A 144,179-nucleotide genomic window follows, 5' to 3' on the forward strand; every position below is an offset into this window, starting at 1 on the left:
AACGTCATATGGTATAACGTTATAACGTATTACGTTATATGGTATAACGTTATAACGTTATAACGTATTACGTTATATGCTATAACGTCATATGGTATAACGTTATAACGTATTACGTTATATGGTATTACGTTATAACGTATTACGTTATATGGTATAACGTTATAACGTATTACGTTATATGGTATTACGTTATAACGTATTACGTTATATGGTATAACGTTATAACGTATTACCTTATATGGTATAACGTTATAACGTATTACGTTATATGGTATAACGTTATAACGTATAACGTTATATGGTATTACATCAAATCGTATTACGTTATATGGTATAACGTTATAACGTATTACGTTATATGGTATTACATCAAATCGTATTACGGTATATGGTATTACGTCATAACGTAATACGTTATATGGTATAACGTTATAACGTATTACGTTATATGCTATAACGTCATATGGTATAACGTTAGAACGTATTACGTTATATGGTATAACGTTATAACGTATTACGTTATATGGTATTACATCAAATCGTATTACGTTATATGGTATTACGTTATAACGTATTACGTTATATGGTATAACGTTATAACGTATTGCCTTATATGGTATAACGTCATATGGTATAACGTTATAACGTATTACGTTATATGGTATAACGTTATAACGTATAACGTTATATGGTATTACATCAAATCGTATTACGTTATATGGTATAACGTTATAACGTATTACGTTATATGGTATTACATCAAATCGTATTACGGTATATGGTATTACGTCATAACGTAATACGTTATATGGTATAACGTTATAACGTATTACGTTATATGCTATAACGTCATATGGTATAACGTTAGAACGTATTACGTTATATGGTATAACGTTATAACGTATTACGGTATATGGTATTACGTCATAACGTAATACGTTATATGGTATAACGTTATAACGTATTAGGTTATATGGTATTACGTTATAACGTATTACGTTATATGGTATTACGTTATAACGTATTACGTTATATGGTATAAAGTTATAACGTATTACGTTATATGGTATTACATCAAAACGTATTACGTTATATGGTATAACGTTGTAACGTATTACGTTATATGGTATTACATCAAATCGTATTACGGTATATGGTATTACGTCATAACGTATTACGTTATATGGTATAACGTTATAACGTTTTACCTTATATGGTATAACGTTATAACGTATTGCGTTATATGGTATAACGTCTTATGGTATAACGTTATAACGTATTACGTTATATGGTATTACGTTATAACGTATTACGTTATATGGTATAACGTTATAACGTATTACGTTATATGGTATAACGTTATAACGTATTATGTTATATGGTATTACATCAAATCGTATTACGTTATATGGTATTACGTCATAACGTAATACGTTATATGGTATAACGTTATAACGTATTACGTTATATGCTATAACGTCATATGGTATAACGTTAGAACGTATTACGTTATATGGTATAACGTTATAACGTATTACGTTATATGGTATTACATCAAAACGTATTACGTTATATGGTACAACGTTAGAACGTATTACGTTATATGTTATAACGTCAAATGGTATAACGTTATAACGTATTACGTTATATGGTATTACGTCATAACGTATTACGTTGTATGGTATTACGTTATAACGTATTACGTTATATGGTATTACGTTATAACGTATTACGTTATATGGTATAACGTTATAACGTATTACGTTATATGGTATTACGTCATAACGTAACACGTTATATGGTATAACGTTATAACGTATTACGTTATATTGTATTACGTCATAACGTATTACGTTATATGGTATAACGTTATAACGTTTTACCTTATATGGTATAACGTTATAACGTATTACGTTATATGGTATAACGTTATAACGTATTACGATATATGGTATAACGTTATAACGTATTACGTTATATGGTATAACGTTATAACGTATTACGTTATATGGTATAACGTTAATTGGTATAACGTTATAACGTATTACGTTATATGGTATTACGTTATAACGTATTACGTTATATGGTATAACGTTATAACGTATTACGTTATATGGTATTACGTTATAACGTATTACGTTATATGGTATAACGTTATAACGTATTACGTTATATGGTATTACGTCAAAACGTATTACGTTATATGGTATAACGTTTTTAACGTATTACGTTATATGGTATTACGTTATAACGTATTACGTTATATGGTATAACGTTATAACGTATTACGTTATATGGTATTACGTTATAACGTATTACGTTATATGGTATAACGTTATAACGTATTACGTTATACGGTATTACGTTATAACGTATTACGTTGTATGGTATAACGTTATAACGTATTACGTTATATGGTATTACGTCATAACGTAACACGTTATATGGTATAACGTTATAACGTATTACGTTATATTGTATTACGTCATAACGTATTACGTTATATGGTATAACGTTTTTAACGTATTACGTTATATGGTATTACGTTATAACGTATTACGTTATATGGTATAACGTTATAACGTATTACGTTATATGGTATTACGTTATAACGTATTACGTTATATGGTATAACGTTATAACGTTATACGTTATATGGTATTACGTCATAACGTAACACGTTATATGGTATAACGTTATAACGTATTACGTTATATTGTATTACGTCATAACGTATTACGTTATATGGTATAACGTTATAACGTTTTACCTCATATGGTATAACGTTATAACGTATTACGTTATATTTTATAACGTTATAACGTATTACGATATATGGTATAACGTTATAACGTATTACGTTATATGGTATAACGTTATAACGTATTACGTTATATGGTATAACGTTATGTGGTATAACGTTATAACGTATTACCTTATATGGTATTACGTCATATGGTATAACGTTATAACGTATTACGTTATATGGTATCACGTTATAACGTATTACGTTATATGGTATTACGTCACGACGTATTACGTTATATGGAATAACGTTATAACGTATTACGTTATATGGAATAACGTTATGTGGTATAACGTTATAACGTATTACCTTATATGGTATTACGTCATATGGTATAACGTTATAACGTATTACGTTATATGGTATCACGTTATAACGTATTACGTTATATGGTATTACGTCACGACGTATTACGTTATATGGAATAACGTTATAACGTATTACGTTATATGGTATAACGTTATAACGTTTTACCTTATATGGTATAACGTTATAACGTATTGCGTTATATGGTATAACGTCATATGGAATAACGTTATAACGTATTACGTTATATGGTATAACGTTATAACGTTTTACCTTATATGGTATAACGTTATAACGTATTGCGTTATATGGTATAACGTCATATGGAATAACGTTATAACGTATTACGTTATATGGTATCACGTTATAACGTATTACGTTATATGGTATTACGTCACGACGTATTACGTTATATGGAATAACGTTATAACGTATTACGTTATATGGTATAACGTTATAACGTTTTACCTTATATGGTATAACGTTATAACGTATTGCGTTATATGGTATAACGTCATATGGTATAACGTTATAACGTATTACCTTATATGGTATAACGTCATATGGTATAACGTTATAACGTATTACGTTATATGGTATAACGTTATATGGTATTACATCAAAACGTATTACGTTATATGGTATAACGTTATAACGTATTACGTTATATGGTATTACATCAAATCGTATTACGTTATATGGTATTACGTCATAACGTAATACGTTATATGGTATTACGTTATAAAGTATTATGTTATATGGTATAACGTTATAACGTATTACCTTATATGGTATAATGTCATATGGTATAAAGTTATAACTTATTACGTTATATGGTATTACGTCATAACGTTACACGTTATATGGTATAACGTCATAACGTATTACGTTATATTGTATTACGTCATAACGTATTACGTTATATGGTATAACGTTATAACGTTTTACCTTATATGGTATAACGTCATATGGTATAACGTTATAACGTATTACGTTATATGGTATAACGTTATAACGTATTACGTTATATGGTATAACGTTATAACGTATTACGTTATATGGTATTACGTCACGACGTATTACGTTATATGGAATAACGTTATAACGTATTACGTTATATGGTATAACGTTATGTGGTATAACGTTATAACGTATTACCTTATATGGTATTACGTCATATGGTATAACGTTATAACGTATTACGTTATATGGTATCACGTTATAACGTATTACGTTATATGGTATTACGTCACGACGTATTACGTTATATGGAATAACGTTATAACGTATTACGTTATATGGTATAACGTTATAACGTTTTACCTTATATGGTATAACGTTATAACGTATTGCGTTATATGGTATAACGTCATATGGTATAACGTTATAACGTATTACGTTATATGGTATCACGTTATAACGTATTACGTTATATGGTATTACGTCACGACGTATTACGTTATATGGAATAACGTTATAACGTATTACGTTATATGGTATTACGTTATAACGTATTACGTTATATGGTATAACGTTATAACGTATTACCTTATATGGTATAACGTCATATGGTATAACGTTATAACGTATTACGTTATATGGTATAACGTTATATGGTATTACATCAAAACGTATTACGTTATATGGTATAACGTTATAACGTATTACGTTATATGGTATTACATCAAATCGTATTACGTTATATGGTATTACGTCATAACGTAATACGTTATATGGTATTACGTTATAAAGTATTATGTTATATGGTATAACGTTATAACGTATTACCTTATATGGTATAATGTCATATGGTATAAAGTTATAACTTATTACGTTATATGGTATTACGTCATAACGTAACACGTTATATGGTATAACGTTATAACGTATTACGTTATATTGTATTACGTCATAACGTATTACGTTATATGGTATAACGTTATAACGTTTTACCTTATATGGTATAACGTCATATGGTATAACGTTATAACGTATTACGTTATATGGTATAACGTTATAACGTATTACGTTATATGGTATAACGTTATAACGTATTACGTTATATGGTATTACGTTATAACGTATTACGTTATATGGTATAACGTTTTTAACGTATTACGTTATATGGTATTACGTTATAACGTATTACGTTATATGGTATTACGTCATAACGTAACACGTTGTATGGTATAACGTTATAACGTATTACGTTATATTGTATTACGTCATAACGTATTACGTTATATGGTATAACGTTATAACGTTTTACCTTATATGGTATAACGTTATAACGTATTGCCTTATATGGTATAACGTTATAACGTATTACGATATATGGTATAACGTTATAACGTATTACGTTATATGGTATAACGTTATAACGTATTACGTTATATGGTATAACGTTATGTGGTATAACGTTATAACGTATTACCTTATATGGTATTACGTCATATGGTATAACGTTATAACGTATTACGTTATATGGTATCACGTTATAACGTATTACGTTATATGGTATTACCTCACAACGTATTACGTTATATGGAATAACGTTATAACGTATTACGTTATATGGTATAACGTTATAACGTATTACCTTATATGGTATAACGTCATATGGTATAACGTTATAACGTATTACGTTATATGGTATTACGTTATAACGTATTACGTTATATGGTATAACGTTATAACGTATTACGTTATATGGTATTACGTTATAACGTATTACGTTATATGGTATAACGTTATAACGTATTACGTTATATGGTATTACGTCAAAACGTATTACGTTATATGGTATAACGTTATAACGTATTACGTTATATGGTATTACGTTATAACGTATTACGTTATGTGGTATAACGTTATAACGTTTTACCTTATATGGTATAACGTCATATGGTATAACGTTATAACGTATTACGTTATATGGTATAACGTTATAACGTATTACGTTATATGGTATAACGTTATAACGTATTACGTTATTTGCTACAACGTCATATGGTATAACGTTATAATGTATTACGTCATATTGTATAACGTTATAACGTAATACGTTATATGGTATAACGTCATATGGTATAACGTTATAACGTATTACGTTATATGGTATTACGTTATAACGTATTACGTTATATGGTATAACGTTATAACGTATTACGTTATATGGTATTACGTTATAACGTATTACGTTATATGGTATAACGTTATAACGTATTACCTTATATGGTATAACGTCATATGGTATAACGTTATAACGTATTACGTTATATGGTATAACGTTATATGGTATTACATCAAAACGTATTACGTTATATGGTATAACGTTATAACGTATTACGTTATATGGTATTACATCAAATCGTATTACGTTATATGGTATTACGTCATAACGTAATACGTTATATGGTATAACGTTATAACGTGTTACGTTATATGCTATAACGTCATATGGTATAACGTTAGAACGTATTACGTTATATGGTATAACGTTATAACGTATTACGTTATATGGTATTACATCAAAACGTATTACGTTATATGGTGCAACGTTAGAACGTATTACGTTATATGTTATAACGTCAAATGGTATAACGTTATAACGTTTTACGTTATATGGTATTACGTCATAACGTATTACGTTGTATGGTATTACGTTATAACGTATTACGTTATATGGTATTACGTTATAACGTATTACGTTATATGGTATAACGTTATAACGTATTACGTTATATGGTATTACGTCATAACGTAACACGTTATATGGTATAACGTTATAACGTATTACGTTATATTGTATTACGTCATAACGTATTACGTTATATGGTATAACGTTATAACGTTTTACCTTATATGGTATAACGTTATAACGTATTACGTTATATGGTATAACGTTATAACGTATTACGATATATGGTATAACGTTAGAAACGTATTACGTTATATGGTATAACGTTATAACGTATTACGTTATATGGTATAACGTTATGTGGTATAACGTTATAACGTATTACGTTATATGGTATAACGTTATGTGGTATAACGTTATAACGTATTACGTTATATGGTATTACGTTATAACGTATTACGTTATATGGTATAACGTTATAACGTATTACGTTATATGGTATTACGTTATAACGTATTACGTTATATGGTATAACGTTATAACGTATTACGTTATATGGTATTACGTCAAAACGTATTATGTTATATGGTATTACGTTATAACGTATTACGTTATATGGTATAACGTTATAACGTATTACCTTATATGGTATAACGTCATATGGTATAACGTTATAACGTATTACGTTATATGGTATAACGTTATATGGTATTACATCAAAACGTATTACGTTATATGGTATAACGTTATAACGTATTACGCTATATGGTATTACATCAAATCGTATTACGTTATATGGTATTACGTCATAACGTAATACGTTATATGGTATAACGTTATAACGTATTACGTTATATGCTATAACGTCATATGGTATAACGTTAGATCGTATTACGTTATATGGTATAACGTTATAACGTATTACGTTATATTGTATTACGTCATAACGTATTACGTTATATGGTATAACGTTATAACGTTTTACCTTATATGGTATAACGTTATAACGTATTACGTTATATGGTATAACGTTATATCGTATTACGATATATGGTATAACGTTATAACGTATTACGTTATATGGTATAATGTTATAACGTATTACGTTATATGGTATAACGTTATGTGGTATAACGTTATAACGTATTACGTTATATGGTATTACGTTATAACGTATTACGTTATATGGTATAACGTTATAACGTATTACGTTATATGGTATTACGTTATAACGTATTACGTTATATGGTATAACGTTATAACGTATTACGTTATATGGTATTACGTCAAAACGTATTGCGTTATATGGTATAACGTTTTTAACGTATTACGTTATATGGTATTACGTTATAACGTATAACGTTATATGGTATAACGTTATAACGTATTACGTTATATGGTATTACGTTATAACGTATTACGTTATATGGTATAACGTTATAACGTATTACGTTATATGGTATTACGTTATAACGTATTACGTTATATGGTATAACGTTATAACGTATTATGTTATATGGTATTACGTCAAAACGTATTACGTTATATGGTATAACGTTATAACGTATTACGTTATATGGTATTACGTTATAACGTATTACGTTATATGGTATAACGTTATAACGTTTTACCTTATATGGTATAACGTCATATGGTATAACGTTATAACGTATTACGTTATATGGTATAACGTTATATGGTATTACATCAAAACGTATTACGTTATATGGTATAACGTTATAACGTATTACGTTATATGGTATTACATCAAATCGTATTACGTTATATGGTATTACGTCATAACGTAATACGTTATATGGTATAACGTTATAACGTATTACGTTATATGCTATAACGTCATATGGTATAACGTTAGAACGTATTACGTTATATGGTATAACGTTATAACGTATTACGTTATATGGTATTACATCAAAACGTATTACGTTATATGGTGCAACGTTAGAACGTATTACGTTATATGTTATAACGTCAAATGGTATAACGTTATAACGTTTTACGTTATATGGTATTACGTCATAACGTATTACGTTGTATGGTATTACGTTATAACGTATTACGTTATATGGTATTACGTTATAACGTATTACGTTATATGGTATAACGTTATAACGTATTACGTTATATGGTATTACGTCATAACGTAACACGTTATATGGTATAACGTTATAACGTATTACGTTATATTGTATTACGTCATAACGTATTACGTTATATGGTATAACGTTATAACGTTTTACCTTATATGGTATAACGTTATAACGTATTACGTTATATGGTATAACGTTATAACGTATTACGATATATGGTATAACGTTATAACGTATTACGTTATATGGTATAACGTTATAACGTATTACGTTATATGGTATAACGTTATGTGGTATAACGTTATAACGTATTACGTTATATGGTATAACGTTATGTGGTATAACGTTATAACGTATTACGTTATATGGTATTACGTTATAACGTATTACGTTATATGGTATAACGTTATAACGTATTACGTTATATGGTATTACGTTATAACGTATTACGTTATATGGTATAACGTTATAACGTATTACGTTATATGGTATTACGTCAAAACGTATTATGTTATATGGTATTACGTTATAACGTATTACGTTATATGGTATAACGTTATAACGTATTACCTTATATGGTATAACGTCATATGGTATAACGTTATAACGTATTACGTTATATGGTATAACGTTATATGGTATTACATCAAAACGTATTACGTTATATGGTATAACGTTATAACGTATTACGTTGTATGGTATTACATCAAATCGTATTACGTTATATGGTATTACCTCATAACGTAATACGTTATATGGTATAACGTTATAACGTATTACGTTATATGCTATAACGTCATATGGTATAACGTTAGATCGTATTACGTTATATGGTATAACGTTATAACGTATTACGTTATATGGTATTACATCACAACGTATTACGTTATATGGTACAACGTTAGAACGTATTACGTTATATGTTATAACGTCAAATGGTATAACGTTATAACGTATTACGTTATATGGTATTACGTCATAACGTATTACGTTGTATGGTATTACGTTATAACGTATTACGTTATATGGTATTACGTTATAACGTATTACGTTATATGGTATAACGTTATAACGTATTACGTTATATGGTATTACGTCATAACGTAACACGTTATGTGGTATAACGTTATAACGTATTACGTTATATTGTATTACGTCATAACGTATTACGTTATATGGTATAACGTTATAACGTTTTACCTTATATGGTATAACGTTATAACGTATTACGTTATATGGTATAACGTTATATCGTATTACGATATATGGTATAACGTTATAACGTATTACGTTATATGGTATAATGTTATAACGTATTACGTTATATGGTATAACGTTATGTGGTATAACGTTATAACGTATTACGTTATATGGTATTACGTTATAACGTATTACGTTATATGGTATAACGTTATAACGTATTACGTTATATGGTATAACGTTATATCGTATTACGATATATGGTATAACGTTATAACGTATTACGTTATATGGTATAATGTTATAACGTATTACGTTATATGGTATAACGTTATGTGGTATAACGTTATAACGTATTACGTTATATGGTATTACGTTATAACGTATTACGTTATATGGTATAACGTTATAACGTATTACGTTATATGGTATTACGTTATAACGTATTACGTTATATGGTATAACGTTATAACGTATTACGTTATATGGTATTACGTTATAACGTATTACGTTATATGGTATAACGTTATAACGTATTACGTTATATGGTATTACGTCAAAACGTATTACGTTATATGGTATAACGTTATAACGTATTACGTTATATGGTATTACGTTATAACGTATTACGTTACATGGTATAACGTTATAACGTTTTACCTTATATGGTATAACGTCATATGGTATAACGTTATAACGTATTACGTTATATGGTATAACGTTATAACGTATTACGTTATATGGTATAACGTTATAACGTATTACGTTATATGGTGTTACGTTATAACGTATTACGTTATATGGTATAACGTTATAACGTATTACGTTATATGGTATAACGTTATAACGTATTACCTTATATGGTATAACGTCATATGGTATAACGTTATAACGTATTACGTTATATGGTATTACGTTATAACGTATTACGTTATATGGTATAACGTTATAACGTATTACGTTATATGGTATTACGTTATAACGTATTACGTTATATGGTATAACGTTATAACGTATTACCTTATATGGTATAACGTCATATGGTATAACGTTATAACGTATTACGTTATATGGTATAACGTTATATGGTATTACATCAAAACGTATTACGTTATATGGTATAACGTTATAACGTATTACGTTATATGGTATTACATCAAATCGTATTACGTTATATGGTATTACGTCATAACGTAATACGTTATATGGTATAACGTTATAACGTATTACGTTATATGCTATAACGTCATATGGTATAACGTTAGAACGTATTACGTTATATGGTGCAACGTTAGAACGTATTACGTTATATGTTATAACGTCAAATGGTATAACGTTATAACGTTTTACGTTATATGGTATTACGTCATAACGTATTACGTTGTATGGTATTACGTTATAACGTATTACGTTATATGGTATTACGTTATAACGTATTACGTTATATGGTATAACGTTATAACGTATTACGTTATATGGTATTACGTCATAACGTAACACGTTATATGGTATAACGTTATAACGTATTACGTTATATTGTATTACGTCATAACGTATTACGTTATATGGTATAACGTTATAACGTTTTACCTTATATGGTATAACGTTATAACGTATTACGTTATATGGTATAACGTTATAACGTATTACGATATATGGTATAACGTTATAACGTATTACGTTATATGGTATAACGTTATAACGTATTACGTTATATGGTATAACGTTATGTGGTATAACGTTATAACGTATTACGTTATATGGTATAACGTTATGTGGTATAACGTTATAACGTATTACGTTATATGGTATTACGTTATAACGTATTACGTTATATGGTATAACGTTATAACGTATTACGTTATATGGTATTACGTTATAACGTATTACGTTATATGGTATAACGTTATAACGTATTACGTTATATGGTATTACATCAAATCGTATTACGTTATATGGTATTACGTCATAACGTAATACGTTATATGGTATAACGTTATAACGTATTACCTTATATGGTATAACGTCATATGGTATAACGTTATAACGTATTACGTTATATGGTATAACGTTATATGGTATTACATCAAAACGTATTACGTTATATGGTATAACGTTATAACGTATTACGTTATATGGTATTACATCAAATCGTATTACGTTATATGGTATTACGTCATAACGTAATACGTTATATGGTATAACGTTATAACGTATTACGTTATATGCTATAACGTCATATGGTATAACGTTAGAACGTATTACGTTATATGGTGCAACGTTAGAACGTATTACGTTATATGTTATAACGTCAAATGGTATAACGTTATAACGTTTTACGTTATATGGTATTACGTCATAACGTATTACGTTGTATGGTATTACGTTATAACGTATTACGTTATATGGTATTACGTTATAACGTATTACGTTATATGGTATAACGTTATAACGTATTACGTTATATGGTATTACGTCATAACGTAACACGTTATATGGTATAACGTTATAACGTATTACGTTATATGGTATTACATCAAATCGTATTGCGTTATATGGTATAACGTTTTTAACGTATTACGTTATATGGTATTACGTTATAACGTATAACGTTATATGGTATAACGTTATAACGTATTACGTTATATGGTATTACGTTATAACGTATTACGTTATATGGTATAACGTTATAACGTATTACGTTATATGGTATAACGTTATAACGTATTACGTTATATGGTATTACGTCAAAACGTATTACGTTATATGGTATAACGTTATAACGTATTACGCTATATGGTATTACGTTATAACGTATTACGTTATATGGTATAACGTTATAACGTTTTACCTTATATGGTATAACGTCATATGGTATAACGTTATAACGTATTACGTTATATGGTATAACGTTATAACGTATTACGTTATATGGTATAACGTTATAACGTATTACGTTATATGGTGTTACGTTATAACGTATTACGTTATATGGTATAACGTTATAACGTATTACGTTATATGGTATAACGTTATGTGGTATAACGTTATAATGTATTACGTCATATTGTATAACGTTATAACGTAATACGTTATATGGTATAACGTTATAACGTATTACGTTATTTGCTACAACGTCATATGGTATAACGTTATAATGTATTACGTCATATTGTATAACGTTATAACGTAATACGTTATATGGTATAACGTCATATGGTATAACGTTAGAACGTATTACGTTATATGGTATAACGTTATAACGTATTACGTTATATGGTATTACATCAAAACGTATTACGTTATATGGTGCAACGTTAGAACGTATGACGTTATATGTTATAACGTCAAATGGTATAACGTTATAACGTTTTACGTTATATGGTATTACGTCATAACGTATTACGTTATATGGTATAACGTTATGTGGTATAACGTTATAACGTATTACGTTATATGGTATAACGTTATGTGGTATAACGTTATAACGTATTACGTTATATGGAATTACGTTATAACGTATTACGTTATATGGTATAACGTTATAACGTATTACGTTATATGGTATTACGTTATAACGTATTACGTTGTATGGTATTACGTTATAACGTATTACCTTATATGGTATAACGTCATATGGTATAACGTTATAACGTATTACGTTATATGGTATAACGTTATATGGTATTACATCAAAACGTATTACGTTATATGGTATAACGTTATAACGTATTACGTTATATGGTATTACATCAAATCGTATTACGTTATATGGTATTACGTCATAACGTAATACGTTATATGGTATAACGTTATAACGTATTACGTTATATGCTATAACGTCATATGGTATAACGTTAGATCGTATTACGTTATATGGTATAACGTTATAACGTATTACGTTATATGGTATTACATCACAACGTATTACGTTATATGGTACAACGTTAGAACGTATTACGTTATATGTTATAACGTCAAATGGTATAACGTTATAACGTATTACGTTATATGGTATTACGTCATAACGTATTACGTTGTATGGTATTACGTTATAACGTATTACGTTATATGGTATTACGTTATAACGTATTACGTTATATGGTATAACGTTATAACGTATTACGTTATATGGTATTACGTCATAACGTAACACGTTATATGGTATAACGTTATAACGTATTACGTTATATTGTATTACGTCATAACGTATTACGTTATATGGTATAACGTTATAACGTTTTACCTTATATGGTATAACGTTATAACGTATTACGTTATATGGTATAACGTTATATCGTATTACGATATATGGTATAACGTTATAACGTATTACGTTATATGGTATAATGTTATAACGTATTACGTTATATGGTATAACGTTATGTGGTATAACGTTATAACGTATTACGTTATATGGTATTACGTTATAACGTATTACGTTATATGGTATAACGTTATAACGTATTACGTTATATGGTATTACGTTATAACGTATTACGTTATATGGTATAACGTTATAACGTATTACGTTATATGGTATTACGTCAAAACGTATTGCGTTATATGGTATAACGTTTTTAACGTATTACGTTATATGGTATTACGTTATAACGTATAACGTTATATGGTATAACGTTATAACGTATTACGTTATATGGTATTACGTTATAACGTATTACGTTATATGGTATAACGTTATAACGTATTACGTTATATGGTATTACGTTATAACGTATTACGTTATATGGTATAACGTTATAACGTATTACGTTATATGGTATTACGTCAAAACGTATTACGTTATATGGTATAACGTTATAACGTATTACGTTATATGGTATTACGTTATAACGTATTACGTTATATGGTATAACGTTATAACGTTTTACCTTATATGGTATAACGTCATATGGTATAACGTTATAACGTATTACGTTATATGGTATAACGTTATAACGTATTACGTTATATGGTATAACGTTATAACGTATTACGTTATATGGTGTTACGTTATAACGTATTACGTTATATGGTATAACGTTATAACGTATTACGTTATATGGTATAACGTTATGTGGTATAACGTTATAATGTATTACGTCATATTGTATAACGTTATAACGTAATACGTTATATGGTATAACGTTATAACGTATTACGTTATTTGCTACAACGTCATATGGTATAACGTTATAATGTATTACGTCATATTGTATAACGTTATAACGTAATACGTTATATGGTATAACGTCATATGGTATAACGTGATAACGTATTACGTTATATGGTATTACGTTATAACGTATTACGTTATATGGTATAACGTTATAACGTATTACGTTATATGGTATTACGTTATAACGTATTACGTTATATGGTATAACGTTATATGGTATTACATCAAAACGTATTACGTTATATGGTATAACGTTATAACGTATTACGTTATATGGTATTACATCAAATCGTATTACGTTATATGGTATTACGTCATAACGTAATACGTTATATGGTATAACGTTATAACGTATTACGTTATATGCTATAACGTCATATGGTATAACGTTAGAACGTATTACGTTATATGGTATAACGTTATAACGTATTACGTTATATGGTATTACATCAAAACGTATTACGTTATATGGTGCAACGTTAGAACGTATTACGTTATATGTTATAACGTCAAATGGTATAACGTTATAACGTTTTACGTTATATGGTATTACGTCATAACGTATTACGTTGTATGGTATTACGTTATAACGTATTACGTTATATGGTATTACGTTATAACGTATTACGTTATATGGTATAACGTTATAACGTATTACGTTATATGGTATTACGTCATAACGTAACACGTTATATGGTATAACGTTATAACGTATTACGTTATATTGTATTACGTCATAACGTATTACATTATATGGTATAACGTTATAACGTTTTACCTTATATGGTATAACGTTATAACGTATTACGTTATATGGTATAACGTTATAACGTATTACGATATATGGTATAACGTTATAACGTATTACGTTATATGGTATAACGTTATAACGTATTACGTTATATGGTATAACGTTATGTGGTATAACGTTATAACGTATTACGTTATATGGTATAACGTTATGTGGTATAACGTTATAACGTATTACGTTATATGGTATTACGTTATAACGTATTACGTTATATGGTATAACGTTATAACGTATTACGTTATATGGTATTACGTTATAACGTATTACGTTATATGGTATAACGTTATAACGTATTACGTTATATAGTATTACGTCAAAACGTATTATGTTATATGGTATTACGTTATAACGTATTACGTTATATGGTATAACGTTATAACGTATTACCTTATATGGTATAACGTCATATGGTATAACGTTATAACGTATTACGTTATATGGTATAACGTTATATGGTATTACATCAAAACGTATTACGTTATATGGTATAACGTTATAACGTATTACGTTATATGGTATTACATCAAATCGTATTACGTTATATGGTATTACGTCATAACGTAATACGTTATATGGTATAACGTTATAACGTATTACGTTATATGCTATAACGTCATATGGTATAACGTTAGATCGTATTACGTTATATGGTATAACGTTATAACGTATTACGTTATATGGTATTACATCACAACGTATTACGTTATATGGTACAACGTTAGAACGTATTACGTTATATTTTATAACGTCAAATGGTATAACGTTATAACGTATTACGTTATATGGTATTACGTCATAACGTATTACGTTGTATGGTATTACGTTATAACGTATTACGTTATATGGTATTACGTTATAACGTATTACGTTATATGGTATAACGTTATAACGTATTACGTTATATGGTATTACGTCATAACGTAACACGTTATATGGTACAACGTTATAACGTATTACGTTATATTGTATTACGTCATAACGTATTACGTTATATGGTATAACGTTATAACGTTTTACCTTATATGGTATAACGTTATAACGTATTACGTTATATGGTATAACGTTATATCGTATTACGATATATGGTATAACGTTATAACGTATTACGTTATATGGTATAATGTTATAACGTATTACGTTATATGGTATAACGTTATGTGGTATAACGTTATAACGTATTACGTTATATGGTATTACGTTATAACGTATTACGTTATATGGTATAACGTTATAACGTATTACGTTATATGGTATTACGTTATAACGTATTACGTTATATGGTATAACGTTATAACGTATTACGTTATATGGTATTACGTCAAAACGTATTGCGTTATATGGTATAACGTTTTTAACGTATTACGTTATATGGTATTACGTTATAACGTATAACGTTATATGGTATAACGTTATAACGTATTACGTTATATGGTATTACGTTATAACGTATTACGTTATATGGTATAACGTTATAACGTATTACGTTATATGGTATTACGTCATAACGTAACACGTTATATGGTATAACGTTATAACGTATTACGTTATATTGTATTACGTCATAACGTATTACGTTATATGGTATAACGTTATAACGTTTTACCTCATATGGTATAACGTTATAACGTATTACGTTATAAGGTATAACGTTATAACGTATTACGATATATGGTATAACGTTATAACGTATTACGTTATATGGTATAACGTTATAACGTATTACGTTATATGGTATAACGTTATGTGGTATAACGTTATAACGTATTACCTTATATGGTATTACGTCATATGGTATAACGTTATAACGTATTACGTTATATGGTATTACGTCAAAACGTATTACGTTATATGGTATAACGCTTTTAACGTATTACGTTATATGGTATTACGTCATATGGTATAACGTTATAACGTATTACGTTATATGGTATAACGTTTTTAACGTATTACGTTATATGGTATTACGTCATAACGTAATACGTTATATGGTATAACGTTATAACGTATTACGTTATATGCTATAACGTCATATGGTATAACGTTATAAGGTATTACGTTATATGATATTAGTCTCATAACGTATTACGTTATATGGTATAACGTTATAACGTATTACGTTATATGGTATAACGTCAGATGGTGTAACGTTATAACGTATTACGTTATATGGTATTACGTTATAACGTATTACGTTACATGGTATTACGTTATAACGTATTACGTTGTATGGTATTACGTTATAACGTATTACGTTATATGGTATAACGTCATAACGTATTACGTTATATGGTATAACGACATATGGTATAACGTTATAACGTATTACGTTATATGGTATAACGTTATAACGTGTTACGTTATATGGTATTACGTTATAACGTATTACGTTATATGGTATAACGTTATAACGTATTACCTTATATGGTATAACGTCATATGGTATAACGTTATAACGTATTACGTTATATGGTATAACGTTATAACGTGTTACGTTATATGGTATTACGTTATAACGTATTACGTTATATGGTATTACGTTATAACGTATTACGTTATATGGTATAACGTTATAACGTTTTACCTTATATGGTATAACGTCATATGGTATAACGTTATAACGTATTACGTTATATGGTATAACGTTATAACGTATTACGTTATATGGTATAACGTTATAACGTATTACGTTATATGGTGTTACGTTATAACGTATTACGTTATATGGTATAACGTTATAACGTATTACGTTATATGGTATAACGTTATGTGGTATAACGTTATAATGTATTACGTCATATTGTATAACGTTATAACGTAATACGTTATATGGTATAACGTTATAACGTATTACGTTATTTGCTACAACGTCATATGGTATAACGTTATAATGTATTACGTCATATTGTATAACGTTATAACGTAATACGTTATATGGTATAACGTCATATGGTATAACGTTATAACGTATTACGTTATATGGTATTACGTTATAACGTATTACGATATATGGTATAACGTTATAACGTATTACGTTATATGGTATTACGTTATAACGTATTACGTTATATGGTATAACGTTATAACGTATTACCTTATATGGTATAACGTCATATGGTATAACGTTATAACGTATTACGTTATATGGTATAACGTTATATGGTATTACATCAAAACGTATTACGTTATATGGTATAACGTTATAACGTATTACGTTATATGGTATTACATCAAATCGTATTACGTTATATGGTATTACGTCATAACGTAATACGTTATATGGTATAACGTTATAACGTATTACGTTATATGCTATAACGTCATATGGTATAACGTTAGAACGTATTACGTTATATGGTATAACGTTATAACGTATTACGTTATATGGTATTAGATCAAAACGTATTACGTTATATGGTGCAACGTTAGAACGTATTACGTTATATGTTATAACGTCAAATGGTATAACGTTATAACGTTTTACGTTATATGGTATTACGTCATAACGTATTACGTTGTATGGTATTACGTTATAACGTATTACGTTATATGGTATTACGTTATAACGTATTACGTTATATGGTATAACGTTATAACGTATTACGTTATATGGTATTACGTCATAACGTAACACGCTATATGGTATAACGTTATAACGTATTACGTTATATTGTATTACGTCATAACGTATTACGTTATATGGTATAACGTTATAACGTTTTACCTTATATGGTATAACGTTATAACGTATTACGTTATATGGTATAACGTTATAACGTATTACGATATATGGTATAACGTTATAACGTATTACGTTACATGGTATAACGTTATAACGTATTACGTTATATGGTATAACGTTATGTGGTATAACGTTATAACGTATTACGTTATATGGTATAACGTTATGTGGTATAACGTTATAACGTATTACGTTATATGGTATTACGTTATAACGTATTACGTTATATGGTATAACGTTATAACGTATTACGTTATATGGTATTACGTTATAACGTATTACGTTATATGGTATAACGTTATAACGTATTACGTTATATGGTATTACGTCAAAACGTATTATGTTATATGGTATTACGTTATAACGTATTACGTTATATGGTATAACGTTATAACGTATTACCTTATATGGTATAACGTCATATGGTATAACGTTATAACGTATTACGTTATATGGTATAACGTTATATGGTATTACATCAAAACGTATTACGTTATATGGTATAACGTTATAACGTATTACGTTATATGGTATTACATCAAATCGTATTACGTTATATGGTATTACGTCATAACGTAATACGTTATATGGTATAACGTTATAACGTATTACGTTATATGCTATAACGTCATATGGTATAACGTTAGATCGTATTACGTTATATGGTATAACGTTATAACGTATTACGTTATATGGTATTACATCACAACGTATTACGTTATATGGTACAACGTTAGAACGTATTACGTTATATGTTATAACGTCAAATGGTATAACGTTATAACGTATTACGTTATATGGTATTACGTCATAACGTATTACGTTGTATGGTATTACGTTATAACGTATTACGTTATATGGTATTACGTTATAACGTATTACGTTATATGGTATAACGTTATAACGTATTACGTTATATGGTATTACGTCATAACGTAACACGTTATATGGTATAACGTTATAACGTATTACGTTATATTGTATTACGTCATAACGTATTACGTTATATGGTATAACGTTATAACGTTTTACCTTATATGGTATAACGTTATAACGTATTACGTTATATGGTATTACGTTATAACGTATTACGTTATATGGTATAACGTTATAACGTATTACGTTATATGGTATTACGTTATAACGTATTACGTTATATGGTATAACGTTATAACGTATTACGTTATATGGTATTACGTCAAAACGTATTGCGTTATATGGTATAACGTTTTTAACGTATTACGTTATATGGTATTACGTTATAACGTATAACGTTATATGGTATAACGTTATAACGTATTACGTTATATGGTATTACGTTATAACGTATTACGTTATAACGTATTACGTTATATGGTATTACGTCATAACGTAACACGTTATATGGTATAACGTTATAACGTATTACGTTATATTGTATTACGTCATAACGTATTACGTTATATGGTATAACGTTATAACGTTTTACCTTATATGGTATAACGTTATAACGTATTACGTTATAAGGTATAACGTTATAACGTATTACGATATATGGTATAACGTTATAACGTATTACGTTATATGGTATAACGTTATAACGTATTACGTTATATGGTATAACGTTATGTGGTATAACGTTATAACGTATTACCTTATATGGTATTACGTCATATGGTATAACGTTATAACTTATTACGTTATATGGTATTACGTCAAAACGTATTACGTTATATGGTATAACGCTTTTAACGTATTACGTTATATGGTATTACGTCATATGGTATAACGTTATAACGTATTACGTTATATGGTATAACGTTTTTAACGTATTACGTTATATGGTATTACGTCATAACGTAATACGTTATATGGTATAACGTTATAACGTATTACGTTATATGCTATAACGTCATATGGTATAACGTTATAAGGTATTACGTTATATGGTATTAGTCTCATAACGTATTACGTTATATGGTATAACGTTATAACGTATTACGTTATATGGTATAACGTCAGATGGTGTAACGTTATAACGTATTACGTTATATGGTATTACGTTATAACGTATTACGTTACATGGTATTACGTTATAACGTATTACGTTGTATGGTATTACGTTATAACGTATTACGTTATATGGTATAACGTCATATCGTATTACGTTATATGGTATAACGTCATATGGTATAACGTTATAACGTATTACGTTATATGGTATAACGTTATAACGTGTTACGTTATATCGTATTACGTTATAACGTATTACGTTATATGGTATAACGTTATAACGTATTACCTTATATGGTATAACGCCATATGGTATAACGTTATAACGTATTACGTTATATGGTATAACGTTATAACGTGTTACGTTATATGGTATTACGTTATAACGTATTACCTTATATGGTATTACGTTATAACGTATTACGTTATATGGTATAACGTTATAACGTATTACGTTATATGGTATAACGTTATAACGTATTACGTTATATGGTATAACGTTATAACGTATAACGTTATATGGTATTACATCAAATCGTATTACGTTATATGGTATAACGTTATAACGTATTACGTTATATGGTATTACATCAAATCGTATTACGGTATATGGTATTACGTCATAACGTAATACGTTATATGGTATAACGTTATAACGTATTACGTTATATGCTATAACGTCATATGGTATAACGTTAGAACGTATTACGTTATATGGTATAACGTTATAACGTATTACGTTATATGGTATTACATCAAATCGTATTACGTTATATGGTATTATTTTATAACGTATTACGTTATATGGTATAACGTTATAACGTATTACCTTATATGGTATAACGTCATATGGTATAACGTTATAACGTATTACGTTATATGGTATAACGTTATAACGTATAACGTTATATGGTATTACATCAAAACGTATTACGTTACATGGTATAACGTTATAACGTATTACGTTATGTGATATTACATCAAATCGTATTACGGTATATGGTATTACGTCATAACGTAATACGTTATATGGTATAACGTTATAACGTATTAGGTTATATGGTATTACGTTATAACGTATTACGTTATATGGTATAACGTTATAACGTATTACGTTATATGGTATTACGTCAAAACGTATTACGTTATATGGTATAACGTTTTTAACGTATTACGTTATATGGTATTACGTTATAACGTATTACGTTATATGGTATAACGTTATAACGTATTACGTTATATGGTATTACGTTATAACGTATTACGTTATATGGTATAACGTTATAACGTATTACGTTATATGGTATACGTTATAACGTATTACGTTATATGGTATAACGTTATAACGTATTACGTTATATGGTATTACATCAAATCGTATTACGGTATATGGTATTACGTCATAACGTAATACGTTATATGGTATAACGTTATAACGTATTACGTTATATGCTATAACGTCATATGGTATAACGTTAGAACGTATTACGTTATATGGTATAACGTTATAACGTATTACGTTATATGGTATTACATCAAATCGTATTACGTTATATGGTATTACGTTATAACGTATTACGTTATATGGTATAACGTTATAACGTATTACCTTATATGGTATAACGTCATATGGTATAACGTTATAACGTATTACGTTATATGGTATAACGTTATAACGTATAACGTTATATGGTATTACATCAAAACGTATTACGTTATATGGTATAACGTTATAACGTATTACGTTATATGGTATTGCGTCAAAACGTATTACGTTATATGGTATAACGTTATAACGTATTACGTTATATGGTATTACGTTATAACGTATTACGTTATATGGTATAACGTTATAACGTATTACGTTATATGGTATACGTTATAACGTATTACGTTATATGGTATAACGTTATAACGTATTACGTTATATGGTATTACGTCATAACGTAACACGTTATATGGTATAACGTTATAACGTATTACGTTATATTGTATTACGTCATAACGTATTACGTTATATGGTATAACGTTTTTAACGTATTACGTTATATGGTATTACGTTATAACGTATTACGTTATATGGTATAACGTTATAACGTATTACGTTATATGGTATTACGTTATAACGTATTACGTTATATGGTATAACGTTATAACGTATTACGTTATATGGTATTACGTCATAACGTAACACGTTATATGGTATAACGTTATAACGTATTACGTTATATTGTATTACGTTATAACGTATTACGTTATATGGTATAACGGTATAACGTATTACGTTATATGGTATTACGTCATAACGTAACACGTTATATGGTATAACGTTATAACGTATTACGTTATATTGTATTACGTCATAACGTATTACGTTATATGGTACAACGTTTTTAACGTATTACGATATATGGTATAACGTTATAACGTATTACGTTATATGGTATAACGTTATAACGTATTACGTTATATGGTATAACGTTATGTGGTATAACGTTATAACGCATTACCTTATATGGTATTACGTCATATGGTATAACGTTATAACGTATTACGTTATATGGTATCACGTTATAACGTATTACGTTATATGGTATTACGTCACGACGTATTACGTTATATGGAATAACGTTATAACGTATTACGTTATATGGTATAACGTAATGACGTATTACATTATATGGTATAACGTCATATGGTATAACGTTATAAAGTATTACGTTATATGGTATTACGTTATAACGTATTACGTTATATGGTAAAACGTTATAACGTATTACGTTATATGGTATTACGTTATAACGTATTACGTTATATGGTATAACGTTATAACGTATTACGTTATATGGTATAACGTTATAACGTATTACGTTATATGGTATAACGTTATGTGGTATAACGTTATAACGTATTACCTTATATGGTATTACGTCATATGGTATAACGTTATAACGTATTACGTTATATGGTATCACGTTATAACGTATTACGTTATATGGTATTACGTCACGACGTATTACGTTATATGGAATAACGTTATAACGTATTACGTTATATGGTATAACGTTATAACGTATTACATTATATGGTATAACGTCATATGGTATAACGTTATAAAGTATTACGTTATATGGTATTACGTTATAACGTATTACGTTATATGGTAAAACGTTATAACGTATTACGTTATATGGTATTACGTCATAACGTAATACGTTATATGGTATAACGTTATAACGTATTACGTTATATGCTATAACGTCATATGGTATAACGTTATAAGGTATTACGTTATATGGTATTAGTCTCATAACGTATTACGTTATATGGTATAACGTTATAACGTATTACGTTGTATGGTATAACGTCATATGGTATAACGTTATAACGTATTACGTTATATGGTATAACGTTATAACGTGTTACGTTATATGGTATTACGTTATAACGTATTACGTTATATGGTATAACGTTATAACGTATTACCTTATATGGTATAACGTCATATGGTATAACGTTATAACGTATTACGTTATATGGTATAACGTTATAACGTATTACGTTATATGCTATAACGTCATATGGTATAACGTTATAACGTATTACGTTATATGGTATTACGTTATAACGTATTACGTTATATGGTATAACGTTATAACGTATTACGTTATATGGTATTACGTTATAACGTATTACGTTATATGGTATAACGTTATAACGTATTACCTTATATGGTATAACGTTATAACGTATTACGTTATATGGTATTACGTTATAACGTATTACGTTATATGGTATAACGTTATAACGTATTACGTTATATGGTATTACGTCATAACGTAACACGTTATATGGTATAACGTTATAACGTATTACGTTATATGGTATACGTTATAACGTATTACGTTATATGGTATAACGTTATAACGTATTACGTTATATGGTATTACGTCATAACGTAACACGTTATATGGTATAACGTTATAACGTATTACGTTATATTGTATTACGTCATAACGTATTACGTTATATGGTATAACGTTTTTAACGTATTACGTTATATGGTATTACGTTATAACGTATTACGTTATATGGTATAACGTTATAACGTATTACGTTATATGGTATTACGTTATAACGTATTACGTTATATGGTATAACGTTATAACGTATTACGTTATATGGTATTACGTCATAACGTAACACGTTATATGGTATAACGTTATAACGTATTACGTTATATTGTATTACGTTATAACGTATTACGTTATATGGTATAACGTTATAACGTATTACGTTATATGGTATTACGTCATAACGTAACACGTTATATGGTATAACGTTATAACGTATTACGTTATATTGTATTACGTCATAACGTATTACGTTATATGGTATAACGTTTTTAACGTATTACGATATATGGTATAACGTTATAACGTATTACGTTATATGGTATAACGTTATAACGTATTACGTTATATGGTATAACGTTATGTGGTATAACGTTATAACGTATTACCTTATATGGTATTACGTCATATGGTATAACGTTATAACGTATTACGTTATATGGCATCACGTTATAACGTATTACGTTATATGGTAAAACGTTATAACGTATTACGTTATATGGTATTACGTCATAACGTAATACGTTATATGGTATAACGTTATAACGTATTACGTTGTATGGTATAACGACATATGGTATAACGTTATAACGTATTACGTTATATGGTATAACGTTATAACGTGTTACGTTATATGGTATTACGTTATAACGTATTACGTTATATGGTATAACGTTATAACGTATTACCTTATATGGTATAACGTCATATGGTATAACGTTATAACGTATTACGTTATATGGTATAACGTTATAACGTATTACGTTATATGCTATAACGTCATATGGTATAACGTTATAACGTATTACGTTATATGGTATTACGTTATAACGTATTACGTTATATGGTATAACGTTATAACGTATTACGTTATATGGTATTACGTTATAACGTATTACGTTATATGGTATAACGTTATAACGTATTACCTTATATGGTATAACGTTATAACGTATTACGTTATATGGTATAACGTTATAACGTATAACGTTATATGGTATTACATCAAATCGTATTACGTTATATGGTATAACGTTATAACGTATTACGTTATATGGTATTACATCAAATCGTATTACGGTATATGGTATTACGTCATAACGTAATACGTTATATGGTATAACGTTATAACGTATTACGTTATATGCTATAACGTCATATGGTATAACGTTAGAACGTATTACGTTATATGGTATAACGTTATAACGTATTACGTTATATGGTATTACATCAAATCGTATTACGTTATATGGTATTACGTTATAACGTATTACGTTATATGGTATAACGTTATAACGTATTACCTTATATGGTATAACGTCATATGGTATAACGTTATAACGTATTACGTTATATGGTATAACGTTATAACGTATAACGTTATATGGTATTACATCAAAACGTATTACGTTATATGGTATAACGTTATAGCGTATTACGTTATATGGTATTACGTCAAAACGTATTACGTTATATGGTATAACGTTTTTAACGTATTACGTTATATGGTATTACGTTATAACGTATTACGTTATATGGTATAACGTTATAACGTATTACGTTATATGGTATTACGTTATAACGTATTACGTTATATGGTATTACGTCATAACGTAACACGTTATATGGTATAACGTTATAACGTATTACGTTATATTGTATTACGTCATAACGTATTACGTTATATGGTATAACGTTTTTAACGTATTACGTTATATGGTATTACGTTATAACGTATTACGTTATATGGTATAACGTTATAACGTATTACGTTATATGGTATTACGTTATAACGTATTACGTTATATGGTATAAGGTTATAACGTATTACGTTATATGGTATTACGTCATAACGTAACACGTTATATGGTATAACGTTATAACGTATTACGTTATATTGTATTACGTCATAACGTATTACGTTATATGGAATAACGTTATAACGTATTACGTTATATGGTATAACGTTATAACGTATTACATTATATGGTATAACGTCATATGGTATAACGTTATAAAGTATTACGTTATATGGTATTACGTTATAACGTATTACGTTATATGGTAAAACGTTATAACGTATTACGTTATATGGTATTACGTTATAACGTATTACGTTATATGGTATAACGTTATAACGTATTACGTTATATGGTATAACGTTATAACGTATTACGTTATATGGTATAACGTTATGTGGTATAACGTTATAACGTATTACCTTATATGGTATTACGTCATATGGTATAACGTTATAACGTATTACGTTATATGGTATCACGTTATAACGTATTACGTTATATGGTATTACGTCACGACGTATTACGTTATATGGAATAACGTTATAACGTATTACGTTATATGGTATAACGTTATAACGTATTACATTATATGGTATAACGTCATATGGTATAACGTTATAAAGTATTACGTTATATGGTATTACGTTATAACGTATTACGTTATATGGTAAAACGTTATAACGTATTACGTTATATGGTATTACGTCATAACGTAATACGTTATATGGTATAACGTTATAACGTATTACGTTATATGCTATAACGTCATATGGTATAACGTTATAAGGTATTACGTTATATGGTATTAGTCTCATAACGTATTACGTTATATGGTATAACGTTATAACGTATTACGTTATATGGTATAACGTCATATGGTATAACGTTATAACGTATTACGTTATATGGTATAACGTTATAACGTGTTACGTTATATGGTATTACGTTATAACGTATTACGTTATATGGTATAACGTTATAACGTATTACCTTATATGGTATAACGTCATATGGTATAACGTTATAACGTATTACGTTATATGGTATAACGTTATAACGTATTACGTTATATGCTATAACGTCATATGGTATAACGTTATAACGTATTACGTTATATGGTATTACGTTATAACGTATTACGTTATATGGTATAACGTTATAACGTATTACGTTATATGGTATTACGTTATAACGTATTACGTTATATGGTATAACGTTATAACGTATTACCTTATATGGTATAACGTTATAACGTATTACGTTATATGGTATAACGTTATAACGTATTACGTTATATGCTATAACGTCATATGGTATAACGTTAGAACGTATTACGTTATATGGTATAACGTTATAACGTATTACGTTATATGGTATTACATCAAATCGTATTACGTTATATGGTATTACGTTATAACGTATTACGTTATATGGTATAACGTTATAACGTATTACCTTATATGGTATAACGTCATATGGTATAACGTTATAACGTATTACGTTATATGGTATAACGTTATAACGTATAACGTTATATGGTATTACATCAAAACGTATTACGTTATATGGTATAACGTTATAACGTATTACGTTATATGGTATTACGTCAAAACGTATTACGTTATATGGTATAACGTTTTTAACGTATTACGTTATATGGTATTACGTTATAACGTATTACGTTATATGGTATAACGTTATAACGTATTACGTTATATGGTATTACGTTATAACGTATTACGTTATATGGTATAACGTTATAACGTATTACGTTATATGGTATTACGTTATAACGTATTACGTTATATGGTATAACGTTATAACGTATTACGTTATATGGTATTACGTCATAACGTAACACGTTATATGGTATAACGTTATAACGTATTACGTTATATTGTATTACGTCATAACGTATTACGTTATATGGTATAACGTTTTTAACGTATTACGTTATATGGTATTACGTTATAACGTATTACGTTATATGGTATAACGTTATAACGTATTACGTTATATGGTATTACGTTATAACGTATTACGTTATATGGTATAACGTTATAACGTATTACGTTATATGGTATTACGTTATAACGTATTACGTTATATGGTATAACGTTATAACGTATTACGTTATATGGTATTACGTCATAACGTAACACGTTATATGGTATAACGTTATAACGTATTACGTTATATTGTATTACGTCATAACGTATTACGTTATATGGTATAACGTTATAACGTTTTACCTCATATGGTATAACGTTATAAAGTATTACGTTATATGGTATAACGTTATAACGTATTACGATATATGGTATAACGTTATAACGTATTACGTTATATGGTATAACGTTATAACGTATTACGTTATATGGTATAACGTTATGTGGTATAACGTTATAACGTATTACCTTATATGGTATTACGTCATATGGTATAACGTTATAACGTATTACGTTATATGGTATCACGTTATAACGTATTACGTTATATGGTATTACGTCACGACGTATTACGTTATATGGAATAACGTTATAACGTATTACGTTATATGGTATAACGTTATAACGTATTACATTATATGGTATAACGTCATATGGTATAACGTTATAACGTATTACGTTATATGGTATTACGTTATAACGTATTACGTTACATGGTAAAACGTTATAACGTATTACGTTATATGGTATTACTTTATAACGTATTACGTTATATGGTATAACGTTATAACGTATTACGTTATATGGTATTACGTCAAAACGTATTACGTTATATGGTATAACGTTTTTAACGTATTACGTTATATGGTATTACGTCATATGGTATAACGTTATAACGTATTACGTTATATGGTATAACGTTTTTAACGTATTACGTTATATGGTATTACGTCATAACGTATTACGTTATATGGTATAAGGTTATAACGTATTACGTTATATGGTATTACGTCATAACGTAACACGTTATATGGTATAACGTTATAACGTATTACGTTATATTGTATTACGTCATAACGTATTACGTTATATGGAATAACGTTATAACGTATTACGTTATATGGTATAACGTTATAACGTATTACATTATATGGTATAACGTCATATGGTATAACGTTATAAAGTATTACGTTATATGGTATTACGTTATAACGTATTACGTTATATGGTAAAACGTTATAACGTATTACGTTATATGGTATTACGTTATAACGTATTACGTTATATGGTATAACGTTATAACGTATTACGTTATATGGTATAACGTTATAACGTATTACGTTATATGGTATAACGTTATGTGGTATAACGTTATAACGTATTACCTTATATGGTATTACGTCATATGGTATAACGTTATAACGTATTACGTTATATGGTATCACGTTATAACGTATTACGTTATATGGTATTACGTCACGACGTATTACGTTATATGGAATAACGTTATAACGTATTACGTTATATGGTATAACGTTATAACGTATTACATTATATGGTATAACGTCATATGGTATAACGTTATAAAGTATTACGTTATATGGTATTACGTTATAACGTATTACGTTATATGGTAAAACGTTATAACGTATTACGTTATATGGTATTACGTCATAACGTAATACGTTATATGGTATAACGTTATAACGTATTACGTTATATGCTATAACGTCATATGGTATAACGTTATAAGGTATTACGTTATATGGTATTAGTCTCATAACGTATTACGTTATATGGTATAACGTTATAACGTATTACGTTATATGGTATAACGTCATATGGTATAACGTTATAACGTATTACGTTATATGGTATAACGTTATAACGTGTTACGTTATATGGTATTACGTTATAACGTATTACGTTATATGGTATAACGTTATAACGTATTACCTTATATGGTATAACGTCATATGGTATAACGTTATAACGTATTACGTTATATGGTATAACGTTATAACGTATTACGTTATATGCTATAACGTCATATGGTATAACGTTATAACGTATTACGTTATATGGTATTACGTTATAACGTATTACGTTATATGGTATAACGTTATAACGTATTACGTTATATGGTATTACGTTATAACGTATTACGTTATATGGTATAACGTTATAACGTATTACCTTATATGGTATAACGTTATAACGTATTACGTTATATGGTATAACGTTATAACGTATTACGTTATATGCTATAACGTCATATGGTATAACGTTAGAACGTATTACGTTATATGGTATAACGTTATAACGTATTACGTTATATGGTATTACATCAAATCGTATTACGTTATATGGTATTACGTTATAACGTATTACGTTATATGGTATAACGTTATAACGTATTACCTTATATGGTATAACGTCATATGGTATAACGTTATAACGTATTACGTTATATGGTATAACGTTATAACGTATTACGTTATATGGTATTACGTCATAACGTAACACGTTATATGGTATAACGTTATAACGTATTACGTTATATTGTATTACGTCATAACGTATTACGTTATATGGTATAACGTTATAACGTTTTACCTCATATGGTATAACGTTATAACGTATTACGTTATATGGTATAACGTTATAACGTATTACGTTATATGGTATTACGTCATAACGTAACACGTTATATGGTATTACGTTATAACGTATTACGTTATATGGTATAACGTTATAACGTATTACGTTATATGGTATTACGTTATAACGTATTACGTTATATGGTATAACGTTATAACGTATTACGTTATATGGTATTACGTCATAACGTAACACGTTATATGGTATAACGTTATAACGTATTACGTTATATTGTATTACGTCATAACGTATTACGTTATATGGTATAACGTTTTTAACGTATTACGTTATATGGTATTACGTTATAACGTATTACGTTATATGGTATAACGTTATAACGTATTACGTTATATGGTATTACGTTATAACGTATTACGTTATATGGTATAACGTTATAACGTATTACGTTATATGGTATTACGTTATAACGTATTACGTTATATGGTATAACGTTATAACGTATTACGTTATATGGTATTACGTCATAACGTAACACGTTATATGGTATAACGTTATAACGTATTACGTTATATTGTATTACGTCATAACGTATTACGTTATATGGTATAACGTTATAACGTTTTACCTCATATGGTATAACGTTATAAAGTATTACGTTATATGGTATAACGTTATAACGTATTACGATATATGGTATAACGTTATAACGTATTACGTTATATGGTATAACGTTATAACGTATTACGTTATATGGTATAACGTTATGTGGTATAACGTTATAACGTATTACCTTATATGGTATTACGTCATATGGTATAACGTTATAACGTATTACGTTATATGGTATCACGTTATAACGTATTACGTTATATGGTATTACGTCACGACGTATTACGTTATATGGAATAACGTTATAACGTATTACGTTATATGGTATAACGTTATAACGTATTACATTATATGGTATAACGTCATATGGTATAACGTTATAACGTATTACGTTATATGGTATTACGTTATAACGTATTACGTTACATGGTAAAACGTTATAACGTATTACGTTATATGGTATTACTTTATAACGTATTACGTTATATGGTATAACGTTATAACGTATTACGTTATATGGTATTACGTCAATACGTATTACGTTATATGGTATAACGTTTTTAACGTATTACGTTATATGGTATTACGTCATATGGTATAACGTTATAACGTATTACGTTATATGGTATAACGTTTTTAACGTATTACGTTATATGGTATTACGTCATAACGTAATACGTTATATGGTATAACGTTATAACGTATTACGTTATATGATATAACGTCATATGGTATAACGTTATAAGGTATTACGTTATATGGTATTAGTCTCATAACGTATTACGTTATATGGTATAACGTTATAACGTATTACGTAATATGGTATAACGTCATATGGTATAACGTTATAACGTATTACGTTATATGGTATTACGTTATAACGTATTACGTTACATGGTATTACGTTATAACGTATTACGTTGTATGGTATTACGTTATAACGTATTACGTTATATGGTATAACGTCATAACGTATTACGTTATATGGTATAACGTCATATGGTATAACGTTATAACGTATTACGTTATATGGTATAACGTTATAACGTGTTGCGTTATATGGTATTACGTTATAACGTATTACGTTATATGGTATAACGTTATAACGTATTACCTTATATGGTATAACGTCATATGGTATAACGTTATAACGTATTACGTTATATGGTATAACGTTATAACGTATTACGTTATATGCTATAACGTCATATGGTATAACGTTATAACGTATTACGTTATATGCTATAACGTCATATGGTATAACGTTATAACGTATTACGTTATATGGTATTACGTTATAACGTATTACGTTATATGGTATAACGTTATAACGTATTACGTTATATGGTATTACGTTATAACGTACTACGTTATATGGTATAACGTTATAACGTATTACCTTATATGGTATAACGTTATAACGTATTACGTTATATGGTATAACGTTATAACGTATAACTTTATATGGTATTACATCAAATCGTATTACGTTATATGGTATAACGTTATAACGTATTACGTTATAACGTTATATGGTATAACGTTATAACGTATTACGTTATATGGTATTACATCAAATCGTATTACGGTATATGGTATTACGTCATAACGTAATACGTTATATGGTATAACGTTATAACGTATTACCTTATATGGTATAACGTCATATGGTATAACGTTATAACGTATTACGTTATATGGTATAACGTTATAACGTATAACGTTATATGGTATTACATCAAAACGTATTACGTTAAATGGTATAACGTTATAACGTATTAGGTTATATGGTATTACGTTATAACATATTACGTTATATGGTATAGCGTTATAACGTATTACGTTATATGGTATAACGTTATAACGTATTACGTTATATTGCATTACGTCATAACGTATTACGTTATATGGTATAACGTTATAACGTTTTACCTCATATGGTATAACGTTATAACGTATTACGTTATAAGGTATAACGTTATAACGTATTACGATATATGGTATAACGTTATAACGTATTACGTTATATGGTATAACGTTATAACGTATTACGTTATATGGTATAACGTTATGTGGTATAACGTTATAACGTATTACCTTATATGGTATTACGTCATATGGTATAACGTTATAACGTATTACGTTATATGGTATTACGTCAAAACGTATTACGTTATATGGTATAACGCTTTTAACGTATTACGTTATATGGTATTACGTCATATGGTATAACGTTATAACGTATTACGTTATATGGTATAACGTTTTTAACGTATTACGTTATATGGTATTACGTCATAACGTAATACGTTATATGGTATAACGTTATAACGTATTACCTTATATGGTATTACGTCATATGGTATAACGTTATAACGTATTACGTTATATGGTATTACGTTATAACGTATTACGTTACATGGTATTACGTTATAACGTATTACGTTGTATGGTATTACGTTATAACGTATTACGTTATATGGTATAACGTCATAACGTATTACGTTATATGGTATAACGTCATATGGTATAACGTTATAACGTATTACGTTATATGGTATAACGTTATAACGTGTTACGTTATATGGTATTACGTTATAACGTATTACGTTATATGGTATAACGTTATAACGTATTACCTTATATGGTATAACGTCATATCGTATAACGTTATAACGTATTACGTTATATGGTATAACGTTATAACGTGTTACGTTATATGGTATTACGTTATAACGTATTACGTTATATGGTATTACGTTATAACGTATTACGTTATATGGTATAACGTTATAACGTATTACCTTATATGGTATAACGTTATAACGTATTACGTTATATGGTATAACGTTATAACGTATAACGTTATATGGTATTACATCAAATCGTATTACGTTATATGGTATAACGTTATAACGTATTACGTTATATGGTATTACATCAAATCGTATTACGGTATATGGTATTACGTCATAACGTAATACGTTATATGGTATAACGTTATAACGTATTACGTTATATGCTATAACGTCATATGGTATAACGTTAGAACGTATTACGTTATATGGTATAACGTTATAACGTATTACGTTATATGGTATTACATCAAATCGTATTACGTTATATGGTATTATTTTATAACGTATTACGTTATATGGTATAACGTTATAACGTATTACCTTATATGGTATAACGTCATATGGTATAACGTTATAACGTATTACGTTATATGGTATAACGTTATAACGTATAACGTTATATGGTATTACATCAAAACGTATTACGTTATATGGTATAACGTTATAACGTATTACGTTATGTGATATTACATCAAATCGTATTACGGTATATGGTATTACGTTATAACGTATTACGTTATATGGTATTACATCAAATCGTATTACGGTATATGGTATTACGTCATAACGTAATACGTTATATGGTATAACGTTATAACGTATTAGGTTATATGGTTTTTACGTTATAACGTATTACGTTATATGGAATAACGTTATAACGTATTACGTTATATGGTATTACGTCAAAACGTATTACGTTATATGGTATAACGTTTTTAACGTATTACGTTATATGGTATTACGTTATAACGTATTACGTTATATGGTATAACGTTATAACGTATTACGTTATATGGTATTACGTTATAACGTATTACGTTATATGGTATAACGTTATAACGTATTACGTTATATGGTATACGTTATAACGTATTACGTTATATGGTATAACGTTATAACGTATTACGTTATATGGTATTACGTCATAACGTAACACGTTATATGGTATAACGTTATAACGTATTACGTTATATTGTATTACGTCATAACGTATTACGTTATATGGTATAACGTTTTTAACGTATTACGTTATATGGTATTACGTTATAACGTATTACGTTATATGGTATAACGTTATAACGTATTACGTTATATGGTATTACGTTATAACGTATTACGTTATATGGTATAACGTTTAACGTATTACGTTATATGGTATTACGTCATAACGTAACACGTTATATGGTATAACGTTATAACGTGTTACGTTATATTGTATTACGTCATAACGTATTACGTTATATGGTATTACGTTATAACGTATTACGTTATATGGTATAACGTTATAACGTATTACGTTATATGGTATACGTTATAACGTATTACGTTATATGGTATAACGTTATAACGTATTACGTTATATGGTATTACGTCATAACGTAACACGTTATATGGTATAACGTTATAACGTATTACGTTATATTGTATTACGTCATAACGTATTACGTTATATGGTATAACGTTTTTAACGTATTACGTTATATGGTATTACGTTATAACGTATTACGTTATATGGTATAACGTTATAACGTATTACGTTATATGGTATTACGTTATAACGTATTACGTTATATGGTATAACGTTATAACGTATTACGTTATATGGTATTACGTCATAACGTAACACGTTATATGGTATAACGTTATAACGTATTACGTTATATTGTATTACGTTATAACGTATTACGTTATATGGTATAACGTTATAACGTATTACGTTATATGGTATTACGTCATAACGTAACACGTTATATGGTATAACGTTATAACGTATTACGTTATATTGTATTACGTCATAACGTATTACGTTATATGGTATAACGTTTTTAACGTATTACGATATATGGTATAACGTTATAACGTATTACATTATATGGTATAACGTTATAACGTATTACGTTATATGGTATAACGTTATGTGGTATAACGTTATAACGTATTACCTTATATGGTATTACGTCATATGGTATAACGTTATAACGTATTACGTTATATGGTATCACGTTATAACGTATTACGTTATATGGTATTACGTCACGACGTATTACGTTATATGGAATAACGTTATAACGTATTACGTTATATGGTATAACGTTATAACGTATTACATTATATGGTATAACGTCATATGGTATAACGTTATAAAGTATTACGTTATATGGTATTACGTTATAACGTATTACGTTATATGCTATAACGTCATATGGTATAACGTTATAAGGTATTACGTTATATGGTATTAGTCTCATAACGTATTACGTTACATGGTATTACGTTATAACGTATTACGTTGTATGGTATTACGTTATAACGTATTACGTTATATGGTATAACGTCATAACGTATTACGTTATATGGTATAACGTCATATGGTATAACGTTATAACGTATTACGTTATATGGTATAACGTTATAACGTGTTACGTTATATGGTATTACGTTATAACGTATTACGTTATATGGTATAACGTTATAACGTATTACCTTATATGGTATAACGTCATATGGTATAACGTTATAACGTATTACGTTATATGGTATTACGTTATAACGTATTACGTTATATGCTATAACGTCATATGGTATAACGTTATAACGTATTACGTTATATGGTATAACGTTATAACGTGTTGCGTTATATGGTATTACGTTATAACGTATTACGTTATATGGTATAACGTTATAACGTATTACGTTATATGGTATAACGTTATAACGTGTTACGTTATATGGTATTACGTTATAACGTATTACCTTATATGGTATAACGTTATAACGTATTACGTTATATGGTATAACGTTATAACGTATAACGTTATATGGTATTACATCAAATCGTATTACGTTATATGGTATAACGTTATAACGTATTACGTTATATGGTATTACATCAAATCGTATTACGGTATATGGTATTACGTCATAACGTAATACGTTATATGGTATAACGTTATAACGTATTACGTTATATGCTATAACGTCATATGGTATAACGTTAGAACGTATTACGTTATATGGTATAACGTTATAACGTATTACGTTATATGGTATTACATCAAATCGTATTACGTTATATGGTATTACGTCATAACGTATTACGTTATATGGTATAACGTTATAACGTATTACCTTATATGGTATAACGTCATATGGTATAACGTTATAACGTATTACCTTATATGGTATAACGTTATAACGTATAACGTTATATGGTATTACATCAAAACGTATTACGTTATATGGTATAACGTTATAACGTATTACGTTATATGGTATTACGTCAAAACGTATTACGTTATATGGTATAACGTTATAACGTATTACGTTATATGGTATTACGTTATAACGTATTACGTTATATGGTATAACGTTATAACGTATTACGTTATATGGTATACGTTATAACGTATTACGTTATATGGTATAACGTTATAACGTATTACGTTATATGGTATTACGTCATAACGTAACACGTTATATGGTATAACGTTATAACGTATTACGTTATATTGTATTACGTCATAACGTATTACGTTATATGGTATAACGTTTTTAACGTATTACGTTATATGGTATTACGTTATAACGTATTACGTTATATGGTATAACGTTATAACGTATTACGTTATATGGTATTACGTTATAACGTATTACGTTATATGGTATAACGTTATAACGTATTACGTTATATGGTATTACGTCATAACGTAACACGTTATATGGTATAACGTTATAACGTATTACGTTATATTGTATTACGTTATAACGTATTACGTTATATGGTATAACGTTATAACGTATTACGTTATATGGTATTACGTCATAACGTAACACGTTATATGGTATAACGTTATAACGTATTACGTTATATTGTATTACGTCATAACGTATTACGTTATATGGTATAACGTTTTTAACGTATTACGATATATGGTATAACGTTATAACGTATTACGTTATATGGTATAACGTTATAACGTATTACGTTATATGGTATAACGTTATGTGGTATAACGTTATAACGTATTACCTTATATGGTATTACGTCATATGGTATTACGTTATAACGTATTACGTTATATGGTATCACGTTATAACGTATTACGTTATATGGTATTACGTCACGACGTATTACGTTATATGGAATAACGTTATAACGTATTACGTTATATGGTATAACGTTATAACGTATTACATTATATGGTATAACGTCATATGGTATAACGTCATATGGTATAACGTTATAAAGTATTACGTTATATGGTATTACGTCATAACGTATTACGTTATATGGTATAACGTTTTTAACGTATTACGTTATATGGTATTACGTTATAACGTATTACGTTATATGGTATAACGTTATAACGTATTACGTTATATGGTATAACGTTATAACGTATTACGTTATATGGTATTACGTTATAACGTATTACGTTATATGGTATAACGTTATAACGTATTACGTTATATGGTATTACGTCAAAACGTATTACGTTATATGGTATAACGTTCTTAACGTATTACGTTATATGGTATTACGTCATATTGTATAACGTTATAACGTATTACGTTATATGGTATAACGTTATAACGTGTTGCGTTATATGGTATTACGTTATAACGTATTACGTTATATGGTATAACGTTATAACGTATTACGTTATATGGTATTACGTCATAACGTAACACGTTATATGGTATAACGTTATAACGTATTACGTTATATTGTATTACGTCATAACGTATTACGTTATATGGTATAACGTTTTTAACGTATTACGTTATATGGTATTACGTTATAACGTATTACGTTATATGGTATAACGTTATAACGTATTACGTTATATGGTATTACGTCATATTGTATAACGTTATAACGTATTACGTTATATGGTTTAACGTTATAACGTATTACCTTATATGGTATAACGTCATATGGTATAATGTTATAACGTATTACGTTATATGGTATAACGTTATAACGTATAACGTTATATGGTATTACATCAAAACGTATTACGTTATATGGTATAACGTTATAACGTATTACGTTATATGGTATTACGTCAAAACGTATTACGTTATATGGTATAACGTTTTTAACGTATTACGTTATATGGTATTACGTTATAACGTATTACGTTATATGGTATAACGTTATAACGTATTACGTTATATGGTATTACGTCATAACGTAACACGTTATATGGTATAACGTTATAACGTATTACGTTATATTGTATTACGTCATAACGTATTACGTTATATGGTATAACGTTATAACGTTTTACCTCATATGGTATAACGTTATAAAGTATTACGTTATATGGTATAACGTTATAACGTATTACGATATATGGTATAACGTTATAACGTATTACCTTATATGGTATTACGTCATATGGTATAACGTTATAACGTATTACGTTATATGGTATCACGTTATAACGTATTACGTTATATGGTATTACGTCACGACGTATTACGTTATATGGAATAACGTTATAACGTATTACGTTATATGGTATAACGTTATAACGTATTACATTATATGGTATAACGTCATATGGTATAACGTTATAACGTATTACGTTATATGGTATTACGTTATAACGTATTACGTTATATGGTAAAACGTTATAACGTATTACGTTATATGGTATTACGTTATAACGTATTACGTTATATGGTATAACGTTATAACGTATTACGTTATATGGTATTACGTCAAAACGTATTACGTTATATGGTATAACGTTTTTAACGTATTACGTTATATGGTATTACGTCATATGGTATAACGTTATAACGTATTACGTTATATGGTATAACGTTTTTAACGTATTACGTTATATGGTATTACGTCATAACGTAATACGTTATATGGTATAACGTTATAACGTATTACGTTATATGCTATAACGTCATATGGTATAACGTTATAAGGTATTGCGTTATATGGTATTAGTCTCATAACGTATTACGTTATATGGTATAACGTTATAACGTATTACGTTATATGGTATAACGTCATATGGTATAACGTTATAACGTATTACGTTATATTGTATTACGTTATAACGTATTACGTTACATGGTATTACGTTATAACGTATTACGTTGTATGGTATTACGTTATAACGTATTACGTTATATGGTATAACGTCATAACGTATTACGTTATATGGTATAACGTCATATGGTATAACGTTATAACGTATTACGTTATATGGTATAACGTTATAACGTGTTGCGTTATATGGTATTACGTTATAACGTATTACGTTATATGGTATAACGTTATAACGTATTACCTTATATGGTATAACGTCATATGGTATAACGTTATAACGTATTACGTTATATGGTATAACGTTATAACGTATTACGTTATATGGTATAACGTTATAACGTATTACGTTATATGGTATAACGTTATAACGTATTACGTTATATGGTATAACGTTATAACGTATTACGATATATGGTATAACGTTATAACGTATTACGTTATATGGTATAACGTTATAACGTATTACGTTATATGGTATAACGTTATGTGGTATAACGTTATAACGTATTACCTTATATGGTATTACGTCATATGGTATAACGATATAACGTATTACGTTATATGGTATTACGTTATAACGTATTACGTTATATGGTAAAACGTTATAACGTATTACGTTATATGGTATTACGTTATAACGTATTACGTTATATGGTATAACGTTATAACGTATTACGTTATATGGTATTACGTCAAAACGTATTACGTTATATGGTATAACGTTATAACGTATTACCTTATATGGTATAACGTCATATGGTATAACGTTGTAACGTATTACGTTATATGGTATTACGTTATAACGTATTACGTTATATGGTATAACGTTATAACGTATTACGTTATATGGAATTACGTTATAACGTATTACGTTATATGGTATAACGTTATAACGTATTACGTTATATGGTATTACGTCATAACGTAACACGTTATATGGTATAACGTTATAACGTATTACGTTATATTGTATTACGTCATAACGTATTACGTTATATGGTATAACGTTATAACGTTTTACCTTATATGGTATAACGTTATAACGTATTACGTTATATGGTATAACGTTATAACGTATTACGATATATGGTATAACGTTATAACGTATTACGTTATATGGTATAACGTTATAACGTATTACGTTATATGGTATAACGTTATGTGGTATAACGTTATAACGTATTACCTTATATGGTATTACGTCTTATGGTATAACGTTATAACGTATTACGTTATATGGTATCACGTTATAACGTATTACGTTATATGGTATTACGTCACAACGTATTACGTTATATGGAATAACGTTATAACGTATTACGTTATATGGTATAACGTTATAACGTATTACCTTATTTGGTATAACGTCATATGGTATAACGTTGTAACGTATTACGTTATATGGTATTACGTTATAACGTATTACGTTATATGGTATAACGTTATAACGTATTACGTTATATGGTATTACGTTATAACGTATTACGTTATATGGTATAACGTTATAACGTATTACGTTATATGGTATTACGTCAAAACGTATTACGTTATATGGTATAACGTTTTTAACGTATTACGTTATATGGTATTACGTTATAACGTATTACGTTATATGGTATAACGTTAGAACGTATTACGTTATATGGTATTACGATATAACGTATTACGTTATATGGTGTAACGTTATAACGTATTACGTTATATGGTATTACGTCATAACGTAACACGTTATATGGTATAACGTTATAACGTATTACGTTATATTGTATTACGTCATAACGTATTACGTTATATGGTATAACGTTATAACGTTTTACCTTATATGGTATAACGTTATAACGTATTGCGTTATATGGTATAACGTTATAACGTATTACGATATATGGTATAACGTTATAACGTATTACGTTATATGGTATAACGTTTTTAACGTATTACGTTATATGGTATTACGTTATAACGTATTACGTTATATGATATAACGTTATAACGTATTACGTTATATGGTATTACGTTAAAACGTATTACGTTATATGGTATAACGTTATAACGTATTACGTTATATGGTATTACGTCATAACGTAACACGTTATATGGTATAACGTTATAACGTATTACGTTATATGGTATTACGTTATAACGTATGACGTTATATGGTATAACGTTATAACGTATTACGTTATATGGTATAACGTTATAACGTATTACGTTATATGGTATAACGTTATAACGTATTACGTTATATGGTATTACGTTATAACGTATTACGTTATATGGTATAACGTTATAACGTATTACGTTATATGGTATAACGTTATGTGGTATAACGTTATAACGTATTACCTTATATGTTATTACGTCATATGGTATAACGTTATAACGTATTACGTTATATGGTATCACGTTATAACGTATTACGTTATATGGTATTACGTCACAACGTATTACGTTATATGGTATAACGTTATAACGTATTACGTTATATGGTATAACGTTATAACGTATCACCTTATATGTTATAACGTCATATGGTATAACGTTATAACGTATTACTTTATATGGTGTTACGTCAAAACGTATTACGTTATATGGTATAACGTTATAACGTATTACGTTATATGGTATTACGTCATAACGTAACACGTTATATGGTATAACGTTATAACGTATTACGTTATATGGTATTACGTTATAACGTATTACGTTATATGGTATAACGTTATAACGTATTACGTTATATGGTATAACGTTATAACGTATTACGTTATATGGTATAACGTTATAACGTATTACGTTATATGGTATTACGTTATAACGTATTACGTTATATGGTATAACGTTATAACGTATTACGTTATATGGTATAACGTTATGTGGTATAACGTTATAACGTATTACCTTATATGTTATTACGTTATATGGTATAACGTTATAACGTATTACGTTATATGGTATCACGTTATAACGTATTACGTTATATGGTATTACGTCACAACGTATTACGTTATATGGTATAACGTTATAACGTATTACGTTATATGGTATAACGTTATAACGTATCACCTTATATGTTATAACGTCATATGGTATAACGTTATAACGTATTACGTTATATGGTATCACGTTATAACGTATTACGTTATATGGTATAACGTTATAACGTATTACGTTATATGGTATAACGTTATGTGGTATAACGTTATAACGTATTACCTTATATGTTATTACGTCATATGGTATAACGTTATAACGTATTACGTTATATGGTATCACGTTATAACGTATTACGTTATATGGTATTACGTCACAACGTATTACGTTATATGGTATAACGTTATAACGTATTACGTTATATGGTATAACGTTATAACGTATCACCTTATATGTTATAACGTCATATGGTATAACGTTATAACGTATTACGTTATATGGTGTTACGTCAAAACGTATTACGTTATATGGTATAACGTTATAACGTATTACGTTATATGGTATTACGTCATAACGTAACACGTTATATGGTATAACGTTATAACGTATTACGTTATATGGTATTACGTTATAACGTATTACGTTATATGGTATAACGTTATAACGTATTACGTTATATGGTATAACGTTATAACGTATTACGTTATATGGTATAACGTTATAACGTATTACGTTATATGGTATTACGTTATAACGTATTACGTTATATGGTATAACGTTATAACGTATTACGTTATATGGTATAACGTTATGTGGTATAACGTTATAACGTATTACCTTATATGTTATTACGTCATATGGTAGAACGTTATAACGTATTACGTTATATGGTATCACGTTATAACGTATTACGTTATATGGTATTACGTCACAACGTATTACGTTATATGGTATAACGTTATAACGTATTACGTTATATGGTATAACGTTATAACGTATCACCTTATATGTTATAACGTCATATGGTATAACGTTATAACGTATTACGTTATATGGTGTTACGTCAAAACGTATTACGTTATATGGTATAACGTTATAACGTATTACGTTATATGGTATTACGTTATAACGTATTACGTTATATGGTATAACGTTATAACGTATTACGTTATATGGTATAACGTTATAACGTATTACGTTATATGGTATAACGTTATAACGTATTACGTTATATGGTATTACGTTATAACGTATTACGTTATATGGTATAACGTTATAACGTATTACGTTATATGGTATAACGTTATGTGGTATAACGTTATAACGTATTACCTTATATGTTATTACGTCATATGGTATAACGTTATAACGTATTACGTTATATGGTATCACGTTATAACGTATTACGTTATATGGTATTACGTCACAACGTATTACGTTATATGGTATAACGTTATAACGTATTACGTTATATGGTATAACGTTATAACGTATCACCTTATATGTTATAACGTCATATGGTATAACATTATAACGTATTACGTTATATGGTGTTACGTCAAAACGTATTACGTTATATGGTATAACGTTATAACGTATTACGTTATATGATATTACGTCATAACGTAACACGTTATATGGTATAACGTTATAACGTATTACGTTATATGGTATTACGTTATAACGTATTACGTTATATGGTATAACGTTATAACGTATTACGTTATATGGTATAACGTTATAACGTATTGCGTTATATGGTATAACGTTATAACGTATTACGATATATGGTATAACGTTATAACGTATTACGTTTTATGGTATAACGTTTTTAACGTATTACGTTATATGGTATTACGTTATAACGTATTACGTTATATGATATAACGTTATAACGTATTACGTTATATGGTATTACGTTAAAACGTATTACGTTATATGGTATTACGTTATAACGTATTACGTTATATGGTATAACGTTATAACGTATTACGTTATATGGTATAACGTTATAACGTATTACGTTATATGGTATTACGTTATAACGTATTACGTTATATGGTATAACGTTATAACGTATTACGTTATATGGTATAACGTTATAACGTATTACGTTATATGGTATAACGTTATAACGTATTACGTTATATGGTATTACGTTATAACGTATTACGTTATATGATATAACGTTATAACGTATTACGTTATATGGTATTACGTTAAAACGTATTACGTTATATGGTATAACGTTATAACGTATTACGTTATATGGTATTACGTCATAACGTAACACGTTATATGGTATAACGTTATAACGTATTACGTTATATGGTATTACGTTATAACGTATTACGTTATATGGTATAACGATATAACGTATTACGTTATATGGTATAACGTTATAACGTATTACGTTATATGGTATAACGTTATAACGTATTACGTTATATGGTATTACGTTATAACGTATTACGTTATATGGTATAACGTTATAACGTATTACGTTATATGGTATAACGTTATGTGGTATAACGTTATAACGTATTACCTTATATGTTATTACGTCATATTTTATAACGTTATAACGTATTACGTTATATGGTATCACGTTATAACGTATTACGTTATATGGTATTACGTCACAACGTATTACGTTATATGGTATAACGTTATAACGTATTACGTTATATGGTATAACGTTATAACGTATCACCTTATATGTTATAACGTCATATGGTATAACGTTATAACGTATTACGTTATATGGTGTTACGTCAAAACGTATTACGTTATATGGTATAACGTTATAACGTATTACGTTATATGGTATTACGTCATAACGTAACACGTTATATGGTATAACGTTATAACGTATTACGTTATATGGTATTACGTTATAACGTATTACGTTATATGGTATAACGTTATAACGTATTACGTTATATGGTATAACGTTATAACGTATTACGTTATATGGTATAACGTTATAACGTATTACGTTATATGGTATTACGTTATAACGTATTACGTTATATGGTATAACGTTATAACGTATTACGTTATATGGTATAACGTTATGTGGTATAACGTTATAACGTATTACCTTATATGTTATTACGTCATATGGTATAACGTTATAACGTATTACGTTATATGGTATCACGTTATAACGTATTACGTTATATGGTATTACGTCACAACGTATTACGTTATATGGTATAACGTTATAACGTAATACGTTATATGGTATAACGTTATAACGTATCACCTTATATGTTATAACGTCATATGGTATAACGTTATAACGTATTACGTTATATGGTGTTACGTCAAAACGTATTACGTTATATGGTATAACGTTATAACGTATTACGTTATATGGTATTACGTTATAACGTATTACGTTATATGGTATAACGTTATAACGTATTACGTTATATGGTATTACGTTATAACGTATTACGTTATATGGTATAACGTTATAACGTATTACGTTATATGGTATTACGTCATAACGTATTACGTTATATGGTATAACGTTATAACGTATTACCTTATATGGTATAACGTTATAACGTATTACGTTATATGGTATAACGTTATAACGTATTACGATATATGGTATAACGTTATAACGTATTACGTTATATGGTATAACGTTATAACGTATTACGTTATATGGTATAACGTTATGTGGTATAACGTTATAACGTATTACCTTATATGGTATTACGTCTTATGGTATAACGTTATAACGTATTACGTTATATGGTATCACGTTGTAACGTATTACGTTATATGGTATTACGTCACAACGTATTACGTTATATGGAATAACGTTATAACGTATTACGTTATATGGTATAACGTTATAACGTATTACCTTATATGGTATAACGTCATATGGTATAACGTTGTAACGTATTACGTTATATGGTATTACGTTATAACGTATTACGTTATATGGTATAACGTTATAACGTATTACGTTATATGGTATTACGTTATAACGTATTACGTTATATGGTATAACGTTATAACGTATTACGTTACATGGTATTACGTCAAAACGTATTACGTTATATGGTATAACGTTTTTAACGTATTACGTTATATGGTATTACGTTATAACGTATTACGTTATATGATATAACGTTATAACGTATTACGTTATATGGTATTACGTTAAAACGTATTACGTTATATGGTATAACGTTATAACGTATTACGTTATATGGTATTACGTCATAACGTAACACGTTATATGGTATAACGTTATAACGTATTACGTTATATGGTATTACGTTATAACGTATTACGTTATATGGTATAACGTTATAACGTATTACGTTATATGGTATAACGTTATAACGTATTACGTTATATGGTATAACGTTATAACGTATTACGTTATATGGTATTACGTTATAACGTATTACGTTATATGGTATAACGTTATAACGTATTACGTTATATGGTATAACGTTATGTGGTATAACGTTATAACGTATTACCTTATATGTTATTACGTCATATGGTATAACGTTATAACGTATTACGTTATATGGTATCACGTTATAACGTATTACGTTATATGGTATTACGTCACAACGTATTACGTTATATGGTATAACGTTATAACGTATTACGTTATATGGTATAACGTTATAACGTATCACCTTATATGTTATAACGTCATATGGTATAACGTTATAACGTATTACGTTATATTGTATTACGTCATAACGTATTACGTTATATGGTATAACGTTATAACGTTTTACCTTATATGGTATAACGTTATAACGTATTGCGTTATATGGTATAACGTTATAACGTATTACGATATATGGTATAACGTTATAACGTATTACGTTATATGGTATAACGTTTTTAACGTATTACGTTATATGGTATTACGTTATAACGTATTACGTTATATGATATAACGTTATAACGTATTACGTTATATGGTATTACGTCACAACGTATTACGTTATATGGTATAACGTTATAACGTATTACGTTATATGGTATAACGTTATAACGTATCACCTTATATGTTATAACGTCATATGGTATAACATTATAACGTATTACGTTATATGTTATTACGTCATATGGTATAACGTTATAACGTATTACGTTATATGGTATCACGTTATAACGTATTACGTTATATGGTATTACGTCACAACGTATTACGTTATATGGTATAACGTTATAACGTATTACGTTATATGGTATAACGTTATAACGTATCACCTTATATGTTATAACGTCATATGGTATAACATTATAACGTATTACGTTATATGGTGTTACGTCAAAACGTATTACGTTATATGGTATAACGTTATAACGTATTACGTTATATGATATTACGTCATAACGTAACACGTTATATGGTATAACGTTATAACGTATTACGTTATATGGTATTACGTTATAACGTATTACGTTATATGGTATAACGTTATAACGTATTACGTTATATGGTATAACGTTATAACGTATTGCGTTATATGGTATAACGTTATAACGTATTACGATATATGGTATAACGTTATAACGTATTACGTTATATGGTATAACGTTTTTAACGTATTACGTTATATGGTATTACGTTATAACGTATTACGTTATATGATATAACGTTATAACGTATTACGTTATATGGTATTACGTTAAAACGTATTACGTTATATGGTATTACGTTATAACGTATTACGTTATATGGTATAACGTTATAACGTATTACGTTATATGGTATAACGTTATAACGTATTACGTTATATGGTATTACGTTATAACGTATTACGTTATATGGTATAACGTTATAACGTATTACGTTATATGGTATAACGTTATAACGTATTACGTTATATGGTATAACGTTATAACGTATTACGTTATATGGTATAACGTTATGTGGTATAACGTTATAACGTATTACCTTATATGTTATTACGTCATATGGTATAACGTTATAACGTATTACGTTATATGGTATCACGTTATAACGTATTACGTTATATGGTATTACGTCACAACGTATTACGTTATATGGTATAACGTTATAACGTATTACGTTATATGGTATAACGTTATAACGTATCACCTTATATGTTATAACGTCATATGGTATAACGTTATAACGTATTACGTTATATTGTATTACGTCATAACGTATTACGTTATATGGTATAACGTTATAACGTTTTACCTTATATGGTATAACGTTATAACGTATTGCGTTATATGGTATAACGTTATAACGTATTACGATATATGGTATAACGTTATAACGTATTACGTTATATGGTATAACGTTTTTAACGTATTACGTTATATGGTATTACGTTATAACGTATTACGTTATATGATATAACGTTATAACGTATTACGTTATATGGTATTACGTCACAACGTATTACGTTATATGGTATAACGTTATAACGTATTACGTTATATGGTATAACGTTATAACGTATCACCTTATATGTTATAACGTCATATGGTATAACATTATAACGTATTACGTTATATGTTATTACGTCATATGGTATAACGTTATAACGTATTACGTTATATGGTATCACGTTATAACGTATTACGTTATATGGTATTACGTCACAACGTATTACGTTATATGGTATAACGTTATAACGTATTACGTTATATGGTATAACGTTATAACGTATCACCTTATATGTTATAACGTCATATGGTATAACATTATAACGTATTACGTTATATGGTGTTACGTCAAAACGTATTACGTTATATGGTATAACGTTATAACGTATTACGTTATATGATATTACGTCATAACGTAACACGTTATATGGTATAACGTTATAACGTATTACGTTATATGGTATTACGTTATAACGTATTACGTTATATGGTATAACGTTATAACGTATTACGTTATATGGTATAACGTTATAACGTATTGCGTTATATGGTATAACGTTATAACGTATTACGATATATGGTATAACGTTATAACGTATTACGTTATATGGTATAACGTTTTTAACGTATTACGTTATATGGTATTACGTTATAACGTATTACGTTATATGATATAACGTTATAACGTATTACGTTATATGGTATTACGTTAAAACGTATTACGTTATATGGTATTACGTTATAACGTATTACGTTATATGGTATAACGTTATAACGTATTACGTTATATGGTATAACGTTATAACGTATTACGTTATATGGTATTACGTTATAACGTATTACGTTATATGGTATAACGTTATAACGTATTACGTTATATGGTATAACGTTATAACGTATTACGTTATATGGTATAACGTTATAACGTATTACGTTATATGGTATTACGTTATAACGTATTACGTTATATGATATAACGTTATAACGTATTACGTTATATGGTATTACGTTAAAACGTATTACGTTATATGGTATAACGTTATAACGTATTACGTTATATGGTATTACGTCATAACGTAACACGTTATATGGTATAACGTTATAACGTATTACGTTATATGGTATTACGTTATAACGTATTACGTTATATGGTATAACGTTATAACGTATTACGTTATATGGTATAACGTTATAACGTATTACGTTATATGGTATAACGTTATAACGTATTACGTTATATGGTATTACGTTATAACGTATTACGTTATATGGTATAACGTTATAACGTATTACGTTATATGGTATAACGTTATGTGGTATAACGTTATAACGTATTACCTTATATGTTATTACGTCATATTTTATAACGTTATAACGTATTACGTTATATGGTATCACGTTATAACGTATTACGTTATATGGTATTACGTCACAACGTATTACGTTATATGGTATAACGTTATAACGTATTACGTTATATGGTATTACGTTATAACGTATTACGTTATATGGTATCACGTTGTAACGTATTACGTTATACGGTATTACGTCACAACGTATTACGTTATATGGAATAACGTTATAACGTATTACGTTATATGGTATAACGTTATAACGTATCACCTTATATGTTATAACGTCATATGGTATAACGTTATAACGTATTACGTTATATGGTGTTACGTCAAAACGTATTACGTTATATGGTATAACGTTATAACGTATTACGTTATATGGTATTACGTTATAACGTATTACGTTATATGGTATAACGTTATAACGTATTACGTTATATGGTATTACGTTATAACGTATTACGTTATATGGTATAACGTTATAACGTATTACGTTATATGGTATTACGTCATAACGTATTACGTTATATGGTATAACGTTATAACGTTTTACCTTATATGGTATAACGTTATAACGTATTACGTTATATGGTATAACGTTATAACGTATTACGATATATGGTATAACGTTATAACGTATTACGTTATATGGTATAACGTTATAACGTATTACGTTATATGGTATAACGTTATGTGGTATAACGTTATAACGTATTACCTTATATGGTATTACGTCTTATGGTATAACGTTATAACGTATTACGTTATATGGTATCACGTTGTAACGTATTACGTTATATGGTATTACGTCACAACGTATTACGTTATATGGAATAACGTTATAACGTATTACGTTATATGGTATAACGTTATAACGTATTACCTTATATGGTATAACGTCATATGGTATAACGTTGTAACGTATTACGTTATATGGTATTACGTTATAACGTATTACGTTATATGGTATAACGTTATAACGTATTACGTTATATGGTATTACGTTATAACGTATTACGTTATATGGTATAACGTTATAACGTATTACGTTACATGGTATAACGTTATAACGTATTACGTTATATGGTATTACGTTATAACGTATTACGTTATATGGTATAACGTTATAACGTATTACGTTATATGGTATAACGTTATAACGTATTACGTTATATGGTATTACGTTAAAACGTATTACGTTATATGGTATAACGTTATAACGTATTACGTTATATGGTATTACGTCATAACGTAACACGTTATATGGTATAACGTTATAACGTATTACGTTATATGGTATTACGTTATAACGTATTACGTTATATGGTATAACGTTATAACGTATTACGTTATATGGTATAACGTTATAACGTATTACGTTATATGGTATAACGTTATAACGTATTACGTTATATGGTATTACGTTATAACGTATTACGTTATATGGTATAACGTTATAACGTATTACGTTATATGGTATAACGTTATGTGGTATAACGTTATAACGTATTACCTTATATGTTATTACGTCATATGGTATAACGTTATAACGTATTACGTTATATGGTATCACGTTATAACGTATTACGTTATATGGTATTACGTCACAATGTATTACGTTATATGGTATAACGTTATAACGTATTACGTTATATGGTATAACGTTATAACGTATCACCTTATATGTTATAACGTCATATGGTATAACGTTATAACGTATTACGTTATATTGTATTACGTCATAACGTATTACGTTATATGGTATAACGTTATAACGTTTTACCTTATATGGTATAACGTTATAACGTATTGCGTTATATGGTATAACGTTATAACGTATTACGATATATGGTATAACGTTATAACGTATTACGTTATATGGTATAACGTTTTTAACGTATTACGTTATATGGTATTACGTTATAACGTATTACGTTATATGATATAACGTTATAACGTATTACGTTATATGGTATTACGTTAAAACGTATTACGTTATATGGTATAACGTTATAACGTATTACGTTATATGGTATTACGTCATAACGTAACACGTTATATGGTATAACGTTATAACGTATTACGTTATATGGTATTACGTTATAACGTATTACGTTATATGGTATAACGTTATAACGTATTACGTTATATGGTATAACGTTATAACGTATTACGTTATATGGTATAACGTTATAACGTATTACGTTATATGGTATTACGTTATAACGTATTACGTTATATGGTATAACGTTATAACGTATTACGTTATATGGTATAACGTTATGTGGTATAACGTTATAACGTATTACCTTATATGTTATTACGTCATATGGTATAACGTTATAACGTATTACGTTATATGGTATCACGTTATAACGTATTACGTTATATGGTATTACGTCACAACGTATTACGTTATATGGTATAACATTATAACGTATTACGTTATATGGTATAACGTTATAACGTATCACCTTATATGTTATAACGTCATATGGTATAACGTTATAACGTATTACGTTATATGGTGTTACGTCAAAACGTATTACGTTATATGGTATAACGTTATAACGTATTACGTTATATGGTATTACGTCATAACGTAACACGTTATATGGTATAACGTTATAACGTATTACGTTATATGGTATTACGTTATAACGTATTACGTTATATGGTATAACGTTATAACCTATTACGTTATATGGTATAACGTTATAACGTATTACGTTATATGGTATAACGTTATAACGTATTACGTTATATGGTATTACGTTATAACGTATTACGTTATATGGTATAACGTTATAACGTATCACCTTATATGTTATAACGTCATATCGTATAACGTTATAACGTATTACGTTATATGGTGTTACGTCAAAACGTATTACGTTATATGGTATTACGTTATAACGTATTACGTTATATGGTATAACGTTATAACGTATTACGTTATATGGTATTACGTTATAACGTATTACGTTATATGGTATAACGTTATAACGTATTACGTTATATGGTATTACGTCATAACGTAACACGTTATATGGTATAACGTTATAACGTATTACGTTATATTGTATTACGTCATAACGTATTACGTTATATGGTATAACGTTATAACGTATTACGTTATATGGTATAACGTTATAACGTATTACGTTATATGGTATAACGTTATAACGTATTACGTTATATGGTATTACGTTATAACGTATTACGTTATATGGTATAACGTTATAACGTATCACCTTATATGTTATAACGTCATATGGTATAACGTTATAACGTATTACGTTATATGGTGTTACGTCAAAACGTATTACGTTATATGGTATTACGTTATAACGTATCACCTTATATGTTATTACGTCATATGGTATAACGTTATAACGTATTACGTTATATGGTATCACGTTATAACGTATTACGTTATATGGTATTACGTCACAACGTATTACGTTATATGGTATAACGTTATAACGTATTACGTTATATGGTATAACGTTATAACGTATCACCTTATATGTTATAACGTCATATGGTATAACGTTATAACGTATTACGTTATATGGTGTTACGTCAAAACGTATTACGTTATATGGTATAACGTTATAACGTATTACGTTATATGGTATTACGTCATAACGTAACACGTTATATGGTATAACGTTATAACGTATTACGTTATATGGTATTACGTTATAACGTATTACGTTATATGGTATAACGTTATAACGTATTACCTTATATGGTATAACGTCATATGGTATAACGTTGTAACGTATTACGTTATATGGTATTACGTTATAACGTATTACGTTATATGGTATAACGTTATAACGTATTACGTTATATGGTATTACGTTATAACGTATTACGTTATATGGTATAACGTTATAACGTATTACGTTATATGGTATTACGTCAAAACGTATTACGTTATATGGTATAACGTTATAACGTTTTACCTTATATGGTATAACGTTATAACGTATTGCGTTATATGGTATAACGTTATAACGTATTACGATATATGGTATAACGTTATAACGTATTACGTTATATGGTATAACGTTTTTAACGTATTACGTTATATGGTATTACGTTATAACGTATTACGTTATATGATATAACGTTATAACGTATTACGTTATATGGTATTACGTTAAAACGTATTACGTTATATGGTATAACGTTATAACGTATTACGTTATATGGTATTACGTCATAACGTAACACGTTATATGGTATAACGTTATAACGTATTACGTTATGTGGTATTACGTTATAACGTATTACGTTATATGGTATAACGTTATAACGTATTACGTTATATGGTATAACGTTATAACGTATTACGTTATATGGTATAACGTTATAACGTATTACGTTATATGGTATTACGTTATAACGTATTACGTTATATGGTATAACGTTATAACGTATTACGTTATATGGTATAACGTTATGTGGTATAACGTTATAACGTATTACCTTATATGTTATTACGTCATATGGTATAACGTTATAACGTATTACGTTATATGGTATCACGTTATAACGTATTACGTTATATGGTATTACGTCACAACGTATTACGTTATATGGTATAACGTTATAACGTATTACGTTATATGGTATAACGTTATAACGTATCACCTTATATGTTATAACGTCATATGGTATAACGTTATAACGTATTACGTTATATGGTGTTACGTCAAAACGTATTACGTTATATGGTATAACGTTATAACGTATTACGTTATATGGTATTACGTCATAACGTAACACGTTATATGGTATAACGTTATAACGTATTACGTTATATGGTATTACGTTATAACGTATTACGTTATATGGTATAACGTTATAACCTATTACGTTATATGGTATAACGTTATAACGTATTACGTTATATGGTATAACGTTATAACGTATTACGTTATATGGTATTACGTTATAACGTATTACGTTATATGGTATAACGTTATAACGTATCACCTTATATGTTATAACGTCATATGGTATAACGTTATAACGTATTACGTTATATGGTGTTACGTCAAAACGTATTACGTTATATGGTATTACGTTATAACGTATTACGTTATATGGTATAACGTTATAACGTATTACGTTATATGGTATTACGTTATAACGTATTACGTTATATGGTATAACGTTATAACGTATTACGTTATATGGTATTACGTCATAACGTAACACGTTATATGGTATAACGTTATAACGTATTACGTTATATTGTATTACGTCATAACGTATTACGTTATATGGTATAACGTTATAACGTATTACGTTATATGGTATAACGTTATGTAATATAACGTTATAACGTATTACCTTATATGTTATTACGTCATATGGTATAACGATATAACGTATTACGTTATATGGTATCACGTTATAACGTATTACGTTATATGGTATTACGTCACAACGTATTACGTTATATGGTATAACGTTATAACGTATTACGTTATATGGTATAACGTTATAACGTATCACCTTATATGTTATAACGTCATATGGTATAACGTTATAACGTATTACGTTATATGGTATTACGTCATAACGTAACACGTTATATGGTATAACGTTATAACGTATTACGTTATATTGTATTACGTCATAACGTATTACGTTATATGGTATAACGTTATAACGTATTACGTTATATGGTATCACGTTATAACGTATTACGTTATATGGTATTACGTCACAACGTATTACGTTATATGGTATAACGTTATAACGTGTTACGTTATATGGTATAACGTTATAACGCATCACCTTATATGTTATAACGTCATATGGTATAACGTTATAACGTATTAGGTTATATGGTATTACGTTATAACGTATTACGTTATATGGTATTACGTTATAACGTATTACGTTATATGGTATAAAGTTATAACGTATTACGTTATATGGTATTACATCAAATCGTATTACGGTATATGGTATTACGTCATAAAGTAATACGTTATATGGTATAACGTTATAACGTATTGCGTTATATGCTATAACGTCAAATGGTATAACGTTATAACGTATTACGTTATATGGTATTACGTCATAACGTATTACGTTGTATGGTATTACGTTATAACGTATTACGTTATATGGTATAACGTAATATGGCATAACGTTATAACGTATTACGTTATATGGTACAACGTTATAACGTATTACGATATATGGTATAACGTCATATGGTATAACGTTATAACGTATTACGTTATATTGTATTACGTTATAAAGTATTATGTTATATGGTATAACGTTATAACGTATTACGTTATATTGTATTACGTCATAACGTATTACGTTATATGGTATAACGTTATAACGTTTTACCTTATATGGTATAACGTCATATGGTATAACGTTATAACGTATTACGTTATATGGTATAACGTTATAACGTATTACGTTATATGGTATAACGTTATAACGTATTACGTTATATGGTATTACGTTATAACGTATTACGTTATATGGTATAACGTTATAACGTATTACGTTATATGGTATAACGTTATGTGGTATAACGTTATAACGTATTACCTTATATGGTATTACGTCATATGGTATAACGTTATAACGTATTACGTTATATGGTATAACGTTATAACGTATTACGTTATATGGTATTACGTTATAACGTATTACGTTATATGGTATAACGTTATAACCTATTACGTTATATGGTATAACGTTATAACGTATTACGTTATATGGTATAACGTTATAACGTATTACGTTATATGGTATTACGTTATAACGTATTACGTTATATGGTATAACGTTATAACGTATCACCTTATATGTTATAACGTCATATGGTATAACGTTATAACGTATTACGTTATATGGTGTTACGTCAAAACGTATTACGTTATATGGTATTACGTTATAACGTATTACGTTATATGGCATAACGTTATAACGTATTACGTTATATGGTATTACGTTATAACGTATTACGTTATATGGTATAACGTTATAACGTATTACGTTATATGGTATTACGTCATAACGTAACACGTTATATGGTATAACGTTATAACGTATTACGTTATATTGTATTACGTCATAACGTATTACGTTATATGGTATACCGTTATAACGTATTACGTTATATGGTATAACGTTATGTAATATAACGTTATAACGTATTACCTTATATGTTATTACGTCATATGGTATAACGATATAACGTATTACGTTATATGGTATCACGTTATAACGTATTACGTTATATTGTATTACGTCATAACGTATTACGTTATATGGTATAACGTTATAACGTATTACGTTATATGGTATCACGTTATAACGTATTACGTTATATGGTATTACGTCACAACGTATTACGTTATATGGTATAACGTTATAACGTGTTACGTTATATGGTATAACGTTATAACGCATCACCTTATATGTTATAACGTCATATGGTATAACGTTATAACGTATTAGGTTATATGGTATTACGTTATAACGTATTACGTTATATGGTATTACGTTATAACGTATTACGTTATATGGTATAAAGTTATAACGTATTACGTTATATGGTATTACATCAAATCGTATTACGTTATATGGTATTACGTCATAACGTAACACGTTATATGGTATAACGTTATAACGTATTACGTTATATTGTATTACGTCATAACGTATTACGTTATATGGTATAACGTTATAACGTATTACGTTATATGGTATCACGTTATAACGTATTACGTTATATGGTATTACGTCACAACGTATTACGTTATATGGTATAACGTTATAACGTGTTACGTTATATGGTATAACGTTATAACGCATCACCTTATATGTTATAACGTCTTATGGTATAACGTTATAACGTATTAGGTTATATGGTATTACGTTATAACGTATTACGTTATATGGTATTACGTTATAACGTATTACGTTATATGGTATAAAGTTATAACGTATTACGTTATATGGTATTACATCAAATCGTATTACGGTATATGGTATTACGTCATAAAGTATTATGTTATATGGTATAACGTTATAACGTATTACCTTATATGATATAATGTCATATGGTATAAAGTTATAACTTATTACGTTATATGGTATAACGTTATAACGTATTACGTTATATGGTATAACGTTATAACGTATTACGTTATATGGTATAACGTTATAACGTATCACCTTATATGTTATAACGTCATATGGTATAACGTTATAACGTATTACGTTATATGGTATTACGTTATAACGTATTACGTTATATGGTATAACGTTATAACGTATTACGTTATATGGTATTACGTCATAACGTATCACGTTATATGGTATAACGTTATAACGTATTACGTTATATTGTATTACGTCATAACGTATTACGTTATATGGTATAACGTTATAACGTTTTACCTTATATGGTATAACGTTATAACGTATTACGTTATATGGTATAACGTTATAACGTATTACGATATATGGTATAACGTTATAACGTATTACGTTATATGATATAACGTTATAACGTATTACGTTATATGGTATAACGTTATAACGTATTACGTTATATGGTATTACGTTATAACGTATTACGTTATATGGTACAACGTTATAACGTATTACGTTATATGGTATAACGTTATGTGGTATAACGTTATAACGTATTACCTTATATGTTATTACGTCATATGGTATAACGTTATAACGTATTACGTTATATGGTATTACGTTATAACGTATTACGTTATATGGTATAACGTTATAACGTATTACGTTATATGGTATAACGTTATAACGTATTACGTTATATTGTATCACGTTATAACGTATTACGTTATATCGTATTACGTCACAACGTATTACGTTATATGGAATAACGTTATAACGTATTACGTTATATTGTATCACGTTATAACGTATTACGTTATATCGTATTACGTCACAACGTATTACGTTATATGGAATAACGTTATAACGTATTACGTTATATGGTATAACGTTATAACGTATTACGATATATGGTATAACGATATAACGTATTACGTTATATGGTATAACGTTATAACGTATTACGTTATATGGTATAATGTTATAACGTATCACCTTATATGTTATAACGTCATATGGTATAACGTTATAACGTATTACGTTATATGGTATTACGTTATAACGTATTACGTTATATGGTATAACGTTATAACGTATTACGTTATATGGTATAACGTTATAACGTATTACGGTATATGGTATAACGTTATAACGTATTACGTTATATTGTATCACGTTATAACGTATTACGTTATATCGTATTACGTCACAACGTATTACGTTATATGGAATAACGTTATAACGTATTACGTTATATGGTATAACGTTATAACGTATTACGATATATGGTATAACGATATAACGTATTACGTTATATGATATAACGTTATAACGTATTACATTATATGGTATAACGTTATGTGGTATAACGTTATAACGTATTACCTTATATGGTATTACGTCATATGGTATAACGTTATAACGTATTACGTTATATGGCATAACGTTATGTGGTATAACGTTATAACGTATTACGTTATATGGTATAACGTTATAACGTATTACGTTATATGGTATTACGTTATAACGTATTACGTTATATGGTATAACGTTATAACGTATTACGTTATATGCTATTACGTCATAACGTAACACGTTATATGGTATAACGTTATAACGTATTACGTTATATTGTATTACGTCATAACGTATTACGTTATATGGTATAACGTTATAACGTATTACGTTATATGGTATAACGTTATGTGGTATAACGTTATAACGTATTACCTTATATGTTATTACGTCATATGGTATAACGTTATAACGTATTACGTTATATGGTATCACGTTATAACGTATTACGTTATATGGTATTACGTCACAACGTATTACGTTATATGGTATAACGTTATAACGTGTTACGTTATATGGTATAACGTTATAACGTATCACCTTATATGTTATAACGTCATATGGTATAACGTTATAACGTATTACGTTATATGGTGTTACGTCAAAACGTATTACGTTATATGGTATAACGTTTTTAACGTATTGCGTTATATGGTATAGCGTTATAACGTATTACGTTATATGGTATAACGTTATGTGGTATAACGTTATAACGTATTACCTTATATGGTATTACGTCATATGGTATAACGTTATAACGTATTACGTCATATGGTATAACGTTATAACGTATTACGTTATATGGTGTTACGTCAAAACGTATTACGTTATATGGTATAACGTTTTTAACGTATTGCGTTATATGGCATTACGTTATAACGTATTACGTTATATGGTATAACGTTATAACGTATTACGTTATATGGTATTACGTTATAACGTATTACGTTATATGGTATAACGTTATAACGTATTACGTTATATGGTATTACGTCATAACGTAACACGTTATATGGTATAACGTTATAACGTATTACGTTATATTGTATTACGTCATAACGTATTACGTTATATAGTATTACGTTATAACGTATTACGTTATATGGTATAACGTTATAACGTATTACGTTATATGGTATTACGTCATAACGTAACACGTTATATGGTATAACGTTATAACGTATTACGTCATATGGTATAACGTTATAACGTATTACGTTATATGGTGTTACGTCAAAACGTATTACGTTATATGGTATAACGTTTTTAACGTATTGCGTTATATGGCATTACGTTATAACGTATTACGTTATATGGTATAACGTTATAACGTATTACGTTATATGGTATTACGTTATAACGTATTACGTTATATGGTATAACGTTATAACGTATTACGTTATATGGTATTACGTCATAACGTAACACGTTATATGGTATAACGTTATAACGTATTACGTTATATTGTATTACGTCATAACGTATTACGTTATATAGTATTACGTTATAACGTATTACGTTATATGGTATAACGTTATAACGTATTACGTTATATGGTATTACGTCATAACGTAACACGTTATATGGTATAACGTTATAACGTATTACGTTATATTGTATTACGTCATAACGTATTACGTTATATGGTATAACGTTATAACGTTTTACCTTATATGGTATAACGTTATAACGTATTACGTTATATGGTATAACGTTATAACGTATTACGATATATGGTATAACGTTATAACGTATTACGTTATATGGTATAACGTTATAACGTATTACGTTATATGGTATAACGTTATGTGGTATAACGTTATAACGTATTACCTTATATGGTATTACGTCATATGGTATAACGTTATAACGTATTACGTTATATGGTATCACGTTATAACGTATTACGTTATATGGTATTACGTCACAACGTATTACGTTATATGGAATAACGTTATAACGTATTACGTTATATGGTATAACGTTATAACGTATTACCTTATATGGTATAACGTCATATGGAATAACGTTGTAACGTATTACGTTATATGGTATTACGTTATAACGTATTACGTTATATGGTATAACGTTATAACGTATTACGTTATATGGTATTACGTTATAACGTATTACGTTATATGGTATAACGTTATAACGTATCACCTTATATGTTATAACGTCATATGGTATAACGTTATAACGTATTACGTTATATGGTATAACGTTATAACGTTTTACCTTATATGGTATAACGTTATAACGTATTACGTTATATGGTATAACGTTATAACGTATTACGATAAATGGTATAACGTTATAACGTATTACGTTATATGATATAACGTTATAACGTATTACGTTATATGGTATAACGTTATAACGTATTACGTTATATGGTATTACGTTATAACGTATTACGTTATATGGTATAACGTTATAACGTATTACGTTATATGGTATTACGTCATAACGTAACACGTTATATGGTATAACGTTATAACGTATTACGTTATATTGTATCACGTTATAACGTATTACGTTATATGGTATTACGTCACAACGTATTACGTTATATGGTATAACGTTATAACGTATCACGTTATATGGTATAACGTTATAACGTATTACGTTATATGGTATAACGTTATAACGTATCACCTAATATGTTATAACGTCATATGGTATAACGTTATAACGTATTACGTTATATGGTATTACGTTATAACGTATTACGTTATATGGTATAACGTTATAACGTATTACGTTATATGGTATTACGTCATAACGTAACACGTTATATGGTATAACGTTATAACGTATTACGTTATATTGTATTACGTCATAACGTATTACGTTATATGGTATAACGTTATAACGTTTTACCTTATATGGTATAACGTCATATGGTATAACGTTATAACGTATTACGTAATATGGTATAACGTTATAACGTATTACGTTATATGGTATAACGTTATAACGTATTACGTTATATGGTATTACGTTATAACGTATTACGTTATATGGTATAACGTTATAACGTATTACGTTATATGGTATAACGTTATGTGGTATAACGTTATAACGTATTACCTTATATGGTATTACGTCATATGGTATAACGTTATAACGTATTACGTTATATGGTATCACGTTATAACGTATTACGTTATATGGTATTACGTCACAACGTATTACGTTATATGGTATAACGTTATAACGTATTACGTTATATGGTATAACGTTATAACGTATCACCTTATATGTTATAACGTCATATGGTATAACGTTATAACGTATTACGTTATATGGTATAACGTTATAACGTTTTACCTTATATGGTATAACGTTATAACGTATTACGTTATATGGTATAACGTTATAACGTATTACGATAAATGGTATAACGTTATAACGTATTACGTTATATGATATAACGTTATAACGTATTACGTTATATGGTATAACGTTATAACGTATTACGTTATATGGTATTACGTTATAACGTATTACGTTATATGGTATAACGTTATAACGTATTACGTTATATGGTATTACGTCATAACGTAACACGTTATATGGTATAACGTTATAACGTATTACGTTATATTGTATCACGTTATAACGTATTACGTTATATGGTATTACGTCACAACTTATTACGTTATATGGTATAACGTTATAACGTATTACGTTATATGGTATAACGTTATAACGTATTACGTTATATGGTATAACGTTATAACGTATCACCTTATATGTTATAACGTCATATGGTATAACGTTATAACGTATTACGTTATATGGTATTACGTTATAACGTATTACGTTATATGGTATAACGTTATAACGTATTACGTTATATGGTACTACGTCATAACGTAACACGTTATATGGTATAACGTTATAACGTATTACGTTATATTGTATTACGTCATAACGTATTACGTTATATGGTATAACGTTATAACGTTTTACCTTATATGGTATAACGTTATAACGTATTACGTTATATGGTATAACGTTATAACGTATTACGATATATGGTATAACGTTATAACGTATTACGTTATATGATATAACGTTATAACGTATTACGTTATATGGTATAACGTTATAACGTATTACGTTATATGGTATTACGTTATAACGTATTACGTTATATGGTATAACGTTATAACGTATTACGTTATATGGTATAACGTTATGTGGTATAACGTTATAACGTATTACCTTATATGTTATTACGTCATATGGTATAACGTTATAACGTATTACGTTATATGGTATTACGTTATAACGTATTACGTTATATGGTATAACGTTATAACGTATTACGTTATATGGTATAACGTTATAACGTATTACGTTATATTGTATCACGTTATAACGTATTACGTTATATGGTATTACGTCACAACGTATTACGTTATATGGTATAACGTTATAACGTATTACGTTATATGGTATTACGTTATAACGTATTACGTTATATGGTATAACGTTATAACGTATTACGTTATATGCTATTACGTCATAACGTAACACGTTATATGGTATAACGATATAACGTATTACGTTATATGATATAACGTTATAACGTATTACGTTATATGGTATAACGTTATGTGGTATAACGTTATAACGTATTACCTTATATGGTATTACGTCATATGGTACAACGTTATAACGTATTACGTTATATGGTATAACGTTATGTGGTATAACGTTATAACGTATTACCTTATATGGTATTACGTCATATGGTATAACGTTATAACGTATTACGTTATATGGTATAACGTTATGTGGTATAACGTTATAACGTATTACGTTATATGGTATAACGTTATAACGTATTACGTTATATGGTATTACGTTATAACGTATTACGTTATATGGTATAACGTTATAACGTATTACGTTATATGGTATTACGTTATAACGTATTACGTTATATGGTATAACGTTATAACGTATTACGTTATATGCTATTACGTCATAACGTAACACGTTATATGGTATAACGTTATAACGTATTACGTTATATAGTATTACGTTATAACGTATTACGTTATATGGTATAACGTTATAACGTATTACGTTATATGGTATAACGTTATAACGTATCACCTTATATGTTATAACGTCATATGGTATAACGTTATAACGTATTACGTTATATGGTATTACGTTATAACGTATTACGTTATATGGTATAACGTTATAACGTATTACGTTATATGGTATAACGTCATAACGTATCACGTTATATGGTATAACGTTATAACGTATTACGTTATATTGTATTACGTCATAACGTATTACGTTATATGGTATAACGTTATAACGTTTTACCTTATATGGTATAACGTTATAACGTATTACGTTATATGGTATAACGTTATAACGTATTACGATATATGGTATAACGTTATAACGTATTACGTTATATGATATAACGTTATAACGTATTACGTTATATGGTATAACGTTATAACGTATTACGTTATATGGTATTACGTTATAACGTATTACGTTATATGGTATAACGTTATAACGTATTACGTTATATTTTATAACGTTATGTGGTATAACGTTATAACGTATTACCTTATATGGTATTACGTCATATGGTATAACGTTATAACGTATTACGTTATATGGTATCACGTTATAACGTATTACGTTATATGGTATTACGTCACAACTTATTACGTTATATGGTATAACGTTATAACGTATTACGTTATATGGTATAACGTTATAACGTATCACCTTATATGTTATAACGTCATATGGTATAACGTTATAACGTATTACGTTATATGGTATTACGTCATAACGTAACACGTTATATGGTATAACGTTATAACGTATTACGTTATATTGTATTACGTCATAACGTATTACGTTATATGGTATAACGTTATAACGTTTTACCTTATATGGTATAACGTCATATGGTATAACGTTATAACGTATTACGTTATATGGTATAACGTTATAACGTATTACGTTATATGGTATAACGTTATAACGTATTACGTTATATGGTATAACGTTATAACGTATTACGTTATATGGTATTACGTTATAACGTATTACGTTATATGGTATAACGTTATAACGTATTACGTTATATGGTATAACGTTATGTGGTATAACGTTATAACGTATTACCTTATATGGTATTACGTCATATGGTATAACGTTATAACGTATTACGTTATATGGTATCACGTTATAACGTATTACGTTATATGGTATTACGTCACAACGTATTACGTTATATGGTATAACGTTATAACGTATTACGTTATATGGTATAACGTTATAACGTATCACCTTATATGTTATAACGTCATATGGTATAACGTTATAACGTATTACGTTATATGGTATAACGTTATAACGTTTTACCTTATATGGTATAACGTTATAACGTATTACGTTATATGGTATAACGTTATAACGTATTACGATAAATGGTATAACGTTATAACGTATTACGTTATATGATATAACGTTATAACGTATTACGTTATATGGTATAACGTTATAACGTATTACGTTATATGGTATAACGTTATAACGTATTACGTTATATGGTATAACGTTATAACGTATTACGTTATATGGTATAACGTTATAACGTATCACCTTATATGTTATAACGTCATATGGTATAACGTTATAACGTATTACGTTATATGGTATTACGTTATAACGTATTACGTTATATGGTATAACGTTATAACGTATTACGTTATATGGTATTACGTCATAACGTAACACGTTATATGGTATAACGTTATAACGTATTACGTTGTATTGTATTACGTCATAACGTATTACGTTATATGGTATAACGTTATAACGTTTTACCTTATATGGTATAACGTTATAACGTATTACGTTATATGGTATAACGTTATAACGTATTACGATATATGGTATAACGTTATAACGTATTACGTTATATGATATAACGTTATAACGTATTACGTTATATGGTATAACGTTATAACGTATTACGTTATATGGTATTACGTTATAACGTATTACGTTATATGGTATAACGTTATAACGTATTACGTTATATGGTATAACGTTATGTGGTATAACGTTATAACGTATTACCTTATATGTTATTACGTCATATGGTATAACGTTATAACGTATTACGTTATATGGTATTACGTTATAACGTATTACGTTATATGGTATAACGTTATAACGTATTACGTTATATGGTATAACGTTATAACGTATTACGTTATATTGTATCACGTTATAACGTATTACGTTATATGGTATTACGTCACAACGTATTACGTTATATGGAATAACGTTATAACGTATTAAGTTATATGGTATAACGTTATAACGTATTACGTTATATGGTATAACGTTATGTGGTATAACGTTATAACGTATTACCTTATATGGTATTACGTCATATGGTATAACGTTATAACGTATTACGTTATATGGTATAACGTTATGTGGTATAACGTTATAACGTATTACCTTATATGGTATTACGTCATATGGTATAACGTTATAACGTATTACGTTATATGGTATAACGTTATGTGGTATAACGTTATAACGTATTACGTTATATGGTATAACGTTATAACGTATTACGTTATATGGTATTACGTCATAACGTATTACGTTATATTGTATTACGTCATAACGTATTACGTTATATGGTATAACGTTATAACGTTTTACCTTATATGGTATAACGTTATAACGTATTACGTTATATGGTATAACGTTATAACGTATTACGATATATGGTATAACGATATAACGTATTACGTTATATGATATAACGTTATAACGTATTACGTTATATGGTATAACGTTATGTGGTATAACGTTATAACGTATTACCTTATATGGTATTACGTCATATGGTATAACGTTATAACGTATTACGTTATATGGTATAACGTTATGTGGTATAACGTTATAACGTATTACCTTATATGGTATTACGTCATATGGTATAACGTTATAACGTATTACGTTATATGGTATAACGTTATGTGGTATAACGTTATAACGTATTACGTTATATGGTATAACGTTATAACGTATTACGTTATATGGTATTACGTTATTACGTATTACGTTATATGGTATAACGTTATAACGTATTACGTTATATGGTATTACGTTATAACGTATTACGTTATATGGTATAACGTTATAACGTATTACGTTATATGCTATTACGTCATAACGTAACACGTTATATGGTATAACGTTATAACATATTACGTTATATAGTATTACGTTATAACGTATTACGTTATATGGTATAACGTTATAACGTATTACGTTATATGGTATAACGTTATAACGTATCACCTTATATGTTATAACGTCATATGGTATAACGTTATAACGTATTACGTTATATGGTATTACGTTATAACGTATTACGTTATATGGTATAACGTTATAACGTATTACGTTATATGGTATTACGTCATAACGTATCACGTTATATGGTATAACGTTATAACGTATTACGTTATATTGTATTACGTCATAACGTATTACGTTATATGGTATAACGTTATAACGTTTTACCTTATATGGTATAACGTTATAACGTATTACGTTATATGGTATAACGTTATAACGTATTACGATATATGGTATAACGTTATAACGTATTACGTTATATAATATAACGTTATAACGTATTACGTTATATGGTATAACGTTATAACGTATTACGTTATATGGTATTACGTTATAACGTATTACGTTATATGGTATAACGTTATAACGTATTACGTTATATGGTATAACGTTATGTGGTATAACGTTATAACGTATTACCTTATATGTTATTACGTCATATGGTATAACGTTATAACGTATTACGTTATATGGTATTACGTTATAACGTATTACGTTATATGGTATAACGTTATAACGTATTACGTTATATGGTATAACGTTATAACGTATTACGTTATATTGTATCACGTTATAACGTATTACGTTATATCGTATTACGTCACAACGTATTACGTTATATGGAATAACGTTATAACGTATTACGTTATATGGTATAACGTTATAACGTATTACGTTATATGGTATAACGTTTTTAACGTATTGCGTTATATGGTATTACGTTATAACGTATTACGTTATATGGTATAACGTTATAACGTATTACGTTATATGGTATAACGTTATGTGGTATAACGTTATAACGTATTACCTTATATGGTATTACGTCATATGGTATAACGTTATAACGTATTACGTTATATGGTATAACGTTATGTGGTATAACGTTATAACGTATTACCTTATATGGTATTACGTCATATGGTATAACGTTATAACGTATTACGTTATATGGTATAACGTTATGTGGTATAACGTTATAACGTATTACGTTATATGGTATAACGTTATAACGTATTACGTTATATGGTATTACGTTATAACGTATTACGTTATATTGTATAACGTTATAACGTATTACGTTATATGGTATTACGTTATAACGTATTACGTTATATGGTATAACGTTATAACGTATTACGTTATATGCTATTACGTCATAACGTAACACGTTATATGGTATAACGTTATAACGTATTACGTTATATAGTATTACGTTATAACGTATTACGTTATATGGTATAACGTTATAACGTATTACGTTATATGGTATAACGTTATAACGTATCACCTTATATGTTATAACGTCATATGGTATAACGTTATAACGTATTACGTTATATGGTATTACGTTATAACGTATTACGTTATATGGTATAACGTTATAACGTATTACGTTATATGGTATTACGTCATAACGTATCACGTTATATGGTATAACGTTATAACGTATTACGTTATATTGTATTACGTCATAACGTATTACGTTATATGGTATAACGTTATAACGTTTTACCTTATATGGTATAACGTTATAACGTATTACGTTATATGGTATAACGTTATAACGTATTACGATATATGGTATAACGTTATAACGTATTACGTTATATAATATAACGTTATAACGTATTACGTTATATGGTATAACGTTATAACGTATTACGTTATATGGTATTACGTTATAACGTATTACGTTATATGGTATAACGTTATAACGTATTACGTTATATGGTATAACGTTATGTGGTATAACGTTATAACGTATTACCTTATATGTTATTACGTCATATGGTATAACGTTATAACGTATTACGTTATATGGTATTACGTTATAACGTATTACGTTATATGGTATAACGTTATAACGTATTACGTTATATGGTATAACGTTATAACGTATTACGTTATATTGTATCACGTTATAACGTATTACGTTATATCGTATTACGTCACAACGTATTACGTTATATGGAATAACGTTATAACGTATTACGTTATATGGTATAACGTTATAACGTATTACGTTATATGGTATAACGTTTTTAACGTATTGCGTTATATGGTATTACGTTATAACGTATTACGTTATATGGTATAACGTTATAACGTATTACGTTATATGGTATAACGTTATGTGGTATCACGTTATAACGTATTACCTTATATGTTATTACGTCATATGGTATAACGTTATAACGTATTACGTTATATGGTATCACGTTATAACGTATTACGTTATATGGTATTACGTCACAACGTATTACGTTATATGGTATAACGTTATAACGTGTTACGTTATATGGTATAACGTTATAACGTATCACCTTATATGTTATAACGTCATATGGTATAACGTTATAACGTATTACGTTATATGGTGTTACGTCAAAACGTATTGCGTTATATGGTATAACGTTTTTAACGTATTGCGTTATATGGTATTACGTTATAACGTATTACGTTATATGGTATAACGTTATAACGTATTACGTTATATGGTAATACGTCATAACGTAACACGTTATATGGTATAACGTTATAACGTATTACGTTATATTGTATTACGTCATAACGTATTACGTTATATGGTATAACGTTATAACGTTTTACCTTATATGGTATAACGTTATAACGTATTACGATATATGGTATAACGTTATAACGTATTACGTTATATGGTATAACGTTATAACGTATTACGTTATATGGTATAACGTTATGTGCTATAACGTTATAACGTATTACCTTATATGGTATTACGTCATATGGTATAACGTTATAACGTATTACGTTATATGGTATAACGTTATAACGTATTACGTTATATGGTATTACGTTATAACGTATTACGTTATATGGTATAACGTTATAACGTATTACGTTATATGGTATTACGTCATAACGTAACACGTTATATGGTATAACGTTATAACGTATTACGTTATATTGTATCACGTTATAACGTATTACGTTATATGGTATTACGTCACAACGTATTACGTTATATGGTATAACGTTATAACGTATTACGTTATATGGTATAACGTTATAACGTATTACGTTATATGGTATAACGTTATAACGTATCACCTTATATGTTATAACGTCATATGGTATAACGTTATAACGTATTACGTTATATGGTATTACGTTATAACGTATTACGTTATATGGTATAACGTTATAACGTATTACGTTATATGGTATTACGTCATAACGTAACACGTTATATGGTATAACGTTATAACGTATTACGTTATATTGTATTACGTCATAACGTATTACGTTATATGGTATAACGTTATAACGTTTTACCTTATATGGTATAACGTCATATGGTATAACGTTATAACGTATTACGTTATATGGTATAACGTTATAACGTATTACGTTATATGGTATAACGTTATAACGTATTACGTTATATGGTATTACGTTATAACGTATTACGTTATATGGTATAACGTTATAACGTATTACGTTATATGGTATAACGTTATGTGGTATAACGTTATAACGTATTACCTTATATGGTATTACGTCATATGGTATAACGTTATAACGTATTACGTTATATGGTATCACGTTATAACGTATTACGTTATATGGTATTACGTCACAACGTATTACGTTATATGGTATAACGTTATAACGTATTACGTTATATGGTATAACGTTATAACGTATCACCTTATATGTTATAACGTCATATGGTATAACGTTATAACGTATTACGTTATATGGTATAACGTTATAACGTTTTACCTTATATGGTATAACGTTATAACGTATTACATTATATGGTATAACGTTATAACGTATTACGATAAATGGTATAACGTTATAACGTATTACGTTATATGATATAACGTTATAACGTATTACGTTATATGGTATAACGTTATAACGTATTACGTTATATGGTATTACGTCACAACGTATTACGTTATATGGTATAACGTTATAACGTATTACGTTATATGGTATAACGTTATAACGTATTACGTTATATGGTATAACGTTATAACGTATCACCTTATATGTTATAACGTCATATGGTATAACGTTATAACGTATTACGTTATATGGTATTACGTTATAACGTATTACGTTATATGGTATAACGTTATAACGTATTACGTTATATGGTATTACGTCATAACGTAACACGTTATATGGTATAACGTTATAACGTATTACGTTATATTGTATTACGTCATAACGTATTACGTTATATGGTATAACGTTATAACGTTTTACCTTATATGGTATAACGTTATAACGTATTACGTTATATGGTATAACGTTATAACGTATTACGATATATGGTATAACGTTATAACGTATTACGTTATATGATATAACGTTATAACGTATTACGTTATATGGTATAACGTTATAACGTATTACGTTATATGGTATTACGTTATAACGTATTACGTTATATGGTATAACGTTATAACGTATTACGTTATATGGTATAACGTTATGTGGTATAACGTTATAACGTATTACCTTATATGTTATTACGTCATATGGTATAACGTTATAACGTATTACGTTATATGGTATTACGTTATAACGTATTACGTTATATGGTATAACGTTATAACGTATTACGTTATATGGTATAACGTTATAACGTATTACGTTATATTGTATCACGTTATAACGTATTACGTTATATGGTATTACGTCACAACGTATTACGTTATATGGAATAACGTTATAACGTATTACGTTATATGGTATAACGTTATAACGTATTACGTTATATGGTATAACGTTATGTGGTATAACGTTATAACGTATTACCTTATATGGTATTACGTCATATGGTATAACGTTATAACGTATTACGTTATATGGTATAACGTTATGTGGTATAACGTTATAACGTATTACGTTATATGGTATAACGTTATAACGTATTACGTTATATGGTATTACGTCATAACGTATTACGTTATATTGTATTACGTCATAACGTATTACGTTATATGGTATAACGTTATAACGTTTTACCTTATATGGTATAACGTTATAACGTATTACGTTATATGGTATAACGTTATAACGTATTACGATATATGGTATAACGATATAACGTATTACGTTATATGATATAACGTTATAACGTATTACGTTATATGGTATAACGTTATGTGGTATAACGTTATAACGTATTACCTTATATGGTATTACGTCATATGGTATAACGTTATAACGTATTACGTTATATGGTATAACGTTATGTGGTATAACGATATAACGTATTACCTTATATGGTATTACGTCATATGGTATAACGTTATAACGTATTACGTTATATGGTATAACGTTATGTGGTATAACGTTATAACGTATTACGTTATATGGTATAACGTTATAACGTATTACGTTATATGGTATTACGTTATAACGTATTACGTTATATGGTATAACGTTATAACGTATTACGTTATATGGTATTACTTTATAACGTATTACGTTATATGGTATAACGTTATAACGTATTACGTTATATGCTATTACGTCATAACGTAACACGTTATATGGTATAACGTTATAACGTATTACGTTATATAGTATTACGTTATAACGTATTACGTTATATGGTATAACGTTATAACGTATTACGTTATATGGTATAACGTTATAACGTATCACCTTATATGTTATAACGTCATATGGTATAACGTTATAACGTATTACGTTATATGGTATTACGTTATAACGTATTACGTTATATGGTATAACGTTATAACGTATTACGTTATATGGTATTACGTCATAACGTATCACGTTATATGGTATAACGTTATAACGTATTACGTTATATTGTATTACGTCATAACGTATTACGTTATATGGTATAACGTTATAACGTTTTACCTTATATGGTATAACGTTATAACGTATTACGTTATATGGTATAACGTTATAACGTATTACGATATATGGTATAACGTTATAACGTATTACGTTATATGATATAACGTTATAACGTATTACGTTATATGGTATAACGTTATAACGTATTACGTTATATGGTATTACGTTATAACGTATTACGTTATATGATATAACGTTATAACGTATTACGTTATATGGTATAACGTTATAACGTATTACGTTATATGGTATTACGTTATAACGTATTACGTTATATGGTATAACGTTATAACGTATTACGTTATATGGTATAACGTTATGTGGTATAACGTTATAACGTATTACCTTATATGTTATTACGTCATATGGTATAACGTTATAACGTATTACGTTATATGGTATTACGTTATAACGTATTACGTTATATGGTATAACGTTATAACGTATTACGTTATATGGTATAACGTTATAACGTATTACGTTATATTGTATCACGTTATAACGTATTACGTTATATGGTATTACGTCACAACGTATTACGTTATATGGAATAACGTTATAACGTATTACGTTATATGGTATAACGTTATAACGTATTACGTTATATGGTATAACGTTTTTAACGTATTGCGTTATATGGTATTACGTTATAACGTATTACGTTATATGGTATAACGTTATAACGTATTACGTTATATGGTATAACGTTATGTGGTATAACGTTATAACGTATTACCTTATATGTTATTACGTCATATGGTATAACGTTATAACGTATTACGTTATATGGTATCACGTTATAACGTATTACGTTATATGGTATTACGTCACAACGTATTACGTTATATGGTATAACGTGATAACGTGTTACGTTATATGGTATAACGTTATAACGTATCACCTTATATGTTATAACGTCATATGGTATAACGTTATAACGTATTACGTTATATGGTGTTACGTCAAAACGTATTACGTTACATGGTATAACGTTTTTAACGTATTGCGTTATATGGTATTACGTTATAACGTATTACGTTATATGGTATAACGTTATAACGTATTACGTTATATGGTATTACGTTATAACGTATTACGTTATATGGTATAACGTTATAACGTATTACGTTATATGGTATTACGTCATATCGTAACACGTTATATGGTATAACGTTATAACGTATTACGTTATATTGTATTACGTCATAACGTATTACGTTATATAGTATAACGTTATAACGTATTACGTTATATGGTATAACGTTATGTGGTATAACGTTATAACGTATTACCTTATATGGTATTACGTCATATGGTATAACGTTATAACGTATTACGTTATATGGTATAACGTTATGTGGTATAACGTTATAACGTATTACCTTATATGGTATTACGTCATATGGTATAACGTTATAACGTATTACGTCATATGGTATAACGTTATAACGTATTACGTGATATGGTGTTACGTCAAAACGTATTACGTTATATGTATAACGTTTTTAACGTATTGCGTTATATGGCATTACGTTATAACGTATTACGTTAGATGGTATAACGTTATAACGTATTACGTTATATGGTATTACGTTATAACGTATTACGTTATATGGTATAACGTTATAACGTATTACGTTATATGGTATTACGTCATAACGTAACACGTTATATGGTATAACGTTATAACGTATTACGTTATATTGTATTACGTCATAACGTATTACGTTATATAGTATTACGTTATAACGTATTACGTTATATGGTATAACGTTATAACGTATTACGTTATATGGTATAACGTTATAACGAATCACCTTATATGTTATAACGTCATATGGTATAACGTTATAACGTATTACGTTATATGGTATTACGTTATAACGTATTACGTTATATGGTATAACGTTATAACGTATTACGTTATATGGTATTACGTCATAACGTATCACGTTATATGGTATAACGTTATAACGTATTACGTTATATTGTATTACGTCATAACGTATTACGTTATATGGTATAACGTTATAACGTATTACGTTATATGGTATAACGTTATAACGTATTACGATATATGGTATTACGTTATAACGTATTACGTTATATGGTATAACGTTATAACGTATTACGTTATATGGTATAACGTTATGTGGTATAACGTTATAACGTATTACCTTATATGTTATTACGTCATATGGTATAACGTTATAACGTATTACGTTATATGGTATTACGTTATAACGTATTACGTTATATGGTATAACGTTATAACGTATTACGTTATATGGTATTACGTCATAACGTAACACGTTATATGGTATAACGTTATAACGTATTACGTTATATTGTATCACGTTATAACGTATTACGTTATATCGTATTACGTCACAACGTATTACGTTATATGGAATAACGTTATAACGTATTACGTTATATGGTATAACGTTATAACGTATTACGTTATATGGTATAACGTTATAACGTATCACCTTATATGTTATAACGTCATATGGTATAACGTTATAACGTATTACGTTATATGGTATTACGTTATAACGTATTACGTTATATGGTATAACGTTATAACGTATTACGTTATATGGTATTACGTCATATCGTAACACGTTATATGGTATAACGTTATAACGTATTACGTTATATTGTATTACGTCATAACGTATTACGTTATATAGTATAACGTTATAACGTATTACGTTATATGGTATAACGTTATGTGGTATAACGTTATAACGTATTACCTTATATGGTATTACGTCATATGGTATAACGTTATAACGTATTACGTTATATGGTATAACGTTATGTGGTATAACGTTATAACGTATTACCTTATATGGTATTACGTCATATGGTATAACGTTATAACGTATTACGTCATATGGTATAACGTTATAACGTATTACGTGATATGGTGTTACGTCAAAACGTATTACGTTATATGTATAACGTTTTTAACGTATTGCGTTATATGGCATTACGTTATAACGTATTACGTTATATGGTATAACGTTATAACGTATTACGTTATATTGTATTACGTCATAACGTATTACGTTATATAGTATTACGTTATAACGTATTACGTTATATGGTATAACGTTATAACGTATTACGTTATATGGTATAACGTTATAACGTATCACCTTATATGTTATAACGTCATATGGTATAACGTTATAACGTATTACGTTATATGGTATTACGTTATAACGTATTACGTTATATGGTATAACGTTATAACGTATTACGTTATATGGTATTACGTCATAACGTATCACGTTATATGGTATAACGTTATAACGTATTACGTTATATTGTATTACGTCATAACGTATTACGTTATATGGTATAACGTTATAACGTATTACGTTATATGGTATAACGTTATAACGTATTACGATATATGGTATTACGTTATAACGTATTACGTTATATGGTATAACGTTATAACGTATTACGTTATATGGTATAACGTTATGTGGTATAACGTTATAACGTATTACCTTATATGTTATTACGTCATATGGTATAACGTTATAACGTATTACGTTATATGGTATTACGTTATAACGTATTACGTTATATGGTATAACGTTATAACGTATTACGTTATATGGTATTACGTCATAACGTAACACGTTATATGGTATAACGTTATAACGTATTACGTTATATTGTATCACGTTATAACGTATTACGTTATATCGTATTACGTCACAACGTATTACGTTATATGGAATAACGTTATAACGTATTACGTTATATGGTATAACGTTATAACGTATTACGTTATATGGTATAACGTTATAACGTATCACCTTATATGTTATAACGTCATATGGTATAACGTTATAACGTATTACGTTATATGGTATTACGTTATAACGTATTACGTTATATGGTATAACGTTATAACGTATTACGTTATATGGTATTACGTCATAACGTAACACGTTATATGGTATAACGTTATAACGTATTACGTTATATTGTATTACGTCATAACGTATTACGTTATATGGTATAACGTTATAACGTTTTACCTTATATGGTATAACGTTATAACGTATTACGTTATATGGTATAACGTTATAACGTATTACGATATATGGTACAACGATATAACGTATTACGTTATATGATATAACGTTATAACGTATTACGTTATATGGTACAACGTTATGTGGTATAACGTTATAACGTATTACCTTATATGGTATTACGTCATATGGTATAACGTTATAACGTATTACGTTATATGGTATAACGTTATGTGGTATAACGTTATAACGTATTACGTTATATGGTATAACGTTATAACGTATTACGTTATATGGTATTACGTTATAACGTATTACGTTATATGGTATAACGTTATAACGTATTACGTTATATGCTATTACGTCATAACGTAACACGTTATATGGTATAACGTTATAACGTATTACGTTATATTGTATTACGTCATAACGTATTACGTTATATGGTATAACGTTATAACGTATTACGTTATATGGTATAACGTTATGTGGTATAACGTTATAACGTATTACCTTATATGTTATTACGTCATATGGTATAACGTTATAACGTATTACGTTATATGGTATCACGTTATAACGTATTACGTTATATGGTATTACGTCACAACGTATTACGTTATATGGTATAACGTTTTTAACGTATTGCGTTATATGGTATTACGTTATAACGTATTACGTTATATGGTATAACTTTATAACGTATTACGTTATATGGTATTACGTTATAACGTATTACGTTATATGGTATAACGTTATAACGTATTACGTTATATGGTATTACGTCATAACGTAACACGTTATATGGTATAACGTTATAACGTATTACGTTATATTGTATTACGTCATAACGTATTACGTTATATAGTATTACGTTATAACGTATTACGTTATATGGTATAACGTTATAACGTATTACGTTATATGGTATTACGTCATAACGTAACACGTTATATGGTATAACGTTATAACGTATTACGTTATATTGTATTACGTCATAACGTATTACGTTATATGGTATAACGTTATAACGTATTACGTTATATGGTATAACGTTATAACGTATTACGTTATATGGTATAAAGTTATGTGGTATAACGTTATAACGTATTACCTTATATGGTATTACGTCATATGGTATAACGTTATAACGTATTACGTTATATGGTATAACGTTATGTGGTATAACGTTATAACGTATTACCTTATATGGTATTACGTCATATGGTATAACGTTATAACGTATTACGTCATATGGTATAACGTTATAACGTATTACGTTATATGGTGTTACGTCAAAACGTATTACGTTATATGGTATAACGTTTTTAACGTATTGCGTTATATGGCATTACGTTATAACGTATTACGTTATATGGTATAACGTTATAACGTATTACGTTATATGGTATTACGTTATAACGTATTACGTTATATGGTATAACGTTATAACGTATTACGTTATATGGTATTACGTCATAACGTAACACGTTATATGGTATAACGTTATAACGTATTACGTTATATTGTATTACGTCATAACGTATTACGTTATATAGTATTACGTTATAACGTATTACGTTATATGGTATAACGTTATAACGTATTACGTTATATGGTATTACGTCATAACGTAACACGTTATATGGTATAACGTTATAACGTATTACGTTATATTGTATTACGTCATAACGTATTACGTTATATGGTATAACGTTATAACGTTTTACCTTATATGGTATAACGTTATAACGTATTACGTTATATGGTATAACGTTATAACGTATTACGATATATGGTATAACGTTATAACGTATTACGTTATATGGTATAACGTTTTAACGTATTACGTTATATGGTATAACGTTATGTGGTATAACGTTATAACGTATTACCTTATATGGTATTACGTCATATGGTATAACGTTATAACGTATTACGTTATATGGTATCACGTTATAACGTATTACGTTATATGGTATTACGTCACAACGTATTACGTTATATGGAATAACGTTATAACGTATTACGTTATATGGTATAACGTTATAACGTATTACCTTATATGGTATAACGTCATATGGTATAACGTTGTAACGTATTACGTTATATGGTATTACGTTATAACGTATTACCTTATATGGTATAACGTTATATGGTATAACGTTATAACGTATTACGTTATATGGTGTTACGTCAAAACGTATTACGTTATATGGTATAACGTTTTTAACGTATTGCGTTATATGGTATTACGTTATAACGTATTACGTTATATGGTATAACGTTATAACGTATTACGTTATATGGTATTACGTTATAACGTATTACGTTATATGGTATAACGTTATAACGTATCACCTTATATGTTATAACGTCATATGGTATAACGTTATAACGTATTACGTTATATGGTATAACGTTATAACGTTTTACCTCATATGGTATAACGTTATAACGTATTACGTTATATGGTATAACATTATAACGTATTACGATAAATGGTATAACGTTATAACGTATTACGTTATATGATATAACGTTATAACGTATTACGTTATATGGTATAACGTTATAACGTATTACGTTATATGGTATTACGTTATAACGTATTACGTTATATGGTATAACGTTATAACGTATTACGTTATATGGTATTACGTCATAACGTAACACGTTATATGGTATAACGTTATAACGTATTACGTTATATTGTATCACGTTATAACGTATTACGTTATATGGTATTACGTCACAACGTATTACGTTATATGGTATAACGTTATAACGTATTACGTTATATGGTATAACGTTATAACGTATTACGCTATATGGTATAACGTTATAACGTTATAACCTTATATGTTATAACGTCATATGGTATAACGTTATAACGTATTACGTTATATGGTATTACGTTATAACGTATTACGTTATATGGTATAACGTTATAACGTATTACGTTATATGGTATTACGTCATAACGTATTACGTTATATGGTATAACGTTATAACGTATCACCTTATAGGTTATAACGTCATATGGTATAACGTTATAACGTATTACGTTATATGGTATAACGTTATAACGTTTTACCTTATATGGTATAACGTTATAACGTATTACGTTATATGGTATAACGTTATAACGTATTACGATAAATGGTATAACGTTATAACGTATTACGTTATATGATATAACGTTATAACGTATTACGTTATATGGTATAACGTTATAACGTATTACGTTATATGGTATTACGTTATAACGTATTACGTTATATGGTATAACGTTATAACGTATTACGTTATATGGTATTACGTCATAACGTAACACGTTATATGGTATAACGTTATAACGTATTACGTTATATTGTATCACGTTATAACGTATTACGTTATATGGTATTACGTCACAACGTATTACGTTATATGGTATAACGTTATAACGTATTACGTTATATGGTATAACGTTATAACGTATTACGTTATATGGTATAACGTTATAACGTATCACCTTATATGTTATAACGTCATATGGTATAACGTTATAACGTATTACGTTATATGGTATTACGTTATAACGTATTACGTTATAAGGTATAACGTTATAACGTATTACGTTATATGGTATTACGTCATAACGTAACACGTTATATGGTATAACGTTATAACGTATTACGTTATATTGTATTACGTCATAACGTATTACGTTATATGGTATAACGTTATAACGTTTTACCTTATATGGTATAACGTTATAACGTATTACGTTATATGGTATAACGTTATAACGTATTACGATATATGGTATAACGTTATAACGTATTACGTTATATGATATAACGTTATAACGTATTACGTTATATGGTATAACGTTATAACGTATTACGTTATATGGTATTACGTTATAACGTATTACGTTATATGGTATAACGTTATAACGTATTACGTTATATGGTATAACGTTATGTGGTATAACGTTATAACGTATTACCTTATATGTTATTACGTCATATGGTATAACGTTATAACGTATTACGTTATATGGTATTACGTTATAACGTATTACGTTATATGGTATAACGTTATAACGTATTACGTTATATTGTATCACGTTATAACGTATTACGTTATATGGTATTACGTCACAACGTATTACGTTATATGGTATAACGTTATAACGTATTACGTTATATGGTATTACGTTATAACGTATTACGTTATATGGTATAACGTTATAACGTTTTATCTTATATGGTATAACGTTATAACGTATTACGTTATATGGTATAACGTTATAACGTATTACGATATATGGTATAACGTTATAACGTATTACGTTATATGGTATAACGTTATAACGTATTACGTTATATGGTATAACGTTATGTGGTATAACGTTATAACGTATTACCTTATATGGTATTACGTCATATGGTATAACGTTATAACGTATTACGTTATATGGTATCACGTTATAACGTATTACGTTATATGGTATTACGTCACAACGTATTACGTTATATGGAATAACGTTATAACGTATTACGTTATATGGTATAACGTTATAACGTATTACCTTATATGGTATAACGTCATATGGTATAACGTTGTAACGTATTACGTTATATGGTATTACGTTATAACGTATTACGTTATATGGTATAACGTTATAACGTATTACGTTATATGGTATTACGTTATAACGTATTACGTTATATGGTATAACGTTATAACGTATCACCTTATATGTTATAACGTCATATGGTATAACGTTATAACGTATTACGTTATATGGTATAACGTTATAACGTTTTACCTTATATGGTATAACGTTATAACGTATTACGTTATATGGTATCACGTTATAACGTATTACGTTATATGGTATTACGTCACAACGTATTACGTTATATGGAATAACGTTATAACGTATTACGTTATATGGTATAACGTTATAACGTATTACCTTATATGGTATAACGTCATATGGTATAACGTTGTAACGTATTACGTTATATGGTATTACGTTATAACGTATTACGTTATATGGTATTACGTTATAACGTATTACGTTATATGGTATAACGTTATAACGTATTACGTTATATGGTATAACGTTATGTGGTATAACGTTATAACGTATTACCTTATATGTTATTACGTCATATGGTATAACGTTATAACGTATTACGTTATATGGTATTACGTTATAACGTATTACGTTATATGGTATAACGTTATAACGTATTACGTTATATTGTATCACGTTATAACGTATTACGTTATATGGTATTACGTCACAACGTATTACGTTATATGGTATAACGTTATAACGTATTACGTTATATGGTATAACGTTATAACGTATTACGTTATATGGTATAACGTTATAACGTATCACCTTATATGTTATAACGTCATATGGTATAACGTTATAACGTATTACGTTATATGGTATTACGTTATAACGTATTACGTTATATGGTATAACGTTATAACGTATTACGTTATATGGTATTACGTCATAACGTAACACGTTATATGGTATAACGTTATAACGTATTACGTTATATTGTATTACGTCATAACGTATTACGTTATATGGTATAACGTTATAACGTTTTACCTTATATGGTATAACGTCATATGGTATAACGTTATAACGTATTACGTTATATGGTATAACGTTATAACGTATTACGTTATATGGTATAACGTTATAACGTATTACGTTATATGGTATTACGTTATAACGTATTACGTTATATGGTATAACGTTATAACGTATTACGTTATATGGTATAACGTTATGTGGTATAACGTTATAACGTATTACCTTATATGGTATTACGTCATATGGTATAACGTTATAACGTATTACGTTATATGGTATCACGTTATAACGTATTACGTTATATGGTATTACGTCACAACGTATTACGTTATATGGTATAACGTTATAACGTATTACGTTATATGGTATAACGTTATAACGTATCACCTTATATGTTATAACGTCATATGGTATAACGTTATAACGTATTACGTTATATGGTATTACGTTATAACGTATTACGTTATATGGTATTACGTTATAACGTATTACGTTATATGGTATTACGTCATAACGTAACACGTTATATGGTATAACGTTATAACGTATTACGTTATATTGTATCACGTTATAACGTATTACGTTATATGGTATTACGTCACAACGTATTACGTTATATGGTATAACGTTATAACGTATTACGTTATATGGTATAACGTTTTTAACGTATTGCGTTATATGGTATTACGTTATAACGTATTACGTTATATGGTATAACGTTATAACGTATTACGTTATATGGTATTACGTTATAACGTATTACGTTATATGGTATAACGTTATAACGTATTACGTTATATGGTATTACGTCATAACGTAACACGTTATATGGTATAACGTTATAACGTATTACGTTATATTGTATTACGTCATAACGTATTACGTTATATAGTATTACGTTATAACGTATTACGTTATATGGTATAACGTTATAACGTATTACGTTATATGGTATTACGTCATAACGTAACACGTTATATGGTATAACGTTATAACGTGTTACGTTATATTGTATTACGTCATAACGTATTACGTTATATGGTATAACGTTATAACGTATTACGTTATATGGTATAACGTTATAACGTATTACGTTATATGGTATAAAGTTATGTGGTATAACGTTATAACGTATTACCTTATATGGTATTACGTCATATGGTATAACGTTATAACGTATTACGTTATATGGTATAACGTTATGTGGTATAACGTTATAACGTATTACCTTATATGGTATTACGTCATATGGTATAACGTTATAACGTATTACGTCATATGGTATAACGTTATAACGTATTACGTTATATGGTGTTACGTCAAAACGTATTACGTTATATGGTATAACGTTTTTAACGTATTGCGTATATGGCATTACGTTATAACGTATTACGTTATATGGTATAACGTTATAACGTATTACGTTATATGGTATTACGTTATAACGTATTACGTTATATGGTATAACGTTATAACGTATTACGTTATATGGTATTACGTCATAACGTAACACGTTATATGGTATAACGTTATAACGTATTACGTTATATTGTATTACGTCATAACGTATTACGTTATATAGTATTACGTTATAACGTATTACGTTATATGGTATAACGTTATAACGTATTACGTTATATGGTATTACGTCATAACGTAACACGTTATATGGTATAACGTTATAACGTATTACGTTATATGGTATTACGTCACAACGTATTACGTTATATGGAATAACGTTATAACGTATTACGTTATATGGTATAACGTTATAACGTATTACCTTATATGGTATAACGTCATATGGTATAACGTTGTAACGTATTACGTTATATGGTATAACGTTATGTGGTATAACGTTATAACGTATTACCTTATATGGTATTACGTCATATGGTATAACGTTATAACGTATTACGTTATATGGTATCACGTTATAACGTATTACGTTATATGGTATTACGTCACAACGTATTACGTTATATGGAATAACGTTATAACGTATTACGTTATATGGTATAACGTTATAACGTATTACCTTATATGGTATAACGTCATATGGTATAACGTTGTAACGTATTACGTTATATGGTATTACGTTATAACGTATTACGTTATATGGTATAACGTTATAACGTATTACGTTATATGGTATTACGTTATAACGTATTACGTTATATGGTATAACGTTATAACGTATCACCTTATATGTTATAACGTCATATGGTATAACGTTATAACGTATTACGTTATATGGTATAACGTTATAACGTTTTACCTTATATGGTATAACGTTATAACGTATTACGTTATATGGTATAACGTTATAACGTATTACGATAAATGGTATAACGTTATAACGTATTACGTTATATGATATAACGTTATAACGTATTACGTTATATGGTATAACGTTATAACGTATTACGTTATATGGTATTACGTTATAACGTATTACGTTATATGGTATAACGTTATAACGTATTACGTTATATGGTATTACGTCATATCGTAACACGTTATATAGTATAACGTTATAACGTATTACGTTATATTGTATCACGTTATAACGTATTACGTTATATGGTATTACGTCACAACGTATTACGTTATATGGTATAACGTTATAACGTATTACGTTATATGGTATAACGTTATAACGTATTACGTTATATGGTATAACGTTATAACGTATTACGTTATATGGTATAACGTTATAACGTATCACCTTATATGTTATAACGTCATATGGTATAACGTTATAACGTATTACGTTATATGGTATTACGTTATAACGTATTACGTTATATGGTATAACGTTATAACGTATTACGTTATATGGTATTACGTCATAACGTAACACGTTATATGGTATAACGTTATAACGTATTACGTTATATTGTATTACGTCATAAGGTATTACGTTATATGGTATAACGTTATAACATTTTACCTTATATGGTATAACGTCATATGGTATAACGTTATAACGTATTACGTTATATGGTATAACGTTATAACGTATTACGTTATATGGTATAACGTTATAACGTATTACGTTATATGGTATTACGTTATAACGTATTACGTTATATGGTATAACGTTATAACGTATTACGTTATATGGTATAACGTTATAACGTATCACCTTATATGTTATAACGTCATATGGTATAACGTTATAACGTATTACGTTATATGGTATTACGTTATAACGTATTACGTTATATGGTATAACGTTATAACGTATTACGTTATATGGTATTACGTCATAACGTAACACGTTATATGGTATAACGTTATAACGTATTACGTTATATTGTATTACGTCATAAGGTATTACGTTATATGGTATAACGTTATAACATTTTACCTTATATGGTATAACGTCATATGGTATAACGTCACAACGTATTACGTTATATGGTATAACGTTATAACGTATTACGTTATATGGTATAACGTTATAACGTATCACCTTATATGTTATAACGTCATATGGTATAACGTTATAACGTATTACGTTATATGGTATAACGTTATAACGTTTTACCTTATATGGTATAACGTTATAACGTATTACGTTATATGGTATAACGTTATAACGTTTTACCTTATATGGTATAACGTTATAACGTATTACGTTATATGGTATAACGTTATAACGTATTACGATAAATGGTATAACGTTATAACGTATTACGTTATATGATATAACGTTATAACGTATTACGTTATATGGTATAACGTTATAACGTATTACGTTATATGGTATTACGTTATAACGTATTACGTTATATGGTATAACGTTATAACGTATTACGTTATATGGTATTACGTCATAACGTAACACGTTATATGGTATAACGTTATAACGTATTACGTTATATTGTATCACGTTATAACGTATTACGTTATATGGTATTACGTCACAAAGTATTACGTTATATGGTATAACGTTATAACGTATTACGTTATATGGTATAACGTTATAACGTATTACGTTATATGGTATAACGTTATAACGTATTACGTTATATGGTATAACGTTATAACGTATCACCTTATATGTTATAACGTCATATGGTATAACGTTATAACGTATTACGTTATATGGTATTACGTTATAACGTATTACGTTATATGGTATAACGTTATAACGTATTACGTTATATGGTATTACGTCATAACGTAACACGTTATATGGTATAACGTTATAACGTATTACGTTATATTGTATTACGTCATAACGTATTACGTTATATGGTATAACGTTATAACGTTTTACCTTATATGGTATAACGTTATAACGTATTACGTTATATGGTATAACGTTATAACGTATTACGATATATGGTATAACGTTATAACGTATTACGTTATATGATATAACGTTATAACGTATTACGTTATATGGTATAACGTTATCACGTATTACGTTATATGGTATAACATTATGTGGTATAACGTTATAACGTATTACCTTATATGGTATTACGTCATATGGTATAACGTTATAACGTATTACGTTATATGGTATCACGTTATAACGTATTACGTTATATGGTATTACGTCACAACGTATTACGTTATATGGAATAACGTTATAACGTATTACGTTATATGGTATAACGTTATAACGTATTACCTTATATGGTATAACGTCATATGGTATAACGTTGTAACGTATTACGTTATATGGTATTACGTTATAACGTATTACGTTATATGGTATAACGTTATAACGTATTACGTTATATGGTATTACGTTATAACGTATTACGTTATATGGTATAACGTTATAACGTATCACCTTATATGTTATAACGTCATATGGTATAACGTTATAACGTATTACGTTATATGGTATAACGTTATAACGTTTTACCTTATATGGTATAACGTTATAACGTATTACGTTATATGGTATAACGTTATAACGTATTACGATAAATGGTATAACGTTATAACGTATTACGTTATATGATATAACGTTATAACGTATTACGTTATATGGTATAACGTTATAACGTATTACGTTATATGGTATAACGTTATAACGTATTACGTTATATGGTATAACGTTATAACGTATTACGTTATATGGTATAACGTTATAACGTATCACCTTATATGTTATAACGTCATATGGTATAACGTTATAACGTATTACGTTATATGGTATTACGTTATAACGTATTACGTTATATGGTATAACGTTATAACGTATTACGTTATATGGTATAACGTTATGTGGTATAACGTTATAACGTATTACCTTATATGGTATTACGTCATATGGTATAACGTTATAACGTATTACGTTATATGGTATCACGTTATAACGTATTACGTTATATGGTATTACGTCACAACGTATTACGTTATATGGTATAACGTTATAACGTATTACGTTATATGGTATAACGTTATAACGTATCACCTTATATGTTATAACGTTATAACGTATTACGTTATATGGTATAACGTTATAACGTTTTACCTTATATGGTATAACGTTATAACGTATTACGTTATATGGTATAACGTTATAACGTATTACGATAAATGGTATAACGTTATAACGTATTACGTTATATGATATAACGTTATAACGTATTACGTTATATGGTATAACGTTATAACGTATTACGTTATATGGTATTACGTTATAACGTATTACGTTATATGGTATAACGTTATAACGTATTACGTTATATGGTATTACGTCATAACGTAACACGTTATATGGTATAACGTTATAACGTATTACGTTATATTGTATCACGTTATAACGTATTACGTTATATGGTATTACGTCACAAAGTATTACGTTATATGGTATAACGTTATAACGTATTACGTTATATGGTATAACGTTATAACGTATTACGTTATATGGTATAACGTTATAACGTATCACCTTATATGTTATAACGTCATATGGTATAACGTTATAACGTATTACGTTATATGGTATTACGTTATAACGTATTACGTTATATGGTATAACGTTATAACGTATTACGTTATATGGTATTACGTCATAACGTAACACGTTATATGGTATAACGTTATAACGTATTACGTTATATTGTATTACGTCATAACGTATTACGTTATATGGTATAACGTTATAACGTTTTACCTTATATGGTATAACGTTATAACGTATTACGTTATATGGTATAACGTTATAACGTATTACGATATATGGTATAACGTTATAACGTATTACGTTATATGATATAACGTTATAACGTATTACGTTATATGGTATAACGTTATCACGTATTACGTTATATGGTATTACGTTATAACGTATTACGTTATATGGTATAACGTTATAACGTATTACGTTATATGGTATAACGTTATGTGGTATAACGTTATAACGTATTACCTTATATGTTATTACGTCATATGGTATAACGTTATAACGTATTACGTTATATGGTATTACGTTATAACGTATTACGTTATATGGTATAACGTTATAACGTATTACGTTATATTGTATCACGTTATAACGTATTACGTTATATGGTATTACGTCACAACGTATTACGTTATATGGTATAACGTTATAACGTATTACGTTATATGGTATAACGTTATAACGTATTACGTTATATGGTATAACGTTATAACGTATCACCTTATATGTTATAACGTCATATGGTATAACGTTATAACGTATTACGTTATATGGTATTACGTTATAACGTATTACGTTATATGGTATAACGTTATAACGTATTACGTTATATGGTATTACGTCATAACGTAACACGTTATATGGTATAACGTTATAACGTATTACGTTATACTGTATTACGTCATAACGTATTACGTTATATGGTATAACGTTATAACGTTTTACCTTATATGGTATAACGTCATATGGTATAACGTTATAACGTATTACGTTATATGGTATAACGTTATAACGTATTACGTTATATGGTATAACGTTATAACGTATTACGTTATATGGTATTACGTTATAACGTATTACGTTATATGGTATAACGTTATAACGTATTACGTTATATGGTATAACGTTATGTGGTATAACGTTATAACGTATTACCTTATATGGTATTACGTCATATGGTATAACGTTATAACGTATTACGTTATATGGTATCACGTTATAACGTATTACGTTATATGGTATTACGTCACAACGTATTACGTTATATGGTATAACGTTATAACGTATTACGTTATATGGTATAACGTTATAACGTATCACCTTATATGTTATAACGTCATATGGTATAACGTTATAACGTATTACGTTATATGGTATTACGTTATAACGTATTACGTTATATGGTATAACGTTATAACGTATTACGTTATATGGTATTACGTCATAACGTAACACGTTATATGGTATAACGTTATAACGTATTACGTTATATTGTATCACGTTATAACGTATTACGTTATATGGTATTACGTCACAACGTATTACGTTATATGGTATAACGTTATAACGTATTACGTTATATGGTATAACGTTATAACGTATTACGTTATATGGTATAACGTTATAACGTATCACCTTATATGTTATAACGTCATATGGTATAACGTTATAACGTATTACGTTATATGGTATTACGTTATAACGTATTACGTTATATGGTATAACGTTATAACGTATTACGTTATATGGTATTACGTCATAACGTAACACGTTATATGGTATAACGTTATAACGTATTACGTTATATTATATTACGTCATAACGTATTACGTTATATGGTATAACGTTATAACGTTTTACCTTATATGGTATAACGTTATAACGTATTACGTTATATGGTATAACGTTATAACGTATTACGATATATGGTATAACGTTATAACGTATTACGTTATATGATATAACGTTATAACGTATTACGTTATATGGTATAACGTTATAACGTATTACGTTATATGGTATTACGTTATAACGTATTACGTTATATGGTATAACGTTATAACGTATTACGTTATATGGTATAACGTTATGTGGTATAACGTTATAACGTATTACCTTATATGTTATTACGTCATATGGTATAACGTTATAACGTATTACGTTATATGGTATTACGTTATAACGTATTACGTTATATGGTATAACGTTATAACGTATTACGTTATATGGTATAACGTTATAACGTATTACGTTATATTGTATCACGTTATAACGTATTACGTTATATGGTATTACGTCACAACGTATTACGTTATATGGAATAACGTTATAACGTATTACGTTATATGGTATAACGTTATAACGTATCACCTTATATGTTATAACGTCATATGGTATAACGTTATAACGTATTACGTTATATGGTATTACGTTATAACGTATTACATTATATGGTATAACGTTATAACGTATTACGTTATATGGTATTACGTCATAACGTAACACGTTATATGGTATAACGTTATAACGTATTACGTTATATTGTATTACGTCATAACGTATTACGTTATATGGTATAACGTTATAACGTTTTACCTTATATGGTATAACGTTATAACGTATTACGTTATATGGTATAACGTTATAACGTATTACGATATATGGTATAACGATATAACGTATTACGTTATATGATATAACGTTATAACGTATTACGTTATATGGTATAACGTTATGTGGTATAACGTTATAACGTATTACCTTATATGGTATTACGTCATATGGTATAACGTTATAACGTATTACGTTATATGGTATAACGTTATGTGGTATAACGTTATAACGTATTACGTTATATGGTATAACGTTATAACGTATTACGTTATATGGTATTACGTTATAACGTATTACGTTATATGGTATAACGTTATAACGTATTACGTTATATGGTATTACGTCATAACGTAACACGTTATATGGTATAACGTTATAACGTATTACGTTATATTGTATTACGTCATAACGTATTACGTTATATGGTATAACGTTATAACGTATTACGTTATATGGTATAACGTTATGTGGTATAACGTTATAACGTATTACCTTATATGTTATTACGTCATATGGTATAACGTTATAACGTATTACGTTATATGGTATCACGTTATAACGTATTACGTTATATGGTATTACGTCACAACGTATTACGTTATATGGTATAACGTTATAACGTGTTACGTTATATGGTATAACGTTATAACGTATCACCTTATATGTTATAACGTCATATGGTATAACGTTATAACGTATTACGTTATATGGTGTTACGTCAAAACGTATTACGTTATATGGTATAACGTTTTTAACGTATTGCGTTATATGGTATTACGTTATAACGTATTACGTTATATGGTATAACGTTATAACGTATTACGTTATATGGTATTACGTTATAACGTATTACGTTATATGGTATAACGTTATAACGTATTACGTTATATGGTATTACGTCATAACGTAACACGTTATATGGTATAACGTTATAACGTATTACGTTATATTGTATTACGTCATAACGTATTACGTTATATAGTATTACGTTATAACGTATTACGTTATATGGTATAACGTTATAACGTATTACGTTATATGGTATTACGTCATAACGTAACACGTTATATGGTATAACGCTATAACGTATTACGTTATATTGTATTACGTCATAACGTATTACGTTATATGGTATAACGTTATAACGTTTTACCTTATATGGTATAACGTTATAACGTATTACGTTATATGGTATAACGTTATAACGTATTACGATATATGGTATAACGTTATAACGTATTACGTTATATGGTATAACGTTATAACGTATTACGTTATATGGTATAACGTTATGTGGTATAACGTTATAACGTATTACCTTATATGGTATTACGTCATATGGTATAACGTTATAACGTATTACGTTATATGGTATAACGTTATGTGGTATAACGTTATAACGTATTACCTTATATGGTATTACGTCATATGGTATAACGTTATAACGTATTACGTCATATGGTATAACGTTATAACGTATTACGTGATATGGTGTTACGTCAAAACGTATTACGTTATATGGTATAACGTTTTTAACGTATTGCGTTATATGGCATTACGTTATAACGTATTACGTTAGATGGTATAACGTTATAACGTATTACGTTATATGGTATTACGTTATAACGTATTACGTTATGTGGTATAACGTTATAACGTATTACGTTATATGGTATTACGTCATAACGTAACACGTTATATGGTATAACGTTATAACGTATTACGTTATATTGTATTACGTCATAACATATTACGTTATATAGTATTACGTTATAACGTATTACGTTATATGGTATAACGTTATAACGTATTACGTTATATGGTATTACGTCATAACGTAACACGTTATATGGTATAACGTTATAACGTATTACGTTATATTGTATTACGTCATAACGTATTACGTTATATGGTATAACGTTATAACGTTTTACCTTATATGGTATAACGTTATAACGTATTACGTTATATGGTATAACGTTATAACGTATTACGATATATGGTATAACGTTATAACGTATTACGTTATATGGTATAACGTTATAACGTATTACGTTATATGGTATAACGTTATGTGGTATAACGTTATAACGTATTACCTTATATGGTATTACGTCATATGGTATAACGTTATAACGTATTACGTTATATGGTATCACGTTATAACGTATTACGTTATATGGTATTACGTCACAACGTATTACGTTATATGGAATAACGTTATAACGTATTACTTTATATGGTATAACGTTATAACGTATTACCTTATATGGTATAACGTCATATGGTATAACGTTGTAACGTATTACGTTATATGGTATTACGTTATAACGTATTACGTTATATGGTATAACGTTATAACGTATTACGTTATATGGTATTACGTTATAACGTATTACTTTATATGGTATAACGTTATAACGTATTACGTTATATTGTATTACGTCATAACGTATTACGTTATATGGTATAACGTTATAACGTTTTACCTTATATGGTATAACGTTATAACGTATTACGTTATATGGTATTACGTTATAACGTATTACGTTATATGGTATAACGTTATAACGTATTACGTTATATGGTATAACGTTATAACGTATTACGTTATATGGTATAACGTTATAACGTATTACGTTATATGGTATTACGTTATAACGTATTACGTTATATGGTATAACGTTATAACGTATTACGTTATATGGTATAACGTTATGTGGTATAACGTTATAACGTATTACCTTATATGTTATTACCTCATATGGTATAACGTTATAACGTATTACGTTATATGGTATCACGTTATAACGTATTACGTTATATGGTATTACGTCACAACGTATTACGTTATATGGTATAACGTTATAACGTATTACGTTATATGGTATAACGTTATAACGTATCACCTTATATGTTATAACGTCATATGGTATAACGTTATAACGTATTACGTTATATGGTGTTACGTCAAAACGTATTACGTTATATGGTATAACGTTTTTAACGTATTGCGTTATATGGTATTACGTTATAACGTATTACGTTATATGGTATAACGTTATAACGTATTACGTTATATGGTATTACGTTATAACGTATTACGTTATATGGTATAACGTTATAACGTATTACGTTATATGGTATTACGTCATAACGTAACACGTTATATGGTATAACGTTATAACGTATTACGTTATATTGTATTACGTCATAACGTATTACGTTATGTGGTATAACGTTATAACGTTTTACCTTATATGGTATAACGTTATAACGTATTACGTTATATGGTATTACGTCATAACGTAACACGTTATATGGTATAACGTTATAACGTATTACGTTATATTGTATTACGTCATAACGTATTACGTTATATGGTATAACGTTAGAACGTATTACGTTATATGGTATTACATTATAACGTATTACGTTATATGGTATAACGTTATAACGTATTACGTTATATGGTATTACGTCATAACGTAACACGTTATATGGTATAACGTTATAACGTATTACGTTATATTGTATTACGTCATAACGTATTACGTTATATGGTATAACGTTATAACGTTTTACCTTATATGGTATAACGTTATAACGTATTGCGTTATATGGTATAACGTTATAACGTATTACGATATATGGTATAACGTTATAACGTATTACGTTATATGGTATAACGTTTTTAACGTATTACGTTATATGGTATTACGTTATAACGTATTACGTTATATGGTATAACGTTATAACGTATTACGTTATATGGTATAACGTTATAACGTATTACGTTATATGGTATAACGTTATAACGTATTACGTTATGTGGTATAACGTTATAAAGTATTACGTTATATGGTATTACGTTATAACGTATTACGTTATACGGTATAACGTTATAACGTATTACGTTATATGGTATAACGTTATGTGGTATAACGTTATAACGTATTACCTTATATGTTATTACGTCATATGGTATAACGTTATAACGTATTACGTTATATGGTATAACGTTATAACGTATTACGATACATGGTATAACGTTATAACGTATTACGTTATATGATATAACGTTTTAACGTATTACGTTATATGGTATAACGTTATGTGGTATAACGTTATAACGTATTACCTTATATGGTATTACGTCATATGGTATAACGTTATAACGTATTACGTTATATGGTATAACGTTATAACGTATTACGTTATATGGTATTACGTTATAACGTATTACGTTATATGGTATAACGTTATAACGTATTACGTTATATGGTATAACGTTATGTGGTATAACGTTATAACGTATTACCTTATATGTTATTACGTCATATGGTATAACGTTATAACGTATTACGTTATATGGTATCACGTTATAACGTATTACGTTATATGGTATTACGTCACAACGTATTACGTTATATGGTATAACGTTATAACGTATTACGTTATATGGTATAACGTTATAACGTATCACCTTATATGTTATAACGTCATATGGTATAACGTTATAACGTATTACGTTATATGGTGTTACGTCAAAACGTATTACGTTATATGGTATAACGTTTTTAACGTATTGCGTTATATGGTATTACGTTATAACGTATTACGTTATATGGTATAACGTTATAACGTATTACGTTATATGGTATTACGTTATAACGTATTACGTTATATGGTATAACGTTATAACGTATTACGTTATATGGTATTACGTCATAAAGTAACACGTTATATGGTATAACGTTATAACGTATTACGTTATATTGTATTACGTCATAACGTATTACGTTATATTGTATAACGTTATAACGTTTTACCTTATATGGTATAACGTTATAACGTATTACGTTATATGGTATTACGTCATAACGTAACACGTTATATGGTATAACGTTATAACGTATTACGTTATATTGTATTACGTCATAACGTATTACGTTATATGGTATAACGTTATAACGTATTACGTTAAATGGTATTACGTCATAACGTAACACGTTATATGGTATAACGTTATAACGTATTACGTTATATTGTATTACGTCATAACGTATTACGTTATAACGTTTTACCTTATATGGTATAACGTTATAACGTATTACCTTATATGGTATAACGTCATATGGTATAACGTTATAACGTATTACGTTATATGGTATTACGTCACAACATATTACGTTATATGGAATAACGTTATAACGTATTACGTTATATGGTATAACGTTATAACGTATTACGTTATATGGTATTACGTCATAACGTAACACGTTATATGGTATAACGTTATAACGTATTACGTTATATTGTATTACGTCATAACGTATTACGTTATATGGTATAACGTTATAACGTTTTACCTTATATGGTATAACGTTATAACGTATTACGTTATATGGTATAACGTTATAACGTATTACGATATATGGTATAACGTTATAACGTATTACGTTATATGATATAACGTTATAACGTATTACGTTATATGGTATATCGTTATGTGGTATAACGTTATAACGTATTACCTCATATGGTATTACGTCATATGGTATAACGTTATAACGTATTACGTTATATGGTATTACGTTATAACGTATTACGTTATATGGTATAACGTTATAACGTATTACGTTATATGGTATAACGTTATAACGTATTACGTTATATGGTATTACGTTATAACGTATTACGTTATATGGTATAACGTTATAACGTATTACGTTATATGGTATAACGTTATGTGGTATAACGTTATAGCGTATTACCTTTTATGTTATTACGTCATATGGTATAACGTTATAACGTATTACGTTATATGGTATCACGTTATAACGTATTACGTTATATGGTATTACGTCATAACGTAACACGTTATATGGTATAACGTTATAACGTATTACGTTATATTGTATTACGTCATAACGTATTACGTTATAACGTTTTACCTTATATGGTATAACGTTATAACGTATTACGTTATATGGTATAACGTTATAACGTATTACGATATATGGTATAACGTTATAACGTATTACGTTATATGATATAACGTTATAACGTATTACGTTATATGGTATAACGTTATAACGTATTACGTTATATGGTATTACGTTATAACGTATTACGTTATATGGTATAACGTTATGACGTATTACCTTATATGGTATTACGTCATATGGTATAACGTTATAACGTATTACGTTATATGGTATTACGTTATAACGTATTACGTTATATGGTATAACGTTATAACGTATTACGTTATATGGTATAACGTTATAACGTATTACGTTATATGGTATAACGTTATAACGTATTACGTTATATGGTATTACGTTATAACGTATTACGTTATATGGTATAACGTTATAACGTATTACGTTATATGGTATAACGTTATGTGGTATAACGTTATAGCGTATTACCTTATATGTTATTACGTCATATGGTATAACGTTATAACGTATTACGTTATATGGTATCACGTTATAACGTATTACGTTATATGGTATTACGTCACAACGTATTACGTTATATGGTATAACGTTATAACGTATTACGTTATATGGTATAACGTTATAACGTATTACGTTATATGGTGTTACGTCAAAACGTATTACGTTATATGGTATTACGTTATAACGTATTACGTTATATGGTATAACGTTATAACGTATTACGTTATATGGTATAACGTTATGTGGTATAACGTTATAACGTATTACCTTATATGTTATTACGTCATATGGTATAACGTTATAACGTATTACGTTATATGGTATCACGTTATAACGTATTACGTTATATGGTATTACGTCACAACGTATTACGTTATATGGTATAACGTTATAACGTATTACGTTATATGGTATAACGTTATAACGTATCACCTTATATGTTATAACGTCATATGGTATAACGTTATAACGTATTACGTTATATGTTGTTACGTCAAAACGTTTTACGTTATATGGTATAACGTTTTTAACGTATTGCGTTATATGGTATTACGTTATAACGTATTACGTTATATGGGATAACGTTATAACGTATTACGTTATATGGTATTACGTTATAACGTATTACGTTATATGGTATAACGTTATAACGTATTACGTTATATGGTATTACGTCATAACGTAACACGTTATATGGTATAACGTTATAACGTATTACGTTATATTGTATTACGTCATAACGTATTACGTTATATGGTATAACGTTAGAACGTATTGCGTTATATGGTATAACGTTATAACGTATTACGATATATGGTATAACGTTATAACGTATTACGTTATATGGTATAACGTTTTTAACGTATTACGTTATATGGTATTACGTTATAACGTATTACGTTATATGGTATAACGTTATAACGTATTACGTTATATGGTATTACGTTATAACGTATTACGTTATATGGTATAACGTTATAACGTATTACGTTATGTGGTATTACGTCATAACGTAACACGTTAAATGGTATAACGTTATAACGTATTACGTTATATTGTATTACGTCATAACGTATTACGTTATATGGTATAACGTTATAACGTTTTACCTTATATGGTATAACGTTATAACGTATTACGTTATATGGTATTACGTCATAACGTAACACGTTATATGGTATAACGTTATAACGTATTACGTTATATTGTATTACGTCATAACGTATTACGTTATATGGTATAACGTTAGAACGTATTACGTTATATGGTATTACATTATAACGTATAACGTTATATGGTATAACGTTATAACGTATTACGTTATATGGTATTACGTCATAACGTAACACGTTATATGGTATAACGTTATAACGTATTACGTTATATTGTATTACGTCATAACGTATTACGTTATATGGTATAACGTTATAACGTTTTACCTTATATGGTATAACGTTATAACGTATTGCGTTATATGGTATAACGTTATAACGTATTACGATAAATGGTATAACGTTATAACGTATTACGTTATATGGTATAACGTTTTTAACGTATTACGTTATATGGTATTACGTTATAACGTATTACGTTATATGGTATAACGTTATAACGTATTACGTTATATGGTATTACGTTATAACGTATTACGTTATATGGTATAACGTTATAACGTATTACGTTATATGGTATAACGTCATAACGTAACACGTTATATGGTATAACGTTATAACGTATTACGTTATATGGTATAACGTTATAACGTATTACGTTATATGGTATAACGTTATAAAGTATTACGTTATATGGTATTACGTTATAACGTATTACGTTATACGGTATAACGTTATAACGTATTACGTTATATGGTATAACGTTATGTGGTATAACGTTATAACGTATTACCTTATATGTTATTACGTCATATGGTATAACGTTATAACGTATTACGTTATATGGTATAACGTTATAACGTATTACGATATATGGTATAACGTTATAACGTATTACGTTATATGATATAACGTTTTAACGTATTACGTTATATGGTATAACGTTATGTGGTATAACGTTATAACGTATTACCTTATATGGTATTACGTCATATGGTATAACGTTATAACGTATTACGTTATATGGTATTACGTTATAACGTATTACGTTATATGGTATAACGTTATAACGTATTACGTTATATGGTATAACGTTATAACGTATTACGTTATATGGTATAACGTTATAACGTATTACGTTATATGGTATTACGTTATAACGTATTACGTTATATGGTATAACGTTATAACGTATTACGTTATATGGTATAACGTTATGTGGTATAACGTTATAACGTATTACCTTATATGTTATTACGTCATATGGTATAACGTTATAACGTATTACGTTATATGGTATCACGTTATAACGTATTACGTTATATGGTATTACGTCACAACGTATTACGTTATATGGTATAACGTTATAACGTATTACGTTATATGGTATAACGTTATAACGTATCACCTTATATGTTATAACGTCATATGGTATAACGTTATAACGTATTACGTTATATGGTGTTACGTCAAAACGTATTACGTTATATGGAATAACGTTTTTAACGTATTGCGTTATATGGTATTACGTTATAACGTATTACGTTATATGGTATAACGTTATAACGTATTACGTTATATGGTATTACGTTATAACGTATTACGTTATATGGTATAACGTTATAACGTATTACGTTATATGGTATTACGTCATAAAGTAACACGTTATATGGTATAACGTTATAACGTATTACGTTATATTGTATTACGTCATAACGTATTACGTTATATGGTATAACGTTATAACGTTTTACCTTATATGGTATAACGTTATAACGTATTACGTTATATGGTATTACGTCATAACGTAACACGTTATATGGTATAACGTTATAACGTATTACGTTATATTGTATTACGTCATAACGTATTACGTTATATGGTATAACGTTATAACGTATTACGTTATATGGTATTACGTCATAACGTAACACGTTATATGGTATAACGTTATAACGTATTACGTTATATTGTATTACGTCATAACGTATTACGTTATAACGTTTTACCTTATATGGTATAACGTTATAACGTATTACCTTATATGGTATAACGTCATATGGTATAACGTTATAACGTATTACGTTATATGGTATTACGTCACAACATATTACGTTATATGGAATAACGTTATAACGTATTACGTTATATGGTATAACGTTATAACGTATTACGTTATATGGTATTACGTCATAACGTAACACGTTATATGGTATAACGTTATAACGTATTACGTTATATTGTATTACGTCATAACGTATTACGTTATATGGTATAACGTTATAACGTTTTACCTTATATGGTATAACGTTATAACGTATTACGTTATATGGTATAACGTTATAACGTATTACGATATATGGTATAACGTTATAACGTATTACGTTATATGATATAACGTTATAACGTATTACGTTATATGGTATATCGTTATGTGGTGTAACGTTATAACGTATTACCTTATATGGTATTACGTCATATGGTATAACGTTATAACGTATTACGTTATATGGTATTACGTTATAACGTATTACGTTATATGGTATAACGTTATAACGTATTACGTTATATTGTATTACGTCATAACGTATTACGTTATAACGTTTTACCTTATATGGTATAACGTTATAACGTATTACCTTATATGGTATAACGTCATATGGTATAACGTTATAACGTATTACGTTATATGGTATTACGTCATAACGTAACACGTTATATGGTATAACGTTATAACGTATTACGTTATATTGTATTACGTCATAACGTATTACGTTATATGGTATAACGTTATAACGTATTACGTTATATGGTATTACGTCATAACGTAACACGTTATATGGTATAACGTTATAACGTATTACGTTATATTGTATTACGTCATAACGTATTACGTTATAACGTTTTACCTTATATGGTATAACGTTATAACGTATTACCTTATATGGTATAACGTCATATGGTATAACGTTATAACGTATTACGTTATATGGTATTACGTCACAACATATTACGTTATATGGAATAACGTTATAACGTATTACGTTATATGGTATAACGTTATAACGTATTACGTTATATTGTATTACGTCATAACGTATTACGTTATATGGTATAACGTTATAACGTTTTACCTTATATGGTATAACGTTATAACGTATTACGTTATATGGTATTACGTCATAACGTAACACGTTATATGGTATAACGTTATAACGTATTACGTTATATTGTATTACGTCATAACGTATTACGTTATATGGTATAACGTTAGAACGTATTACGTTATATGGTATTACATTATAACGTATTACGTTATATGGTATAACGTTATAACGTATTACGTTATATGGTATTACGTCATAACGTAACACGTTATATGGTATAACGTTATAACGTATTACGTTATATTGTATTACGTCATAACGTATTACGTTATATGGTATAACGTTATAACGTTTTACCTTATATGGTATAACGTTATAACGTATTGCGTTATATGGTATAACGTTATAACGTATTACGATAAATGGTATAACGTTATAACGTATTACGTTATATGGTATAACGTTTTTAACGTATTACGTTATATGGTATTACGTTATAACGAATTACGTTATATGGTATAACGTTATAACGTATTACGTTATATGGTATTACGTTATAACGTATTACGTTATATGGTATAACGTTATAACGTATTACGTTATATGGTATAACGTCATAACGTAACACGTTATATGGTATAACGTTATAACGTATTACGTTATATGGTATAACGTTATAACGTATTACGTTATATGGTATAACGTTATAAAGTATTACGTTATATGGTATTACGTTATAACGTATTACGTTATACGGTATAACGTTATAACGTATTACGTTATATGGTATAACGTTATGTGGTATAACGTTATAACGTATTACCTTATATGTTATTACGTCATATGGTATAACGTTATAACGTATTACGTTATATTGTATTACGTCATAACGTATTACGTTATAACGTTTTACCTTATATGGTATAACGTTATAACGTATTACCTTATATGGTATAACGTCATATGGTATAACGTTATAACGTATTACGTTATATGGTATTACGTCACAACATATTACGTTATATGGAATAACGTTATAACGTATTACGTTATATGGTATAACGTTATAACGTATTACGTTATATGGTATTACGTCATAACGTAACACGTTATATGGTATAACGTTATAACGTATTACGTTATATTGTATTACGTCATAACGTATTACGTTATATGGTATAACGTTATAACGTTTTACCTTATATGGTATAACGTTATAACGTATTACGTTATATGGTATAACGTTATAACGTATTACGATATATGGTATAACGTTATAACGTATTACGTTATATGATATAACGTTATAACGTATTACGTTATATGGTATATCGTTATGTGGTATAACGTTATAACGTATTACCTTATATGGTATTACGTCATATGGTATAACGTTATAACGTATTACGTTATATGGTATTACGTTATAACGTATTACGTTATATGGTATAACGTTATAACGTATTACCTTATATGGTATTACGTCATATGGTATAACGTTATAACGTATTACGTTATATGGTATTACGTTATAACGTATTACGTTATATGGTATAACGTTATAACGTATTACGTTATATGGTATAACGTTATAACGTATTACGTTATATGGTATAACGTTATAACGTATTACGTTATATGGTATTACGTTATAACGTATTACGTTATATGGTATAACGTTATAACGTATTACGTTATATGGTATAACGTTATGTGGTATAACGTTATAGCGTATTACCTTATATGTTATTACGTCATATGGTATAACGTTATAACGTATTACGTTATATGGTATCACGTTATAACGTATTACGTTATATGGTATTACGTCACAACGTATTACGTTATATGGTATAACGTTATAACGTATTACGTTATATGGTATAACGTTATAACGTATTACGTTATATGGTGTTACGTCAAAACGTATTACGTTATATGGTATTACGTTATAACGTATTACGTTATATGGTATAACGTTATAACGTATTACGTTATATGGTATAACGTTATGTGGTATAACGTTATAACGTATTACCTTATATGTTATTACGTCATATGGTATAACGTTATAACGTATTACGTTATATGGTATCACGTTATAACGTATTACGTTATATGGTATTACGTCACAACGTATTACGTTATATGGTATAACGTTATAACGTATTACGTTATATGGTATAACGTTATAACGTATCACCTTATATGTTATAACGTCATATGGTATAACGTTATAACGTATTACGTTATATGGTATTACGTTATAACGTATTACGTTATATGGTATAACGTTATAACGTATTACGTTATATGGTATAACGTTATAACGTATTACGTTATATGGTATAACGTTATAACGTATTACGTTATATGGTATAACGTTATAACGTATTACGTTATATGGTATTACGTTATAACGTATTACGTTATATGGTATAACGTTATAACGTATTACGTTATATGGTATAACGTTATGTGGTATAACGTTATAACGTATTACCTTATATGTTATTACGTCATATGGTATAACGTTATAACGTATTACGTTATATGGTATCACGTTATAACGTATTACGTTATATGGTATTACGTCACAACGTATTACGTTATATGGTATAACGTTATAACGTATTACGTTATATGGTATAACGTTATAACGTATCACCTTATATGTTATAACGTCATATGGTATAACGTTATAACGTATTACGTTATATGGTGTTACGTCAAAACGTATTACGTTATATGGTATAACGTTTTTAACGTATTGCGTTATATGGTATTACGTTATAACGTATTACGTTATATGGTATAACGTTATAACGTATTACGTTATATGGTATTACGTTATAACGTATTACGTTATATGGTATAACGTTATAACGTATTACGTTATATGGTATAACGTTATAACGTATTACGTTATATGGTATAACGTTATAACGTATTACGTTATATGGTATAACGTTATAACGTATTACGTTATATGGTATTACGTTATAACGTATTACGTTATATGGTATAACGTTATAACGTATTACGTTATATGGTATAACGTTATGTGGTATAACGTTATAACGTATTACCTTATATGTTATTACGTCATATGGTATAACGTTATAACGTATTACGTTATATGGTATCACGTTATAACGTATTACGTTATATGGTATTACGTCACAACGTATTACGTTATATGGTATAACGTTATAACGTATTACGTTATATGGTATAACGTTATAACGTATCACCTTATATGTTATAACGTCATATGGTATAACGTTATAACGTATTACGTTATATGGTGTTACGTCAAAACGTATTACGTTATATGGTATAACGTTTTTAACGTATTGCGTTATATGGTATTACGTTATAACGTATTACGTTATATGGTATAACGTTATAACGTATTACGTTATATGGTATTACGTTATAACGTATTACGTTATATGGTATAACGTTATAACGTATTACGTTATATGGTATTACGTCATAAAGTAACACGTTATATGGTATAACGTTATAACGTATTACGTTATATTGTATTACGTCATAACGTATTACGTTATATGGTATAACGTTATAACGTTTTACCTTATATGGTATAACGTTATAACGTATTACGTTATATGGTATTACGTCATAACGTAACACGTTATATGGTATAACGTTATAACGTATTACGTTATATTGTATTACGTCATAACGTATTACGTTATATGGTATAACGTTATAACGTATTACGTTATATGGTATTACGTCATAACGTAACACGTTATATGGTATAACGTTATAACGTATTACGTTATATTGTATTACGTCATAACGTATTACGTTATAACGTTTTACCTTATATGGTATAACGTTATAACGTATTACCTTATATGGTATAACGTCATATGGTATAACGTTATAACGTATTACGTTATATGGTATTACGTCACAACATATTACGTTATATGGAATAACGTTATAACGTATTACGTTATATGGTATAACGTTATAACGTATTACGTTATATGGTATTACGTCATAACGTAACACGTTATATGGTATAACGTTATAACGTATTACGTTATATTGTATTACGTCATAACGTATTACGTTATATGGTATAACGTTATAACGTTTTACCTTATATGGTATAACGTTATAACGTATTACGTTATATGGTATAACGTTATAACGTATTACGATATATGGTATAACGTTATAACGTATTACGTTATATGATATAACGTTATAACGTATTACGTTATATGGTATATCGTTATGTGGTATAACGTTATAACGTATTACCTTATATGGTATTACGTCATATGGTATAACGTTATAACGTATTACGTTATATGGTATTACGTTATAACGTATTACGTTATATGGTATAACGTTATAACGTATTACCTTATATGGTATTACGTCATATGGTATAACGTTATAACGTATTACGTTATATGGTATTACGTTATAACGTATTACGTTATATGGTATAACGTTATAACGTATTACGTTATATGGTATAACGTTATAACGTATTACGTTATATGGTATAACGTTATAACGTATTACGTTATATGGTATTACGTTATAACGTATTACGTTATATGGTATAACGTTATAACGTATTACGTTATATGGTATAACGTTATGTGGTATAACGTTATAGCGTATTACCTTATATGTTATTACGTCATATGGTATAACGTTATAACGTATTACGTTATATGGTATCACGTTATAACGTATTACGTTATATGGTAATACGTCACAACGTATTACGTTATATGGTATAACGTTATAACGTATTACGTTATATGGTATAACGTTATAACGTATTACGTTATATGGTGTTACGTCAAAACGTATTACGTTATATGGTATTACGTTATAACGTATTACGTTATATGGTATAACGTTATAACGTATTACGTTATATGGTATAACGTTATGTGGTATAACGTTATAACGTATTACCTTATATGTTATTACGTCATATGGTATAACGTTATAACGTATTACGTTGTATGGTATCACGTTATAACGTATTACGTTATATGGTATTACGTCACAACGTATTACGTTATATGGTATAACGTTATAACGTATTACGTTATATGGTATAACGTTATAACGTATCACCTTATATGTTATAACGTCATATGGTATAACGTTATAACGTATTACGTTATATGGTGTTACGTCAAAACGTTTTACGTTATATGGTATAACGTTTTTAACGTATTGCGTTATATGGTATTACGTTATAACGTATTACGTTATATGGGATAACGTTATAACGTATTACGTTATATGGTATTACGTTATAACGTATTACGTTATATGGTATAACGTTATAACGTATTACGTTATATGGTATTACGTCATAACGTAACACGTTATATGGTATAACGTTATAACGTATTACGTTATATTGTATTACGTCATAACGTATTACGTTATATGGTATAACGTTATAACGTTTTACCTTATATGGTATAACGTTATAACGTATTACGTTATATGGTATTACGTCATAACGTAACACGTTATATGGTATAACGTTATAACGTATTACGTTATATTGTATTACGTCATAACGTATTACGTTATATGGTATAACGTTAGAACGTATTGCGTTATATGGTATAACGTTATAACGTATTACGATATATGGTATAACGTTATAACGTATTACGTTATATGGTATAACGTTTTTAACGTATTACGTTATATGGTATTACGTTATAACGTATTACGTTATATGGTATAACGTTATAACGTATTACGTTATATGGTATTACGTCATAACGTAACACGTTAAATGGTATAACGTTATAACGTATTACGTTATATTGTATTACGTCATAACGTATTACGTTATATGGTATAACGTTATAACGTTTTACCTTATATGGTATAACGTTATAACGTATTACGTTATATGGTATAACGTTATAACATATTACGATATATGGTATAAAGTTATAACGTATTACGTTATATGATATAACGTTATAACGTATTACGTTATATGGTATAATGTTATGTGGTATAACGTTATAACGTATTACCTTATATGGTATTACGTCATATGGTATAACGTTATAACGTATTACGTTATATGGTATTACGTTATAACGTATTACGTTATATGGTATAACGTTATAACGTATTACGTTATATGGTATAACGTTATAACGTATTACGTTATATGGTATAACGTTATAACGTATTACGTTATATGGTATTACGTTATAACGTATTACGTTATATGGTATAACGTTATAACGTATTACGTTATATGGTATTACGTTATAACGTATTACGTTATATGGTATAACGTTATAACGTATTACGTTATATGGTATTACGTCACAACGTATTACGTTATATGGAATAACGTTATAACGTATTACGTTATATGGTATAACGTTATAACGTATTACCTTATATGGTATAACGTCATATGGTATAACGTTGTAACGTATTACGTTATATGGTATTACGTCACAACGTATTACGTTATATGGAATAACGTTATAACGTATTACGTTATATGGTATAACGTTATAACGTATTACCTTATATGGTATAACGTCATATGGTATAACGTTGTAACGTATTACGTTATATGTGTCGGAGATGAAAGAACACCGGAGCCTTTGGAATTTTGGATAACCCCGCAACATTGTAACCTAGAGTCTACTATAGGTGTAACTGAACAATTGTAGTTATTCAAACCGATTGTAATTATTCGAGAATTGTGATAATGAGCTTGGGCTCGAGGCGACAGTCAGTCGCCGAACGTAGCCGCGGTCACGGGATGAACGCTTTGCCTGACAGAGGTATGAAGTAATTCTATAGCTCTCCTTAAAAGAAATATTTGTGGCGACACGTGACAGTAAACATTCCAACGGTTTCTGTCCCGTGGCTCGCCACGTGCAGACCCTATTCTTCGAGTAAGATGATTGCCAGATGTCGATGCGTCTCCGCAGTACATGTTCGGCTAGCCCGAGGGCCCGTCATAAATCTTAAGGTTTTGTTAACTAAAGTCCTTCTAACAGACAAACAGTTTTTGGCCCAACTACGGGAAGATAGGGGAGACATATTTTTCAACGAGCGGCGTCTCCCACTAGCAACTTTCCCTCGAGGGCGGCTAGCATCCTTTTCTAACCACCGATATGGAGATTAACCAATTAGCAGCAACACTTTCTGAACGAAGGCTTTTCTCGACGAATCCGATGATCTCGTATCCTTAGACACACCCCGTTATAGTTTTCCTGTGTGGCATCATCGGGACGGGAAAGGCATTCTCGCCCGCGATCTCATCGATCCAAGAGTAACGCCTTCGCGATCAGTGATTATTCTCTCAGACTTAGACTTTGTGAGTACGTTCTGTTGTCATCCCGTTGACCGCGGATCCGTTATTGAACCTAGGATCATTGTCATTAGTATCTCGAGCACCTAACTACCGCGGTTACTTGTCCGGTTCTATAATAATCGTATTTGCACTAGTCAATGTCTTCTCTATTGCATAACGACAACGTGTAACCCAAACGAAGATTCGTTTCACGCCCCTAACCCTAATTCTAATGTAAACCCGACATCAGAAGTGGGATCAGTGCCGGTTATAACAGTGCAAGAGCTTACGACCATCGTGCGCGAGTTAATTCCGTTGCTAGTACAAAAAATCGAGTGTGGAATCTATCAAGTTTTCGACTCCGCTGCCTGGTGCGCAGCTTCCAATCTGATTATGGAGGAAGATCCTTTACAAAGCAGTGCCCTGAATATAATTTCAATACCGAGTGTCGAATTGACTTCTACGTAGTGGAGGCGCTAACTGGTAGATCAAGCCATCCGGGTGAGTCGTTTCCATTTTACCCCGATTTCGGAGCCGAGTGTTCGCTAATCAAAGAATCCGTAGTCTTGAGAATTTCTGGCGAAAGAACGATTGATATAGTAGTAATGCGAGGAATAAGAGATATTGGTACTAAACGTATCGCTCAAATCTTGTCCGTTGCAGGTGTTAGTGGTTAGAGATAAATTTTTCATGTCCTCGCTGATAGTTATTTAACAATACGATATCGCGATTACTCGTTAAATTTTAAGCCAAGATTTTGACGTAATATTACACAAAATAGCCTCGCTATGTGTAAAACAAAAATAATTAATGCCTGTAATAAAACCGCCGAAAACGAGATCGATGTTAATGAAGTTGACAATGAGGTACGTGGTAGTGATAAGGGTAGATTAATCTTTCTTTTCGAAAATTCAGAGATTCATCCGTTACGGGTTCCCTACGTACTCGTACAAAAAAATACAGACCAGTTAGAAGTACAATTAATTGATCCTGACATCGCCGTACAAGGAGTCCTAATAAACTTCGCGAGCGCGGAATAGTACGTGAGAGAACAAGCGATTTAATTACAGCCAAAAATCATAAAGCCTAGTAATTCACCGTTCGCGAGCCCTGCGTTACTCGTGAAGACGAACAATGGTTCAGATGGATGATAGGTAGATTTTCGAGAACTAAATAAATACACGGTCGCGGATCGGTATCGTTTACCCCTCATGGCGGATCAAGTCGCGAGATTGCAAAAGCGAGATATTTTATTATTCTGGACATGGCCGGTGGGTTTCTCCAAACCCCTATTCATCCTAATTCTAGGAAGTATACAGCCTTGATTACCCTCGATGATCAATTTGGATAATAAGTTGTTGTTTTCTTCGAATTCTTTTGTGCCTTTGTTCGATCCATTCGATGTCCTTTATTTGCATAACATAAGTGCGTGCGCGTTTAATGTTTCTTCCGGAAGTCATTTTCGGGACGGCGATACTATGCTGACTCCGTCGAAAATGGGGATTCTTATATTTTCGGACAACCCTAATAATTTTGCAACTCATACTTGTCTAAATATTCTAATATTTATGTTCTTCCTTGCTACCATTTTGTGTAAACCATCAAAGCGTTTACTACGGAAATCCTCAGGAGTAGTGGCATGCCAAGTCTTCTGTAGCATTTGACCCTTTTTAATTATGGTGACATAAGAAATCATTTGGTCGAAGTGATCTGTACTACACTTTCCTTCATTGTATTCAGCAGCGGCTGCTGACTTCGATGTTGCGAACAAACAAAACGAGAGATCATTCTTGAGATTCCTTTGAAAACACGTATAACAGCCGACGTGCCATTCGTACGTTGTCGCCTATTTGGACGATGTCCTAATTATTGCCGACGCGATAGATCAAGCCCTAACAGGATTGCACACCGTACTAGATACCCTTGTAAAAGTCGGATTCTCCTTTAACTTTGCAAAATGTTCTTTTCTAAAGGCATCGGTACTCTATTTGGAATATGTAATTTACGACCTAGAAGTTTGTCCCAACCCGGGTATAATGCACGCCTTGAGTTCTTTATCTGCGTCAACGACCGTCACACAGCTTAGGCAGTTCATAGGTTTAGCCTTTTATTTTCGAAAATTCGTCCCTAAATTTTCACGGGTAATGAAACCCTTGTATGCGCTTACTTCCGATAATAAAAACATGACTTGGACAGATAGGTATGGAAAAATAAGGCAAAAGGTAATTTCCGCCCTGACCTACGCGCCGGTATTAATGGTATTTGACCCGAACTACCCGATAGAACTTCGTATCGACGCTAGTTCGGATGGATATGAGGTTATTTTAATGCACAAAAATTGAAGGTAAAAATAGAGTAATAGAATATTACAGTATAAGAAGTAACCCTGCGGAATCTAGGTATCATTCTTACGAACTAGAAACGTTAGCAGTTGTGAACGCCGTCAAGCATTTCCGTCATTATCTCCACGGACGAGAATTTCTTGTCGTCTCCGATTGTAATCCTTTGAAGGCATCCAGTGGTAAGGTAAATTTAAATGACAGGGTTTACAGGTGGTGGGCTTACTTACAAACTTTTACTTTTGACATTCTGTACCGGGAAGGTAAACGAATAGCCCACGTAAATTTTGTCTCGCGAAATCCCGTAGACTTGGATCACCTTACGATCAACGAAGTCATAGAGAAGGAAATCAATCTGACCGAAATCTCCGAAGACTAGCTATTAGTGGAATAACGTCGCGACTCCCAAATTTCTAGGATCGTCAATAAATTACAGAACGAAGAGCTCGCGGAAGACGTCGCGAATACGTATGAGTTACGGTTCGGTACCCTTCATCGTAAAATACAGAGAAAAGGCAGAACTCTCTGCTTGTCCATTGTCCCCAGAGGTTTTAGATGATCTGTTATTAACCATGTGCAACAGTCAATTATGCACTTAGGTTGGGATAAAACGCTTGAGAAACTGTGCGAGTGTTACTGGTTCGAAGGAATGGCGGAGTATGTTCGCCAATTCGTAGAGAACTGTCACGCTTGTCAAGTTTCGAAGGCCAGTTCAGGTAAAATACAAGCTGAATTACATCCTATACCTAAGACCAGCATACTTTGGCATACAGTTCACGTGGACATAACGGGCAAACTAAGCGGTAAAAGTGGTTCGAAAGAGTATGTCATTGTTTTGGTCGACGTCTTCACTAAATTCGCATATCTGCATCATACTTGTAAAGTAGATTTCCTTAGTACCGTTAAAGCACTTAAGTACTATATTTTTATTCGACAGTCCCTGCCGGATAATAGCGGATCAGGGAAGATGTTTTACGGGCAAAGAATTTCCAGACTTTTGTCAAGATAAATACATTAAACTCCATTTAATTGCGACCGGAGCTAGTAGGGCCAACGGGCAGGTAGAGCGTATTATGAGTACGCTAAAAAACATGTTCACAACAATAGAAACCACCGGGCGGTCCTGGCAAGACGCGATCGGGGAAACACAACTGGCCTTAAATTGTACCACCAACCGCGTGACTAAGTCAAGCCCGTTGGAACTACTAATCGGTAAAACAGCGAGACCCTACGGCTTATCCCTACCCGACAGTATCGAAGAAAGAGAGGTAAATATCTCCCATGTAAGACAGCAGGCGATAAAGAATATAGAAGCAAGCGCCAAATACGATAAGGATAGGTTCGACAAAAACAAAGCTAAAATAGTTAGGTTCAACCTTGGCGATTTCGTGTTACGTAAAAACGAGGAAAGAAACCAGACGAAGTTAGATCCGAAATTCAGGGGTCCATTCGTAATAGCCGAGATTTTGGAAGGAGATAGATATACCCTAAAAACCTTAGACGGCAAACGATCATATAAGGACAGACACGACAGACTGAGAAAAATGCCAGAAGGTTGCGTCCCTGCTGAGTTAGACGTCTGCGGTGATGACAACGGTGGTGATAATAACGATGCAAGTACACTGACCTCAGAGGATCATTAACACTGCGTTGTGGTCATAGTAGTACACCGAGTGGTTTGATGTGTTTTTGTTGTAACCCGTTGAGAGGGTTGATGTGTTTTTGTTGTAACCCGTTGAGAGGGTTGATGTGTTTTTGTTGTAACCCGTTGAGAGGGTTGATGTGCTTTTGTTGTAACCCGTTGAGAGGGTTGATGCGTTTTTGTTGTAACCCGTTGAGAGGGTTGATGTGTTTTTGTTGTAACCCGTTGAGAGGGTTGATGTGTTTTTGTTGTAACCCGTTGAGAGGGTTGATGTGTTTTTGTTGTAACCCGTTGAGAGGGTTGATGTGTTTTTGTTGTAACCCGTTGAGAGGGTTGATGTGTTTTTGTTGTAACCCGTTGAGTGGGTTGATGTACTTTTTGTTGTAACCCGTTGAGTGGGTTGATGTACTTTTTGTTGTAACCCGTTGAATGGGCTTACGTGCTTTCTGGGTGTAATGCACCCAACGTGGCAATATGATCCAACAAACTGAGGTTCACCGGTGTACGAAATCGAAAATGATCTGTTATGTCATTACGGTCTGACTGGCGACTCACAGAACGCACCTAACACTTTGAATACAAATTATAACATTACAAATTCCTATTCTCTTTTATTTTCCCGTTGCCAAACCTCCGAACGAAACTTTGTTATTGCACTGGACCCTGGACTTACTTGGACATTTAGCTAAATCGCAAATAATGTCAGTTGTATCGAATCTAATGTAAGAAATACGATATTTTAGTTACACACGAGGACGTGTGATAGTCAGGATGGCCGTGTCGGAGATGAAAGAACACCGGAGCCTTTGGAATTTTGGATAACCCCGCAACATTGTAACCTAGAGTCTACTATAGCTGTAACTGAACAATTGTAGTTATTCAACCCGATTGTAATTATTCGAGAATTGTGATAATGAGCTTGGGCTCGAGGCGACAGTCAGTCGCCGAACGTAGCCGCGGTCACGGGATGAACGCTTTGCCTGACAGAGGTATGAAGTAATTCTATAGCTCTCCTTAAAAGAAATATTTGTGGCGACACGTGACAGTAAACATTCCAACGGTTTCTGTCCCGTGGCTCGCCACGTGCAGACCCTATTCTTCGAGTAAGATGATTGCCAGATGTCGATGCGTCTCCGCAGTACATGTTCGGCTAGCCCGAGGGCCCGTCATAAATCTTAAGGTTTTGTTAACTAAAGTCCTTCTAACAGACAAACAGTTTTTGGCCCAACTACGGGAAGATAGGGGAGACATATTTTTCAACGAGCGGCGTCTCCCACTAGCAACTTTCCCTCGAGGGCGGCTAGCATCCTTTTCTAACCACCGATATGGAGATTAACCAATTAGCAGCAACACTTTCTGAACGAAGGCTTTTCTCGACGAATCCGATGATCTCGTATCCTTAGACACACCCCGTTATAGTTTTCCTGTGTGGCATCATCGGGACGGGAAAGGCATTCTCGCCCGCGATCTCATCGATCCAAGAGTAACGCCTTCGCGATCAGTGATTATTCTCTCAGACTTAGACTTTGTGAGTACGTTCTGTTGTCATCCCGTTGACCGCGGATCCGTTATTGAACCCAGGATCATTGTCATTAGTATCTCGAGCACCTAACTACCGCGGTTACTTGTCCGGTTCTATAATAATCGTATTTGCACTAGTCAATGTCTTCTCTATTGCATAACGACAACGTGTAACCCAAACGAAGATTCGTTTCACGCCCCTAACCCTAATTCTAATGTAAACCCGACATATGGTATTACGTTATAACCTATTACGTTATATGGTATAACGTTATAACGTATTACGTTATATGGCATTACGTTATAACGTATTACGTTATATGGTATAACGTTATAACGTATTACGTTATATGGTATTAAGTCAAAACGTATTACGTTATATGGTACAACGTTTTTAACGTATTACGTTATATGGTATTACGTTATAACGTATTACGTTATATGGTATAACGTTATGTGGTATAACGTTATAACGTATTACGTTATATGGTATTACGTTATAACGTATTACGTTATATGGTATAACGTTATAACGTATTACGTTACATGGTATTACGCTATAACGTATTACGTTATATGGTATAACGTTATAACGTTTTACCTTATATGGTATAACGTTATAACGTATTGCGTTATATGGTATAACGTTATAACGTATTACGATATATGGTATAACGTTATAACGTATTTCCTTATATGGTATTACGTCATATGGTATAACGTTATAACGTATTACGTTATATGGTATCACGTTATAACGTATTACGTTATATGGTTTTACCTCACAACGTATTACGTTATATGGAATAACGTTATAACGTATTACGTTATATGGTATAACGTTATAACGTATTACCTTATATGGTATAACGTCATATGGTATAACGTTATAACGTATTACGTTATATGGTATTACGTTATAACGTATAACGTTATATGGTATAACGTTATAACGTATTACGTTATATGGTATTACGTTACAACGTATTACGTTATATGGTATAACGTTTTTAACGTATTACGTTATATGGTATTACGTTATAACGTATTACGTTATATGGTATAACGTTATAACGTATTACGTTATATGGTATTACGTTATAACGTATTACGTTATATGGTATAACGTTATAACGTATTACGTTATATGGTATTACGTCATAACGTAACACGTTATATGGTATAACGTTATAACGTATTACGTTATATTGTATTACGTCATAACGTATTACGTTATATGGTATAACGTTATAACGTTTTACCTTATATGGTATAACGTCATATGGTATAACGTTATAACGTATTACGTTATATGGTATAACGTTATAACGTATTACGTTATATGGTATAACGTTATAACGTATTACGTTATATGGTGTTACGTTATAACGTAATACGTTATATGGTATAACGTTATAACGTATTACGTTATATGCTACAACGTCATATGGTATAACGTTATAATGTATTACGTCATATTGTATAACGTTATAACGTAAAACGTTATATGGTATAACGTCATATGGTATAACGTTATAACGTATTACGTTATATGGTATTACGTTATAACGTATTACGTTATATGGTATAACGTTATAACGTATTACGTTATATGGTATAACGTTATAACGTATTACGTTATATGGTATTACGTTATAACGTATTACGTTATATGGTATAACGTTATAACGTATTACGTTATATGGTATTACGTCATAACGTAACACGTTATATGGTATAACGTTATAACGTATTACGTTATATTGTATTACGTCATAACGTATTACGTTATATGGTATAACGTTTTTAACGTATTACGTTATATGGTATTACGTTATAACGTATTACGTTATATGGTATAACGTTATAACGTATTACGTTATATGGTATTACGTTATAACGTATTACGTTATATGGTAAAACGTTATAACGTATTACTTTATATGGTATTACGTCATAACGTAACACGTTATATGGTATAACGTTATAACGTATTACGTTATATTGTATTACGTCATAACGTATTACGTTATATGGTATAACGTTATAACGTTTTACCTTATATGGTATAACGTTATAACGTATTACGTTATATGGTATAACGTTATAACGTATTACCTTATATGGTATAACGTCATATGGTATAACGTTGTAACGTATTACGTTATATGTTATTACGTTATAACGTATTACGTTATATGGTATAACGTTATAACGTATTACGTTATATGGTATTACGTTATAACGTATTACGTTATATGGTATAACGTTATAACGTATTACGTTATATGGTATTACGTCAAAACGTATTACGTTATATGGTATAACGTTTTTAACGTATTACGATATATGGTATTACGTTATAACGTATTACGTTATATGGTATAACGTTATAACGTATTACGTTATATGGTATAACGTTATATGGTATTACATCAAAACGTATTACGTTATATGGTATAACGTTATAACGTATTACGTTATATGGTATTACATTAAATCGTATTACGTTATATGGTATTACGTCATAACGTAATACGTTATATGGTATAACGTTATAACGTATTACGTTATATGCTATAACGTCATATGGTATAACGTTAGAACGTATTACGTTATATGGTATAACGTTATAACGTATTACGTAATATGGTATTACATCAAAACGTATTACGTTATATGGTACAACGTTAGAACGTATTACGTTATATGTTATAACGTCAAATGGTAGAACGTTATAACGTATTACGTTATATGGTATTACGTCATAACGTATTACGTTGTATGGTATTACGTTATAACGTATTACGTTATATGGTATTACGTTATAACGTATTACGTTATATGGTATAACGTTATAACGTATTACGTTATATGGTATTACGTCATAACGTAAAACGTTATATGGTATAACGTTATAACGTATTACGTTATATTGTATTACGTCATAACGTATTACGTTATATGGTATAACGTTATAACGTTTTACCTTATATGGTATAACGTTATAACGTATTACGTTATATGGTATAACGTTATAACGTATTACGATATATGGTATAACGTTATAACGTATTACGTTATATGGTATAACGTTATAACGTATTACGTTATATGGTATAACGTTATGTGGTATTACGTCATAACGTATTACGTTATATGGTATAACGTTATAACGTTTTACCTTATATGGTATAACGTTATAACGTATTACGTTATATGGTATAACGTTATAACGTATTACGATACATGGTATAACGTTATAACGTATTACGTTATATGGTATTACGTTATAACGTATTACGTTATATGGTATAACGTTATAACGTATTACGTTATATGGTATTACGTTATAACGTATTACGTTATATGGTATAACGTTATAACGTATTACGTTATATGGTATTACGTCATAACGTAACACGTTATATGGTATAACGTTATAACGTATTACGTTATATTGTATTACGTCATAACGTATTACGTTATATGGTATAACGTTTTTAACGTATTACGTTATATGGTATTACGTTATAACGTATTACGTTATATGGTATAACGTTATAACGTATTACGTTATATGGTATTACGTTATAACGTATTACGTTATATGGTATAACGTTATAACGTATTACCTTATATGGTATTACGTCATATGGTATAACGTTATAACGTATTACGTTATATGGTATCACGTTATAACGTATTACGTTATATGGTATTACGTCACAACGTATTACGTTATATGGAATAACGTTATAACGTATTACGTTATATGGTATAACGTTATAACGTATTACCTTATATGGTATAACGTCATATGGTATAACGTTGTAACGTATTACGTTATATGTTATTACGTTATAACGTATTACGTTATATGGTATAACGTTATAACGTATTACGTTATATGGTATTACGTTATAACGTATTACGTTATATGGTATAACGTTATAACGTATTACGTTATATGGTATTACGTCAAAACGTATTACGTTATATGGTATAACGTTTTTAACGTATTACGATATATGGTATTACGTTATAACGTATTACGTTATACGGTATAACGTTAGAACGTATTACGTTATATGGTATTACGTTATAACGTATTACGTTATATGGTATAACGTTATAACGTATTACGTTATATGGTATTACGTCATAACGTAACACGTTGTATGGTATAACGTTATAACGTATTACGTTATATTGTATTACGTCATAACGTATTACGTTATATGGTATAACGTTATAACGTTTTACCTTATATGGTATAACGTTATAACGTATTACGTTATATGGTATAACGTTATAACGTATTACGATATATGGTATAACGTTATAACGTATTACGTTATATGATATAACGTTATAACGTATTACGTTATATGGTATAACGTTATGTGGTATAACGTTATAACGTATTACCTTATATGGTATTACGTCATATGGTATAACGTTATAACGTATTACGTTATATGGTATTACGTTATAACGTATTACGTTATATGGTATAACGTTATAACGTATTACGTTATATGGTATAACGTTATAACGTATTACGTTATATGGTATAACGTTATAACGTATTACGTTATATGGTATTACGTTATAACGTATTACGTTATATGGTATAACGTTATAACGTATTACGTTATATGGTATAACGTTATGTGGTATAACGTTATAACGTATTACCTTATATGTTATTACGTCATATGGTATAACGTTATAACGTATTACGTTATATGGTATCACGTTATAACGTATTACGTTATATGGTATTACGTCACAACGTATTACGTTATATGGTATAACGTTATAACGTATTACGTTATATGGTATAACGTTATAACGTATTACGTTATATGGTGTTACGTCAAAACGTATTACGTCATATGGTATAACGTTATAACGTATTACGTTATATGGTATCACGTTATAACGTATTACGTTATATGGTATTACGTCACAACGTATTACGTTATATGGTATAACGTTATAACGTTATAACGTATCACCTTATATGTTATAACGTCATATGGTATAACGTTATAACGTATTACGTTATATGGTGTTACGTCAAAACGTATTACGTTATATGGTATAACGTTTTTAACGTATTGCGTTATATGGTATTACGTTATAACGTATTACGTTATATGGTATAACGTTATAACGTATTACGTTATATGGTATTACGTTATAACGTATTACGTTATATGGTATAACGTTATAACGTGTTACGTTATATTGTATTACGTCATAACGTATTACGTTATATGGTATAACGTTATAACGTTTTACCTTATATGGTATAACGTTATAACGTATTACGTTATATGGTATTACGTCATAACGTAACACGTTATATGGTATAACGTTATAACGTATTACGTTATATTGTATTACGTCATAACGTATTACGTTATATGGTATAACGTTAGAACGTATTGCGTTATATGGTATAACGTTATAACGTATTACGATATATGGTATAACGTTATAACGTATTACGTTATATGGTATAACGTTTTTAACGTATTACGTTATATGGTATTACGTTATAACGTATTACGTTATATGGTATAACGTTATAACGTATTACGTTATATGGTATTACGTTATAACGTATTACGTTATATGGTATTACGTTATAACGTATTACGTTATATGGTATTACGTCATAACGTAACACGTTATATGGTATAACGTTATAACGTATTACGTTATATTGTATTACGTCATAACGTATTACGTTATATGGTATAACGTTATAACGTTTTACCTTATATGGTATAACGTTATAACGTATTACGTTATATGGTATAACGTTATAACATATTACGATATATGGTATAACGTTATAACGTATTACGTTATATGATATAACGTTATAACGTATTACGTTATATGGTATAACGTTATGTGGTATAACGTTATAACGTATTACCTTATATGGTATTACGTCATATGGTATAACGTAATAACGTATTACGTTATATGGTATTACGTTAAACGTATTACGTTATATGGTATAACGTTATAACGTATTACGTTATATGGTATAACGTTATAACGTATTACGTTATATGGTATAACGTTATACCGTATTACGTTATATGGTATTACGTTATAACGTATTACGTTATATGGTATAACGTTATAACGTATTACGTTATATGGTATAACGTTATGTGGTATAACGTTATAACGTATTACGTTATATGGTATTACGTTATAACGTATTACGTTATATGGTATAACGTCATAACGTATTACGTTATATGGTATTACGCTATAACGTATTACGTTATATGGTATAACGTTATAACGTATTACGTTATATGGTATAACGTTATGTGGTATAACGTTATAACGTATTACGTTATATGGTATTACGTTATAACGTATTACGTTATATGGTATAACGTCATAACGTATTACGTTATATGGTATTACGTTATAACGTATTACGTTATATGGTATAACGTTATAACGTATTACGTTATATGGTATTAGGTCACAACGTATTACGTTATATGGAATAACGTTATAACCTATTACGTTATATGGTATAACGTTATAACGTATTACCTTATATGGTATAACGTCATATGGTATAACGTTGTAACGTATTACGTTATATGGTATTACGTCACAACGTATTACGTTATATGGAATAACGTTATAACGTATTACGTTATATGGTATAACGTTATAACGTTTTACCTTATATGGTATAACGTCATATGGTATAACGTTGTAACGTATTACGTTATATGGTATTACGTTATAACGTATTACGTTATATGGTATAACGTTATAACGTATTACGTTATATGGCATTACGTTATAACGTATTACGTTATATGGTATAACGTTATAACGTATTACGTTATATGGTATTAAGTCAAAACGTATTACGTTATATGGTATAACGTTTTTAACGTATTACGTTATATGGTATTACGTTATAACGTATTACGTTATATGGTATAACGTTAGAACGTATTGCGTTATATGGTATTACGTTATAACGTATTACGTTATATGGTATAACGTTATAACGTATTACGTTATATGGTATTACGTCATAACGTAACACGTTGTATGGTACAACGTTATAACGTATTACGTTATATTGTATTACGTCATAACGTATTACGTTATATGGTATAACGTTATAACGTTTTACCTTACATGGTATAACGTTATAACGTATTACGTTATATGGTATAACGTTATAACGTATTACGATATATGGTATAACGTTATAACGTATTACGTTATATGGTATAACGTTATAACGTATTACGTTATATGGTATAACGTTATGTGGTATAACGTTATAACGTATTACGTTATATGGTATTACCTCACAACGTATTACGTTATATGGAATAACGTTATAACGTATTACGTTATATGGTATAACGTTATAACGTATTACCTTATATGGTATAACGTCATATGGTATAACGTTATAACGTATTACGTTATATTGTATTACGTCATAACGTATTACGTTATATGGTATAACGTTATAACGTTTTACCTTACATGGTATAACGTTATAACGTTTTACCTTATATGGTATAACGTTATAACGTATTGCGTTATATGGTATAACGTTATAACGTATTACGATACATGGTATAACGTTATAACGTATTACGTTATATGGTATAACGTTATAACGTATTACGTTATATGGTATAACGTTATGTGGTACAACGTTATAACGTATTTCCTTATATGGTATTACGTCATATGGTATAACGTTATAACGCATTACGTTATATGGTATCACGTTATAACGTATTACGTTATATGGTATTACCTCACAACGTATTACGTTATATGGAATAACGTTATAACGTATTACGTTATATGGTATAACGTTATAACGTATTACCTTATATGGTATAACGTCATATGGTATAACGTTATAACGTATTACGTTATATGGTATTACGTTATAACGTATTACGTTATATGGTATAACGTTATAACGTATTACGTTATATGGTATTACGTTATAACGTATTACGTTATATGGTATAACGTTATAACGTATTACGTTATATGATATTACGTCAAAACGTATTACGTTATATGGTATAACGTTTTTAACGTATTACGTTATATGGTATTACGTCAAAACGTATTACGTTATATGGTATAACGTTTTTAACGTATTACGTTATATGGTATTACGTTATAACGTATTACGTTATATGGTATAACGTTATAACGTATTACGTTATATGGTATTACGTTATAACGTATTACGTTATATGGTATAACGTTATAACGTATTACGTTATATGGTATAACGTTATAACGTATTACGTTATATGGTATAACGTTATGTGGTATAACGTTATAATGTATTACGTCATATTGTATAACGTTATAACGTAATACGTTATATGGTATAACGTTATAACGTATTACGTTATATGCTACAACGTCATATGGTATAACGTTATAATGTATTACGTCATATTGTATAACGTTATAACGTAATACGTTATATGGTATAACGTCATATGGTATAACGTTATAACGTATTACGTTATATGGTATTACGTCATAACGTATTACGTTATATGGTATAACGTTATAACGTATTACGTTATATGATATTACGTCAAAACGTATTACGTTATATGGTATAACGTTTTTAACGTATTACGTTATATGGTATTAGGTCACAACGTATTACGTTATATGGAATAACGTTATAACGTATTACGTTATATGGTATAACGTTATAACGTATTACCTTATATGGTATAACGTCATATGGTATAACGTTGTAACGTATTACGTTATATGGTATTACGTCACAACGTATTACGTTATATGGAATAACGTTATAACGTATTACGTTATATGGTATAACGTTATAACGTTTTACCTTATATGGTATAACGTCATATGGTATAACGTTGTAACGTATTACGTTATATGGTATTACGTTATAACGTATTACGTTATATGGTATAACGTTATAACGTATTACGTTATATGGCATTACGTTATAACGTATTACGTTATATGGTATAACGTTATAACGTATTACGTTATATGGTATTAAGTCAAAACGTATTACGTTATATGGTATAACGTTTTTAACGTATTACGTTATATGGTATTACGTTATAACGTATTACGTTATATGGTATAACGTTAGAACGTATTGCGTTATATGGTGTTACGTTATAACGTATTACGTTATATGGTATAACGTTATAACGTATTACGTTATATGGTATTACGTCATAACGTAACACGTTGTATGGTACAACGTTATAACGTATTACGTTATATTGTATTACGTCATAACGTATTACGTTATATGGTATAACGTTATAACGTTTTACCTTACATGGTATAACGTTATAACGTATTACGTTATATGGTATAACGTTATAACGTATTACGATATATGGTATAACGTTATAACGTATTACGTTATATGGTATAACGTTATAACGTATTACGTTATATGGTATAACGTTATGTGGTATAACGTTATAACGTATTACGTTATATGGTATTACCTCACAACGTATTACGTTATATGGAATAACGTTATAACGTATTACGTTATATGGTATAACGTTATAACGTATTACCTTATATGGTATAACGTCATATGGTATAACGTTATAACGTATTACGTTATATTGTATTACGTCATAACGTATTACGTTATATGGTATAACGTTATAACGTTTTACCTTACATGGTATAACGTTATAACGTTTTACCTTATATGGTATAACGTTATAACGTATTGCGTTATATGGTATAACGTTATAACGTATTACGATATATGGTATAACGTTATAACGTATTACGTTATATGGTATAACGTTATAACGTATTACGTTATATGGTATAACGTTATGTGGTACAACGTTATAACGTATTTCCTTATATGGTATTACGTCATATGGTATAACGTTATAACGCATTACGTTATATGGTATCACGTTATAACGTATTACGTTATATGGTATTACCTCACAACGTATTACGTTATATGGAATAACGTTATAACGTATTACGTTATATGGTATAACGTTATAACGTATTACCTTATATGGTATAACGTCATATGGTATAACGTTATAACGTATTACGTTATATGGTATTACGTTATAACGTATTACGTTATATGGTATAACGTTATAACGTATTACGTTATATGGTATTACGTTATAACGTATTACGTTATATGGTATAACGTTATAACGTATTACGTTATATGATATTACGTCAAAACGTATTACGTTATATGGTATAACGTTTTTAACGTATTACGTTATATGGTATTACGTCAAAACGTATTACGTTATATGGTATAACGTTTTTAACGTATTACGTTATATGGTATTACGTTATAACGTATTACGTTATATGGTATAACGTTATAACGTATTACGTTATATGGTATTACGTTATAACGTATTACGTTATATGGTATAACGTTATAACGTATTACGTTATATGGTATAACGTTATAACGTATTACGTTATATGGTATAACGTTATGTGGTATAACGTTATAATGTATTACGTCATATTGTATAACGTTATAACGTAATACGTTATATGGTATAACGTTATAACGTATTACGTTATATGCTACAACGTCATATGGTATAACGTTATAATGTATTACGTCATATTGTATAACGTTATAACGTAATACGTTATATGGTATAACGTCATATGGTATAACGTTATAACGTATTACGTTATATGGTATTACGTCATAACGTATTACGTTATATGGTATAACGTTATAACGTATTACGTTATATGATATTACGTCAAAACGTATTACGTTATATGGTATAACGTTTTTAACGTATTACGTTATATGGTATTAGGTCACAACGTATTACGTTATATGGAATAACGTTATAACGTATTACGTTATATGGTATAACGTTATAACGTATTACCTTATATGGTATAACGTCATATGGTATAACGTTGTAACGTATTACGTTATATGGTATTACGTCACAACGTATTACGTTATATGGAATAACGTTATAACGTATTACGTTATATGGTATAACGTTATAACGTTTTACCTTATATGGTATAACGTCATATGGTATAACGTTGTAACGTATTACGTTATATGGTATTACGTTATAACGTATTACGTTATATGGTATAACGTTATAACGTATTACGTTATATGGCATTACGTTATAACGTATTACGTTATATGGTATAACGTTATAACGTATTACGTTATATGGTATTAAGTCAAAACGTATTACGTTATATGGTATAACGTTTTTAACGTATTACGTTATATGGTATTACGTTATAACGTATTACGTTATATGGTATAACGTTAGAACGTATTGCGTTATATGGTATTACGTTATAACGTATTACGTTATATGGTATAACGTTATAACGTATTACGTTATATGGTATTACGTCATAACGTAACACGTTGTATGGTACAACGTTATAACGTATTACGTTATATTGTATTACGTCATAACGTATTACGTTATATGGTATAACGTTATAACGTTTTACCTTACATGGTATAACGTTATAACGTATTACGTTATATGGTATAACGTTATAACGTATTACGATATATGGTATAACGTTATAACGTATTACGTTATATGGTATAACGTTATAACGTATTACGTTATATGGTATAACGTTATGTGGTATAACGTTATAACGTATTACGTTATATGGTATTACCTCACAACGTATTACGTTATATGGAATAACGTTATAACGTATTACGTTATATGGTATAACGTTATAACGTATTACCTTATATGGTATAACGTCATATGGTATAACGTTATAACGTATTACGTTATATTGTATTACGTCATAACGTATTACGTTATATGGTATAACGTTATAACGTTTTACCTTACATGGTATAACGTTATAACGTTTTACCTTATATGGTATAACGTTATAACGTATTGCGTTATATGGTATAACGTTATAACGTATTACGATATATGGTATAACGTTATAACGTATTACGTTATATGGTATAACGTTATAACGTATTACGTTATATGGTATAACGTTATGTGGTACAACGTTATAACGTATTTCCTTATATGGTATTACGTCATATGGTATAACGTTATAACGCATTACGTTATATGGTATCACGTTATAACGTATTACGTTATATGGTATTACCTCACAACGTATTACGTTATATGGAATAACGTTATAACGTATTACGTTATATGGTATAACGTTATAACGTATTACCTTATATGGTATAACGTCATATGGTATAACGTTATAACGTATTACGTTATATGGTATTACGTTATAACGTATTACGTTATATGGTATAACGTTATAACGTATTACGTTATATGGTATTACGTTATAACGTATTACGTTATATGGTATAACGTTATAACGTATTACGTTATATGATATTACGTCAAAACGTATTACGTTATATGGTATAACGTTTTTAACGTATTACGTTATATGGTATTACGTCAAAACGTATTACGTTATATGGTATAACGTTTTTAACGTATTACGTTATATGGTATTACGTTATAACGTATTACGTTATATGGTATAACGTTATAACGTATTACGTTATATGGTATTACGTTATAACGTATTACGTTATATGGTATAACGTTATAACGTATTACGTTATATGGTATAACGTTATAACGTATTACGTTATATGTTATAACGTTATGTGGTATAACGTTATAATGTATTACGTCATATTGTATAACGTTATAACGTAATACGTTATATGGTATAACGTTATAACGTATTACGTTATATGCTACAACGTCATATGGTATAACGTTATAATGTATTACGTCATATTGTATAACGTTATAACGTAATACGTTATATGGTATAACGTCATATGGTATAACGTTATAACGTATTACGTTATATGGTATTACGTCATAACGTATTACGTTATATGGTATAACGTTATAACGTTTTACCTTATATGGTATAACGTTATAACGTATTACGTTATATGGTATAACGTTATAACATATTACGATATATGGTATAACGTTATAACGTATTACGTTATATGATATAACGTTATAACGTATTACGATATATGGTATAACGTTATGTGGTATAACGTTATAACGTATTACCTTATATGGTATTACGTCATATGGTATAACGTTATAACGTATTACGTTATATGGTATTACGTTATAACGTATTACGTTATATGGTATAACGTTATAACGTATTACGTTATATGGTATAACGTTATAACGTATTACCTTATATGGTATAACGTCATATGGTATAACGTTGTAACGTATTACGTTATATGGTATTACGTCACAACGTATTACGTTATATGGAATAACGTTATAACGTATTACGTTATATGGTATAACGTTATAACGTATTACCTTATATGGTATAACGTCATATGGTATAACGTTGTAACGTATTACGTTATATGGTATTACGTTATAACGTATTACGTTATATGGTATAACGTTATAACGTATTACGTTATATGGCATTACGTTATAACGTATTACGTTATATGGTATAACGTTATAACGTATTACGTTATATGGTATTAAGTCAAAACGTATTATGTTATATGGTATAAAGTTGTTAACGTATTACGTTATATGGTATTACGTTATAACGTATTACGTTATATGGTATAACGTTAGAACGTATTACGTTATATGGTATTACGTTATAACGTATTACGTTATATGGTATAACGTTATAACGTATTACGTTATATGGTATTACGTCATAACGTAACACGTTATATGGTATAACGTTATAACGTATTACGTTATATTGTATTACGTCATAACGTATTACGTTATATGGTATAACGTTATAACGTTTTACCTTATATGGTATAACGTTATAACGTATTGCGTTATATGGTATAACGTTATAACGTATTACGATATATGGTATAACGTTATAACGTATTACGTTATATGGTATAACGTAATAACGTATTACGTTATATGGTATAACGATATGTGGTATAACGTTATAACGTATTACCTTATATGGTATTACGTCATATGGTATAAGGTTATAACGTATTACGTTATATGGTATCACGTTATAACGTATTACGTTATATGGTATTACGTCACAACGTATTACGTTATATGGAATAACGTTATAACGTATTACGTTATATGGTATAACGTTATAACGTATTACCTTATATGGTATAACGTCATATGGTATAACGTTGTAACGTATTACGTTATATGTTATTACGTTATAACGTATTACGTTATATGGTATAACGTTATAACGTATTACGTTATATGGTATTACGTTATAACGTATTACGTTATATGGTATAACGTTATAACGTATTACGTTATATGGTATTACGTCAAAACGTATTACGTTATATGGTATAACGTTTTTAACGTATTACGATATATGGTATTACGTTATAACGTATTACGTTATATGGTATAACGTTAGAACGTATTACGTTATATGGTATTACGTTATAACGTATTACGTTATATGGTATAACGTTATAACGTATTACGTTATATGGTATTACGTCATAACGTAACACGTTGTATGGTATAACGTTAGAACGTATTACGTTATATGGTATTACGTTATAACGTATTACGTTATATGGTATAACGTTATAACGTATTACGTTACATGGTATTACGTTATAACGTATTACGTTATATGGTATAACGTTATAACGTTTTACCTTATATGGTATAACGTTATAACGTATTGCGTTATATGGTATAACGTTATAACGTATTACGATATATGGTATAACGTTATAACGTATTACGTTATATGGTATAACGTTATGACGTATTACGTTATATGGTATAACGTTATGTGGTACAACGTTATAACGTATTTCCTTATATGGCATTACGTCATATGGTATAACGTTATAACGCATTACGTTATATGGTATAACGTTATAACGTATTACGTTATATGGTATAACGTTATAACGTATTACGTTATATGGTATAACGTTATGTGGTATAACGTTATAATGTATTACGTCATATTGTATAACGTTATAACGTAATACGTTATATGGTATAACGTTATAACGTATTACGTTATATGCTACAACGTCATATGGTATAACGTTATAATGTATTACGTCATATTGTATAACGTTATAACGTAATACGTTATATGGTATAACGTCATATGGTATAACGTTATAACGTATTACGTTATATGGTATTACGTCATAACGTATTACGTTATATGGTATAACGTTATAACGTTTTACCTTATATGGTATAACGTTATAACGTATTACGTTATATGGTATGACGTTATAACATATTACGATATATGGTATAACGTTATAACGTATTACGTTATATGATATAACGTTATAACGTATTACGTTATATGGTATAACGTTATGTGGTATAACGTTATAACGTATTACCTTATATGGTATTACGTCATATGGTATAACGTTATAACGTATTACGTTATATGGTATTACGTTATAACGTATTACGTTATATGGTATAACGTTATAACGTATTACGTTATATGGTATAACGTTATAACGTATTACGTTATATGGTATAACGTTATAACGTATTACGTTATATGGTATTACGTTATAACGTATTACGTTATATGGTATAACGTTATAACGTATTACGTTATATGGTATTACGTTATAACGTATTACGTTATATGCTATAACGTTATAACGTATTACGTTATATGGTATAACGTTATAACGTATTACCTTATATGGTATAACGTCATATGGTATAACGTTGTAACGTATTACGTTATATGGTATTACGTCACAACGTATTACGTTATATGGAATAACGTTATAACGTATTACGTTATATGGTATAACGTTATAACGTATTACCTTATATGGTATAACGTCATATGGTATAACGTTGTAACGTATTACGTTATATGGTATTACGTTATAACGTATTACGTTATATGGTATAACGTTATAACGTATTACGTTATATGGCATTACGTTATAACGTATTACGTTATATGGTATAACGTTATAACGTATTACGTTATATGGTATTAAGTCAAAACGTATTATGTTATATGGTATAACGTTTTTAACGTATTACGTTATATGGTATTACGTTATAACGTATTACGTTATATGGTATAACGTTAGAACGTATTACGTTATATGGTATTACGTTATAACGTATTACGTTATATGGTATAACGTTATAACGTATTACGTTATATGGTATTACGTCATAACGTAACACGTTATATGGTATAACGTTATAACGTATTACGTTATATTGTATTACGTCATAACGTATTACGTTATATGGTATAACGTTATAACGTTTTACCTTATATGGTATAACGTTATAACGTATTGCGTTATATGGTATAACGTTATAACGTATTACGATATATGGTATAACGTTATAACGTATTACGTTATATGGCATTACGTTATAACGTATTACGTTATATGGTATAACGTTATAACGTATTACGTTATATGGTATAACGTTATAACGTATTACCTTATATGGTATAACGTCATATGGTATAACGTTGTAACGTATTACGTTATATGGTATTACGTTATAACGTATTACGTTATATGGTATAACGTTATAACGTATTACGTTATATGGCATTACGTTATAACGTATTACGTTATATGGTATAACGTTATAACGTATTACGTTATATGGTATTAAGTCAAAACGTATTATGTTATATGGTATAAAGTTGTTAACGTATTACGTTATATGGTATTACGTTATAACGTATTACGTTATATGGTATAACGTTAGAACGTATTACGTTATATGGTATTACGTTATAACGTATTACGTTATATGGTATAACGTTATAACGTATTACGTTATATGGTATTACGTCATAACGTATTACGTTATATGGAATAACGTTATAACGTATTACGTTATATGGTATAACGTTATAACGTATTACCTTATATGGTATAACGTAATATGGTATAACGTTGTAACGTATTACGTTATATGGTATAACGATATGTGGTATAACGTTATAACGTATTACCTTATATGGTATTACGTCATATGGTATAAGGTTATAACGTATTACGTTATATGGTATCACGTTATAACGTATTACGTTATATGGTATTACGTCACAACGTATTACGTTATATGGAATAACGTTATAACGTATTACGTTATATGGTATAACGTTATAACGTATTACCTTATATGGTATAACGTCATATGGTATAACGTTGTAACGTATTACGTTATATGTTATTACGTTATAACGTATTACGTTATATGGTATAACGTTATAACGTATTACGTTATATGGTATTACGTTATAACGTATTACGTTATATGGTATAACGTTATAACGTATTACGTTATATGGTATTACGTCAAAACGTATTACGTTATATGGTATAACTTTTTTAACGTATTACGATATATGGTATTACGTTATAACGTATTACGTTATATGGTATAACGTTAGAACGTATTACGTTATATGGTATTACGTTATAACGTATTACGTTATATGGTATAACGTTATAACGTATTACGTTATATGGTATTACGTCATAACGTAACACGTTGTATGGTATAACGTTATAACGTATTACGTTATATTGTATTACGTCATAACGTATTACGTTATATGGTATAACGTTATAACGTATTACGTTATATGGTATAACGTTATAACGTATTACGTTATATGGTATAACGTTATGTGGTATAACGTTATAACGTATTACCTTATATGGTATAACGTCAAAACGTATTACGTTATATGGTATAACGTTTTTAACGTATTACGATATATGGTATTACGTTATAACGTATTACGTTATATGGTATAACGTTAGAACGTATTACGTTATATGGTATTACGTTATAACGTATTACGTTATATGGTATAACGTTATAACGTATTACGTTACATGGTATTACGTTATAACGTATTACGTTATATGGTATAACGTTATAACGTTTTACCTTATATGGTATAACGTTATAACGTATTGCGTTATATGGTATAACGTTATAACGTATTACGATATATGGTATAACGTTATAACGTATTACGTTATATGGTATAACGTTATAACGTATTACGTTATATGGTATAACGTTATGTGGTACAACGTTATAACGTATTTCCTTATATGGTATTACGTCATATGGTATAACGTTATAACGCATTACGTTATATGGTATAACGTTATAACGTATTACGTTATATGGTATAACGTTATAACGTATTACGTTATATGGTATAACGTTATGTGGTATAACGTTATAATGTATTACGTCATATTGTATAACGTTATAACGTAATACGTTATATGGTATAACGTTATAACGTATTACGTTATATGCTACAACGTCATATGGTATAACGTTATAATGTATTACGTCATATTGTATAACGTTATAACGTAATACGTTATATGGTATAACGTCATATGGTATAACGTTATAACGTATTACGTTATATGGTATTACGTCATAACGTATTACGTTATATGGTATAACGTTATAACGTTTTACCTTATATGGTATAACGTTATAACGTATTACGTTATATGGTATGACGTTATAACATATTACGATATATGGTATAACGTTATAACGTATTACGTTATATGATATAACGTTATAACGTATTACGTTATATGGTATAACGTTATGTGGTATAACGTTATAACGTATTACCTTATATGGTATTACGTCATATGGTATAACGTTATAACGTATTACGTTATATGGTATTACGTTATAACGTATTACGTTATATGCTATAACGTTATAACGTATTACGTTATATGGTATAACGTTATAACGTATTACCTTATATGGTATAACGTCATATGGTATAACGTTGTAACGTATTACGTTATATGGTATTACGTCATAACGTATTACGTTATATGGTATAACGTTATAACGTTTTACCTTATATGGTATAACGTTATAACGTATTACGTTATATGGTATAACGTTATAACGTATTACGTTATATGGTATTACGTTATAACGTATTACGTTATATGCTATAACGTTATAACGTATTACGTTATATGGTATAACGTTATAACGTATTACCTTATATGGTATAACGTCATATGGTATAACGTTGTAACGTATTACGTTATATGGTATACGTCACAACGTATTACGTTATATGGAATAACGTTATAACGTATTACGTTATATGGTATAACGTTATAACGTATTACCTTATATGGTATAACGTCATATGGTATAACGTTGTAACGTATTACGTTATATGGTATAACGTTATAACGTATTACGTTATATGGTATTACGTTATAACGTATTACGTTATATGGTATAACGTTATAACGTATTACGTTATATGGTATTACGTCATAACGTAACACGTTATATGGTATAACGTTATAACGTATTACGTTATATGGTATTACGTTATAACGTATTACGTTATATGGTATAACGTTATAACGTATTACGTTATATGGTATTACGTCATAACGTAACACGTTATATGGTATAACGTTATAACGTATTACGTTATATTGTATTACGTCATAACGTATTACGTTATATGGTATAACGTTATAACGTTTTACCTTATATGGTATAACGTTATAACGTATTGCGTTATATGGTATAACGTTATAACGTATTACGATATATGGTATAACGTTATAACGTATTACGTTATATGGTATAACGTAATAACGTATTACGTTATATGGTATAACGTTATAACGTATTACGTTATATTGTATTACGTCATAACGTATTACGTTATATGGTATAACGTTATAACGTTTTACCTTATATGGTATAACGTTATAACGTATTGCGTTATATGGTATAACGTTATAACGTATTACGATATATGGTATAACGTTATAACGTATTACGTTATATGGTATAACGTAATAACGTATTACGTTATATGGTATAACGATATGTGGTATAACGTTATAACGTATTACGATATATGGTATAACGTTAGAACGTATTACGTTATATGGTATTACGTTATAACGTATTACGTTATATGGTATAACGATATAACGTATTACGTTATATGGTATTACGTTATAACGTATTACGTTATATGGTATTACGTCAAAACGTATTACGTTATATGGTATAACTTTTTTAACGTATTACGATATATGGTATTACGTTATAACGTATTACGTTATATGGTATAACGTTAGAACGTATTACGTTATATGGTATTACGTTATAACGTATTACGTTATATGGTATAACGTTATAACGTATTACGTTATATGGTATTACGTCATAACGTAACACGTTGTATGGTATAACGTTATAACGTATTACGTTATATTGTATTACGTCATAACGTATTACGTTATATGGTATAACGTTATAACGTATTACGTTATATGGTATAACGTTATAACGTATTACGTTATATGGTATAACGTTATGTGGTATAACGTTATAACGTATTACCTTATATGGTATAACGTCAAAACGTATTACGTTATATGGTATAACGTTTTTAACGTATTACGATATATGGTATTACGTTATAACGTATTACGTTATATGGTATAACGTTAGAACGTATTACGTTATATGGTATTACGTTATAACGTATTACGTTATATGGTATAACGTTATAACGTATTACGTTACATGGTATTACGTTATAACGTATTACGTTATATGGTATAACGTTATAACGTTTTACCTTATATGGTATAACGTTATAACGTATTGCGTTATATGGTATAACGTTATAACGTATTACGATATATGGTATAACGTTATAACGTATTACGTTATATGGTATAACGTTATAACGTATTACGTTATATGGTATAACGTTATGTGGTACAACGTTATAACGTATTTCCTTATATGGTATTACGTCATATGGTATAACGTTATAACGCATTACGTTATATGGTATAACGTTATAACGTATTACGTTATATGGTATAACGTTATAACGTATTACGTTATATGGTATAACGTTATGTGGTATAACGTTATAATGTATTACGTCATATTGTATAACGTTATAACGTAATACGTTATATGGTATAACGTTATAACGTATTACGTTATATGCTACAACGTCATATGGTATAACGTTATAATGTATTACGTCATATTGTATAACGTTATAACGTAATACGTTATATGGTATAACGTCATATGGTATAACGTTATAACGTATTACGTTATATGGTATTACTTCATAACGTATTACGTTATATGGTATAACGTTATAACGTTTTACCTTATATGGTATAACGTTATAACGTATTACGTTATATGGTATGACGTTATAACATATTACGATATATGGTATAACGTTATAACGTATTACGTTATATGATATAACGTTATAACGTATTACGTTATATGGTATAACGTTATAACGTATTACGTTATATGGTATTACGTTATAACGTATTACGTTATATGGTATAACGTTATAACGTATTACGTTATATGGTATTACGTTATAACGTATTACGTTATATGCTATAACGTTATAACGTATTACGTTATATGGTATAACGTTATAACGTATTACCTTATATGGTATAACGTCATATGGTATAACGTTGTAACGTATTACGTTATATGGTATTACGTCACAACGTATTACGTTATATGGAATAACGTTATAACGTATTACGTTATATGGTATAACGTTATAACGTATTACCTTATATGGTATAACGTCATATGGTATAACGTTGTAACGTATTACGTTATATGGTATTACGTTATAACGTATTACGTTATATGGTATAACGTTATAACGTATTACGTTATATGGCATTACGTTATAACGTATTACGTTATATGGTATAACGTTATAACGTATTACGTTATATGGTATTAAGTCAAAACGTATTATGTTATATGGTATAACGTTTTTAACGTATTACGTTATATGGTATTACGTTATAACGTATTACGTTATATGGTATAACGTTAGAACGTATTACGTTATATGGTATTACGTTATAACGTATTACGTTATATGGTATAACGTTATAACGTATTACGTTATATGGTATTACGTCATAACGTATTACGTTATATGGTATAACGTTATAACGTTTTACCTTATATGGTATAACGTTATAACGTATTACGTTATATGGTATGACGTTATAACATATTACGATATATGGTATAACGTTATAACGTATTACGTTATATGATATAACGTTATAACGTATTACGTTATATGGTATAACGTTATAACGTATTACGTTATATGGTATTACGTTATAACGTATTACGTTATATGGTATAACGTTATAACGTATTACGTTATATGGTATTACGTTATAACGTATTACGTTATATGCTATAACGTTATAACGTATTACGTTATATGGTATAACGTTATAACGTATTACCTTATATGGTATAACGTCATATGGTATAACGTTGTAACGTATTACGTTATATGGTATTACGTCACAACGTATTACGTTATATGGAATAACGTTATAACGTATTACGTTATATGGTATAACGTTATAACGTATTACCTTATATGGTATAACGTCATATGGTATAACGTTGTAACGTATTACGTTATATGGTATTACGTTATAACGTATTACGTTATATGGTATAACGTTATAACGTATTACGTTATATGGCATTACGTTATAACGTATTACGTTATATGGTATAACGTTATAACGTATTACGTTATATGGTATTAAGTCAAAACGTATTATGTTATATGGTATAACGTTTTTAACGTATTACGTTATATGGTATTACGTTATAACGTATTACGTTATATGGTATAACGTTAGAACGTATTACGTTATATGGTATTACGTTATAACGTATTACGTTATATGGTATAACGTTATAACGTATTACGTTATATGGTATTACGTCATAACGTAACACGTTATATGGTATAACGTTATAACGTATTACGTTATATTGTATTACGTCATAACGTATTACGTTATATGGTATAACGTTATAACGTTTTACCTTATATGGTATAACGTTATAACGTATTGCGTTATATGGTATAACGTTATAACGTAACACGTTATATGGTATAACGTTATAACGTATTACGTTATATTGTATTACGTCATAACGTATTACGTTATATGGTATAACGTTATAACGTATTACGTTATATGGTATAACGTTATAACGTATTACGTTATATGGTATTACGTCATAACGTAACACGTTATATGGTATAACGTTATAACGTTTTACCTTATATGGTATAACGTTATAACGTATTGCGTTATATGGTATAACGTTATAACGTATTACGATATATGGTATAACGTTATAACGTATTACGTTATATGGTATAACGTAATAACGTATTACGTTATATGGTATAACGATATGTGGTATAACGTTATAACGTATTACGATATATGGTATAACGTTATAACGTATTACGTTATATGGTATAACGTTATAACGTATTACGTTATATGGTATAACGTTATGTGGTATAACGTTATAACGTATTACGTTATATGGTATTACGTTATAACGTATTACGTTATATGGTATAACGTTATAACGTATTACGTTATATGGTATAACGTTATAACGTATTACGTTATATGGTATAACGTTATGTGGTATAACGTTATAACGTATTACCTTATATGGTATAACGTCAAAACGTATTACGTTATATGGTATAACGTTTTTAACGTATTACGATATATGGTATTACGTTATAACGTATTACGTTATATGGTATAACGTTAGAACGTATTACGTTATATGGTATTACGTTATAACGTATTACGTTATATGGTATAACGTTATAACGTATTACGTTATATGGTATTACGTCATAACGTAACACGTTGTATGGTACAACGTTATAACGTATTACGTTATATGGTATAACGTTATGTGGTATAACGTTATAACGTATTACCTTATATGGTATTACGTCATATGGTATAACGTTATAACGTATTACGTTATATGGTATTACGTTATAACGTATTACGTTATATGGTATAACGTTATAACGTATTACGTTATATGGTATAACGTTATAACGTATTACGTTACATGGTATTACGTTATAACGTATTACGTTATATGGTATAACGTTATAACGTTTTACCTTATATGGTATAACGTTATAACGTATTGCGTTATATGGTATAACGTTATAACGTATTACGATATATGGTATAACGTTATAACGTATTACGTTATATGGTATAACGTTATAACGTATTACGTTATATGGTATAACGTTATAACGTATTACGTTATATGGTATAACGTTATGTGGTATAACGTTATAACGTATTACCTTATATGGTATAACGTCAAAACGTATTACGTTATATGGTATAACGTTTTTAACGTATTACGATATATGGTATTACGTTATAACGTATTACGTTATATGGTATAACGTTAGAACGTATTACGTTATATGGTATTACGTTATAACGTATTACGTTATATGGCATAACGATATAACGTATTACGTTATATGGTATTACGTTATAACGTATTACGTTATATGGTATAACGTTAGAACGTATTACGTTATATGGTATTACGTTATAACGTATTACGTTATATGGTATAACGTTATAACGTATTACGTTATATGGTATTACGTCATAACGTAACACGTTGTATGGTACAACGTTATAACGTATTACGTTATATGGTATAACGTTATGTGGTATAACGTTATAACGTATTACCTTATATGGTATAACGTCAAAACGTATTACGTTATATGGTATAACGTTTTTAACGTATTACGATATATGGTATTACGTTATAACGTATTACGTTATATGGTATAACGTTAGAACGTATTACGTTATATGGTATAACGTTATGTGGTATAACGTTATAACGTATTACGTTATATGGTATTACGTTATAACGTATTACGTTATATGGTATAACGTTATAACGTATTACGTTATATGGTATAACGTTATAACGTATTACGTTATATGGTATAACGTTATGTGGTATAACGTTATAACGTATTACCTTATATGGTATAACGTCAAAACGTATTACGTTATATGGTATAACGTTTTTAACGTATTACGATATATGGTATTACGTTATAACGTATTACGTTATATGGTATAACGTTAGAACGTATTACGTTATATGGTATTACGTTATAACGTATTACGTTATATGGTATAACGATATAACGTATTACGTTATATGGTATTACGTTATAACGTATTACGTTATATGGTATAACGTTAGAACGTATTACGTTATATGGTATTACGTTATAACGTATTACGTTATATGGTATAACGTTATAACGTATTACGTTATATGGTATTACGTCATAACGTAACACGTTGTATGGTACAACGTTATAACGTATTACGTTATATGGTATAACGTTATGTGGTATAACGTTATAACGTATTACCTTATATGGTATTACGTCATATGGTATAACGTTATAACGTATTACGTTATATGGTATTACGTTATAACGTATTACGTTATATGGTATAACGTTATAACGTATTACGTTATATGGTATAACGTTATAACGTATTACGTTACATGGTATTACGTTATAACGTATTACGTTATATGGTATAACGTTATAACGTTTTACCTTATATGGTATAACGTTATAACGTATTGCGTTATATGGTATAACGATATAACGTATTACGATATATGGTATAACGTTATAACGTATTACGTTATATGGTATAACGTTATAACGTATTACGTTATATGGTATAACGTTATAACGTATTACGTTATATGGTATAACGTTATGTGGTATAACGTTATAACGTATTACCTTATATGGTATAACGTCAAAACGTATTACGTTATATGGTATAACGTTTTTAACGTATTA

This window comes from Bombus huntii, chromosome 1 (assembly GCF_024542735.1).
Source record: "Bombus huntii isolate Logan2020A chromosome 1, iyBomHunt1.1, whole genome shotgun sequence".
Taxonomy (NCBI): domain Eukaryota; kingdom Metazoa; phylum Arthropoda; class Insecta; order Hymenoptera; family Apidae; genus Bombus; species Bombus huntii.